At 39.7% G+C, this 144,179-nt stretch overlaps 1 protein-coding gene and 1 long non-coding RNA gene across 4 annotated transcripts; one reads left to right on the forward strand and one right to left on the reverse strand.

The window, feature by feature from the left end:
* Positions 1-17,511: 17,511 nt before the first annotated feature.
* On the reverse strand, positions 17,512-86,659 carry SYT9 (synaptotagmin 9). 3 transcript variants are annotated; one of them, XM_036383797.2, is made up of 8 exons: positions 86,418-86,659; positions 54,396-54,747; positions 50,754-51,300; positions 25,975-26,095; positions 24,759-24,930; positions 24,048-24,177; positions 23,315-23,471; positions 22,227-22,321 (listed from the first exon to the last, which is right to left on the reverse strand). In XM_036383797.2, exons 1-7 carry the CDS (start codon positions 86,563-86,565, stop codon positions 23,364-23,366), a joined length of 1,578 nt encoding a protein of 525 aa, XP_036239690.1. In that variant the 5' UTR covers positions 86,566-86,659; the 3' UTR covers positions 22,227-22,321; positions 23,315-23,363. The 3 variants fall into 3 exon arrangements, with proteins under 3 accessions (XP_036239691.1, XP_036239690.1, XP_036239692.1); XM_036383798.2 differs by lacking the exon at positions 23,315-23,471 and having other exon boundaries at positions 17,512-22,321; positions 86,418-86,658; XM_036383799.2 differs by lacking the exons at positions 22,227-22,321; positions 23,315-23,471 and having other exon boundaries at positions 24,060-24,172.
* An 18,988-nt stretch (positions 86,660-105,647) lies between these two features.
* LOC129046718 (uncharacterized) lies at positions 105,648-111,698 on the forward strand. Its single transcript, XR_008508455.1, has 2 exons — positions 105,648-106,041; positions 109,200-111,698. It is a non-coding gene; the product is annotated as an uncharacterized LOC129046718 (long non-coding RNA).
* Positions 111,699-144,179: the final 32,481 nt, after the last annotated feature.

Below are 144,179 nucleotides of genomic sequence, written 5' to 3' on the forward strand. Positions count from 1 at the left end.
AGAGGTACCAGAGCTGAGGCAGGATTGGCATCGACACCAGATCCTTGCACCATGAACCAGATTCCTTTTAATTTTTTAATCCATACCTTGCGATTGGTACCTGGCTACTTCACCAACTACAAACCGGTGCAGAATTAGGTCTAATATGATAATAATTTCCCCTGAAAAGGGAACCCAAGTTCCTGGGTGTGAGCAGGAACCTGCTCTCTCTGATGTTCAGGCTGGCATATTCAGGAGATGAACACCCAGAGTCTGTATTTGCCTTTCAAATGAACTCTCAGAATGAATGCAAACAACTCATTTTACCTCCGTAACTCAGCTCCTGTATCCACAGGTGGCATTAATGATTTGTTTTTCCAAAACACTGCAACATCTGCACTTTTGCAAGGAGATGAATTACAGCTCAAGGCTTTTGCCTCTTGCTGAACACGAACCCACTGGATTTTTGGAAGTATTTTGCCATCCTCAGTCCTTGCCTGTTAATGTTTATTTACACTGAACATCCCAGGGCTCTGTGGCCATTTCAGTCACCTGCACAGCTCTTGGAGTTGTAGTCATTCTAGAGACTTTCTCAGCAGTTTCAGTTTTACCTGCTTATTTTTGTCAACCCCCTTCTTTTGCTACAGCTGCAGAATTGTAGCAGAATTTTATTTCTTTGTATTTGACTCAGACCAGGTTGAAGAGTTCATGGCCAGTTGTCACTACCTGGGCTTTAACTCACAGCTAAAATTGTGCCAGGACAGGCAAGAGATATATTTAATCTGCTGAGGTCCCTTCCAAACCTATTTCTACAGCTTTCTGGTACTTTTCAATAAGGATTTTTTAAAAGTTTTTATTTTAAAATTCTCACTTTACTGACAAATTTTTTTTCCCTTCTAACATTTGACTTTGAAGTTTGTGTGCATATACTTAACATAATGGCAGGCTTTAAAGCAAGAATTGCTTTAGATGCTTTATGGAATTGAAGTCTGTCCTCTCAGTGTCCCGTTCTGATTCTTCCCCCTCTCTCTGAGGAATATGATCCCAGAATGGTGATGACCACACTGCTGCTGCTGTAGTGGTGGTGTTTGGATGCATCAGTGAGGGATATTTTTAAGAACATTTCCTATTCTTTCAGTTAAGCTTCAATAAATCAAGGAACAGCAAAACTGCTGTGTGACCTTGACCAAAAATAACACACTTCAAGGACCTAACACATTGAAAGCAGTTCCCAGACAGTTTGGAGAGCATAAATTGATGATCCAGATTAATCACCCAGTAATGATCACATCTATAAAGAAAAATTGGTTTTTATGGAAAAACAAACAACAACCTTGCCCCAACTATGCAAGACTAATAATTAATTTATCAGTGTCATCTGTACAATAACAAGCTGCCAGTCCAAGTTCTAGCTTGTCCTGAGAAGAACTTTCAGTTCAGAGGAAATCTTGGAAGGCAGATTTAGACATACATTTTGTGCCAGCTGATCCAGGCATTTAAGCTGCCTCCATTCAAACAGGTAAACAACTTGCTTGTGTTTTATATTTGCACAAAAAGCACAGCCATAGATCTGTACCTTGCCATGAAACTGAACACCAAGTTACCAGCTGGCAGGAGAGAAAAGTATTGGCTTCCAACATGTCTGGTGTAGTATTTTGGATTTATTTTTCCCCAACAGCAGTAATAAGCAAGATGGTGCTGTAGAGTGACTGCATCCATTCATAATGGCATTGCTTCTCCCAAAACCTAACAGCAACAGCATTGCTGGCATTTATTGAATGTTTACCTTTAATATCACCAAAGAGATGAGCTATAATTTCCCAGGAAGATTACAAACACATAGTAACAGTCCCTGCTTGAGACTCTTGGACCTTTTAAATCCAGTTTTGATTTGTTCATATGCCTGATTTATTGCAGAAGACATTTCTTAATATTTGACATCTCCATTTATGAAATCTTCCTTTAGATCAGGAGCATTCAGAGCTAAGGCTTCAGCTTTTGTTTTTTTATTAAAAAAATTAAAGTATGACCTGCTGTTGGAGCTTTTGGGGCTCCTAAAGAAGCCCAGAGAGAACAGGGGAGTTGCACATTATTTGTCAGATGGGTGATTGTAAAAACCATAATGCTGACTGCACACCTCCTAAAGGCTCATGTCTGCAGGCAGAAAACCTGGTAGGAAAAATCTGGCTGCCTTCTGGTGCATCCTCAGTCCAGAATAACAAAAACAATAGTGCAAGATAATAATAGAGAATCTGCTTTCAGAATTAATAGTCATATCCACTTCAGGTATTTTTAGTGATCCTCATGAGTTCTACATCTACAGAAATGCTGGGGCTCGTCCCTTACATTAGAGAGGATGTTACCAAAATGAAAGAAAAACAAAATGTGTAGAAAAGAAGCAAAAATGTGAAGCATTCCAGAATGAATAATTCCCTCCCAGTAGCAATTTTAACTCTTTTGGTGAAAATCCAGTCCCAGAAGCACAAACTTGACTTCATCAAGCATTTCAAGCATGGCTCTTACACTGTGCTGAGCCCTCTGGGCTTAACCTGAAACAAAAAGAAGTTGAGTAGTTGATGGAAATCTCTTTTTCTTGAGTAATATTTGTGTCAGGCAGGATTTTTCAAATTAAGAATTTAGATACCAATTATAACATTGGTATACAAGGTACAAGGAGGAACAATCATTAATGTAAGTATGAATTGATGTGAGATACTGAAAAAATCCAAATTATAATAAATAGGAATATAATAATTTTTTCTAAGCAAAAACTTCTGTGGAAGTTTTGCAAACAAACAGCACTAAACTTTGGGGCAGTCATTGTGGGAGAGTTATGAAAGATTGTGACAGGAAAATGCAGAAAATGGAGAAGAAAGGGTTACAGTTTCTCTTCTCCATTACTTTATTTGTTTTCCATTCCTTTTGTCCAGGTACCAAAATGATAAGTTGATTTCTATGATTTCCATTGATAGACAAACAGCCTTAAAGAGGCTTATTAATGTTAGGTTTAAGAGGAGGTTTATGGAAGAAATGTAATTATGTGGTAACATCTGGATCTTAGCTTGGAAACAGAACCCCCAAAGGACCTTCACTACTCCTGCTATTAATCCCACACAATTCATGGGTGCAGAAATACCAGGGGTTGCAACCAAAGACACTGAATCATAAGAAAAAAAAACATATCTGCTTTCCATAAATAGACATTCATTTTTTAAAAAATGGCAGAAAAGGAAACACAGAACTCAGAGAAACAGATTGCTTTTCATGGCTGTATTTTTAGCACTTTTCATGAATGACAATTACTGTGGAAAAACAGCTTCTCTAGTACACTTTTCCCCAATATTATGTGTCTGTGAGTACAAATTGAGATACCTGGTTAATAGGGAAAGATTTTTAGGGTGGCATCAGTCATTTAGTGCATACATTAATTCCCATTTAGACTTTATTTGATCACGTCTTTTAAAGCTACGTCTCTCCAGAAAGTTAATGAAAGATTGTTTTTTCACTAGTCACAAATATCATCTGCTAATTTAAACCTACCTGGGGTTGTTTATTCTGTACCATAGAGGCACATAAAAGCTGATATTTTTTTGGGAAAGAAAGAAGCATATTTCTCCTGGTGCGCCTGGAGATGAAATGGAGAATCAGAAGATCCAACTGACCCCACATTCCTTTGAAGGTGTCACAGCATCCTGATGTAGGTCAGGGTTTAGGGAGCACAGCAGAGCCCTCAGTGCAGGGTTTGCACTTTTCACTTCTGAAATGTTCTCCTTTGCTATTATAGATATATTGATTAAACTGAGAACATTAAGAAAACTTGTTCCTCCTGTTTACCAGCCCAGGAAGAAGCCACTCACATGCTCACTCATTAATTGCATGTAGTCCAGTTAAAGCAAGTAAATAATGAATTTGATTGAATCAAGGAGAATGGATACCATAACATTATGGTTCCTTAGTATCAGAGACCATGGAAGCTAAGGGAATTTTCCAGGAGAAACAGACTGGAGATTTTGATGCAGGTTAATCTTTAGAACCAGTACAGGCTGCATATTTCATAAACTAAAGTAGCATTTCATAAACAGCAATTTTAGTTTATTAGGTAGAGTAGTTTAATTTTGGCATCCTGAAATAACAGATGAGACACTTTGCTCCATTTCATTTTTATATGAATTTATATGGCTCTGCTTTTTTTGTTTCATTTATTTTGGAGGATTTGCAGATCTTCTTTGACAATCCATTAAAGCTGTCAGGAATTTTTCTACATCATTGCCTTTAATTCCAGTCCTGTCTCATTTTTTCCCATCACATTTTCCTACCTCCTCTCTCCTCTCCTCTCCTCTCCTCTCCTCTCCTCTCCTCTCCTCTCCTCTCCTCTCCTCTCCTCTCCTCTCCTCTCCTCTCCTCTCCTCTCCTCTCCTCTCCTCTCCTCTCCTCTCCTCTCCTCTCCTCTCCTCTCCTCTCCTCTCCTCTCCTCTCCTCTCCTCTCCTCTCCTCTCCTCTCCTCTCCTCTCCTCTCCTCTCCTCTCTCTTGCTGTTGTCTCCTTTTTTTCTTTACAGCTCTCTTGCTGCTTTGCTTTCTGATTCATTATTTGAAGTAAAACCTTCTCCATATGATGAAGGATCACAGGCATGAATAACATGATATATTCCTTCCTCCAATACAGGCATTTATCCCAAATGGCAGTCAGGAGCTTCTGAGTAATGTGGTTTCAGAGTATCTCTTGAATCCCTGTAGCTTCAGCAGAACACTGATTACTTCTCTGATAATGTTGTTCAAACTCAAAAAGACTGTCAGTAATGTAGGAAAGATAAGATGAGTGGAAGACCACTCTGAATTTGATGTGAGGAGAAAGCGCACTGGAACAAAATAAAATCCCCTAAAAGCAAAGCCTCATAAAAATAAACAAGGCTAAAATGGGGGGTGTTTACTATGGAATGTGTTGCAGAGGCTCAAAACTTTGATATTTTTACTCGTGCTCTCTTGAATAGCTGGGAAATACATCAAATAAATGCTGTTTGTATCTGATAGAGACAGACAGATGAATAGATTTCAAATGTCTGGAGCAATGGGAGCTGTTTGCAATCATGCCCCTGAATTTGCTGCACTTAAATGGGACAAGATTTTCAGAAGTAATGAGTAGCCTTGAGTGTCTACATGCTGATGTCACAAGGGGACCTGCTCTAAGATCTTGCTGTAAATTATATTTGTCTCTTTCCCTACAGGTATTCCCAGCTAGGCACCAAAAATAGAAGCCAGCTGAATCAGCAAAACCTGTTAATTTGGCTTGAAAAGGAATTCTTATGGAGAAAATTCTCAATCTCCTCACCTGGGGATTTCTGATGAGAAGGGTCAGGATAAGGGGTTTGATAACAAAACAATGGGGTTGGTGAGAAGAAGCAGCAGCAGCATTAATTACCATTCCTTCAGTGGTGTCCCTGTGCTGCTTTGGCAGGAGAGGGGCAAAATGTTTCCATTTAATAACGTGTTATCAGGGGATAAAGGGATAGAAAGTTGTGCAGTGCAGTTTCCACAGGTATTATTGTTGTTTTTAATGAAGGAATGGGACCATTGTTGGCTTAAGCATGATTTTTGCTTAGATAAACATTAGTTTTAGAGGATGTGAGATTTTAAAGCAGTAAGTTGTTGGTTATAGTTTAAAGTAGTTATAAGTTTTTTGTTATAAGATAATATATAACTTTCTAGTTTAATGGATAGATGTTACAAAGTTTATTTTGTTTTTTTAATTTATCACTCTTAATTTTGCTGTATTGCAGATACTTTTATTTAATAGGATGTTGTTGAACATATATATTTCTATTATAACTTTAAAACTCTAGCTTAATTTATATAATTATACTTCTACATTATAAACTTTTCACTATCTTAATATAGTTTTTACTTGCTTAAGGTATATTTTTAATTACAACTATAGAAACATAAGTTTAAAATTTTTTTACTGAATGTTTGTGTATTTTATTTTTGCTTCCAAACTCCAGGGAGACCTTCCAGCAGCCCTCCAGTGCCCAAAGGAGCTACAAGAAAGGTGGAGAGGGGCTCTTTGCAGGGGTTTATAGTGACAGGACAAGCAGTAATGGCTTTAAATGACAGAGGGCAAGGTTAGATGGGATTTTAGGAATAAATCTTTACTCTAAGGGTGGTGAGGCACTGGCACAGGTTGCCCAGAGAAGCTGTCGCTGCTCCTTCCATCCCTGGAAGTGCCCAAGGCCAGGCTGGATGGGGCCCTGAGCTTGGAACTGGTTGATCTTTCAGACCCCTTCCAACACAAGCCATTCTATCATTCTATACATTCTATGATTCTATGATTCCATGATTCTGACACAGATGTTGGAAGGTTAAAATTGTGAGGTGGCAGAAATTCCCTGTAGTTCATAATGGGCCTGTCAGAAAACATGAATTATTTGCTACGATCCAGTCACTCTCCTTCTTCCCATGACTGTGACATATCCCTCCAATAAGGATGATTCACACAACTTAATAATATCTTAAAATGAGAATTTAGTTTTTTAATACTGGACAAAAAGAAGCACTGCAGTCCTTTGTTAATTTCCTATGTGTTCTGGACCTTGTATTTTAGGTATGAAAATAAGTGAACAGTTAAGCAAAACCATGTTAAGCAACTTGTTGGGTTATTATTTTATAAGCTGAAGCATCTATTGAACCACGTTTTATTTTTCCTCATTGTAGTCAATGGCAATATTCCCAGTAGGGTTATTAAACACAAAAACAGGCCAGAAAACTGATTATACCTGAATTAAAAGAGGGCAGAATAGATTGTTCTTTCACGAATTTGGAGCTTATTTAAAACATTTTTTTAATTTGGGATTTTGTTGTTGGTTTCTAATTTTGTTTTGTTTTTACTGAGATAGCATTGAGCAGTTACTCTTTGCACGAAAAGTGCACTAAAACTTGATTAAAATATTTTAATGAGTCACAGAGGGACTGCACTGATGCATTCCTGCGTTGGAGGGACTGTGCCATGCAAACTCAGAGCTTAAATCACAAAGTAAAGCTGTAACAGGAATTGTTTGCTGCAGTTTGGGAGCAGCAACAGTTTGAAAGGCAGAGACTCCAGGGTAGTCTGTGTCACAGACATCTTTTTATGAAAAATCCTTTCCTTAGGATTTTTTCCTCCTGAGAAGCTGAGAGGCCTCAAGAAAAAAATGTAAACAATGGTTATTTGCTGCTGTGGTATGCAACAGGTGCATCTGGGATTGGCCCATGTTGGATGTTTGTAATTAATGGCCAATCACAGCCCAGCTGGCTCGGACTCTCTGAGCCACAAGCCTTTGTTATCATTCCTGTTTATTCTTAGCTTAGCTAGCCTTCTGAGGAGAACTTCTTCTTGTATTCTTTTAGTATCGTTTTAATGTAATATATATCATAAAATAATAAAACAAGCCTTCTGAAACATGGAGTCAGATCCTTGTCACTACCCTCAACATAAGACCCCTGTGAGCACCGTCACAAGTCTGGACTAAGAACCTTCCAGCAAACCCAGTGGAAAGTTTCCCTCAGAGGTTGGATGGAGTCAGCAGAACTTGTGGTTTCTCAGCAGATGGCCAGAAGGTCTCCAAAAAATTAAATCTGAAGGGAGGGCTCTAATCCTGCCATCTCAAAGTCATGGCTGTGTCCAGGTCACAGCACTGCTTGGAATCTGCCACGTGAGCTCCACCAGACACTCAAAACTGCAGAAAATTCTAAATACATCACCAGAAAGAGCAAAGTTTATTAGAAGTCACAAATTCGAAAATCGTAGATCACGTGAAGGCCACATGAAAAAATCTCCTGAAGTCTAAACACAACTAATATGTGTGAGTTAATTTACTTCTCTCATCCTGAACATTCTGATTTTTCCAGACACTTTCTCAGAAACAAAGTGAAAGCTGAAATGCTCACCCAGTGTCTTGGTTCTACCTTGACTGTAAGGAAAAATTCTGAACACATAACACTGATGAAAAAAAAAGTGAAATTTTGTGTGATTAAAATTCAGAATGCATTTAAAGGCCTAACAAAAGCATTTGGATGGAATTTAGGTGCCCAAATCCAAAGCTGCAGGTTTGAATCTTTCAGTGCTAATGATACATTTTGGTGAGATTTGGGAAAGGATTAGATCTGTGAGATGACAAGGATTTAAGTAACTTACCAGAACTGGATGTGGAGAATCAGTATCTGAAGAAGACCTGGATACCCAGTTATATTTACATGAAAAAGATAATGAAAAAAATACAGAAAAAGCCTTGGACTGCAGCTGACCAGAAGTCTGTTGGAAAATACAAGAGAGTCCTGGATGTTCCTGACTGTACAGTAGCAGGTCTTGCTCAAATAATAACAAATTATGCAGGAAATATCACAAAATTACACAAATTCTCTAAAAAACCATTACATTTAGTGTTATAAGTTTTCAAGTATTTTTAGGATTTCTTTTATTTATTTATTTATAATTTATTTTATTTTATTTACGTATATTTTATTTTATTTCATGCTTTATTTACTTTATTTACTTATATTTATTTATTTACTTTTATTTATTTATAATTTGTTATTATTTATTAACAATAAGTTCTTTTATTATTTTAGGATTCTTTTATTATTCAGTAATAAAACGATTCTCTAAATTGCCAGTAAGTTAGATAATCATACTTGCACAAAATTTTGAAGCTTATCACTTCTTAAATTATGTTTATTGTGTTATGTAAATGTTCCCTTTTCTAATGTTTTTTTAAAATTTTATAGTGGCTTATTTACAATTGGGAAAACATAATGATGGGTTATTGGAAATATCTCCATTTTCTCTGAATTTGTTTCAGAAGCAATTTAGATTAATAAAGCAAAAATATCATTTTAAAAATCAGTTCTAACTTAAATTCTCACCCAAATACTCTAGACTTTCTTCCCCATTGCTGGCACCCTGTCCACTTTACCATCTTGACAGAAACAAAACCATCTGATGGGGTTCCAGCTGGAGGTGTGGGCATCATCTTACACCTGTGAGGCAGCACAGGCTCTGACCTCTGTATAAACACCTGGGAACTTCCATGGGGAGCTGGAACTAGGCTTAACTTAACCTGGAACTAAACTTGAGCTGCACCTAAAGTCCATTTTCAGGGACAGGAAGCACTAGGAATAGACTCAGAGCTGTGCCACTTGGAAATGATCTCTCCTTGATCTTCATTTCCCTGGTTTTGTTTAAGGCTGAGAGCTTCAAAGCCAGTCATGTGAATTTGTATGAAAATCCACATTTGCATATGTGAGCCATGTAGAATTCATCCAGTGCAGGCGTCATTCTGGGGGACATTTCCTGGTGCGTTTGGCAGGAGCAAGGGCAATGATGCTTCTTGCTCAGAAGATGAAATAAATGATTGATCCTTTGAAATACATTTTTTCTAGAGAAGATATGATTAGTGCGACACATTTTGAATAAATTCTATGTGTCTGAAGGAGAAATGCACTTCTAATGAAAAATAGACATACCCAGGGAAAACCTTCTGTGTGTACATGCAGCCAAAGGAGTTACAGGAAGGCAGAGGAAGGAGGAAATTACTTGCAAAAATGTATGAAGTAAGATTCTTTTGGAGATGAGAAATAGATCTACATTGTACTTTTCTTAGCATTTCCCAGGATATACCCTGTGTTTTTCATTTTATTGGCTTAAGGGAAATGCTTTTATTTCCAGAACACAAACCAAGGAACACAAGGGGAATGCCCAGAGTAGGCAGTGCAGAAAGAAATGTCAGGGACTGAAGGCAAAATATTCATATCAGATTGCATTCTTTTGTCCACAGTGATACTGGAATTCATCCATCCAGTTCAGTAAAACCCAAACCTTCATCTTTCTAAAGCCACCATAGGGCTTTTTCCAGAGACACAGTGAATGATGTGAGGATTCATGATAGAAGAAGGTCATCTTCCTTGACTGGGCTTGTTCAGCTTCCTCTGCATAATCAGGAGTGATGCCCACCACTCCTGACATCAGGATGTTGGAAAAGGTGTTTATGTCTTTATTGAATGAAAAATTACAACCTGAAGGAGAATTTGTTTAGAGGATTACCCAGGTTGTGATTTAAAGATAGATCAAAGGAAATACTGCAAAGCTCACTTCATTTTTAAAGATTAAAATTCTTGGTCAGGCAGCCTCAAATTAAATATTGCAAAGTCTCACCATTTTCATGTGTAGAAGACACCACTCTAGATGGATTTCTATTTTGTCTGGATTTCCCATCCTTCCATTTCTGATGTGTTTACATGAGGGTATTTCTAGGACTTTATATATTTTCCTAGTTTAGTATCATCAGAGTGCTGTGAATAGCTTAACAATTCCCTGGAACTTTACAGTACCTTAACCTGAGAGAGCAGCCTCCTAATTATAAACTAATTACCAACTGAGCCCTGCCGGTTCTTACTGGGGCATTCCTTTACATTACTGGAAATGGGGCATTCCTTTACATTACTGGAGATAAATGGGGCATTCCTTTACATTTCTGGAAATGGGGCATCCATGCCTGACATTACTCAGAATTACTGCAACATAAGCCCAGCCATCAGCAGGGGATGCGGAAATCTTCACATTGGAGGAAAAGAAGTCTTTGTGTCAGAGATAATCTGCATGGAAGACAGATAAGGGAAATTTTCCCAGCAGCAGAAGGGAAAACACTGGAAACTGAAGGTCTCCCACAGCTTGTCCATCAGCTTCCAGGCAATGTGGAGGCTCCCAAGTCCCACCAGGGGAGGGTGAGCTCCTCCTGCTCTCACTCTGCTAGTTCTTTCCCCAGGAGCCCCAAGAGGGAACGCTGAGTTCTCTCTGCACAGCATCCCTGGCACAATTCAGAGCTGTTGCGCTTGGCACAGGAACTGTGTCAGTAGGTGGAAGGAGATCTAGAGGATACCAAGGATTTGTTTTAAGCTCTTGAAATACACACCAGTCCTTGGATTTTGCCAGACATGCAGCCCTGGGCAGCACAAAAATGTGTGTTTATGCATCCCCTGTCCTGTCCCGTTCCTTTGGTAAGCAGATCAGAATGAAGAAAGCTCAGAAGTTTCATGAGTGTCTGATGTGTTTGTCTGCTTGCAGGGAAAAACCAAAAATATTGGAAGTCAAAATTGGGATGTCTGGGCAAAATTCTGGAGCAAAAAGGCTGTGCTGCCAGACTGAAGTTGTGATGGCAGGTGCAGATTGGTACCCAGAAAATAGGTTTGGGATCAATTAGCTTTTGTCCCATGTACCTGTAGTGGCTAAGCCAGAATTGATTTTACCCCTCAATTAACAACTTGGTGATTGTATAGCCCTCCATGAAGAAAAGAGATAAAAGGCCCTGCTTGGAGCTCCACTCTCCATAGAGGCATTATGCTTTCCTTTAGTTATTCAATAAACATGGTAATTTTTCACTTGGAAACGAATTTTTTGTAGGTTCAGGAATTTGGGAATCTGTGCAATTCCATTTATGAGCAGGATTAAATGGTAATGATTTAATTGATGGTTGAGCATGCAGACAAACCATGCATAAAAGATCTTTTCAATAATTATATCTTTTCATGGAGCAACAGGCTTTTGTAATTTAGGTTCCAGGCAGTAATTACAAACCAGATGCTATTTTAGGCACAGTCTGCAGCACACCCTTGGTACTTACTAGGAAATTCAAAACAAACACAAAACCACTGCTGGAACATTTGAGGCAGAAAGGTGAATTAAACAGAGGTAATGTGGAGTCACACATGAATTGCTATGAGAATATTATATGTATTATTATGATAAACTCTAGCTGGGGTCACTGTCATAGAGCTGGTTTGGGTGGAATAAATTTTTTTTAATGTTTTGCATTAAATTTTCTGTGTCAAAAAGTTCAGGTTTTGTTTGCAGGCATTGGATGTGGAAAAGAAGGGATGAATTGTTTCCTTACTGGGAGGTTTAACCCTGGTGGGAGCTCAGGCACCCAGAGGAACTGCTCCCTGCATCTGCCACCACCTTGCCATGCAATCAGAGCACACAGATTAAAACTGAGGCTGGTTAGCAAACTGGGAAAGCCATTCATGTAACAGGGTGTGAGGGGAGTTGGGTAAGAGAAATAATGCAGTTTTGGAACAAGATAATGCTCTGAGAAACATGAGGTGTTTTACTTCTGTGAGGAGCCAGAAATTGTCAGCACTGAATAAAGGGTGTTTTGCACACTGAAGTGCTGCTGACTCCTCTTAAACCCTGAAATGTGGGGTTTACTCAGGCACCCAAAACCATGATTTACAGATTTCATTTTGGTGTTTTTTTGGTTTTTTTTTTTTTTGCTTTGTCACAAGTAATTACCCTTCTTGAAACTGTTCACAGCAGGTGCCAAAAAGGAAAGGAAATTAATACATAGCTGTAAGTGCAAATCTCCTTTCTTTAGACATCCTTTCTCTTAAGGACAACAGCATTAGAGTTTGCTGTGCCTTTGGTTTAAATAAAAATTCCAGAAGATATTTCTCATTTAATTGTTGTCATTTGGACAGCTGGATAGTTGTGTCTGTTCCCCTGAATCCTCTGATAGCTCCTTTTATAAACACAGCTCTCTCACTTGTCTGTTTGCTCTCTGTGTGGCTGAACATTACATTAGACAGGTGTCAGAATGTTCTGACATCTCAGGCTGTGTTATGGCCTCAAACATTTTATTGAGATACTTATTCAAACACCTGAAGACATTAGACATCCTAAATGTTTGATGTCTTTAGGAACAGACATCAGTAGCTATTGATTTTGTGATTTGCTGTCACCTTGGATTTTGCAGCATTCATCAAAAGTGTTTCAGGCCTGGCCATTACTATTAACTCATTAAATTGAAAACTGGCAACTTAATTCCATCATGTCCTCACATCCTGCAGCAGTCCTGATGTCCCTACAATTTTGGACCATTATCTGAAGAGCAAATCCACACCTTTGTGATGAAGATGTTATTGCTGTGAGGTGAGTGGCAGATGAAATGTGAATAAAGGTTGAAGCAGCTCATTACCATCCTTGTCTGATGGACCTGGGCTCACTGGGAGAACTCACATGTGAGGAATGAGAACACCTGAACCCATCTGTCCAGTAAAAATCACTGAGGGAAAGATTTTGAGGATAGGAGGAGGTAAAACAGCAGATATCAGAAGTAAAAACTCCCCAAAATAACAATAACAATAGCAATAGCAATAACAATAGCAATAACAATAACAACAAAAATAAATAAATAAATAAATAAATAAATAATAATAATAATAATAATAATAATAATAATAATAATAATAATAATAATAATAATAATAATAATAATAATAATAATAATAGCTGCAGTTGACAGTTAAAATGAAAATCTGTCAGGCATATATCTAGATACCACTTGGAAGTTATTTCTACTGGCAGTGGAATTTCCAAGGCAAGTGGTCTCAGATCTTCTGAAAAGCTGCAGAACCTTTGGAGGTTCAGCTGAAATTTGCTGCTCTGCCTTGGCAGGGCAAGGGCAGAAAAGGGAGCGAGTGGGGCAGAGTGGGACTCCAGCTCTCAGGCAGATTGGAGGAAATGGAAAAGCAATTCAACAGAGCCCCACACCCAATCATAAAGATGCTCCTGATAAAAGGAAGGATTTTTTTTTTTTGAGTAATCTCAACCTATTATTTGGAACAATAAATTTTTTATTTAAGATGGATTTATAGTGAGAGTAGGAGGAAGTAACTTCCTGTCCTTCCTCATCAAGGGATGATACAGCTCCAATGTCACATTGGAAATTGCTTGTTCTGTTTCAATCCACTTTAACTTTTCAAGTAGTTTAAGTAGTGTAGAAAGGGAAGGAGTCTTGAGGCATTTACAAACAATTGGGCAAAGATGCAAGAAATGAATTAATTTGGGGAAATCTGACAGAAAGCCTTAGCTCCTGATAAGAATAGTAAAACTTATTTTATTTATTGTCCAAAATTGTATTTCTAATTGATTCAGGGTCAGGCTTAGAAAAGATGTTCTGAGAACTTACTGTTCTTTTCCTGAAATGTGGTCTATATTAAACCCATTTGAACTGAAAAGAAAATGCCAGCATGTTTGGAGAGCCGAGGTTTTGAAGTGAGGGAATACCAATATCAAAGTTGTCTTCTGGCAGATGGAAGAGCTATTTCCACTGGAACAGCAAATATTTGGACTTGAGTTTCACTAAAATACAAAAACTGATTGATGATTTCAGATCTTTTTCTAAGCTATGTGATTATTCTTCAGATGTTATCCAGGTTTTTTTTTAATAATATTTTATGTTTGGAATGATATATATTTTTTTTTTTTTTTAGGAAGACAGAAGTTATGGAAAAGGGTCCAAACTGTTACATTTTGAAAAGATGGTTATTAAAACTATATTCCATTTTTGGGATGGAATGGCTACCTAATGTAGCTGAACTCTATTTAATATATTGCTTTAAAACTGCTTTTGTGTCAGTTACCAGGATATAAATGATAGGATTACAGTGACAGTCTTGAAACAGAATTTTGCCTGCTAAATTGAAAATTACAAAATAAGGGTTCAGTATAGAATTTGTTGTTGTTATTATTAAGAATGGTTACTCCAACAAAAGTATTTTTATTGACAGTTTTATCTTTGGGTGAGGATCTAACACTAGTTAGCTTACTGACATTTCTGACACTTCTAAATGATTCTTTAATATCAGACAGCTTTAGTCAAGCTCTTTGCACCAGGCTGTTCAGGCACTTCTGATGTCTTGGAACATTCACAGATTTTCCTACATGTGCTGGTATTGGAACACAAATTCACTGAAAGTTTTTTGGCAAGTTATGAAGTGGTTTAAAGCCATGACCTTTGGGATGGTGTGGTGGGCTAGCTTGAAGTGTGTAGTTAATTAATATGGGAATGATAAATGCATAAGTGCCCCCAGGGAATTATGTGATTCTGTTTAAATGGCAATATAAGAACACCAATCAGGGAGAAACAAATATGTGCTGCTTACATGAGAAACCTCTGCTAGGACCCACTGTGACAAATTCCAGGTCGCAGATATCTTTTACGGAAAATCCTTTCCTTAGGATTTTTCCTCCTGAGAAGCTGAGAGGCCTCAGGAACAAAATGTAAAAAATGATTATCTGCTGCTGTGGAATGCAACAAGTAGATCTGTGATTGGCCCATGTTGGTTTGTTTGTAATTAATGGCCAATCACAGTCAGCTGGCTCAGACTCTCTGTCTGAGACAGAAGCTTTTGTTATCATTCCTTTCTACTCTTAGCCAGCCTTCTGATGAAACCTTTTCTTCTATTCTCTTAGTATAGTTTTAGTGTAATATAGATCATAAAATAATAAAACAAGCCTTCTGAAACATGGAGTCAACATTCTTGTCTCTTCCCTCATCCAAGAACCCCTGTGAACACCGTCACATTCCAGTGACAATATTGTCAGAGGAATTCATTCTCAGAACACGACACTGTGATTTCCTTCCCTGGAGAGGTTAATTTTGGAGTCCCTAGGTTTCCTGGCAGGATCCTGTCTTTAGAAGCAGAGCTTGCAGCCCTGCTCTGTGCCTCTGCTCCTTGCTGAGGCACTGATTTCTCTGTAGCAGCTCATGTCCCAGCCCTTGGGGGACATCCCTGTCACTTCAGGCACTCCTCAGGCTCTGCTGTGTCCTCAGCAGCCATTCCCCTTGCAGGCAGCCACAGCAGAGCTCCTCCCCTCATTTCCACCTCTCAGCTGATCAGCTGGGCAGGATTACAGGGTTTCTTGTGGGAATCCACAAAATCAGAGGGTTTTGGGAAAGCTGCAAAGGGCAGGCCTCAAAGACAGCAGAACTGTGATTAGAGCTAAGCAGCAGCCATGAGATTGGTCAGCAGAAAAATTATTTAAAAAGTAGAAAAGCAAGGACAAATAGAACAGAGGCCTGTGTATTAACACTGGTCTAGAATAACTCCCTAAGCTACAGAAAAGTTCATCTAGTGAACTTTTATTCACTAGATAGATAGTGATTCACACAGATATTAGGAAGTTTGAAACTTAATAATGGAGCTCTGTGCATTGTGTTTTAGGGTTTACAAGCAGGTGTTGTATTCAAAATAAGCAAGCATTGTTTTAACCAAAGATATGTGTGCTTACAGTGGTTGGATAGAACTACTCTCAATGTGCTTTTGCTTTGTGTGATTGGTCAAAAAACTTATAAAGAAAGTTGTAACATTAAGTTCTTGGTCTGCTGCCTGGGATGTGAGCTGCTGGCATCTTCCCATTGTCATCACCATGTAATGAGAGCGATGCTGGAAAATCAAACAGCTCAAGGCACGTTCCCAGCAGTCCTGTCCCGTTTGTGATTTGTACACAGGCCCTGGCCAGCAATAGTTTCTCAGGTTTAAGGCCATGTGGGATGCCTTGCTATTGATCAGGCTTTTCCAGGGAAGATTCCCAAACTTTGGCTTGCAGGCATTAGCAGGCTGGTGCAACCACTGCCCCTTTTCATGTCTGTAGGCTACATATAAAGACTTAAAGGATGATTCTGCTGGAAAAGTGTCTCAGCAGGAGAAATGTGTGGGCCTGTTTTGACAGAGGAAGAGGCTTTTGCTTGCTTATTAACAAAGAAACAGAAACCAGTATTACTGAAAGGCATTAAAAACAATTTTGAAGTTCATACACCTCCTGTGCTGAGGTGTATTTTATAGTGATATATGGGACAGAGGGATAATTAACACTGCATTCACTGCCAAAATGCCTATGGATGTGTCCCTTGCCAATCACCCATCTCCCAGTACCCCAGCAGGACTCTACCCAGGGCCTAAAGGTGTTCCCTCTATTAAGGACAGTACCAAGTTCAAAACTACAGGCCTGTTCTCATCTCTTTTCCATGCATCTGTAATATCAAATATTCCCAAAAAGAGAGCAGAATGAAAATAATTTCTTATTGGCATGGAATATTGTTTTGTGTCTTACACCACGTGTCAGCAGCCCTTTATTAATGTGGTGTGTGCAAGCAGGCCAGATCTGCCAAATGAGGAGAGACTGAACTTATCCCTAAAGACACAAAGAGGTTCTTAATTATAAGTCATGGACATGTAGGGCTCTTGCTGATGGATGTGTAAGTTCAGGTTTAAAAGAGAAGGAAAAAGGACAGGAGTGCTACCTTTTTGGGCGCAGTTTGTGTGGTCATACAAGATATATTTTTGCTCTTTTCCATTTGTTTCTGGGCTCTGCCAGGGAACCTCTCAGAATTTCCTGGAGCTACATGTCAGGTGTTGACAGGAGGACTCCTAATTTTGCCAGCATGCCATGCTAATTACTAATTTTGGTAATTTAGCGAAGCACTTCTGTAGCTTCTTGATTTTCTTCTTAATATGAAACACAGATGAGATTCACGACTGACATGTCAAATAATCTTTCTGCCATGATGACTGTGGACATGGGATGAAACACGAGGAGCTTTCAGTATCCAAACTGCTAAATTATGTGTGAGTGCTGTAAAATTAAAAGCTTTTTCTCTCTGGCCTCATGTACTTTATCAAAACATGTTATGTGTGGAGAAAAACTGAGCAAAAACATTTCCAGAATGTTTTCTGGCTTTCTGAATAATGAATTGAACTTTAATATTTATTAAATACAAAATAGTAATAAATTACAATTGCACAATTTCTTACAGTTTTTATTAAGATCAAAACTTATTTGTTCAGACTAGATTTATATAAATAAATCACAGTACATTTTTACTTGTGTTCAGAAGATTGTAATACATATTACAAAATTAAGAATTTCTTTGTCCCTCAAACCATCACTGCGAAAAGAATCATGCATTATTTCTACTAAACAAACAAAATGCCCACCTAATTGAGAGAGCCTCGATACAGGTATGGCCCTGCTCTCCAAAATTAGACATGAAACATAGAGATACTAGGACTACTTATTGAACAAGAAATAATAAAGTATAGTACAATGTTGATGTGCTACCAGAACCAAAAGGATACCAAAAAACAACACACCTCTCTTCACGCACCTTCGTGACGGGTATCGAGGATGGCAGCTGGCCAGCATGCAGTAAAACACCTCAGTTTTACAATGTCTACGTTTGAGCAGGAAGGAGGAGGAACTAAAGAGCCCAGACAAAACAAGGGAGCAAATGATGAGCCCAGATGTTTGCAGGTCCTCCCTTCACCTCCCCCTGTGTGCCATGCGCTGCCTTCGCTCCGTGGGCGACGCCTTCCGCAATGGGCAGCGCCATCACTGCCCTCCAAGGAGATGGATGTGCTCCCAGGGAACTGCAGGGCCCTGGAGAACTCCCAGCTGGGGTTCCTTGCCCAACCCACTGTGTAGGAAAAGAGCTGTGAACACAGCTCCTGGAGCTAGCCAGCCTTGGAATACAGCTGGCACCTGGCACACGCACTGCCAGGCTGTCACTTCAGGATGTCACCTTCAATCATGTTGCCACCAATTGCAGCAAGATCCAAGGTCACTGAGTCTGTCCTGCTGCCCTTTTCTGCAGCACAGGGGGCTTCTGTTAAATTCTACAGTGTTGTGGATTACTTTCACTATATGATTTTTTTTCCTTACTAGATAAGAGATCTGTTGTTTTCTCTCTTGATACTGAGATGCAATTGTTTGGCAATGCACTGTTCTAAGGGGAAAAAAGCATTTCATCAATGACACTTCAGATGGAGTCACCTGATCGGCTTTTTTCACTTCCTTCTGTTCAAACAAAATGTATTAACAACAAAGTCATTTCTGATGGATTTCTAGCTGGGTCAAACAGATTTTTCAACTGAATTTCCTGGTCCCTGTTTATTGTTTGTTACTTTTAAACCAAAAGAGTTTTCAGCTACTTTTTATTTCAGTTGCAGACACGTTCACTCAGTGCTGGAATGTTGCTAGGTGATAAGCATGTAAATCAATATATCTCTTTTGTCTCTGGCTTTGGGTGCTCACGTTTATATAGCTACATACCATGCTTGGTGTTTAAATCACATGAATGAAACCAAACTAAACCAAATCAAACCAAACCAAAGAATAAAAACAACCCAAAAGCCCCCTCAGCAACCATCCCCTCAAGCCAAGAAGGGTGGACTAGAATACACTCTTTTTTCATTCTTTTGCATTGTCCTTTGCTCTTATTTCATTTTGTATTGATCCAGGAGTTCCCCTATGAGCAATTGAATTGTACCTTTATGTAACAACTGTCTCACACATGCTGGTTTTGTGTTTTATGGATCTGCTGGCATGGAAAACTGAGCCATGCAACAGCTGGTAAGAACAGTTTTAACACTGGGCCTTTTATGCTACATATTGTTTTTCTGTTCTGGTATTCCCTGCTTCGCCAGATTGAGATGAATGTTTGCTTATCCACTGCCAGAGCTATTTGAAGGGAAAAGCAAAACAAAAGAAAGCAGCAATGCTTTTAATGTCTTGTGATTTCAGTGGAAGCAGATAAAGAGATATCTGAGCACTCAGCTGCAGAGGAGTTGTGCTGTGAGTGTTTTGTCACGGGAATATCAGGCCACTGTCCATGGTACTCGGCCTCACTGTCAGTAACTCTGAAGGTTTTCCCATTGCCACTCACTGCTTTTTCACAGAACAGCACCTGACACCGAGGCTTATTATGGAAAACTAGAGGTAACAATTTAATAGCAGGTTGTTAAAGAGCAAAATGGGATTAAAATCTTGCTGCAATGCATTTCTAAGCGATTCTCTTTTCTATTTTAGAGTTACGATACTTGTCACACAGTGTAATAATGCATTCACAGCAAATAAGAAAATAAATGAGGGTTTCAGCTTTGAAATCATTCTTGTGAGCGTACTGGCGATTACCACTGAGAATCACAGCTCAGAGAAGAAAGATTGAGCAGCACTGGGACCATAGCTTTCCCTGGGTTTCCAGTTGAGTTTGTAGCAGAATTATGTATCCTCTGGTCCTTCCAGGTGGTGGTATTATTGTAATACAGCCCAAAGAACAGCAGCAGTCTACTGGCCAACCAGAACCAGAACAGAAAAATATTTAGGGTCTAGGGAATATCACCGGTTGAGTTTAAAGGTGAAGAGTGAAGTATCCATATATAGAAAATCTCTATCACTCCATAGATGCACTACTATGATAAGGCAGGTATTTGTAAAAAGCACATAGTAATGCCATAGCCTGAGTAGCAGTTTGCAAGTCATGAGCAAAAATTAGGAGAATTCAATAAATGTAGGGGGTTTTCCTCATCTCTAAGCCTTTGAAGTCTGCTGGATTCCACTTTAAATGCTCACTGTGACAGAGATTTCTTCCCCTGTTTTAGTAGAACTCCGTTCAAAATAATTCTTTTGATGCATTAAATAAACTGAGCATCGTAATAAAATAGAAGAACTGCAACCCACTGGCAATTATAATAATACCACTTTTCAGCTGATGTCCCTTTGAGCTGCTGGGGACAAATCCTAGAAAGGCTCCTGCACTTTTCCATGGACACAAATTGAGCCTGCTGTGTAGGTGTTTTCCCCTTCCCAACAGTTTCCGTTGCTAATATTGCAGTGGGAAGCGTGCCCGCTCTGCATTCCAGGCAGAGATGCAATGTAGAATGATTTGTCCAGGAAATCAGAGAGCTCCACTCCAAGGCAGAGCTCCTCCTCCTTTGCTCAGGCCTATCTCCCCTCGGGGAAAAGAGCACAGGATTCTGACCCAGGGGAGGCTGATGCATGGACAGAAATGCACATTGTCCTGTACCACTGGCCTCCTGATAAAAAGCTGAAAGTGAAGTCAAACAGTTTTGCCATGGCAACATTAGTTTCGTTCTTTTGGAAATGCCCTCCTGAAATTGTGCTTGGGCAGGTTTGGAAGTGCTGTTTAGTTTGCCAGGTATACCCTTGCCTGTGGTAGCTGTATTCTCCATGGCATGGCAAGAGATTTTTGAAAACCACTGTGCTTACAGGAACTCTGATTTATACTGCAGCATACATTTACAGCAGATCCAAGATCTCCTGCAAGTTCCAAGATATTCTTTACCCACAAGTAATTCTGATTTTGTGGAAGATCCTCACTGATAGGTTATAAAACTAATTTTTTAGACTTGAGGCCAAAATGTTAGATATTTCTTCAAATCTGTGCATGCATATTTGTGTCAGCAGAGTTGCAGGTCCAAAATGCTTGATGAACACTCATCACATAAAGATGTGAAGCAATGTGTGTGCATATAAACTTATGTGAACTCTATCTAATGACCAGGGCTCCCTCTCTGTAATTACACAGCAGACAGCTGTATTGTATAAAACATCCATACTTTGCATTTAAATCTTTTAAACAAAAAATTCCCATGTAAAGATCAAGTTCTCTGTAGAAGACACTGGAGGATGAGAGAACTCCATGCATGGCTAAATGAGTGGTGAAAAATTTATTCCAGGGTCTCCTGCTTTGGGGTACAAATTTCATTAAGTGACAAAATGCAGTGCTTTGATTAATTTTCTTTTAATGGTCAGGATTTGTCAGAATTTACAATATACCATCATGTAAAACAGCCCTGCTAACTCTACCACAAATAATAAAGGAAGTCTTCACAGGCACTATATATTTGGAACAGCATTTTCAGATGACATGGGGTGTGTGTGTATTTGTTTGTATGATCCAGCATTGCCACCTGGGACACTCTTCCAACAGTTTGCAGTGTTGTGGACACGACTCAGAAACGTTGACTGGAAAATCATCCACAAAGGTTGAGGACTAACAACCTCCATGTTATGCAGATGGTTATCTCCTCTCTCAAAGACCATACTGTCATTACAAATACCATATGCATCTTGTTCTCACCCAGCAGAACTTTTTTTACAGTTTTTCAGATTTGAAGGATTTCTGCAAGGAACCATATTAATTTGTTTTCACATCAGGTGAAAGGAGGCACCAGCTGAGACTGAGGACACAACTTGTCATCAAAAAATAAGTATCTGATGGCAATCATTCTTGAAAAAAAAAATACTTAGCTAATCGTTCACAAAACTGCACCTTTTTTGCGAGTACAAGGACAATATTTGTTGCTGCTTCCCATATTTGTTGGTTTACATTGCTATCATTTTTGCTTGTAAACCTGGGTTATTCTACTGAACAGAAATGATGACTCCAATTCGGGTAATGCTTACGACCATACAAATAATCTATCAGTAGCAGTAGTGTCAGATGGAGAATTAATGCTACAAGTGGATAACATCACGCTATTTGAAACCAATAGCTCTTCACACAGTAGAAGACTGAGGGTCCTATTCAGCAAATATTCAGGGTCCTATGGCTGTGGCCACAGAGGTTCCAGAAGCTCTCGCTGAGTCTAATCCTGATTCAGGAACCAAAATGATATGCTGTGTATATATTTCTCTGCACAGCCTGGATGTGCTGGACACCCTCCCCCACTTGATTCCTGGGAAGGAAAAAAATATTTCTCTGTTTAGCTTTCAGTGACATGAAAAGCAATCCACAGCAATGAAATCTAAAGAAGTTAGCCAGGCATGTATGAAAAGAACAGGATGCCTGTGAAAAGGGAAGAGCTGTCAAAACCTAATTGTGGGCTCTGGCTGCAATGAAATTTATCAAAGAGGGAAGACAGGTTGGATATAAGGATGTAGACAACTTCTGCTAAGAGACACTTGTGCTCTGGGCGACAGTAACCCTTACACCACACCTCGTGTGCTGTGTCAGGACATTCCTGCCAACACTTGGCTGCAGCAGAGAGCCCCCAAATGCCCAGGTCAGCATTTCAAGCGTGGCACTTCAGCCAGCATCTACCCTGTCACTGGGGGCACAAACAGCTGGGCAGAGCTGCCCCACTGCTGGCAGCAGCTGTGGTGAGAAGGCATGGAGCCTTCCTCCTGCCACACAGCCCGTGGGCACTCCCTGCTCAGCCTGTGCTGCTGTGGCACCAGGAAACACAATTCCTTATGGACACAGGACAAGACTGTGGGATTCTTCCCAGCTTGCAGCATCTTCATAATGCCTGACAATCTTTTCTGGAATTGCCTATGGCCAGCGCTCAGAACCAAGCAGGGAAATCTTCAGTGGCACTGTGGTAACACAGCTGCACTCTGGTGCAGGAAGTAAGTTCAGAGGGGCTGTGAACTGCCTGTCTCCAAGTAATAGTGCCCACAGCATCATTCCTGGCTTCATATGGGCATGTGCTCTTTCCTGTCTTTTAACATTGAGGATAGCTCTGGGGCTGCTCATAAACAAGATACTTCCCTTTGACTGGGAGCACTGCCTGACTCAGCCAGTGAGAGCAACAATGGGAGCAAGTCATGGTAACTTTAGGAAGCAATTTAGTTCGATCTTTGATGAATTTCTGTGTCTCATGAATCAGGATTAGTGTTCCCTGTATTGGGGAGAGGATTAGACAGAGGGATTAAAAGGACATCTTTACCCCACTGGACTCTGTGGAATAGCCCCTGAGGATATGGCTAAGAAAGAGTTCAACAGGAATGCCAAATTTCTGCTGAATAGGTTAAAAGGGTGAGGAAGCCTCTTCGGCAGCCATCCAAGCGCAGAAGACCTGCATAACATTCCTGCTGAATAGGGCCCTAAAGACAAAAAACAAAACAAAACAAAACAAAAAAAAAGCCATAGGAACCTTGAAAAGCTTTTCTGATTGTGTCGCTTCTCATGAACGCCTCAGATCTCCAAAGACACTTAAACATATTTTTGTCACTGCAGTTAGGCATCCTTTGAGATGTGCTAGTGCCATGGATGATATATTGTTACAAGAAAAGAAGTCAAATTAGGTTGTTGTATATAAAAACAATAAGTCTTGATTGTTCTGTAAACATGGTCCATTTCTTTATATCAATTAACGGTGAAAGTTACCCAAGATCTTATTTCAAAAGCAAAACCAAACCCTCAATCGAGTGTATAATGTTTGGTGTTTTCATGTCTGTATATTACAGACAACTGTTACCTTCTGTCTCCCTAAAATTGAAAGGAGCAGACTTAACCTCTGTGTCACATTTCAGCTTTAAAACGTTTCTAAACCCTTTTCTAGGATTCACCTCATGCACGCGGATCTTCGGTTTGCCCATAAAATTTTATCCAACTTCTAAAGCCGTGTGGGAGAACATTTCTGATCACAGCAAGGGGGAAGCAATAAGTCAGAGCCTTACCTCCACAAGAGGATGCCAGTGAGCGATGGGCTTCCGAGGGTACGAGAGCATTTCGTTCCAGTGGTCGCGACCTAGACTCTCTGCATCGTTGCCTACTTGACAAACTCCAATGACCTCATTGTGACCTACACTGTGAAAATGGTCCATAATATTTTTTTCTTAAAATTTTACCTTTGGAACCACACCAGTTGCATATTTCATTCAGAAACGTTAACCGTGGGGTTTTTAGGATTAATTATTGCCCAGAGAACACAAAGCACTAGGAAATATGTAGACTTGCTCTTTGCGTTTCCCATTGCTCAGAACAATTTGATATTTCCCCCCTTGTAGTACACAGAAGGTTCTTTGCCTGTGTTCTGTAATTAGCTGCAAAGACAAACAGGCTCTAAGACACAACTTTATAAATGGAGTGTGTGTACGTAAAGGCTTAGCAAAACGTATAAATTGAACATCAGTGCTTAAATGCCCAGTTACCTCCGTTCTGCTAAACACATCTGCAGCTTACTGATGTCAGTTATGGAAGCAAATCTATACTTTAAAATTTAGTAAGGAAGTTCTGCCTGGAAAAACAAAAAAATTGGAGATTTCTACCGAGCTCAACCTGACAATAATTCCCCGCTTATAGGGAAAAAAATAATAACTTTCTTTCTGGGTGCAAATCCAGCGTGCAAGACTCTATCAGCCAATATTTGACAGCTACAGGCATCTCACCGGTCATAATCCATAACAGCTATCGACAAGTTAATTTGGTCAATGTTTTCTGGAGGGACGTCAAAGACTATGGCTTCATTGTAAACGGGATTGAGGGTGTTCCTCTTGGTGGAAGTTTTCCTTTTCTTTAGCCGCCTTCCTTCACACATTAAAGAAACCTTCACGTAGGGATCTGTGTGGGTCATAAGAACAATGTTGATTTTTTGACAAATGCAAATGGAGAAGTGAAGGGAGACTTCTTGTGTGCCCATACCTGCTTGCAGGATTAATCTCCTGGACCTGACTGGAATTGGAGCTTCTCTGTCACCATAGAATGCACGGGAGGCAGTGCAGCTTTGAAAGCTTTACCTGGTTGACTGCTCATAATGAACTTTTTAGGTTCAAGAAGCTCCTTGTTGTGTACCAACTTCTCAAAGGGTATTAAAATATCCACTGAAGCATGTTATACATGACTATTTTATACAACAGCCTGTGTATCAGCCTATTTATAGCAGCCTAATTACTTGTTAGATTTGTAGGACAGACAGAAGATGACAATGTTTTTCACAATGGGATTTACTGATGTATGGTTAAATACAATTCAAAGTGCAACAATTAGTGACTTACATTTCTCAAGAGAATTATAATTATTTTTAAACTCTTGAATGTAGCAAAAAAAGAAAGTTATTTCTTTGTAGCTCCTTTCTGAGCTCTACAACTCCCTGCTAGTATTTAAAAGAAATCTATGAAATCTTATTTATGTTTTTACTTTTTATTGTGGGCTTTGGAAAGGGTTGCTGAAAGGATTCTGGGATGATCACCACTTTATCCATATGCCAGCAACAGCAGAACTGGCTCAGTGGCTCCTGGGGACTGTCAGCGAGGGCCAGTCTGCCTCTGTGTCATAGCTGTAACAGTCTTCTGCACAAACAAATTCCCAGTGTTGGGGATGCATTTTGGCCAGCTTTGTGTAAAATTTGTTTTACTCTGAATTACAGTGGGATTGGAAATTATAATCTGGCACTCTTTCTGAGAGAGCAACTTGTTTTAAACTGTTGCTTGGATCTAAGCAAACTTAAATGTCTTATTTATTTCTCATCAACTCCTGTACTCAAGTAGAGCTCACAGTAAAACCGCCCCCCTCTCAAAGACCATTCTTGGATTGACAATGTTGAATTCTGTATCTTGGGAGGGAAGTGGGACAGGAATCCACACTGAGCATTAAATTCATTCCTACCTGATGCTCCTGTGATATCCATTGCCTTTAGATTTCTTGCCTTTATTATTGTAATAGTTAGTCTACCAGCTGTTGGAAGGTAGCAGAGCGAAAACATAAGGTCACCAAGATCCACGTTATCCTGTTCCAAGAAAAGAAAGATAATGTGAAGCAATAACAACAATTTTTCTACTCCTAGCAGGATTTAAAGATAAAAATATACCTTTGGGGATCTGCAGTAAAAGCTGAATTCTCATTCTGAAACATATCTGAAAAAAACGGCCATCCATGTGCATACAAAATTCAAGTCACTCTGTTGCTAGACCACCAAAGTTCTCCAGGGTAAATGAGGTTATAGTTTCTAGCACTCAGTCCTTAGAAATGACACACATTTAAATGATGAGGTACCCTGTGAGGGACTGGAAAACCTTTGTTCTATTTTATGTATTTTAGTGATTTGCCTCTTTCACTGACAAGCAGCCACAAATGTCTGTGCCTTTCTCTCTGGTCTGCAGGAGGAAACCCACAGAGACAGTCACAGAAAAAAAAAAACAAACCATGGTCTGGGCAGGACAAAGCTTTTTCCAACTCTTAAGTTTGCATGAACTCTGGTGTGACAGATCTGAAGGGTCTATGGCAATGGGACAGTCTCCACCAGAAGAAGAGTAAGGGTTATTATTAATTGTTGATCATAATAATTTCAATAACAACAAAGACAACATCCTGTGCCTCACACAGACAAGCTCCCTTAAGTAGATTTATCCATCTGTTTCATTGATAGAATAATTTGCAACCCTTTCCTGTGTTGATGGCATCAGGGATTCCAGAAAAGTACTAGAAAATCTCCAAACCCTGTTTGCAGTTACAAAGCATCACTATTTTTTCAAAGAGGGAAATCCAGCTCTTTCATTAAAAAAATATCAAAAGAAGGATTGCATTAAATGATTTCTTTGATTTGATTTGCATTTTTTTTTGACTGAGCAGTGAATTCACACTTTCACAGATCTGCTTCCTGTAACTTAGTATTTCATTCTTGACTGAAAAATTAAAAAAAAAAAAATTACCTGATTCTTGAAATTAGCAATTTCAAGGCCACATTCCAGGTTTTCTAGGGAAGAGAAATGCAGCTGTTGGGTGTGTTTATCTTGCTTACTTAGCTTTGTGCAATAGCTTCTCATCTTTCCCAAGCTGGTTCCTTCTCTGTCAGTCACCAAAAGCTGAAGGGTGGTGGGTGACATAGAAGGAAATAAAAATACCTGGAAGGAGCCCCTAGCACAGGTTTGTGTCTGAGGCAGCTGCTGCCCAGAGCCTGTGCAATCACTTTGTGTCACTCCAGGAGTTAGCAGGGGACATAAGCAGGACAGAAAGCGTTGCTGGCACACAGCTGTGAAAAAATGTGTCAGAAGGGAATCCTGCTCAGTGTCCAACCCCTTGCTCAAGAGAGGCACCTTTGCTGTAGCTCACAGCTTATTCAAAGAAAAAACCCAAGAGGTACAGTCGCTCAAATGTGAGTCCTTTCCTTGTGCTGTTATTTAAGAGATGTAGTCAAAGAAGGAAAAGGCTGATATTATGGGCCATTTGTCAGGAATAACCAGCTTTTAACCTTATCACCTTTTCCATTCTGAAGATCAGTGTTTCAGGGTGGCTGAAAAGTTAATAAAGTCTGGGACAATATCGAAGTGGTTGCTATGACTCAGGCTGTTTAGTGCCTCTTGATAGCTCCCACTTGGAAGCAAACCTGCTGCAACAAATTGTGCCACAGACTCACTTGGTGGGAGGATCAAAGCTGCTTGGGATGCTGTGAGAAGTCCTACAGGTTAAAGAGGTGTCAGCACATCCAGCAGAAATTTCTCTTGGCTAACACCTGCCCTTATCATTACAGGAAAATAACTGACCTCTGAGGTTTTCCCAGTGATCAGCTGGAGCTTTATACCTATAACCAGGGAAAGAGGAAGCAAAGTTTTCATTTGTCCTTCCCAGTGTGAGAGCAACTTCCAACATGGAAATATAATTCCCCAGCTCTGAGGGGCTGAGACTTGTAACTGTGAAATTCTCTCTTGTGCTGCACCTCTGAGGGACCAGAGTTTCAAAAGCCATTTAAAGATATTATTGACTGAAGCCATCTTTTGGGAATTTGCCACTCTTGCAAATATTGATAGGTTGTTTTTCCTGAATTGGTCACTGCCCTTTATAGTGTTGTTGAATCAGTCAGGTTTTCCCTGACCACAGAGGACCCCATCAGGCATCTGTTGTTTTAACTGTGTATTTTGGCATACTTCAATATTGTCAGCTGTGGCATACTTATATGCATAAATATGGACAGTTACTGATTGGGGATTTTACATAGCTTTTTTGTAATTCATTTTGTAGCACTTTGCAGTTCATCTTTATCGGATAGGGGTAGGTTTGACTTCAAATGTTTCAGAATGCACTGACATAGTATTTTGGATTTTATGTAATCATGGAGGTACTTCAATAAACAACTGACCTATGCACCACTGAAATATATATATTTTATATCTGTATTGCAGAATATCCTTCTTACATATTTTGTACTATATTAAGTTAGACACTCAGTACATTATTACTTGATGCAGATATGTTTTGTGTGTCTGAATACAAAATTCAGAGCCATACTCCATATTCAACTCCAGTGCTCCACATGGTGACTAGGAATTCATTCTGTGAGTACTGTAAATTTACTGCCACTACCAAATACAGAAGTTTCCACTCCAGACTTGATCATCCTGAATGAACACTTAAAAAAATTTTATCCATTTTTTATCAAGAAGTTTATAGGTAAATGAATTATACAATTGTTTTAGGAATTGAATTCAGATGCCAAGAAAAATCAGAGAATCATAGAATGTCCTGATTTGGAAGGGACCCACAGAGTCCCATTCCCATCCCTGCACAGAACAACCTGAAGAGTCAAACCCTGCATATGTAAGTGCACAAATGAACTGCACAAATGAACTGCTTAGGAAAAGAATGGATCACATGGGTTGAATGCAGTATTAGGAATTAGGCCATAATATACTTACCCATAAGCTTTGCCTTACAACTGAAAAATAATTGTCACCTGCATGGTGATGGGATTTTTTAGCAAATGCTGTGATATTAATATATAATATATAATAAATATATAATATAATATAATATAATATAATATAATATAATATAATATAATATAATATAATATAATATAATATAATATAATATATGTGTGATATATATATATATATATAATATAATAGTACTTTATTAATACTTTGTGAAAAACTGCACTGGACATTATATGGGAAAAAAACAGAGTTATACTGGAAACAGAGCCTGTGATTTCTTTAGTCTTTTCCAGTTGTAGAAGTTGTAGTTGTTGCAGCAATAGGTCACAGATGATTGTGAGATGGTCTGTTCACAAGACAGTGCCTGGGAATGTGACTGAAGGGCAGCCTGCAGGCAGCAGCAGGGAAGAGACACCTTTTGCCATGTAAATCCTTCTCTCAGTTAAAAAAGAGGCCCTATCTTCTCATACTTTCATTTTAAATTGTAGGGAATTAATGACTACTCCATCATACTGGCTAATTGTAAAGGTTTTCTAAAGTTTGGAAAGGATTTTTTTAACAGAGAGAGCCCTGCCCCTTGCCCTGGCTATTCCTCCCTGTCTTGCCCCTATTTTCCCTAATCAAAGGGCAACATTGAAAATTGTTACAAACAATGGGTCCTCAAGGTTCAGTTAGAAAGGTTTAATGAGGGAACGTTCTTCAGAGAGCCCCACAAACTTTTGACTGCCCCCTGTGGTGGTGAAAAGGCCTAAAAACAGAATCCTGACTCCAGCCGACATGAGAAAGCTGACAGCTCTTCCTTAGCATTGTCTCTGGCTGATTGATGTATTATTTGTTCTTTGGCTTCTTTATTTACTATTTGTCTTTCTAATGCATTTTGCAATCGCTCTACAAACTTCAAATATGGCTCTGTAGCACCCTGGTTCATGGCTGTGTAGCTTTGAGCTGCTGTGGACACGTCAGCCACTTTTAATTTTGCCTGAAATCCCAGATCTTTGGGCTGCTGCTTCACTGCCACAGCCCCCCAGAACCTGCAGGTGTGTGTTCATCTCCCTGGGGGGATGGAGGCACCATGCTCTGTCACAGGCATGACCCTCACATCCAGCAAAAACAGGTCTTTCCTGCAAATGCAGCTTTCTAACAGAACCAAAGCCAACGTGTCAGACTACAGAGAGGATTAGTGCACATCTTCACAAGTTTAGAATCACTGAGCTACACAGCTTAAGCCACGGATTGTCACTAAAGGTGTGCTGTATTAGCAAGAAATCACTTTGAGGAACAGAATTAACAAGGATAGAGGGCAGGATCTTCTGCAAGGATTAGCTCCTGTTTGAATTGAGTGCTTAGGCATTACTGTGTACGCTCCACAAAACGTGGCACTGCAGGCATTACACTGCCAGAGGCATTTTGGAATTCCTGCTTAGGAGAGGATTTCATAAATAGTGTAGGTTATCAAGTCATGCATGTTGTACTTTCCAAATTTGTGCCTAATCTCATTCAGTGTGGTCGAAATACCATACTGGGCATATTACAGTGCAGCTGTGACAGCCCTAATATAACCAGACCTAAAGGCTCGTCAACTCAAAAGAAAATAATCAGAAGATAATTAAATTGAAATGCTAATTTACTTATATGTACGTGCTCTATATTATTTTTCTTTTGGTCCCATTCAGCAGGAAGCATAACTAAATAAATATCCTCAAACAAAAATACCACTCTCCCCTTTCCTCAAAACCTGCCCAGGTTCAGAGGTAGAAACACAGCCTTTATTTTTAATCTGTAACCAGCATGTTCTTGTATTCTAAAAAAAGTGAACAAGATTGGGATCAGCTTTGCTTTTGCAGTGCCCTGGCTTAGGCTCCAGGAGCGTCTTGATGTTGTGAGCTGTGCCTTACAGGGACCCTCTGATAATCCCACCTGGATTTGTCTCCGAGCCCTTGCCGTGTTCCTGCAGCTCTTTATTCAATGGAGCAAGAGCATGAAGATTCTTCCTTGAAAATGTCCCAGTCCTACCTGGGAGAGTTCAAACCAGAGATGTAAACCACAAGGTTTGCCTGAAAACTGCAAATGGGATGAATCCCATAATCCGTGAAACCTCAAGGTAAGTAAGATTGGTGTTAGGAGCATGGAGACATGCCCCCCTCTCATATTATGCTTCCTTCTTGCTCTGTTCCTGGTGGAAATACTTGATACATTATAAAAGTCATATTTTTTTACCAATTTTCAGTGGTTTCTACTGAAAGGGTTATCATTCCTGCTTTTCCCAGAAAACATTTCAGGTTTTCCCCCCTGTAAAAGTAACCCAAAATAAATGTACCTTTGAAAATGCTGAACTCTACTAGTAACCTAATTAGGCTTTTAATCTATAATCACACATGATTTATAGTTTTTAAAATTATTCAATTTTGCTGGAGATTAGCCTGCAGAATAAATCCCTCCCCAGTTCTGTGTCAGCAGCTCCATGCTGTTGCTCAGTGGGTATAACCCAGAATATTAAACAGGGAGATGTGTAACCTCAAAGAGGATGGTGACTGAAATGGCCTCACCTTTGATGCCTCTGAGGCTGCATTAAGCAGCTCAGGCTGGATCAAACCTTCCCAGTGAAACCTCCAAGTCACCTGGTTGTTAGGGATATTCTGACAAATGGGAATGACATTTGGGATCAGAGCTCTCCTCTGCCTTCTCAGAAATGCATTAGAGTGCAGAAAATGGGTATGTAAAGCAGGCAGCAGGGGATGGAATAAAACAAGACAATTTATATAATTTTGCCTCTGCCACAGATCTGGAAGGAGATTTGCTGTCCTCGGGGTAGGCATTCATGAGGTTTGTGCTCATTTCTTTGGCAACTTGAGTTTTGTATTTCTGGAGCAGAGAAGCTGTGATGGGCCTGCACCACGCAGTGCCTGTGCCACTCTAATTAAAGCATATGTCTCAATTATACCAGGTTCCTCCCTTCTCCAGCTATAAAAAGACAGACACCACTTTTTCACTTTTCTGCTATGTTGCAAAACTAATTATGGGTTGTGAGGTGCCCACATGTATTTTTATGCATCTCACCAAGCTAACATTAACTGGAGCACTTAGCAGGCACTGATGCCCTTGCTTATTTCCTATTAAGTTGGTAACTCTGGAGAGAGGTTTTTGAGGCAGAAGTGGGTTTGGAGATTTGCTAAATTCCTGCTGCTGTGTCAGAGCTGCACAGCTCAGGCCATGGTAGCTCTGCATGCTGCCTCCTGTAGCAGCTGGACATGTCTCTGCAAAGGACACAGGAAAACAGGAAAACAGGAAAACAGGAAAACAGGAACAGAGCAAAGGTGTCATGGAATGAGAAGGTACCATTTGATTGCACAGAAAGGACAGACTGCCACTATTTTATTTAAGTCTCTCTTTCTTCTCCCCTCCAAGCTGAGGAGCATTAGTTGCATTTTAAACAACAACAAAAAATATTCCTAGTTACTTCCAAATCTTTTCTGGAATTAAGGGAATTATACTGTTCCAGTGCAAGATAAGTTTCACTGTACATCATTCTAATGTTTGCTAATGAGGGGATTTGAATTTTGCAAGGATTTATTTCAGAGGAGGTTCACTCAGCTAAGGCAAGGATGAGTTAAGTACACTAGGTATATGTATACTTATATGTACTAGGTATATATACTAGGTTAAGCCCAAATGATTTACACACGCTTTAAGTAGTGTTATCTGCTTTTTGGGGTATACATTTATTAAATTACTTATCTGTGTTGAGAAGCCTGGAATAAGATTTGAGTGATAAGATACTAATTCTGCTGAGGAACATGGCCAGGACACAAATATTATACAAATGCCATAGACTATAATCTGTTTGGGAATGGCAGAAAAGCTAAAGTATCTAACATGAAGAATTTGTGAAGTTAGCTCTCCTTTTTTTATAATTTCATCAGAGTAATTTTGAGTTATATCTATGAGAAATATATACTGATAAAAACTCTTTTGAAATGTTGGATTTTAATTGAATTTGCATGTGACTAGAAGAGTGCCAGTTGCTTCTCATTACACATTTTGAGATGAATAGAAAAGATATGACTGGAAAATTCTATTTTCATGACATCTTAAATCAAAGAAATGAACCCTAGTAGAGGAGATATTTATTAATGCCTGAATCGATCCATATCTACAGAGATGTGATTAAGTAAAGTAAGTGGAAAATGGGAATGGCCTATCTTTTAGAATTATTCTTTCAATAAATCAATGTCAGGCTATATTTCATGTTTTAAGTTAATCTTCAAGGGGTACCATTTTCTCACTGTAATTTCATTTTTTAAAATTTTTATTTCATTGTCTCTATTTCTTTTCTTTATGCTTTTCTTAAAAAGTGAAAGCCAATAGGCAAAGAAGCCTTCTGAGCTTGGTATGTCTGATCTCACTTACTGGGAAAGAACATGAACAAACAATTCAGGAGCTTGTTTTAACTGCAGTGAAGGAATTCGAGAAAGCTGAAGAGTTTGATGTAATTCACTCTGGATTTTGCACTCATAGTTTCCTGAGCATTTTGGCAACTTCTCTATAAAGACAGTATCAAAAACAAAGTCAACACCATATCCTCTGTCTTCAGAGTGTGAAGATCTTTAATATGGATTTTTAGAGTTTGTGTTTTGGGTTTTTTGGGTTGTTTCCTCCCCTGATTCCATTATCCTTGTGTCATGACTACTTTTCTTTAATCCAGGCCACATAGGAGAACTCCGTTGTCTTAATTTATGTCCTAAAAATAAGGTGGAAGTGATTAACTGAAACTTTCCAATTGGTGAGCTGAATACCATCCTTGGGATGCATTTACAGGATATATTTGTTCTTAGAATCATTTAAGACTTTATTGGTAAATTATTCTGTATTAAGATCCTTTTATAAAAGCCTCCATTCCATGGGATAAACTTTATCCCATAGCTGTTCTTAAACATATAAATATATATATGTTCTTAGACATATATATAAACATATATATAAATATCTATGTATCTGTTCTTAAATCCTATATATTTTAGTGGCTTTGAATCCTTTATGCAGATTTTCAGCTCACAACAACTACAGTGGTTTGCTGAATCTGGGCCTAACAGTGAATCTAATGAATTACCCTGTAGCTATTGAGATAGAAATAATGTCTTAATTTGTTCCAAACTAAATTGATGAATGGCAGAGATAGTCTGAATTGAGCTAATGAGAATTCGCAGAGACATGACTGCAAAAGCTGCAGTACTTGTCCAGCTTGTGTGTGTCAGAAATTGATTTCATGGGAAAAGCAGAAATGAGGCCTTCTGAAAGTGAAACTTCTGTAGAAAGTTGATAGAAGTAATTTTAAACTCCCTCATCAGTTATTAAGGAAAAAGTATAGAATTGGTTCTGAAGGCTTGCTAGACGGCATTGTTGGCCAGAGAGAAAAGTTAATTGAAGTTTAAGTTTCTCCTTGCAAATCAAACTATTCCTCTGAAAGCTATGTCAGTTTCTTGAATTGTTACTGCCTTTTAAAAATTATTCTATAACTTGTCACTTTCTAGAAAATGAAAAGTTCAGTATAGATTTAATGATACAAAAATTTCTGCCCTGGCCCTTGTTTTCCAGGCTGCCTTGGATAATTTTGGTTGGTGCTGGGAGGCAGGGTGTGTTTATGGGTGGGTGGCAGGGAAGGCTTGAAAAGTAGAGGAAATAACTGTGCCTTCATGATGGAATGTATAAAAATGATGAAAATGTCATAACCTGTGAGACATGAGTTCACAAGCAAGGTGCTGTGGAGAAATTGGCTTCTCCTTTTCTCCCACCTCGTCAGTGCTCACACCTTTGGAATGACACTTCCAGAGCCTCCTGGGGGTGGGTTTGGTTTCCCACTCCTGAAGCTCTAAGGGGGAGCACTCTGGCACAGAGCTGAGTCAGACCTTTCCCTCTGCAGGGAAGGCAGTGGCTGCTTCAGAAATGTTGACAAGGAATAGCAATGAAATACAAATTGCCCTAGACAGGAAAATGTGTTTGGAGGGCATGTGCTTTCTCAAAAGGAAATGAGGAGGGAGCTTCCACTGGGAAAAATAAGAGTGTTGATGTCAGGTGAAGGTGGTAGAAATGGAAGGACAGGTAGGTCAGGCAGACAGGGAATGTTCCACAGAGGGCAGTGTCACAAACCAGTGGAACGCTGCAATCTGGAAAACTGGGACACTGACTGGATTTGTTCTGAAGCATTCATTGCCTAAATTAAGGACAAAAGTTTTTATGAATGTCCATCAGCATCTTTCATATGAAACCCAGTAATTTTTCCACAGGCTGATTTGGATTAGAGCTCTATTTTTTTAAAAGAGTGAAATTTTTTGTGCAATGACTACATTGAAGCAGAGGTTAATGGCATTGTAGTATGCACTACCTTAAACCACTTTACCCTGGGGGGGGCAACCTTGCAGATTAAAAAGAAAACTTCTAGTGAACATCACAGAGATGGAAAGAGATGAGAAAAAAAAAAATAGTTTCAAGGCTAAAGGCTGGTTTGTTGTGTGAAGAAGAGGTTAAATTACGTGTTAAGTGTTCAGTATCTCTAGGCAAACACGAGCTTGAAGAAAATGAAGCAGCAAATCCATTCAAATGCATAAAATTATTTCTACCACGAATTCTACCACGAATTATTTGCCAGTTACCCTTTGCTTCCATTCTGACATCAGTTGAAAGATATGTTCAATTATCTTCATATACCACTAATAATGAAAATTTCAAATACATCCAAGAAAAATTGCAAGGGAGGAAGCTGGTTTTAAAAGGAAGTTAACTAATCAAAATGTTTTAATCCAAAATGTTTTGCCTGTTAATTTCCCCCCCCCCCTAGTGTTTTAAAATGAAAATGTCAATTTAAACTAGATCGGTATGCAAATGAATGGATTGGCCTTTCACTCTACCTTGAGTTACAATGGCTGCACGTGAACTTACAGCTCCACTAAAATGTGAATTTCATTCTGAGTGCAGGCATTTTGTGTTGTGCAAAGCAGCTGTCTGTTACATCATGTATTCTGAGCACATCACTCTGAGGAGAGAAACTAAGTACCTGGGTAATGCTGCAAAAAGATGGAGAATGTCACAGTATCAGGGGAAAAAAAAAGTTCTTTTCAGTCTGCAGAAGAACCTGTAATGTGTTGTGGATGTACACATGGTCATTACACTCACATTAGGTGTTCTGAACTGACTTGGCTCCTCAGGCTTAGCAAACTGAGTTCACAAAATGGGTAATAAGGAAAGGCCATTTTCACAAACCTGAATCTGACTATTAGTCTAAGTTTTCTCTACAATTTTCCAGAAATTGATACAAAAAAAAAGGGTACTCCAAATAGCATCGTGCTTGAAAAACAGAAAGTCAATGTCAAACTCGATGCTGCAGTAGCCTGCCATTCTAGACATTTTCTCTGAGACATGTTTAATTTTTTTATTTAATCAGATGTCTCTTGATAGATTTTTTCCATCTGCAGTGGAATTCCACTCCAGGTGTGATTTCAAGGGGGAAGATGTGGTGGCCAGTGTAAAGAATGCAGAAGCTGGGGAAGCACATGTGCCTTGCTCCCTGCAAACAGGCAGCAAAGCAGCCCTTATATCCTGATCCCCTTGGATACACTGTGCTCCCTTCACAGACCACAAAAATAACTTTAGTGCCCTTAATCCAAACCCTGTCTGATCATTTAAATATTCTGCTGAGTGGAACAGGCTGCCCAGGAAGGATTTAGAAGACATGGGGATGTGGCACTCAGAGACAGGGTTTAGTGGTGGCCTTGGCACTGCTGGGTTAATGGTTGGACTACTGCATTTGCAGGGTCTTTTCCAACCTAAACAATTCTGTGATATCAGGATATCAAATCCACATTCAATGAAACCCCTGGTGCACCTTTTCTCTGTCTCTCTCTGATCCTTTTTGACTTCTCACCCCACTAAAAAGGTAATACAAGTGTTATTATCTAAGTTGGACTTTACAAAAGCAATATTTTCTGTGAGTAGCTCCTTTTAAGTTCAGTGCCAATTTAGCAGGTGGGGAAAGCAGCATCAGCTTATGAATCTATTTCTCCTACTTTTTATTTCCTGTGATTTACAAAGGGATTTCCTTCATTGCTATAAAAAGTTTGGTATTTTGTTTTTTTTTTTTTTTTACTTTTCCTAGGCATCCTTGTGATTCTACATCCTTGTGATTCTACAGAATCAAGTGTCTTTCTGCTGAAATTTCTCCATGTGTTTTGTTTCTCTGGAGACATGCCATGCATGCCCTCAAGTCAGGCAACAGTGAGGATACTTCACATGAAGAAGAATTTTTTGCTGCCAAAAAGCAACTTCATTTCTGATGCTGAAATTCTGTTACCTTTGACTTGCTTGCTATTAAGTGGTGCCACTAAATACTAAAAAAAAAAACAAACCAAAAACATTTTCTGATCAGTCACCTGTGTAACAGTAACCTAAATAACAGTAACAGTTGTAAAACAGTGCCAGACTCCAATGCACCATCCACAGAAAGCTTCCTCCACCTGAGAAAAGGTGAAAAGGGATCATTGTGACTCAAAACCAACTCTGAGAGCATTCCATTGGAACAAATGCACAACTAAATTTCACAACATGCATTGTACTAGTGACACTCCTACATAAAATTGCCCACTTTTAAAGACGGAAAAATTGATTTCCATAGAAGTTTCATTCATTTCTTTATATGGGTAATATAGAAAAGAAAATATCTGCAAATTTCAAATTGAAGCAGCCAAGGTAAAGAGAATATTTCACTGCTGGCAGTATTCTACTAATGGATGGGGTGCAAAGGTGTGCAGCTGTAGTGCTTTGAGTGTCCTTGCACAGCCATTCCATCTTAACTGCAACTTAAATGGAAGGATAGAATCATGGACTTTAATCCTATAAAACCCAGTTATTAAATATGTCAATATGGACGACACTCCTACATCTTCAATACTGCAAAATGATCTCATTTCATAACTTAGAATCTCTCTGGTTTCCAAATACAAAAGGAATTAAAGCAGTAGTGGGAGGAAGAAAGAGGATGACAAGAAAATTAACAATGACCAGACAGCATCATTCTAGAAGTGTGGACAAGAGGACAGTTTTCATTCTTTGCTTCTCCAATTGTGCTAAAAAGAAAATTACACATTTGAATCAGGAGGGAAGTTGGGGTTTTGGTGATGGCTTTTTGAGGCATGGGAGGGAATGCTCTTCTGTTTCCTCCTAGAGGTGCTACAGATGATTTCATACCAGTCTTCAAAACCTGCAGACTGCATGTCATGCTGAGATGCTGTGGGTACCTAACTCTGCCAGGGCAAACCTCCCTGCCTCCCCTCCCAAACCAATGCCATGGTACCCATGGTGATCCACTTCTCTCCGGCAGTACCAGGAACATCTCACTGCTTCTTGGTCTCTTCACTGCTGGTGCTGCCCAGAAGTTCATGCAAATCCAGCTGCCTGCTTTCCTTCAGAGACAGCTCTGGACCATTGTCATTAGGACACAAATTGACACACATTGAGATATATGGATCTGGTCATGAAGAATTTATGCTGTTGCTGTGTATCGTCCCCCTACCTTACAAATAAACAGAATATTTTAATCATGAAACTCCTAAGCAGTTTACCAACCCAGCACTACATCTCCTTAGCAGTGTACAGAAAAAAAAAAAGAGCTTTAAACAAAACAAAAGACTGTGAGGGATCTGAAGGAAGGTGAAGAGAGAAGACAGGAATCCATTTTAGAAAATGCAGACTCTGAAATCGAGTGTATCATCCATCCAGGTGTCTGCAGGGTGAGCAGGGGAAGATGTGATTGTGCAGGGTGTGATAACAGCTCTTTTTCTGTAACACTTCTTCTCTATCAGATGTGTTCCTGCCTCCCCATTATATCTAGATGTGCACTGGAGGCAATTTTAGAGCCACTTCAGTGAGCACGTTTCTTCTCCTAAAGAATGCACAGAGGGTAGTGTAAGATGTGAGATAAAGAGAGCACTAAATATAGAAGTGCTTTAGTGCTTTAAGTCCACAAAGATGAGTCAATGGAACCCTCTCCTCCTAGCAGAGTTTTCTTCCAACTTGTTTTACCTTACGCATGCTATATGTGAAACACACCTAGAGAGGAAAATGAGTGTTTTCTGCAGCTTGTTCTGCTATTCCTCATGGAATTATGAGATGAGTGTGGTGAGCTGCCCAGACTTAGAGCTGGTTATGACTATATTCAGAATAAATGGTATTATTCAGTACATTCTCACTCATGGGTAGGAAAAAAAAGTAGCACTGTTAGGCAGCTTGTGACTTAAAATCTCATGGTCACTTAAATGCCTTCTCAAGTTTTCAGTTTATTTGAATCAGTTTGATTAGTTTTGTAATTTAAATAATTTGATAGTTTCAGATGAGAGTTGTCAACTGGCTTGTCCTAAATTATGAGTATACTTTAGAACTTTGTTAGTCTGATTTTGGGTACTTGATCTGATACCTTAAAAGGGCCTAAATTCAATTTTTTGGAAGTATGATTTTGAAAGAATTTAGTGTACTTATCTCTGACCTTCCTGACTCAAAACTGTCAGAAAAGAAGGATGTGTGTGCTGATTTAGCACTGAAAGGTTTCCCAAAATAAGTAAGTTTTGAGAAGAACATGATGATGGGGATGAAGACAGTGAGCATCTAATGCTATAGATACATTTGTTTTTAAAAATATCTGTATTGTAATGAAAAAAGTATTACTGTTACAGATGGGATAAGAAGCTTTTTATATCTCCTTTTAGGGTAAAAGCTGGAGTCAAATGGAGTGTTTTTCATGGCTTTCCCAAGAATATTGGTGCTCTATACATTAAGGAAAGTGAAGGAGTTGGAAAAGAAGTTGGAAAATGAGAAACAATGCTGAGGTACCAAAAGGAATGGGTCAGGGTGCTCACAGCAGAAACCTTGGGGGAAAATAATCTGTCTTCATTCAATCAGGATGGCTGCAGCCAGTCAGAAATGAAGAAGCAGATGTTGAACTCAGGTAATTTCTGATGGAGAGAAGCCTATCTGCTTTCTTCAAAACCAAAGTTGATAGCTCACTCACATTTTAATCATCAGATTTTGGGGGAGGAGGACTACCTTCAAATCTTTGTTGAGTAGGTCATTGTCACATGTTTCTTTTGTAGAGAGGAACAGAAGGGTGGTAATTTGCTCATTCTTCAGTTCTATTGCATTTCCTGATGCACAGCTCAGGCTACCTGTTTACATGATTTCATTTATCTTTTCGTACTGTTTACAAGATAATATTGCCAGACTACAGCAAGAGGATGTGCATGAAATCTGAGCTTCAGTGGGAATTCTTTCCCTGACTTTACAGTAGAGTCAGGATCTAATCCTGAGCACTACTCATTTCCACCTGCATAAAGTGTGGTGGTCCCAACAGAGTGAAGTTTACAGTTAAATTAGCATTTACTGTAAGATTCTGTGCTCAGTGAAATGCAGATATTGAAAGGTTTTCATTATTTTAAAGTGATTTCTTTCTTCCTGATGATCATAAATATCTCTCTAGGGTGCTTGAAACCAAAGTCTGCTGGTTTTTTCTATCATTTTTGTACACACTTTTGTTTCACTTTACTTCATATATATTTATTTTATTGTTGGGGTTATTCAGAAGAGTTTTCATAATGCAGATCAGATGGTTGATTAAATCACAGCTGGCTTTTAATAATACTTATAAAACCCCAGCATGCTTTTAAAGAGAAAACACATATAGAGTTCAATGAATTCTGAAAAGGGATGTACAAAATACAGTATGGAGAATTGTTCTTTTTGTCTTTGGAGTTAACCTTCAAAGTGTTTCTCCCATTCACTGCTCCTTTCCAGATAATTTTACTGCAGGAAACAGGAGGAGATGTTAGGTTGGGGGTGCAATGACTTTAGACACACAGTATGCTGAGGATGTCAGTAACTGGTTGCCTGGCAAGAAAGGGGATGTTTCCTGATGTTGTGATAAACTGCTATTTTTTTAGGTGTCAGGTTTGCCCCAGGTACCTGAGTGGGGGATTTTTCCCCAATAGTTCATATAATCCACTGTGAAAACCACCAGCTGTCAGTTGTTTTCTGCTTCCCTGCCCATCACAAGCAAGATCCCTCCACGAGGTAGGAATCCTCTTCCAGATGGTGTATGTAGCTTTAATTTGAAGTTTGCCTGGTGAAGGGAGCAGTGAATGATTGAGCACTCACTAAGGTAAGAGGTAGCTTGTGACTCCTGTTTTCTTGAGTAAATAGAGCAAGGTGTTTAATCAAGCAATGAAGGGCCAGGAGAATGTAGCTACACAAATCTCAAATGTCATGATAGCACAGACATTGCTAATGCATTCCCATCATTTGAGCCTGTCACTTCTCCACAGTACATGGTGTGAAATGCTCACTCTAAATCTCTGTTAGAGAGCCACAGGAAGGATCAGACACTGCAAAAGCCTCTCTGCCTCATTTACCCCTGTGAATACTTCCAGTAACTTCAGCAAGACTAGCTACAGGGGTCATAATATCCATGATTTTAGAATTGGAGTGTGCACTGAGCATGCATTGCCTTTGTGAGAACCATGGCAGAATTCAGAGATTTGTGTGTCTGTCATTTAATCTTCCCCAGGCAAGCACAAAGTGATGTTGCCACGGCCTGTTGGATTTTTTGCAGGGGACACCACACTTTTCACATTGTTCCTGATACATATGTATTCAGAATGTTTAGAGAAATGAGCACACATGACAAGAAATGAAATGAAACAGTGAATAAAAATGAAGTTCTCTGCTGCAAAGGCGTCATAAAGCTGGGGCTGATAAATCTCCATGAAAAAGCTTTCAGTCAGGTCCTCGGTTCTGCCATTGCTTCTTTAGCTCAGCTCCCAGAAAAATAGCTCACTTAGCATGAAAGAGTGATGCCTTCTGCCCCTCTTCCCCTGGGTGGTTTGGCTGCCGATTTTTCACAGAATGAAAGAACGGAGGAGCAGAGCTGTGGATCTTTCTGCAATGACCTGAGCAAGGTTCTTTACAGAGAGAGCCCTCGAGCTCGAGGGGCTGTGACTGAACACAGCAAAGTTGCCACACACCTCGACCTCCACAGCCACCCAGGGACAAACAGGGCCTCCACAGTGTCTGGACTTCTCACAGCATAACAGAATATTCTGAGTTGGAAGGAGCCCACAAGCATCACCCAGCCCAACCCTTCAGTGAACAGCCCTTACAGGGGCTGAATCCACAACCTTGACATTATCAGCACCCTGCTCTGACCAGTGCAGCCAATCTTGCACTAAATCTTGTCCTTTGAAGTTCCTACTGTCATTCACGGCAGTTCAAAGTTTCCTGGCTGAGGAGAAAAGCTAGAGCATCTATAGATACATATATAGATACATACCGTGGGAATAATCTGTCCTTCTCCTCAGGTCAACTCCCACTTCAGCTGCAGCTTCTAATGTTTCCCCCCTACAAGGGCAGTGGAGAGGCCTGAAGACAGTCCCTGTGTGGTTATTTAGCAAATGGTACAGCCTTATCTTAATTTTGGCAAGATCTATAATTTAATCTCATGCCTCTTAGCACTAGTTACGATCCAGCAATTCCTCCCTTCTGTGCAGGTGATATTTTGTCCTCTGTTACAGATCCTGGAATCCTGAGAGGTGACATCAAAAAAAGGGGGCCAGACAAATCTTTTGGAGAGAGAAGAGCCTGTGTGCAGTGGCACTTTCTCTCCCACCTGGGTCTCAAGTGTACTAGAGGAGATGAAGTCAGGGCTGTGCCCTGGCACATCCACATTTCAGGCTGTGTTAGCATGCCAGCTTGTTGGATCTGGAAGTGCCTCCCAAACAGCTCTGCTGTCCCCTGCCCCAACTCCCAGGATATCCTGCTGTGATTCAGGGCACCCTTACAGTGAACCCCTAAGGAAACTGGAACAGAACAAGTCCACTTACTCTTAAATAAAAAGCCCTGCCAAAATAACATGAAGACTGGGTAAACAGACTGCACAGAGAGGGAACTGTAAAACTCTGAAATACCCTGTTTGGTGGAGAAAGATGCCTGATGGCTGTGATATCTAGTGGGGATTAAAGGCTAAAAATGGCTTGAGGCTTTTCACATAAGCACAGTATGTTCAGAGGGAAGAATACTTTCAAGTTTGGCTCCAAATATTGAAAGTTAATTTAAAGAGTAGGATTTTGCAGAAATTTTGATAAATCCATAAGCTATTGAAATGCTTTTTGTGACCTCTGCTGGGAAAAAAAGACAGAGTAAGCATTCCCAAAACTGTTCAATAATTAAATGCGTGTTTGAAGCGATTTTTTTTCCCCTGCCTGGCTAAATACATGTTTAAATTGAAAGTTATATAACCCTGTAGAAAAAAAGGCTATGGCACAGTCTAATCCTGAATTATGTGCAGAATGGTTACAACCAAGATCCCTTTAATACAGCTATTTTAGTCCCAGCACTGTGCAAATGCTCTTTGCTTGTCTTCAAGAACTGCTGCCTATGAATTGTAAAATACTGGGGGCAAGATTTTTTTTGGTATTTGCAGCTCCCACTGACAATTTTGGATGGTATAACTGAAGGACAGGCTTGGCTGACCGGGATCACAGTCTGACTTTGTTTTATGTGCAGCCAGTGTTGCTGGGAGCTTTTTCTCTCCCAGAGCTTTGCTTGAGAGAGATTTCTGGGGGAAAAAAAGGACTGGCAGAGGAGGGTGAGAAGAAAGGAGAAGGGGGATGTGTGGAACAGGGACACTCAGAGACACTTCCACTTGCAAGGAAGCAGGAATTTAGGATGGTGTCTGACCTTTTTCAGCATGCAGCTAATGTGTGGAGGAAATTATTCTTCATACACCACTGCTGTTCTGGGGCTGTTGTACCAGGGAAACATGGAGGATACAGGGACCACGGAGAACTCCAGAAGATGCAGCACTGATGGGCAGGCAAAGTATCAGTTTAGAAAGCAGGATTCTCATCTGATAAGGAATTTTGAGTTATTTCCATTTTGAAGCAGAATACCCATCACTTCACTCGAAACAATTTGCTTTCAAAATATTTTAAAATCTAGTCATAGAAGGGCATTCCAAATGAGAAATCAAAAGACCTTATTTTGAAATTTCAGTTTTCTCAAAATACTAACTTTGAAATACCTTTTTTCCTATTAATTTTTTTAACTGGAATGATGCCATTTCTACTACATAGGTTTTGGTTTTATTCTTTTGACTGCTTTAGTTTCTTTTGTTTGCTTGATTTTCTGTATGTAGGGTTGATTTTTTTTTTTGTAGAAAAATATTCATCCTGAAAAAGCTCCCTTGGAAATTCTGATGGCCATGCTCCTGGGCTCTGTAAACTCCACATGGTGTATACACATGGACACAACTCTCTGAATTATTATTCCTTTAAACTACTCCCAAACCCCCAGTAAATGGTAGCTGAAGCCTCAGGAAGCCTTACAGGATCCATCCTGTTTCTGGCCATGCCTGTGGAATTACAAAGCTGTTGGGAAATCCCTTGCATGAGAATTCACTCCTTTTAGAGTCAAGCTTGCAGTGCTTGTACCACTGACTTGGGACCAACAGAAAAAAAATTCCTCATCAAAACACTGCTCCCAAGGCATTTGGCTTTTTTTTTTGCCCCTGACCCTTCCCAAGTTTTGTTTTTTAATATTCTCACCATTACCCAGTTGCTCCAGCAGAATTAGGCACATGCTGCCTTTAACTTTCTGAAAAGCTGTGAATATTTTATCTCCACCCTGTGTGATTATACATAACTGTGTCTGTCCTTTGTTTAGCCATGCTGAGTGCTGGCCCCCAATCATTTAAATGCATGGCATTCCTGACAAATCTTCTCCTACAAAGTAATTATTGCAATCATTAAATGTACAAAGAAAAAGCCCCCAACAGACAAAAGGAAAAGCCCAGTTTTGAAAATTAATGCATTTAAATAGTAGATTAAAAGGTGCTTAAAAAGAAAACCACTGTCTGCAGCTGTTCTCTACTGTACACTGAGTACTATACCTGTTGTGCTGATGCTGAAGCCTAATTAATTTCTATTTCATCCTTACTGTGGTGACCCTTAGGAATAGGAAGGATTAAAGATCTTTGACTTTCCAGCATCTTTTGGCTATGAAATGATTCATTACACATGCACTTTCATTTTTTTTCTGTACAGTTGATTAAGAATAGACAGAAAAAAATCATGCAACAAAGGGTGACCTTGTGACTCAGGAGAAGATGAATATCCACTAATCTGCCTCTCAAAGGCAATTATGCTTTCTGGTTTTGGGGTTTTTTTGAGTACTTCTGGTTTTGACTGTGGTTTTGTTTTTTTTTTAATTAAAAAAAAAATCATTAAACAAGGTAAATCTTATCCCATGTGTTTACTCCCTTAAAACAGTCATGAAATAGTTGTTGCTGCTAAGCTTTTGCCATGTTTTTAAACAGGGAAGATTAATGGGTTTGCAAATCTGTCTCTTCTAAAGAGACTTGTATTTGCAAATCAATTAAATAGGTACATCTCCACAACCATAACTGGTTGCTTCCCTGATGCCAAAGCCTAAAGAAATAGAATATCAGGTTAATGCAGGATAGGTTTTCTGTATTTAAAAAAAAAAAAAAAAAAACCAAAACAACTTTTGTTTTTCTTTTACTGACAATGAAAAAGTAGATATGGCACTTGACTTTGATGGGTTGGATTTGAATTCATAAACAGAGACTTGGTTTGTTTTTGTTCCTCCTCAAATTCAAAAGTTCTGTTAACCACTGTAAATATTTTAAAGGCTTTTCTGAGCTCTTGCTCACTGCCATCACTTCTCCAAACCCTGCAAGTTGCCAGAACAGGGATTTCAGAAACACTAGCTAAAACATCTTGACAAGCTAAACAGTTTTTAGAACTGGAGTAGGTGGATTTAGCTGATTTCCTGCCAGCTCCAGAGTCTGCACACTGTCGAGGGAGATAAGCAGTGCAAGCAGAGTGGATTTAGGCTGGTGCCAGGAATCTGCAGATCCTGGACCTGCTCTCATCCCTGCCATTAGCAGCGCCGTGTCCTGAGCAAGCCCCGTCCTTGCTGGCCAAGCCTCTTCCTCTGTGGGTGAGCTAGGGGCAGGATTTACCTATTTCTTTCAAAGAATGCTTATTTTCCTTGATTTTCCAGGATTTAAGCCCTCAGTCTTATGACCTGCACCAATTCATGTGCATTTGGCAGATGCTGAACTGTTCACAGCTCTTAGCATGAATGGACCTGAGCAATGCAGCCTTTGAGGAAGATTTTTTCAGTTCAGATTTCAGTATTTTATACTTTTATTATGCTTTCCATGAACAACTGACTGAAAAATGTAGCCTCTTTTCATCTCTCTTCCACGCATACCGTGGTTGGCATTAACATCTCCAAAACAGGGAACTTGAAACTTCCTTCTGGTGATGTTATGATTCCAGTTGCATCTCAGTTATACAACATAAATGCCTAAAAATACAAATTCTCAAATCTTTCTTGCTTGGGCAAACTCAAGAACAGCAGCAGTAATCAATTAGCATTTTTTAGAATGCAGAATTTAAAATACTTATAGGCATCCTAATTTTTAACCCTCTCCTCACCAAAACACAAACATGCATTTCAACATGCATCCTAAATTAATTTTTTTCAATATGCTTTTATTTCCTGAATGTGTTCAAAAGGAATTCAGCATTGTCTGATATACTGTTGTGTTTTTGACACAAACCCTAAAATAGCTTGAAGATTCTTACAAACAGATGAAATCAATTTCTTGGCTTTGAAATTTCTGGCATACACCGGTTCTTTCTGGATGTCAAAGTGAACAACTTGATATACAGCTCATGTCTCTTCATAGCTTTGAACTATCCATAACTCTCTTTTGGGTTTTAGTAAACACATTCCTTAAAGTCTGTGGCATGTTACTTCTCAAATTCTATCTGTATTACCAGTTTCTGTACTCTCTTCCCCCTTAGATTCAGAAATATTTCCCTATATTTCCATTTCTATTTTCTATTGGGGTTTTTTGAAATGAGAGAAAGCTGTCAATGGGGTGTTAGGAATAGGATATTTTTTAAAGTGTATATATGAACTTAAACATTCAGAAAAAAAGAGCAGTTTTTGTTCCATGCCTAGATATTAAACATATCTGACAACTGAAAAAATAGCATCAGTGGCAGAAGCTATTACACTCTAAGACCAGAGCCACAAATTTACCTGCTAAAATGACTTCCTTACTCCAGTTATCCCCCTCATCTAAGTTGAGAAAACTCCTCAAGGAAGTTCACCTTCTTATCAAGTGCTGAGCACTTTGAGAATCCCAAGAGCCAGGAGGAACCAGAGCTGTATTTCCAGCTGGCTTTCTGTCCCCTGCATCGGCTAGTGATGTTTGACAAGTAAAAGATTTTCCTTTCTAGGGGTACAGCAAGTTATGAAAGAGGACACTTGGCACCTTCTGAAAGAGAAGGTTTTCCTTTATCTGAATTGGACCATCAGACACCTTCCTGCTTCATATCTGACACCTTCTTCTTTCATGGTTTTCCACTTTATCTTGTGACAAAGCCATGTGTTTTTGCTTGATCCCACTTGAGTTTGAAGATGACAACCAAGGAAATATCAACCACTTGTTCTTACTCTTAAAACATGCCATCAGTTCATGAACAAATACAACCAAAAACCCTACCCCAAACCCTGACTATGTTTTAGATACTACTAAACAAAACATGCCAACAAGAGAAACACAGGCTAAAAATCTAAAATAAAAAGTATCTTTTTTTCTTGATAAGCCAGAAACCAGTGTAATCTGACTGGTAGATACTAAAAAAAAAAAAAAAAAAGCTTATCTAGTTCATTTCATGCTCATGCTACAGTTGATCCGCTTAATTATTTCTACCATTATACAGCCCACTGCTGCTTTTTTTCTGCTTGGAAAAAGTGTCAGTGTTACAGGAGAGAGATTTTATGCTCAGAGTGCCTTGGATTAGAAGAACAGTCATTTTAATATTGAAGATTCGTCTTTGGAACCAGACTGCTTTTAAGCATGTAAAAAATTTTTATGCTGACATGTGTCTGTGTTACAAAATAATTTCAAACACTGGGATGGAAACAGATGCTATAGGTCAAAGAATGAAAACTGCTGGTTTAGGATAAAAAAAAATAAATCTTCCAGTGTTATAAGAAAACAGAAGAAAGCACATGGCATAATAGGTCAGTTTAATGGCATTGTTTGCAGTAAAGCTGACATTTCAGGCATAATCTGCAGTGCTCACTTGAAGTAGGACATTTTGCTGGGAAGAGAAGGATTTGATACATTCTTTTATATTGCTGTGTCAAATTGGATTAGAACACAATAAAATGGAGAATGTAAAATAAAGGCCTTTGGGCTCGCTGGTTAGGTGTGTAATAAGATGCACAAGGAATTAAAATGAATTGTACTCTTCAGAAGTATGTCAAACCTGTCATGTGCAGTTTGTGTGGAGCTTCCCTTTTTCTCATTCATTTCCTAGGAATATCCTGTGTGCACTTTCTGCTGACCTACATAAAGTGAATTCCCTTCAGTGACTTTGCCCAGCATTTTTCTGTTCTCTTAATTATTATTTGAAACAAGACAACGTTCGAATATGAATTATTGAAAACCTGTTACAGTTGATACAGTTTTGGTTTCCAACCATAAACTTCCCAATGGGGCTCAAAACTTTGCCAAAATTTCTTTCTGAGTTTCGCTGAAGCTGCCTCTGGCCTGTAGAGCAGCCACAGGAGGATTCACTGCAGCAGCCTCACTGAGTAGCCCTGGATCAGGATCCAGCTTCTGCTGTCAGGCTGAGAGATATCTCAGCTACACAGACAAGAAAATGGGCAGAAACTTGGTTTCTTAAATGATGCGTGGAGTATTTCTCATAACCTCATGGAATGAATTCTGACCTTTGAAATTTGGGAAATGTTAATTGGTAAGCCGGGGTACTCCACACTTTCATTTATCTGCTACTCTTATCTCAGAACTCACATTACCCAAAATTGGATGTGTCTCCTATGTGCCATGAGTCACTTGCTTTGAAAAGGCCTCTGTTAGCTGGAAAGCCAGTGACAAGTCTAGATGGCAGGTCATGTGTTCTGTTTGGATAAACAGGGTTACACTTCATGGGAGAATTGGTATCAGGAGGAATTAATAAATGACTCATGTTGCGGTCCTGCATTTCATTTCAGATATTACAGGAAACCTGAATGTAAATGATATGCTGCATCACTTTTGAAATTTGGAAGAAGTGATTCAAAAGAAAATACCAGAGCCAATTTTCTGCCTAGTTAAAGCAGGGAAAAATGACCTGTTCACATCAAAGCAGCCCCAGTGCGTGTGCACATTCAGCTTTCAGCTGACTGTGAAAAATTAAGTTGATCTTTGGACACTTAATGCTGTATGAAGGCAGCCTTTCACTTGCAATGACTGTCATCTGCTCTGTCACATCCTTACTTTTCCCTTGCAGCTGAAAAGAAGTAACTTCTCCTACAAAAGCCAGGTTTATCCTTCCTGACACCAAGTGTCTGTGCCCCTGCCCTGTACTCCCCAAGCTTGTGCTGCTGCTGCATTTCCATCCTCGTGTGGGACAGGATTGTGCAGAGAATTCTCCTTAAAGCTAGGAAAATAGCCATTTTCATAAAGAATTTTCCAAGAAAAAAAAAATCAATTTGGTCTTTAATATGGGCATGTTACTAGACCACAGAGGTATAAGGTGAGGGTCTGAATTCAGGCAAGTTATTTATCTCAGAAAATTCTAACTCAGAAGTCCTTTTCAATGACTTCTTGTTCTCAGCTAAGCAGATGTTTCAGTGCTTTCCTGAACCGAGGTCTAACAAACTTACCCTTTGATCTTACTGCTAATGATGTCTGGTTTATTTGACTCTAAAATGTGCACTGCACTGGAGTGTGGTTTGACACAGCAAATGAAATGTTTCCTGACACTTGGCACTGGTGCCCTCACCCCTGTGGATTTCTGCAGTGCATCATTCTCACTGAAGCTCTGTCCTCCCGAGGATGTGTGGGATTCATCTCCAATGGCATTACAAGGAAGTTGGCTCCTGCTCAGAGTAGAAAGCTCCTTCTTTTTTGGAAGTAATTTCCATGATTTTATATCTAATCCCTGTTTGGATTCCTGCATAGAATTTGATAACAGAGACTTTGGGATAACTGAAATACAGACTTGTAAAATACATTCCTCATTTCCCTGGGAATACAGCAATGCCAAATAAAGAGTTAAACCAATTCAGTGTGTTAAACCATTCACTGCTTTCATGGAACAGCACTGTCTGAACTCTGTTTGGATGGATTGTAGCTCTGGGGTTTTCTGACTTTAAGAGAATTAAGTCTTCAGTCTTTTGAAGAACTGAAGATTGCTACATAAGAAATGTTGAATCTGCAGTTCTGGCTGATTAGTGTGCTATAAGTTACATAAAAAATCATGCAAAACAGGAAGATAGGCAAAATAAGAAAAGGAGTATTTCCTTAAGTAAGTTTCAGATTAAGTAAGATTAAAACATTCTCCAGCATTTCTGCCCTATCAGCAGGGCAGTGACTAAACCCACTGTCTTCTACATAAAACATTCTTTAATATACCCAAAGAACAAGAAATGAGGACTGAAAATGTACTGTCAATTTCCCTGGATTAAGGTCAAAGCTTGAGAAAGAGAGAGAATAGAGTATTTTCCTTCACAAATTCAACAATTTCAGTTTTAATCAGATTAGGGAAATAAAGCCAGAAACGAATAAAATTCGAAAAGAATTATAATACTTACATTGGTGACATATTCAATATCCTTCCAAATATTACATTCCCTGGGAAAATCTGCCAAATCTAAAAAATTATCCACTACCACTTGGCCAATCAAGTCGTGCCTGGAGAATCTGTCAAAGTCATACACAGAGAAATGGAGTTTCCTTGTGTTGAGATCATTGTAGGGGACAGTAAATAAAAAAACTTCATTAAACACTGGATTTAGGGTCTTTCTGTGCACTTTAGTCTGGTGTTTTGTTTTCCTGTCAGGGAGCAGATAGATCTTCACGTAGGGATCTGAAGTCCCAGAGAAGTCCTTTGCCGGCAGGTTGACGGCCTTGTGAATCTTCACGATCAGCTGCTCCAGATCACAGTCATACTTGAGGATGAAGTTGAGTTTTCCACAGGCCTTGCTGTTGCTCCTGCGGCCATCATCTGTGTCCAGAGATCTCTGCTTGTACAGCTCTGGCTTGATGCGGCCGATGCCCGTCAGCTGCTCCTGCTTCTGCACCTGCTGGATGTTGAAGTCAGGGTTGGACAGGTTGAGCTGCCTCCGGAGCGAGTTGTGCCTTAAAGCCAAAAGGAAAGAATTGAAACAGGCTGTGCACACATGCTGAAGATCCAGCTCACCTTTGGTGTTTCCGTAGCGCGGGGTCAGGTTTTTAACAAAGGGATGAACCACCTCAGCGTTTGTGAGAGCTGACCTTCAGCATCACACTGCTAATGCCACATCAGTGTCTGTTCTCGTGTCTCGAGCTGGGCTGAAATGGTTTGCTGATCACCCCAACAGTTGTTTTCCCTTTTCTCTCACACCTGATGTAATAAACTCTGTGGTACTTAGGCTGAAAAGCTCCTTTACTTTCATTAGCTGAGGATAACAAAGTTGCTTTTAGCTTTAATAATTCACACTTACTGTGACTGAAATTTCTCCTTCATGGATAGTAACAAAAATCAAATTTGCAATCCCTGTTGAGGTAGGGAGATGTGAAAGTGAAAGCTGAATTAGGTAAAAGCCTAATCTTCTATGAGTTCCATTTTATTGTCCTATTCATATGCAGCAATCACTCAGAGTATTGGAGCACCAGGAGCTCAGGTTGAACACAGAAAGAGCATGTGGAAAATGCCAGCACAGGATTAATCCAAAGCTATCTATATTGAATGTAATCATCAAGAGTTCCTCTGCTATAATTGTTCATTCATTCCTGGTAAATATCTGTTTACCCAAGCTTACAGCAGGAACAGCCTCTTATGTGCTATCCTAATTTTTTTTCTCTTGTTGCATAATAAATACATAATCTTATAGCTCTACATTAGTCAATTCCAGGATAAAATATTATCATGTCACCAAAGAAAAAAAAATTCAACCCTTAAGCTCTTCATGGCAGTGAGAGGCACAGAATATCCTGCGAAGGAATAAAAAGAAGAGGCTAGCAAAGAGCCACTGGGCTAGTGCTGTACCTTCTCCAGCTGAAGTGCATCTGCTTTGACTCAGATATTTACTGGCTCTTCACATGCTGATCCTTATTCTTGCTGTATGAAACATAATCCTTTTTTCACCTGCCCCTGCACACACTCTCAGCTTCCCCTTTTCCTCTTCCCTCGTGCACTGGTTTTCCAGTTCCCCTGGAGACTTCACTGGCTTGTGTTCAGTCACTCTTCTCCCCAAAGTCATGATTGTGGCTAAAATCTATGAGTTTTTTAATCCTATTTCTAACTCTTGCAAGAGTTTCATTAGCTTGCCCTACTTTTCTTTGGAAAAATCTTTGAGGAGATATTACTGAATGTTCAGCACCAGTGCTAAGTGCAAATGAATATGCTTTACAAGCTAAATCTAGGCTGTACTGGTGCTTTTAAAGGATGCAGGGCTCTGTGTTATCCAGCTCCTGAGGGAAAAGCACCAATGAGACAGTAGTTGTGATGTCTTAGCATTTTGGCTTTTATATTTTTCATATATTTGTAATCCTCCAATTCTTTAGTGTGTAACTCTAAACTCCATATAAAGTGTTAGCTACTGTTGTCCCAGTTTGACCAGGCAGAACAATTCTTCTCCAGGCCTGGGAATCAAGGCCACATCACTGCCTCAGGCCCCAAGAGATGTAAAAAAAAAGTGAGTTGGGGGCAGCAAACTGGGGGTAAATGACTTCATTACCTGAAGCTGTAATTGGAAGATTAACCTCCAATATGCAAATGGACCAAACTTATAAAAGTATGAAAACCTGTGACCCGTCATCCATTTTGGGTATAGTCCCTGAGGGGGGCTTTGTCTGCCAAAAATATACCTGAAGGCCTTTCAATAAATACAAATGCATTTTATTCCCTTAATTTTGTCTGGCCTCTGTTTTTAGGTAGTCCCATAAAGGCACCAGCTGTGAGAAGACTGGAACAGGATTATGATCTGGTCTCTTCGACCTACGAAGTTTGTTGGGAAGGATGAAAGTTTGACAAGGAAGTCTCACAGATATGTATGCCTAGCAGAAAGATTTTTAAATGTGGAGTCTGATGAAGGAATAGAGATGGAAGAGCAAGTTTTGATATAGAAGAAAAGAATTGCTGAGCCAGTATTACTGGATAACCAAGGAGGCAAAGGGTGTGTTAGTTAGAAGGGTTTTTATGGCTTAGAGCAAAGGATAAACCCACCCCAAACAAGAAGATGTTTTTTACCAAGCAGAAAGATAGCACAGGCAAACAAGCCTGCTGATGTGGCAAGTAGAAAAAAGGTCTCAGAATTTTCCACTGCAAGAAAACTGAAAACCAACTTCTAGCTTAAACTGTAATGTACTGACTGTTGGTGATTGGAGAATAGTAACATGAATATGGTAATTATAGTAGTTATGATAGGCTATAGATAAAAATTAAGGTGTAAATTGGTTCTACTTTATTAAGATGCTCAGCAAAGGAAAATATATAATGCAATGTAACCAAAACCAAAGGGTCTCCAGGCCTACCTGCAGCTGGAGCTGACAGCTGTAGGAACAGCTCTGTCACCCACGACCCTGGTCTGCTGTAACCTCTTGGATGGAATAAACTGCATTTTGGAGAGCTGCCTGGAGTCCCACATCCCTCATTTCAGCTCTTGCAGAGGTTTGTGCCCCTCAGTGAAAAACTTCTGTGTATATATATTTTTTTATATATATATATATATACGTATGTCGCAGACATCTTTTATGAAAAATCCTTTCTTTAGGATTTTTCCTCTTGAGAAGCTGAGAGGCCTCAAGAACAAAATGCAAACATTGACTATCTGCTGCTGTGGAATGCAACAAGTAAATTTTGATTGCCTCATGTTAGATGTTTCTAATTAATAGCCAATCACAGCCCAACTAGCTCAGACAGAGAGTCTGAGACAGAGCCTTTGTTATCATTCTTTCTTATACTATTCTTAGCTAGCTTTCTGAAGAAATCTTTTCTTCTATTCTTTTAGTATAGTTTTAATGTAATATATATCATAAAATAATGAATCAAGCCTTCTGAAACATGGAGTCAGATCCTTGTCTCTTCCCTCATCCTAAGACCCCTGTGAACAGCATCACATACATATAAAAAAAAAATTTTATGTATATTTTTAAAGGAACGTGGCAAGAAAATTAAACCCTTTTTCGATCAGCGTGTGCCGTGCTTTTTGGGCTGCATTCACGAATAACAGAGACAAATGGCAGCTACTGACCGGGCAGACGAGGTGGGCTCGGTGGTCTGGCGCTGCATCCGCACGTTGGGCACGCAGTTCTCCTTGTCTCCCGCCTGGGTGTCCAGGGGCAGGTCCGGGGAGGTGTGGCTGATCTTCATGGAGGCCTCGGGGAAGGCGGCGGGCTGCCCCAGGTACTCCTCACTGTAGTCGCGCTCATTGGCCTCCGCGCCCGCGTAGTGCAGCGGCTCCTGCTTGCTATCCTTGTTCCCGAAGGGCAAACCTCGCTCCCGCCACGGGATCCAGCACAGCTTCCAGGACACGAACAGGGACACGCCGAACAGAGCCAGGCCACAGGCAGTGACAACCAGGGACAGCAGGCTTATGGAGATATCTGCAAACGAGAGAAGGGCGTCCCTGTCACGCCTCGGCACTCCGTGTCTCCAGAGCGCCAACACGGCGCCCAACGCCTCTGGGCTGCAAACTTTCTTTCTAATTTCTAATTCTTTCCCCCAAACAGCTTGGAATTCAGTAGAAGACTGTCACTATAGGACACGAAATAACACGACGCGGCCACGCAGCTTTCTCAAGGTGAAAAGAGAATTTTTAATTTCTGACTCTCTTGGAGTTTAGTTGTTAATTGCAGCCCTGAGACATGTGAAAGGTCTCTGTTTCGGCCCGCACGAATGAAGAACGAGTCAGAGCTCTTCAGTTTTCTGTCTTGAAGTTGTTTGTTAATTCTTATCTATAAAATTTTCTTTCTGCCCAGCCAAAATCTGCTCAGCAGGGCAGCCAGAGGCACTCTGACCGCCCCCAGGGCAGTGTTGTCTTTTTATACTACAAACTACGTATATCATATTTACAATTACTTTCCAATACCTATCACCTATGTTAGACAGTGCACTTCTATTCTAAACCAATTCCAAAGTGCCAACATCACAGCAGAAAATGGAGACCAAGAAGAAGAAGAAAGGCTAGACACACCCAGATTCCTCCATCTTGTCACCAAAACCCCCCATACCAAAAATCCTAAAATCTACATTTTCACCCTGTGATAATTTTATTATTATACTATTCAAACTTTTGTGACTTTCAGGTCCTCATACAAAGCTAGTAATTTAATTTGCTCCAGGGGTCATAATCAAATCCCCAGGTGTTCTGGGCTGCGTGCCAGGGTCTCTGAGCCCCCCGGCGGGGTCCTCGGCAACTCTGGTCACCCAGAGGGATGTACTGAGTTCTGACATGACTCCAACATTTACAGATTTCTAAAAGTGACAGTGGATTGGAGGGTGACGGTGCCACCTCTCCAATGACACTGGACAAACCAACAGTCTATCGAATTTCTTTTCTCCCATAAAAGAATGCAAAACAATAAGATATTTACATAAAGCAAAATTCTTTTCTCCCATAAAAGGATGCAAAACAATGAGATATTTACATAAAGCGTGTGAGAAAGTTTGTTACAGGAATGTAAACTTCAGAAGGCTTAGAAAAACTTAAAAAATCAGGGCGACATAAGACTTGAACCTAGCTTAAAATTACCCTCCAAAAACTGGGTGGGATGAAAGGTCGTTCTGAATCTGAAAAGGGTTGTTCTCTTGCTCACTCAACTTCCTGTTGATGAAAAAGCTGTGCCTGGAGTACATTTTATCTTTTTGGGTTTTTTTTTTCTTTTCATGTAGGGCATGTCCTCCACCTGTTTTACCAGTTCTTACTAGCTTCTCTTCCAGAGCCTGTATTAGGCTTAAACACCATGAAAATATGCACACAAGCACATCTGTGACATGAATTTTTGAAGTATTTCATTGCTGTATCTTGGTTTATTATTTTAATTCCATTCCATATAATTTTAGACTCATTCCTATATTTGAAAATTATTTTTGACTATCAATGCATGGCTTGCTCTTCGTAATTTAATTAGGATAGCAATATCTCTTCAAAACTGAGGTTTTACTGGATTTTTTTAACTCCAAAGGCTCTTTCTTTTCTTTTTCCAAACTTCTGGTATAAAAAGGAATGTACAGATGAGTTTTCTGTTGTTTTTCCCCACATTTCCAGCATTATACCACTCCATCAACAGAAATAAGTTACTGGGAGTGGGTTTTGCTATGTTTTGCTTTAAGTTGCAGGTTGGGAAAATGACTCAGTGGAACAGCTGTTTTTGTGGTTACAATGTTTTTGAAACGAATCTCTCTGTGGATTACACAATACATCATCCCTTGAACACAATTAGTGAGGATTCTATTTTACTGCCTTAAATTATAAACACAAGCTGATCAAAGCAATTTTTCACACTGTGTGTAGGTTCAGAGTGTCAGGCTGCATCTCTCTAAGCAAACAGCTAGCTTCAATTCTCAAAGGATGGCAGAAGGCTGAAATGTACTGCTTCTACTAAGACAATTATTTAAAAATGACAATTCAGATGAAACAGCCCCAGTCCATTCCAAAATAAAAATAACATTTTTTTTAAAAAAGTAGAAAAGTCAATACCTTCTGCCCCTGCTGTGAGTCTCATTCTCACCAGCCAGACAGATTTAATTTCCACAGTGGGGGGAGTGACACTGCAATCCATTTCACACAGGAGCTGTCCAGTTTATTTTGCATGCTGCAAACCAATTTCAAACAATTTTAGCCAGCATGGCCCTTTCTGTCCTTCTCCCAGTCATATCAAGACAAAGCTCATTAAGAGTGGGGACAGCACAGCAGCTGCTTGGAACTACAGCAGAGAGTTTTTTCAGAGCTAAAATTAATTAAAGAAATTCCTCCCGTGCATAAAAGGGAATTTGGGAGAGTGGAATGGCAGTTCTTAATAATTTTTGAATATTTATTGGCAAACAAATCTGGCAGTGGAGGCAGAGCACAACCACTTTTTGATTAAAAAGCTGACGATCAAGGATGAAGAAGTGAAAGAGGGTCTTTAGAATAAAGTAATTTGTCTTGGATTCCCTGGTGAAGAAGCAAGAAATACATGAGAGGTCTGCAAAAAGGCCATTTATTTCAAAGAACTGATTCAAGTAAATGACCCAGCATTGAAAGAAATGAGACATTTGGAGTTATCAGAAGCAGCCAGAAGATTACAAGGTGAGAACAGAAGACTGCCCAATGATAAGGGTGTGTGGAAGGTGAAGAACGATTTGAAAAGTAGACCAGCAGTCCCCTACCCTACCTTGAAGATGACTTTAGCAGAGGAAGTTTTCTAGAGAACAGACACTGTGAGAAGAAACACATGGGGGCAACATGAACTGGTTTTCATTTGGAGAATCTGGGGGGCTTTAATAACATCTATAACACCATCATCTCACAGCTTGCTTGCAGAGAAGCTGGGCAGTAAGCAGTGCAGGTCACAGCAGAGAGGGGAGTGTTTATCCATCATCTTGGTTTTACTTCTCCTGGCTCCTTTGTGTCAGGAAGAAGTTTTTGTATGAAATTTTTGTTTCTGTGTGTGGAAAAGAGACCATCACGTATCCTTCTTGCTTCTGTGGAAGACAGCAGACTAAAGGGTTGTGCTCTAAGCTTTTCCCTTTCATCAGACAGTAATTTTCACATCCTGTGTGCCTGGCAGGCAATTTTCAACAACAGTGCAGATCCATGGTGAACATCTGAGGTGAGCACAGTCCCACGTGAAGAGATTTTTGGCTGCATCCCTGAGCTGCTTTGCTATTAGCTACTTGTACTGCTCCATACTGTATTTTCTGCGTAATTTTTACTCCATCTCTCCAGATGTCTCAGTTTTTCTAAGCCTGTTTATCTGTATTCTCCTGTGGTAGCAGTACAGTGATCTCCTCCACTTTGTAACGAGAGCAGGGTAAGTCTTTACTGCTTTGTACTCACAGAAATGAGATCTACAGCACAGAAAGTGTTCCTCAGAAATCCCTCTGTCAATGCCATCAGATGCCAGCCAAGCATCTTGATGCGAATCCAAGTCAAAATTTCATAGTTCTACCTTTGTCATCATGGCTGCACTAAGAGCTGAGGTCCCAAATTCCAGCATGTCAGACTACTTGGATTATAGCATATTGATTATGGCATGTTGCCGCTGGGCAATGTGTTCCCCTCTAGCAAAGGAGGCCTTTGAATAGACAGAAAACAGGAGGACAGGCCCCAGATGAAACATTCTTGAGATTTGGTAGCTGTCTCTAATTCTTTGTCTATTGAGACTGTGACTTCATTGTTAGAGGACTCAGGAGGCGCTGCCACTATTTCCATGCAGCTCCAACAACCAGGAATTCAGCAGTGTCAGGAAGGACAGAGGCTCTCTGAATATCTTACTCAGGGCATTGTCTTACAGATATTCTGATGCAATAATCAATTTTTGACCAGGTTTCTATGTTTCAATCCCTCTTATTCTACTGAATTCCAACTCATTTATCTACTATGCTTATCAGCACAATTTTTTCTGTTTTTCTTAATTTGTTTGTTCTGTTTTGTTGTTGTTTGTTCGGTTTTGGTTTGGTTATTTTTTTTTGGTAGCAATCACAAGGTTAAAAATGATGTGGAAATAGCACGTGAAATTGAGTTTTCTACCTGTGGATTACACCATCAATTGTTACCACAGATTGGAGTGATGAACTTTCTGTCTGTGACAGATTTTATTACAGTCAGTGAGATAAAAAAATCCTCAGCCCTTTTATCAAAAAGACTCAGTTTCATCATTGCTGAATGCTGAATCTTTTTACATTTCTTTAACTTACATTTTAAAGTACATCTGTTACACAGAAAAAAATCCCACTTTTTATGTCAAGGAATGCATGATAGGAATATAAATTGTCTTGTCTTCAGATTCTCCTATTAAAGAGAATCACAGAACCTTTGGGGAAAGGACCCTGCAGATCATTTAGTTCAACACTCTGCCCAAGCAAGGTCACCTCACACAGAATATGCCCAGATGAAATTTCTCCAGAGATTCAGGCCTCCCCAGCCACTGTGGGCAACCTATTCCAATGTCTGAGAGCCACCAAGTAGGTTCATAGCATAATCTCACTTTGCCAGGAATGAAATACTAAGTGGGTAACATTTTTTAGATCACAATAACCAAAATTTCAGTAATGTTGTAAGACATAGCTGCACTTTGCAGTTTATCTAGTAAAAAAGGAAATTAAATTATGCTTCTATTTATATTTCAAAGGGTTTTAGTATAGATCCACTGAACATAAACTTTTATATTGACTTTGAATAAAATCATAGATTGTTCTAGAAGAATTTGAATTGTCTTGAACTTTTACATAGATGGTGCATGAGTGTTATGTAGATAAGATGTGTAATGTGTAAATGTGTAATGATTCCATTCAAATACTGACAGTACTACATTGCAAGCCTGTGACTTGTTTTTTCTGGAATAAATTGTTGTGCTTTACCCTCTAAAACTCCGATGCTGAAAAATCTCACCAAAAAATCAGACAAACAAAACACACAGAAACACGTTTGTCTTTTCATATGTGAAACAAGAATTGAAGTATTTTTTTCCTTCTTGTATTTATTAAGTTACCATTTGGATTGCTAAATTTTATACAAAATAAAATATCTAAATTAGCAAACAATGGGAAAGGTCAATAGCTAATGCAGATCAATTTATGTGTCTAGACATGCAATTGGAGTTGTGGAGTCAAAAAGCACAAATTATGCTGTTTGGATTTGTCTGACTCCAAAAGATTCAAATGAAAGCCAACATATGATAAATAAAAAACAACTGAACGGGCAATTTCTCATCATCCAGGCACAGAGATGACATTTAATCAAAGGAACTGCTGATGAATAATGTAATTATTTAGACAATCAAGTTGTAGGTTGCCTGGATGTGACTGGTGCTCTACCAAATGAACTCCTTTCCCAACAAACTGGCTGTAATTTGGTTTAACTTGAGGTTGAATGAGTTTTACTAGAAATCCTAACTGGGAGAGTTCTTTACACATTCTTATCAAATTACAACAGGCTTTCTTTCCTCTGATGATTTATTTTTATTAAAATGACTATTCTAATATTCCAGAAGTATTGTAATATACAGTTGATCTCTTGGGTGAAGTTGGGTGAAGGCTGGCTGGTGAAACAAACTTTAGCAATTCAAAATCTTTCAATACAGATATTTTTAGTCCGAGAGAAGCAATCTTTCCCTATTTATACCCAACAAATTGCAAAAGGCCTTCAAATAAAATAATGAAGTTAATTTTTTTTCTGAATTATCATATTACTAGAATATAGGATATATTGGGACAGATCAATCTTTGCAAATATGATTCTGTCCAAATTCAGTGGAAATTTCAAGCTGTCATTTCCTGAAGGGGAAAAAAAATTACTCTTTTCATTACTTTTTTGTTGTTTGGGGGGAGGTTTTAAGGAATATGTTTAGAAGTCTGGTTTCTTGAAAAACAAAGAAAACATCAGTGCCTATTTCTGAAATCCTAGCTGTGCTTTTGACAATCTAAATTGTTTTTCTTTTGTGCAAATACATCCATGGAGGGCTAGTAGCCATCATTCAGGTCAGTAGTTGTACAGCAGGAACAACTGGAGGGTTTTTTTTAAACCTAAAACCCCAAGGTTTTAAACCTAAAACTCCAAGTTTTCCATAGGAGAAGTGTTAGGATCAAGTACCTGAAGCAGTTTTAGCCTGACATTGCACTGCAGTTTCCTCTGTGCTTCACAAGTTTTCCTTAATTAACATAACTGGCACTTGTTCAGGATGGAAGGTGTCCCTTGGCGAAGACTCCTGGGACAGAGGAATAATTCCTAGCCAATGTACTCTTCTCTGAAATGCTGTTAATTATCCTTAATACCATGTTTAGAAACTTTCAGTGCAATTCTTTAAAGGAAGGCAGCTGAAAACCAAGGGAATGAATCTCAGACTAAATTCATTTTATAACACATACATGCTCCACCTGTGTCTGACCCTGACATTTATGAGTGTGGACCAACAAACCTGGCCTAAATGAGATCAGTGTCAGGGCTTCACATGGCAGTAACATTCTCCATGCTCTGAAAATGTATTTGTAGCTGAGTCTCACTGGTATTTGAGGCTGTTATTAGCTTTTAGTGATTTTTTTTTTATTCCCTGGTTGTGTGTTCTACATCTTCTAGGTAGGCTTTAGGGTATGTAAAGCTCTTGTGTTGGTTAAGACACTGTTCTAATCCTCTGAGTGGCTTGCATGTCTTTTTATTCCTGAAAAGTGTTACAAATTCCAGTTTATCAGAGTGTGCTTTCTCTTCATCTGCTTTGCTACGGTTACAAATTTGTTTAATGTTTTCTCCAGGTACTGTTTAACATTAACTAAGTCTCATTCATAAATATAATCCTAGGACTTCACCAAGCTAATTGTCAATCAGTTAAAATCTACATAAATTTCATAGCACAATTTCAATATGAAATCAGAGTTACTAAATGGCCTATACAAAATATTCACAATAAATAGGGCAAAAACACTGAAAGATTTGTTTGTGCAGAGTATTCTTCTAGCAGGAATCGCTGTGATACAACTCAAAACTGTCATAAGACTGACATAATAGTTTATTGATAAGGTCAGAAGACTAAAGCTTAAAGCAAAAAAAAAAAAAAACAAAAACAAAACAAATAAACCAACAAAACCTAAAGCAAATTGTTCATGGACATTAAAGAACAAGAAAAAAGTACTCAAAACACAGTAAATTACACCTTTTTTTGTTTTGCAAAAAGGAAGTTTTGCTTATTGAGATGAAAAGTTATGTAAGCAGAATGTCTTGTTTGTAATTCAGCTAAGGTCATTTCATACTCAGATAGTTGATTAATTACAATTGAAATTGTATGTGAACTTGTTCTAAGAAGAATTTATTACTGTTTGCACAGTAGATCTCTAATATATTTAGTCTGCATTAATGTGAATATCTTTGACAGCTCAGCTGACACATAATACTGTGCTACAGTTTGTAAGTGACAAAAAAGCCTTCCCTAATCAGACAGCTGGCTATATGAGCAGTGAATTTTAAAGACAGAGTTGAGAGGAGTCGTATGTCCAAGGGCTTCCATTCTTCCCTGCCATCCTGCAGCAGTATCTACTGACAAGGAATGATGTTCCTCTGGTGGAAATGAAATCTTATGTTCCATAAGTGACATGGTCACAAAGTGCAGTAGAAAAAAGAATTTTTCGTGTCTGCAGTAAGATTTTCTCAGGTTCTCATGCCTCATTCTTGATTCTTTTTGATTATTATTGATTTCTCTTTCAGTACACACTTCACACAACTGATAAAATGTGCAAAATTACTGTATACCTGTGGTTTTCTAATGCTGAGTGTAAAAAATTATAAACTGGGGAAAAAATCCATAAATTAAAATATAACAGAAGAGAGGACATCAGTTCTACAAACACCATGTGAGATTTTCAAGTCCTCTGTGTATGGAGATGGCTTTAATGGCTCTATTTTACCCTGTTAGGAAGAATCATGGGGAATGATGCATATGCAGGACAGGAAAAGTAGCTGGAGCAAAGGAACACATAATTTCCTAAAAGCCATTTGGCATTTGAGGCATGCTTGTGTCTTAGCTAAAAGGGAAAGCTGGTGATATTACTAGTGGAAAAGAAATTTTGGGGGTAGACACTCACACTTCAAATGCCTGTGGCCATCAGTCCTGTGAGGTCCTTCACAGTGAGCAGTTGTGCTTTGTAGGACTAAAGTTCCTGTGACTTTTTCTGCTTCTTCTTTGCATGTATTAAATCACAGAATCAGATTATTTATTCCAAGAAAACAATTAATATGATACACTTTCACTTTTCTTTTTCTTTCAGGATCCTTCACAAAGTGAGCAGAGCTGTTAATTAATGTTTTGCAAGTGTTTATCCTGGCTTTTTTTAGGGTATGCAAAGTAGAAGTTCATGCAGTAATTGAAGAATTTAACTTCTCATCTAGTCGAACAAAATGACTAGTCACTTTTGGCAAATGCTGTGTATGCTCCCTCATTAGCAGAATGAAAGGTTTTAATAGTAAAATGAATGATGGAGAATGACTAAAGAATAACCTACGAGAAATTTTCCAGTAGAAATTTTTTTGGACAAACTGCATGTGTTAAAAATTATGGAACCATCAAGATTTGTGACTATTTTAATGACTAAGCCATCTGAGCTCACATTAATCTTGAATATTATGACCCTATGAATAATAAGGAAGAGAAATTTCAATTTATTTCTGCAGTATATAGCCAGCAGCAGGAAGCCCCCAGGTTATGGAAGAGCAAACAGCTCATTTGAACCATGCCAAAAAGCTCCAAGTTCCATTATAGTCCTTGAAAGCCCAGTAAGCTGCAATAATAGTGAAGTGTTTTAGAGTACTAGAGGAAATGACAGAGCAGCATTTCACTTCCCATTTGTATGAAACTGTACAGTAATATCCTCCCAGAAGTGCTCAAAACAACAGCTAGGGAGATCATAAAATCATAGCATGGTTTGGGTTGGAAGGGATCTCAAAGATCATCCCATTCCAGCCCGTCTGCCATGGGCAGGGCCACCTTCCAAAATTTGTGAAATTAAACTAATTCAAAGGACTGGGAGATGTGGACAGAGCACTCTAAAGAGTATGAAGGGCTGTTTGAGCTTCCACAACATTTAAGTTTCACATTAATACCTAAAGACTAAATATACACACACAAATCTATAAGCTGATGAATATGATTAACAGATACTTTCTCAGAGACAAATGGTTAATAGGAGCTGTATTGCTCATACATAGTTCTAGTCAAAATCTGTATTTTTCTTTCAAATTTCCATTTTTTTTCCTACCAGAAGCACTGAATTTAACATACCAGTGGTCTCTATAATCTTATTAAGTCTAGTGGAAACCCTTAGCCTTTCTGATTTGGAATAACCTAAAGAAATATCTATTTTTGAACCTTTCTTAATTTTTAGGTGTACTTGGGTTTTGGGGTTTTTTAAAATAAATATGTAAGAAATAAGACAGTATTACTTTTCTGAACAATTTACATAGACAAGAAGTGCAAGCTTCTCTTTAAAGTCAGATTGCTTGCAATGGAAACGAGGTCAATTATTTCATTAGCTTCCTTTTCAGAATCAACTACTCTAAGCCTACGTTATGGGAGTCTGGCACTACACAGTGGTTCAATATTTACAATACTTGCTCTACATTTAAGGAAGAGCCAAAATTCATTTGCTTTCTCTATACTGGCAGATCATAAAAAGGTTCTCACAAGTGTTGAAACCTCACAAGGGACTTCAAGAAAGTTGCCTGCATAGACTGAGATGGATAAGGAGGAGCTTTATTGCTTGTTGCCATCACAAATCACTAACATCTTAAGCTGATTAAATAGCCTGATTTTTCTTTTAAGAGGGGGTTGCTGGCACAAAGGGAAATAAAGACAGCCTTGAAAGCATTTATCTTTCTCAGATGAGGAGCCAGATGCACTGCAACACTCACATTGACTTCTGTTAAAAATATTTCAGCCACAGTTAATGTATTCTGGGTCTGTTGTTTTTTGTGAACTTAGGGTTCCCACTATATAAAAGGAAGATTTTTGGGCTGATCCATAAGTATTAGGGTGTGATGAAAGCCTTACTGCCAGGGATACTTACTACTAGAAAAGATAATGCATTAATTATGTACCATCAAATCATGTCTATTAAATATTAAGCCCCGAAGGCTTCGGGGTGTGTCCTGCCTGGCTTCGTCTGGCCTCGCTGCTGGACCAAAGGCTGCAGCTGTGGTGTTTTCACCCCAGAGATGCCTTTGGCCGGCTGGGTGCTGCAGCTGGGCACCCAGAACAAATCCAGGCAAAATAGGAACTCAGTTTACCTTTGGTGGAAAAGGTTCAGACGACAGTGAAGAGAAAAGGAGCGGGTTCTGCCGTGTAGCTTAGATCCAGAGTTTATTGTAGCATGGCAGACCTCTGAATGTGGTAACAGCTCCAGCCAGACAGGCAGAGACCGAACCACGGCAGAGACAACAGCAGAGACCCCAACCACATGGTCTCGTGTGCTTTTAAGCCCTGAGGACAGGGGGACAGAGGGACAGGTGAGGGCCAACCAGGTGTGAGCAGGGGAGGGGTCAGGGGATGTGGACCCTAGGACAAACCAATGAGCCCAGACCTGGGGAGGCATCTGCCAATCACTCAACACCCTGCTGGAAGGTGCCAGGCAGGAGGGCACAGGGGGAGGCGGAAAGGTTGGCACACCTGAGGGGGATGGGATAGGTGAGACAGGAAATGGTGGCACACTGCAACACATGTCTACTATGAATTAACTGTAAGAAAAAAATATGGAATATATTTTTTTTCAATTCATACTCCACTGATAGAGAGCAAAAGAAATAGCTTAAGACTTTCAGAATTATGAGTGGGTAATTCTGGAAGTCATAAAATCATAGAATCATTTGGCTTGGAAAAGATCCTTAAGATCAAGTCCAAATGTCTTGTCTGTCAACAGCACTGTCTAAGAGAAAACTGCAGAACAGATATGAAAACAGAAAATCAAGAGAAATCTGAAGTGAAACATCTTACAAATGCAGCAGCTAAAGAACAGAACTTAGAAACAGATTTGATAATATTATCATTCAGACTGCTCTTCTTCTTTTTCATTCCTAGACATGGATTATTTTAAAGCTGAGATGCTCTTGGAAGTCTTCCTAATTCTGGCAAATCTGAATACAGAAAAGAACTTCAACTTGCTTATTTTTGCAAAGCATATACTAAAGAATGTATGCTTTGAGTAAGATTTGAATATATCTGGATTGGTGTTTTCTTGGGTTTAATTGTACAGTCATGCAAGACATTTTATTTAAAAGCAATCTGTAGAAAGAACAAGAAGCAACAATTCTTGTAAACAGAACAATTTCTTATGAACTGAATCATTTCATGTTGTATTTAGTTGTGAATATAAAATTGAAACTGGAAAGCTTGAAGGGTTTTTCTTCTTGTGTTTCTCACTCCACAGTGGGCAGGAGGCATCCAATTCTGCAGCTTTCTCAGAGAACAGAAAACTGAATGTACTGTAGCTCACTGAGGGATGAATTCAGGGCTTTACTGTCTACAGCTGCTGATTTAAGCACTTTGATTGAGCTGTGATAGATTAAAAAAGAGGAAAAAAAAAATCAAGATGATAATAAATCTGAGCCATGCACTTCAGCATCAGTGAAGCAACCATGGGATTGCCTCTTCTCCAACATAAATGTCAGAGTTCACGGATGGGATGCAAAACTTCTGTCAGTGACTCAGGAAGATTAGTGTATTAATATGCCCTTGAATTCCCTAAGTGTATTAATATGCTTTTAAATTTCCTGAGTCAAACTGGGCACCTCTACCTGGAGAAACATGGCCCTGCCACACAGCCAAAGGGGCACACTCAACAAATCACTTACTGGGAAAAGGTCAGGAGCTGCTGAGAACCTGCTGGATTCATGAGGAAAACAAATCTTTAGAAAGAGACAGGTGGGGGACAAGGGACAAAGATGAGACTTGGTATAACCCTACATGCTGTCAATCCTGGTCCCTCTGGTACCTTCCTGTTAACAACACCCATAGCTTTGTACCCATAGAATAATAAACCAGAAATGCCAGAGAACAGTATCAGTAACTAATTCTTTAAGGCTAGAAATTCTGGCAACTATCAAGATGTAGATATTTCAGATTTATGAAAAACAGCCTATTTTTGCCCTTCTGTCTCTATGTAAAACCAGACATTTTCCAACAAATGCAGTCCTGCAGAAGAGCCTGCTGTCCTAGAAGTTAATTTATTTTTCATTCATCTTGACATAAAGGTCAAGATAGTAATGCTTCAGCATTTCAGGGTTTTAAGGCTGATAGTAACTTCACCAAACACATTAGCCTTGCATCTGCCTGGGGGTTTGAAAAGCTGCAAGGGGCCTTGTGGTAGATTTTGCACCTAAGAAAAGCAGGAGGTGTTTTTATTTTAGATATTTAAAATCACTGTGAGCCACAACTCAAGAAACACCAGATACTAAGGTCAGAGAAAGGATCAGATGCTCTTATGCTCATACAAAAAGTCATTTATAGCAATGGCTGCACGTTGAACACTATTTAAGGGTATCAACCATTTTAAAGAAGTGTATTAATTTGATGCATGTAAAAATATCCAGCACTTAAAATATTAATGGTTAATATCTTAAAACTGTCCTGAAAATTTTAATCTATTTCTCTCTATACAATGAACAGGCACACTTCATACACTCCATTTTTCCAACACTGCAGATGGATCCGCACTCATTTACTTGGTGTGTTCAGAGGTTTCCCCTTCTCCTTCTGTTCTTCCCCCTCTCTCCACCCGTCCCCTCTGCCATAAACACTCACACAAGACCATCCCAAGTCTAAGATACATCAGCATGGGTGGAAAGATAAGATTATGAAGTATGTATTAAATACATATAAAATGACCAGTGACATAAGCTTAATAAATGATATTTATTAATATAAGCCTGTAGGGCTTTGGTGGTCTAAAAAATTACTAATGCTGAGTGGGATGGCTGGAGCCACAGGTCCTTGCTCTGTTTTGATGGAGCTGTAAGGAGCTGAGAGAGAAAGCCAAATGCAAGCTTCCCTCCTTGACCTTACAGGGGCTGAGTCTCCCTCCCTGGAGGTGTTTAAAAAGTGTCCATGGCATCTTGGCATTCAGGGCCTGTTTTTTGTGGAATCCCAGTGCTGGTTTAAGAGTTGGACTCAATGATCCTAAAGGGGCTTTTCCACCCTTAAATATTCTATGCTGTGATTCAATGAAGATGTCATCAGTCATCAGTGAGCTCAGAATTACAAAGCTAAACTATCTAAAGCACCTGTGAGATCCCAATTTAAGGACTCATTTAATTACTCTTCAGGAGTGATTAAGAGGAGTTGACACTTTCTTGTCCAAGCCTCCAGACCACCTCTCTGATGCACAGTTACTTCATTAATGTCCATCAATTTACGATATTGACCTCCTGGATTATGACATGAAGGTCCATTTAAAACATTTTTCTCCAGTGCTTTCAAATACCATACTAATAGGAAAAGATATGAAAATTCAGGTTTCTAATTGGAAAGATGTAATTTATAATGTTTTAAAGAGCAATTTTCAAGCTATTTTTTTCAGTCTTTGTTTAAGTTTAGTGACCGCTGCTATACATCTGGGACATAAGCGAAAGCCTTCTGTCCTTATTTAAATAATCAATGAATCTGCTGTTCTTGATAGGGTAATTTTTTTTTTTTTTTTACATCAAGATTTACTCATGAAAGCTGTTAGAAAGCATAAAAATGTGTCGGGACAGACACAGTTAAAACCACTGTGAGTAAAACTGTATCAGTAGAATGTTAATGGAATGTAAACAGCACAGAAATGTGTTCAAAAACCCTAGTGGATATCTGAAGAATTGTTTGTTTTTCTATTCACAATACCAAGTAGACCATAGAACAAAGCTGTTAAATTATGTCAGTGACTAAACTGTTAATCACTAAGTAACTTTTTTTTTTTATAATTGTCAAAGTTACTTAAATGTCTTTTTAGAAACAGGCAAACCAAGACACAGAACGGAAACCCACGACGCAGCACAACTCTCAAGGTGAGCCTTTGGAAAAGAGTGTGGGAAGTTAAAAATGGAACCTTCTCACTCCTCACTGTGAGTCTAGCAGCTTTCCAGTTGCTTTTGGAGAAGCGTGATGCAACTGAAGAGAAGGGAAGCAGGGAGTTTGACAAGCATTGCTCAGCCCACAAGCAAGGTATTGACCACCAGACAGTTGGGATAGCTTTTTCAAATAATCCAGTTAAAAATGAGTTAATCAAATAACTGAGTCCTGAGAAAGCTGCCATTTCTCCAAATGCACCTGCTTTCAGCAGGCACACGGCCAACATGTGAAGGACTGAGAGGATGAACAGATTTTGGAGAAGGAAGGTGATACAGGCAGCTGAAAAGCCACGTCACCAACCCTGCAGAGCAAAAAAAACTCATGCTGAGAATCAGTTCTTAGGTTGTAAAGCAAAAGGATTTCTTCTTTTTTCCAGACTAGATTCTAGGAAGACTGAAATACCATGAATCACTGATATCACTGAATCATGAAGACTGAAATATCATGAATAGAATGGTTTGGGTTTGGAAGGGACCTTAAAAATCATCTACTTCCAAACCATCTGCCAAGGGCAGGGACACTTTCCAACAGACCAGGTTGCTCAGAGCTCCATCCAACCTGGCCTGGGACAATTCCAGGGATGAGTCACCCAAAACTTCTCTGGGCCTCACCACCCTCACAGCAAAGAAGATTTTCCTAATATCTAATCTAAACCCACAACCATTCAGTGTGGAGCCATTTCCCTTTATCCTGTCACCACAGCCCCTTGTGTCCCTCTCCCTCTTTCTTGTGGGCTCCCTTCAGGTACTGGAAGGCCACAATTACGCCACCTTCTCTTTTCTGGGCTGAACAAATCCAATTTTCTCAGCTTTTCCTTTTAGGAGAGATGTTCCACCTCTCTAATCATCTTGTTGGCCTTTGGTTCATATCCTTCCTGTGCAAACTACAAAGCTCCAAATCAGTTAAAATCAACATCTGTAATAAAAACTATGAAACAGGGGTTTTGATAAATGCAGCAATTCTGGAAGATCTAAGCAGAAAATCCAAGGAATGGTATTTATGTACAATCTGTAATGATTCCTACAGTAAAGATTTGCAGTTGTCTTCCATGCCCCAAGTGATGCACCCCATTTTCTTGTGGAATATGCAACTGTAATGGTACATGCAATTGCTATCCAAGTTAACAGCCTCTTTCAAGTTAGAATTCTGCAGATTTCAATCGTGTTGTGCTTTCTTCTGAAGCAAACTCTGCAGCACTTCTTTTATAATCTTTTATTATCAAAAGATCATTTTACATATTACATAAGAACCTTAATCTGATAATTAATTGAATGGAGAATAGCAAAATAATTAACAGGATGAAAAGTAAGATCTAAACTAGTTTGAATATCCTGGAAATCAGTTCATGGTATTTAGGCTTGTTTTTTTCAATTTGCAAGAGTTGAAAAAAAATTCCTTTTTCATCCAGCATTCTGATAAAAGACATTTTTAATGTTTTAGATGTGCAAGTATTGCCACTGCTTGTCAAATCCAGACTCTTGGAGATATTTTGTGCTTGCAGCAAGCAGAATCTACACTCCTGACTACAAAATGTATTAGACTGGATTTGCATTTTCTTTAATTAAGTTGGATCTGTATCTTACCTCCTGAAATTATTTTCTCCAGAAAAAATTAGAACAGCTGGTTTCTTAACATGAAGAACTGAAGAGTATCCTCTGCTTTAGCAATGATAGCAATGAAATTTCTGATTAGGTCTTCTTTGACCAATCCACTACCACATGAAAAGAGCAGGTGCCCTCATCCTAAACCTGAGAACCAGACCTGTCCTCCAGCATCCAGCCCCTGGATGACAGCAGGAGACAATGCAGCTCTTCATTCCTGGAAGGAAAATTTTGCAGATTCCTGTTGCTGATCTGTGAGAAGGGCTTCTTTTTTTTTTTTTTTTTTTTTTTTTTTTTTTTTTTGCTGTCCTAGACTGTTTCTTGGCAAAGCTCTTCGTTTTATTGAGGTTTCTAGACAGCCCATGCTAATTCTGGAGCCTTGGCTGTTTAAATAGAAAATATTGCCAGGATAAACTGGCAGAGGAATTCATGTCAGCCATTCAGTGCTGCTTCTACCTTGTGACCTCGAGGATGTGGAGCAAATACATTGCTTTAAAGAACTCCTGTCCAGTTCCACATGCAGAAGGAATTGCTCTGTCTTACAGATAGCACAAGAACTTGTTAACTTTGGTCCTGGTGTGCAGAGACCAAAGCTTCTCTTGCTGTGTCCCACAGTTTGGTAATGGAGATGGACTTGTCCCGCCTTTATGCACAAGTTCCTGTCCCTGAAGCCAGGGAGATTTCAAGTACAGGAGGGCCATGAGTTTGGAACATGGATGGTATTAAAGTCTCTGTAATTTTCTACTCTGAAGAAAAGTCCCTCACCACAAAGGTCCCCTTATTTTGAGTTGTGTTTTTGTAAGCAATTAACTCACCATTTTTGAGAAGCAAAATCAAACCAGCAATGTGCTGTGTGCCTCAGAATAAATACAGTATAGCAATTATGGTTAATTGCATATGAGATTCTCAATGAGACTGGGGATGAAACAAGGGTGACAAGCAATTTACCAGACTGCACTTTCAGTGCCAAAATCAATTACAACATTCCAAATCCTGTAAACATTAATAGCAAACTATGTGTCATTGTGCATCTTTGACTGATGTCCAGCATGTAGGTCTGCTTGTGCCTAGCTGTGGGGAAGGTGCAGTAACAGCTCCTTTAAAAGAGAGTCTACAGCACATATTTATAGAGGGAGAACAAAATATCTGCATCTACATAAAAATATACGCATGTACATATATTGCTGCTGCTGCCAGTGGCGCCAGAGTGTTTAGGCCAGACTCTGGATGTCACTGACAGCATAAATACAGAGTAATAATTAATTCATTTCTAAGCAGTGCAGAATGAGGCTGAGCATGAGGCTGAATTCATAGCACCGAGCTCATTATTCAATTTGGCTCACTATTGGATGATACTACCAGGGGATTACAAATCCCTCTGGGGGTTATTCTGCAGTGAAATACCACCAGTTGCACAGTATCTACTTCTAAAACAGAATTTCAAATGTGCTAGCTTCACTCAAGCAATAAACAAGAAAGTGAAGATAAACAACCTTACCAGAGAGAGAAATTATAATCACAGGGTATGGCACATTTTTTTTAGGATGAGTTCAATTATAATCAGTGATACACTTTTCACATGATGCACGCACCAGGCTCTCCAGGTGAGAGCACACAAACAAATGGGATGTAGAGAAGGGACCATCAGCCCTGAAACCTGCTTCCTGCAGACTTATGGCTGTTCTTCCTTGGGCCTGTTCCAAGGGGAGAACCCCTGCTCCCCTCATCTCCCTCCCAGAATTACAAGGAGTGTGAAGGAGATGTTGGTGTCAGTCCCTTGCTCCTGAAAAATCCCAACACTGGTGTGGGATACTTAAGAGGAGTGGAAACCTGAGCTTTCATGTCTTCTCCTCCAAGACTTGCTCAGCTGGATTGCTCTCAAATCTGGGGTTTTCCTTGGCTTTGAAGAACTTAAAAAGTTCTGCTGCTTCTAAGGGAAAAACAAACACAATGGATGGTAAATTTATAGCCACAGTTTTTTCATCTTCTGGTCTCTAAAAATAGTAATGGGGGTTCTCATTTCTCCAGAGACCAGCTACACCCCACTTTTCTTTCTAGCTGGAATACACTGATGGGATTTGCTAACTTTTCAGCCACTTCAGTGGAATCATTTTAGGATAATTTTTGAGAACTTGGTACTTTTTTCTTTGTCATCCAGCACAGGTAGATAAGGCACCCACCAATATTTACTTCTTGTTCAGGTTCTACATGGCCCCTCAAAATAAATAAAGAAATGAGGTTGAAAGAAGAAAATAAAATCACTCGTCTGATAGCTTGATTATATTAGGGAAAAAATACCTAAAACTGAATTACATGAACAGTACTTTAAATATTTTCTTTAGACTCAGGTGCTTGTACACATCCTTTTCTCAGGAAGTCCTTGTGATCCTATGTCCTTAAAATCAACACAATTCCCACCACTGGGTTGACTCAGATGACTGTAGAAAAAAAAAAGGAATAATTTTTTGAATGACTAAATGTGAATGTTAAGAAAATAGAAAACTTTTCACTTGTAGGCATGACATTACATTCATTAAGGAAAAAACTGACAAAAAAGTAGGGAAAAGGACCAAGCACTTCCAAGAACTGCATGTTCCAAACCTCCTGACTTGTGAAAGTTTGCTGTTAGTGGGTTGTTGAGAAGAGTTACCCACTGTAATTTCTCTAGAGGACTTTCATGTAAGGGGTGGGTAATTAATTCTTTAAGGTTCCTAAACATGAGCACAACATATATTGAGGCATCCTGAAATGAATAAACAAATAGATATCCTTAAGAACAAGTAACTAGAGCCAGTAAAAAGACACTCTTTAATCACAGATGTGAAGAGGACACAAACTGGAAATGGGGCATGTTAGAAATGTGTCCCTCTCCAAGAAAAATATGTTTTATTCTGCATTTCTGCTACAATAATGTGAACAGGATTACCATGACCATATTCCTTTCAGTTTCAGTCTCAAATGGTGTCACACCAAGATGTGCATTTGTAATCCAAGCCAGGCCATGAAAGTGGACACTCAAAACTCTGAAATTATGCTGAAAATGGGGCAGTAAACAGCGAAATGCAAAAGATTACCTAAAGTTACCCTGCTAGAGCTGTTGCTGTGTCAGATACAGGCTGGAGTGAGTGGCATGATTTGAGTCTGAGAATGTAAATCCAAGCTTGCAAAAAGGTTATCATAAATAAGTTCCATAGCTGAACATATGAAACTCAGCACAGAAATAGAAGTTTTGAAATCCTCTTCATGCTTTTATTTAGTCCCACTTCAATGTGTATTCCACAAAATCACTGCCTCTCAATTATGGCTTCCTTGCTGATAACAGAGGCACATTTCTATTTGCTAACCCACGCAGGAGGAAAATGTATTCTGTTTATTATTTATAAGAGTAAAGTGCTGAGAGGCCCTAGCAAAGCTCAGGCTCTTATTTTGTGTTTGCTATGAAAATAGAGTGAGCCATATTCAGGCTGGCTACTTTCCACCTAAATCCTTGGGCCCACAGTTTTCTCTTGGCTGCTTTTTAGGCCGTTTTCTGCTCAACGCTTTACTGACATCACACTTGAGACATGCCCTGCTTTCTCTGCTGATTACAGACAGGGCATTAGATGGAATTTTTACTGCATATCACTACTGAAAAAGCAGCTGAAAGGGTAGGGAAAACCAGCACTGACAGATTTCTACAAGATCACATCTCAAGTGCACAATTCAAAAAAAAAAAAAACAGCCTTAATTTTCACAGTCTCCAGCTAGTAATCTATGACAGCCAACTAAAGCATGACTCCTCTCTCTAAAAAGCATCCCTGAGTCAAACACATTTGTATTAACAGATTGTTGAGTAATATCTGATTAGCAGGATTTACAGGCAGGCACTTCCTGTGCTGTTTTGTGTGTTCATAGCTCTCCTCAGCTGGGGTGAAGTCCTTCCATTACCTTGAACCAAGTGCGTCAGCATCGTTCCCTCCATCCAAATGCTGAGTCAGGAAATACTCTGTCAAAACTTGCTTTTTCCCCTTATTTTTTTTCCCAGAGGCTAACAGGTAAAAGAATAAGCAACATTTGAGTTTTTGAAAAAAACAGTGGTATTAATATTTATCTCAGGATGACCTAGGGATTTAGGATCTATTTGCTGTCATTTACGGGGAGCAGTACTTGAATGCTGTAGAAGGGGAGCTTCCCTGCTCATCAAGGCTGGTTATGCAACACTTCTGTATCTAATGTTTTTTTTCTATTCCTGTCCTAATAAAACTATTTTTATTTATTAGCAACATCTGCAAATTTAACAACCCCAGCACATGCTATACTACGTACAAGGAATCCAAGATCTTATGTGAATACCCACTGTGAGGTGATGTTTCCTTTAACGTCAATGACTCTATGATTGCAATTATTTGTTGCCAACTATGTTTCAAACCACTGGGACTGTCACAAAAGAGAAAGAATTGCTCTTCTTTTACAGTTTGGGAAGTTTTATACTGCTGGAGCCCAAGGACTTACATATTTCCCAGATGCAGCTGGCTGTTCTTGCTGTCATGCAACCCACTACACTCCTTTACTGATTGCTTTATCACATCCAGTTTGCTCACATATCTTTGAGATAGCATTTTAAGGCACTAATTTTTCAGCTTTCTGATCTGCTGTGCTTGGTGAGAAAATAAAAAGGGATTTTCACTGGCCTTGATGCAGCAGTGAAGACTTGAGAAAGGAAAAGAGAAAAGGATGGAGGGACTGCACAGTTTCTTTGTCTCTCCATCTCCTGTACAGCATATGTCACAGCAGATACTGTCAATAGGGCTGGGGAAAAGAAGCAGACAATGGAGAAAGAAAAGCAAAGGGAAGAGAGCTGTTAAATTTACCCTTGGCAAAAGCACCCCACAAAGGCAGCAAGACCATCCTGAGAGGAAATCCAGCGTGGGAGAAAATTTGGGATGCTGCTCAAGAGAACAGGACCTGGTGAAATAAAAGGCAGTCCTGATTTGGGGTTTTGAATTCCCTAATTCCCCTCCTCCCTGGCTCTCATGATTTTGAATGAAACATTAATACTGCTTCAGATGCTTCTTCCCTCCAAGGCCAATCAGCTGCTCGGCAGGGCGTGAAGCGGTTGTTCATTTGAACAGCTAATGAGGGACTGGAAGGACAGAGCTGATTCTGAGGCTTTTCCAGCACTGCTGAAGCTCACATTTGTCTTGACACACAGGGAATGACCTGAAGAGCCTCTCTTCACTTTGGAAGAAGAGGAGTGGTGTGTTAATTCTGAGTAAACAACTCTGAGTTGTCAGAAGAGATAATTTTTCACGATATGGCCGTAAACATCCAGTTTTGAGACTGGAGTAGACGCCTCGTCCTGCCTAGTGCCATGGCAACAACTACCACTGTAAATCTTCCACAGAGAGAGGGGTGCAGAAAAAAGGGAGGTAAAACTGCCAAATGACAAAAAAATGTTAGATCCCAAGCTTTCCATTTTAACAAAATTACTGCTTCATCTCAGTGCGCCGAGCCATTAGGATAAGAATGAATCCCGAGACTGAATTTTGGATGTTCCTGAGGGTGAAAAACTGCTTCCCCCTAATCTGGGAAGGAAAGAAAAGCTGAAGTGGCTGAAGATGCTGCTGGTCCTGTTGCAATTAAGGTCTGTTCTGGTTTCCAGCTCCCAAGAAAAGGAGAAAAAAAAGGAAGAAAAATCCATCAAAAGAAGAAAGAGCAGTTTTTGTTCACAGTGCTGGGTCTGACTTGTAACACTACAGAAGGACCTATAGAGTAATCACCATCCAATCTCTCTGGCAAACCTATACCTGTGCACTGCTATTTTGGGAACTGCTTTTAGCTATTTTATCATCACTGGCTCCTAGCAGCAGCAGGAAAGAAATCATCTTGACTAGTCAATTTGCTCTTTATAACACAATGACAACAGAACAAGAGACAGGTACAGAACGAATAAGGTAGGCAGGAACAAGACATTAACTTGAGAATGAGAGCAGATATAAAAATGTTACACCTTCTGCAGCTAAGAGAAGCTGGCAGGAACAGTGATGCTGCTGCACAGGGAAGAGTCAAGGTGACAGCTTTTCCAAAATAGGGGAAGCCACAATGGCCAAGCCTTCTCTTTCCTCATTAGCCACAGCCCAAATGTCAGCAGCAAATCCTGATTTCTCAGGCTGGCCTAGAAAGCTACTGAACCCACAAAAAACCCACCAGCCAACAAACAAACCAGTGAGAGGACCCCAAGACAGACAAAGAATTTGGACAGATCTGCTTTATCAATTTTTTTTTCCTACATTAAACTCCACAAAGAAGCTCAAAAGGCTTCAAAAATCAGGACAAAAAGAGGCAAGTTTTAGTGTAATATAAAACAGAAATAGAAATTCTTACAACAGAGTTATAACCACAGCTTTTCCTGTCCACTATGTCCCCACAAGCAGGTCCCCAGAACCCCAAGCTTCACCTCTGCTAACTCTAATTTCCAGGTGGCAGCAAGTCAGCTTGGTGCTCTTTGGTCCCTTGGAATATGAGTTTTATCTCTCTCTTCAGAGGTCTGGCTGCCTCTTCTGCTCCCCAGGTCCATCTCCTGAGCAGAATGGGTAACAGGCACCAATCCTGTGCCTGCTGCACCTTTGTGAAACATCCCTGAACTTGGAAAAAACAAAACAAATGGACAAAACTGGGCCAGCCCCTCACCTTCTGTTTACCTGCTAAGCCTAATTTCTCACCTCTGCTTTTTTGTTTTTTAACTCATTAGTCATCTTTAATGTTTGTCAACTTAAAATGAAAACAAAAAAGGAAGAAAAGTTTACATTAGACTTTTATTATCACGGATATATCACTACCTTAGTGGCATCTGGAGAAATAGTACCCTTTCTTGATGCATGATCTACTGCAGGAGAGAGCACAATCACAGAAGAAAACAAAATTTGAGCACCTGATTTAGATTTGTGTCTTGTATTACCCCGAGTAAATTGGTATAGCTTAAAAAAAAACAGAATTGTACTGATAAGAGAATTTTTTCTTTAGAGTTTTACATATTTTTGAAGCAATACCAGCTCTGTTTTGTCTTGTATTTAGTTGCTAATGGACCTAAAATCTTTTTACAGCAGGTAATGCCACTGCTACACATATCCTACATCAGCCCTACTAGAGGGAATAGGAGAGCACTCAGCAAGAACAACTCAATACCTGCTGCATTTTCCTGCAGCCAGGCTCAGGAAAGTCTCTTTTCCTTTCTGCTGTGCAGAGAGAACTTAGCATAATGAACACTTGAGATCAGCCTGTTCAGGGTAGGCTTTCCAAAAAGAGATGGAATAACTCGGCATCAATCTTATCCATTTCACTTCTCTAGGGGGAAAAAAAATAAACTCCTCTTTTAAATGGGCAAAACATCTGCTAAAAATGGAAACGGAAGATCATAAGACTGCTGGTCTCATTGATCATTTCCTAATTTGCATTGTACATTCCTTTCTGTACTAGTGGGATAGTTTGTACGGAATTACAAGTTGCAATTATTTATAAAATTGGATAGATGTGAGAAACAGCTTTTGGAATGTCTTAATGTGTACTGGTGAAACCATGAACTCCATAGCCATGAACCTCCTGCAAACAACAAAAGAAGCAGAAAGTTTTAAAAAGGAGCTCTAAAGGAATTTTATACAGCTGCAGACAGATGCCCAGTGAGACAAGAAGTCTGTAAGATGGGTCAAACCTTATGTACTGATTGATTACACAGCTACTGAAACTCTCACTGCATTCTGAAATACCACAAAATGTGAGAAGAAAAACAAACTATATTGCTGAAGTCAGACAACTAAAACAGAGATGAATTAAAGAGATTAAAAATAGGGCAGTAAATAAAATGAGCTGCTGCTTGAGAAAAGGAGTGGGAACACCCCAAGGGGCAAACACATGGAACATTGGTGTACATACACATATAATTTAGAAAAGGGATGGAGAAACCAGGCACAAAGTAACCTGGATGGGAGTGATGAAGACTGGTTTACTAGAAGAAACTTTCAAAGATAAATATTAAGGTTTTTGTATACACACAGGAAAGGTCCGTCACAGCTGGAAAGGAAATATTTAGGGAGTTTCACAGACTGTAAAATAGAAAGAGATATTCCAAACAACTCCCTGATGGACATGCAATGAACTGAAGAAACTTATATCCAAGGGAAGTCAGCAAGGCTTTCTAGTGTGCATGTGAAACTCAACAGGAACAAAAAGAAAGTGAGAAAGTCTCCCGGCAGGAATTATCCTATTTCAAATCCTCATTATTCTTATTTCAAAAAGAAATCTGGAAGGTTTTTGAAAAAGCCGTTTGAAAGTTTTAACTCCAAAATCATTAGTGCCTGACTTTTTTTTTGTCAGCATGGTAGATTTACAGCAATAATCTGGAAGCTTTTTCTGACAGAATTATAGACTCTTCCAACCTTTAGCTTTGGTAGACACATATCACCTTTAAATTGGCTTAAAACACACACACACACATGCCAGTTTTGACTGCATCTCCTGCATTTCTGAATTCCAGCTAACCTTGGGAGATGCACAGGATCAAATCCTGCAGTGTACATGGCTGCGAGAGGAAGCCAAGCTGATCTCACTGGGCTAATGAATGCCTAAATCCAAAAAAAGAGAGGCAGCTGAACGTCTTGAGCAGCTTAAGCCACACAATACCCAGTGTGATCACAATAGCAAATGTAAGAAATGTGCAAACCACCACCTGTTATGCACAACAGCTTATTTCTGTACTCTCCAAATAAATGGATCACATATTTCTCTACTTAACAATACTACAAAGCATGCAAAAAAGATTGATCTTGTAAAATGATCAACTTTAGGAACTGCAGTTGCAACTGACAGCATCTGTAATTAATTATTCTACATTTTTATCCCTTGGACTAAAATTTTGTTAGCAATATGAAAAAGACATAAAGCTTTAGGTCAAAATAATCTCTCTTTATCGCTTTGGTTTAAATAAAGCCACAGAAGAGCTTAAATGAATGACAAAATATAGCAAAAAATGTACAGTGCAATGTTCTTAAGTACAGCTTTGGACTACATCAACAATGATCATTATTTTCAGTGGGGGAAGAGCTAAACCCTAGAAATGTGGTTTTAAACAAAAATATATAAATTGCAGTTTGTGCTCAGCCTCTACATATTGCACATCAAAGCTGGTACAGAGCTGCACAGCCTTGAGACTGAGTTTAAGCAGATCTGCTGTTATGACAGCAATAATTTTGGACTTACATTTCTAGGTCTCTGAATTGTCAGTGTAATTAAACTCACACAAATTAGTTTGGAAAGGAATTTTCCAGAAAGCTATCTGGGGCAACATGTGGCTGATCATTTGTACTTGGGTCACTAAATGTGTGGATCACACAAATACCTAACAATTCAGTATTCTACCATAGTAAAACTCTAAAAGTGTCATTATTGTAACACAAGTTAATGGGTTTTTTAGGAATTAATAACCCATAAATCTCTTACAGCAACACCTCTGCTTAAGCAATCAGAGCTTTTGGTGAAAAACGTAAACTGTGGCCTGTACAAAATTTTGGATAATTCTAAGGAAAGCATAGTTAGAAAATTATTTCCCTTCTCCCCCCATCTAGGAGAAATGTGCAAACCCTATTGAAACAGGAGGTGTGAGAAATGCAGTGATCAAGATTTAGTGGCAAAACCAGTTTGTATGTACAAGGCCTAAATTAACCTATTGCTCTTCATCAGCAGAATTGGCACTTGGGACAAGAATTCAGGTATAAGACAGACTGTATTCAGTCTAGGCATTCTAATTTTCTAAGGTCATTACTCTTCAGTCTGTTTTCAGTGATAGACATTTTTGTTACTCCGAGTTGAAAATAACCCATTTTCCATAATGTTCAATGCACACTTGCATAAACTGTGTGGCTGCAGAGATAACTGATTCCTGATTCAGTTAGCATGTTATTCTAACTTACAGCGTGACTTTACAAATGGGCTTGCAATGACTTCAGGAAATAAGTATTATTTTTATATATGTGTCGTATATGAGTAAACACATTTTTATATATGTGTCGTATATGAGTAAACGACATTTATATATATATGTCATATTTGAGTAACACACATTTTTTTCTGTTAAATACAAAGAGGTGTAGTTGGCATCAGTCTACTTAACACAGTGTTACACATCGTTGTAGTTTCAGGGTATAAGGCAGACTGTGAACAACAAACATTTGGTGAAATCCCCATGTAAGTGAGGACTAAAACCAAAATGGAAATGGAAGCCCCTACTTTCCACACCGGTACTGAATCTGGATGCAGAGGCCAAGAAGGGCTGGAAGCCACCTTCCTCTTTCCTTTTTCTCATAGACTTGAAACATTTCTGCTCCCCACAGTGTCCAGGAGCAGCCATGGGACAGCAGCAGAGTGAGATTTGGTCACAGGTACTACAGAAAACCTTCTCATGTTTGGCTTCTCAAGGTAAAGTGCAGCTGCTCTGCATGTCTGGAAGATAGAAAGTGATCTCAGTGGAGCAGGGCTCTTTCATATCTGAAGAGTATTTAACATGACTGTGTTCCAGCCTGATCAAAGCTCAGTTTTATCATGAGGAAAATCTTTGTAGTCGTCCTTTTCTCTAGTTCTGAAGAGTAAGTCATCACTTAACACCTATAATTTTTTAGGTTAGCTGCAAAAGAACAAAAATGCATTTCAAGAAAATGTTATATGTGGTGATAATAAATTAAAATCTTTACTTTTATTTAACTTGATTTATCTTAATTATAGTTTCAAGTCATTATTAAGCACACAGGTAGACCCTTTGAACACGATTTGCTCTTTTCTACAATTTGTTTCAAAATTTAGCTATCTGTTTAAAACCGATTTCCAAGCAGAAAAACAATATTAAACTCCTCCAGTATGACAGGAAAATCTCTGAGAGCCTCTTTGTTTAGAGGGAATTAAACTAGCAGAGCATTTTAGAATTCAAGCAACAGGAAGTAATTGTTTTTACCTACTTCAAACTTGTTTCTGACTTTTCAAAAGAGAAAATGAATACCTATTTTTGGTCTTAAATACATAACATCACTGTATTTTTTTCAACTCTTGAAAGAGCACTTTGGTTCTCAAAACCCAAAGGAATTTGGGCCTCACATGTGCTCATTTATTTGACCTCAAAAGAGGAAATATGATTCACACTTCTCCTCTATCCTACAAAGTCTTGCACTAGTGGGACACATTGAGTACCATCAGGAAAAGAAAATTTAAAAATATGGAGAGCAACAGCTCACAGTGAGGAAAATAAAATGAAAATGAAAAAACCTACTGGAAGTTATTTCACCCACTCAAATGTTTTTCATGTCTTTAAAACTTGCAAATGCTTTTTGAATTTATCTAGATGAATCTAGATGCATTTAATGTCTTGATGAAACTCCGCAGCTTGTTATGCTCCTGGAAAATTTTGGGGGTGAGGTGGAAATAAATCAGGAAGCAATTTAAGGTAAAAAAATTTTAAAATACCTTTTTAAGGAACCAAACTACTTTCTGAAGACAGGTTTTGTTTTTAAACAGTTCTGAATTAAAGGGTAACTTTCTGAGGTACAATTTAATTGCAAGTGTTAGCTTTCTAGGCAATGAGCAGTCTACTGGAACAACACCCTCCACAGAAAGCCTAGGCTCTCACATTCCACAAGAGGGCTGGTAGGCCATGCTCTTTGGCTTTCTTTTCTTTGTGCTTTTCTCTGTCCTGAAGCTGAAAGTAGACATCAAAAAGTAAAGTACTGATTCATAAAATGCGTAAATTCTACTGCAAGACTATAACTGCTGTTTCTCATACATTTTGCCTTCAATATCCATCCCATTTCCACTCCCAGATTTTTTAATTTCTTGACTGTCAACTATCTTTAGCTCTATCAAGTACTAAAATCTAGCTTTCTGCCGCTGTGAAATAATTATCTCATACTTATGACCTGTAAAACACTTTATGCCATTGCTATGCCCACAATATTCACCATGTATTATGTTTTAGCATCTATTAGTCAATTTTAAAGAATGTAATTAAGAGTATTATAAGACCTTGATGGCTCATCCTCAAGATGTGCAACCCAAAGCAACAGAAAACTTTACTTTTTATTTATATTTATATAATTTTTCCACTACAAAATTAGTGAAAAATTCACTATGGTTAGTGGCCTGGACTTTGTTAGAACCCTTATTTCATAAACAGCTTTTTTGTCCTAATTCTTCTTTTAATGGTCAGTCTCTCTATCAAGATTTTCTGCTTTCATGATTTTGCTGTTGTTGTTTTGGTTTACTGTATTTCTCTTTTTTGACACATTCAAGGAATTCTTCTGCTTATTCCCCCTCCACAATATTTGCTTTATCACGTATCATGGGGTGAATATTCCATGATCTTGAGTGATTGCTTTCAAATGCCCATATGACAAACATTGTTTTTACTTGACTATCTCTGAGAGGTCCATCTGACTCTCCTTTATGAATGTATTACATACCTGATGTGTTCAGACTTTGCAATTCACCCTTATGAAGCCCTTCAGTGATACAGAAATATTATTGACATTTTACAATGGAACAGAAAACGAGTCAGCTTATTAAGGTATCTAAATGCTTAAGGATGCCTTTTGGGGATTTTCAAGGTTGGTCTGACATATAACTCTTATTGAACTAATTGAAGATTTTTCACTAAATGCCTAATTTGCATTTTTAGTTTTCTGAAAAGCTTTAAAATCTGACTCACTCGTGTCACCCTTGAAATCCAGTGGACCAGCATGTTAAACCCAGATCTCATTAACCCTTAAACTCGTGCTCGAAGCACGTGCAGCACTCCCCACAACAGGGGAAAAACGCTGAAATACCCTGAAGAACTGAAAAATAAAGATGTGGCACACACCACAGGCATGCAGTCCCCTCCTGGCCTGAATCAGGAATGGATCTCCAGGGATCTGGCTGCTCCGTTCTGGGGCTGAGGGGCACTGGGAGGCTGAGTTTGGACACAGATGCTGGCACCAGGGTCAGCAGCCCTTCAGCTCCCTCCTTCTCTAGTTAGGTCTGGGTTTTTTCCAACAACTTCTGACAGGGGACAGAGCCAACATCCATGAATGGCTTCAACCAAAAGTGCTGCAGAATTGTCTGTACCCACCATGGATTCAGGCAAGTGTCCACTTCATTTCAGAAACACTTTTCAAAGCACGTCCCCATGCTCTAATTTCTTCACAATACCTGGTCATGTACCTCATCACCTACTTAATCATGCACTCTTCTCCACTCTGACACTGAAGATCATTTTAGATTGCTGTTTTGGGTGGCCTAAGAGCCAGTTACTCAGTTTGACTCAAGCACATCACCTTCACAGCTCGGGGTTGGAAGCTGGAGCAAGGACAGCTTCATCTTTTGCTCGGTTCTCCACAATCATGCACTTTTGCCCAGCTCTCCACAATCATTTACTTTTCTCCACTCTGATGCTGTAGATCTTTTTAGATTGCTGTTTTGGGTGGCCTCAGAGCCAGTTACCCAAGCACATCACCTTCCCAGTTCGGGGTTGGAAGCTGGAGCAAGGACAGCTCCATCTTTTGCCCAGTTCTGGTAAGGAGACGCTGTCCTTCAGCACCACTTTTCTCCACATCCCTATTCAGGCCTCTAGTGGCTGGAACGGTAATGGATCAGCTGCCAGGGCTTTTTTAAGGCCGTTTTGCCCTTGTTAAGTCAATGAAACTCACTACACGCAGCAAGCTGGGTTCGGTCAGTGTTATTTACTTCCCTTTAACTCTGAGTCGTATTGCTTCATTTTGGAAGTCATGTGTACTGCCTTCTTACAGCCCACAGCACCACAACCAAGGACCAGATAAACAAACCATGGGGACAGCCATACTGAGGTAAGAAATACATTTTAATCAAAGAAATAGGAGATTAGGTAAATGAACGAATTCCCGACGTGACCACCTCACAGAACTATTTCCCAAGTCAGGGTTTATGGGTAACATGTTGCCTGCTAGACCCTCTGAGACTGGCTGCAGCTGCAAAAATAAAAACGTTCAGATGGAGGCCAATGGGAAGATGCTGCCTGCAGCATAATTGCTCAGTGTTGTTGCACATTGGCTGGCAAAGGTTAGGGACTGCTGCTCGGTGTAATCGAGCAGGTTCAAAACAACACCGGAAGGCTGTTGTGTAATAACAGTTCAAGCAAAACAGGTAGAAATAAACACACTTTTTCTTTTATTTTTTTCTTTTTTTTTTTTTTTATCATCTTTAGGTAGAGGTGATAAATTTTTACTGAGCACACCGTGTTTTAAAATCACTCCCAAACAGATGCCAGGTATTCTTTTTGCCTGAGGCTGATGAAAGAAAAAAAAAAAAAAGCAGGTAGCTTCTGAAAGAAATCTGAAAAGCTGTTATCCAAGTGGTGGAGGTTAAAGTCTCCATATGCATTTCAAGTAGTTTTGTATCCAAAGCGAGCACTGATTTAAGCAGACGGCTTTGGAATCATGACCTGATACGCAAATACATGACTGATCCTTTAGTAAATGAAAATTACAGAAAATCACAGGTGTCTGTCCTAAAATTACTGCTTATATGAACAAAATAATTAAATCTGCCTATATGAATCAAACAATTAAATTTGTCTACTTTTAAAGAAACCCTATCAAATATTGCATGAATCACTCCAATTTGAATATTTTAAGTAGTGAAAAGCCAGAATGGCTGCAAATAGCTTTGGATACAAGCAAACTGAATGATGGAAAATTCCTTATTCATTTGTTGTGACAGCACATCTTTTTCTTCCCTTGAGTATTTTTTTATTTAGTTTCACTTGTTTTCTCCAGGCCTCCAGCATATCCAAGGATTTGTCAGGAAGTTGCCCCCTGAGTGTTACTTCAGGCTACTGAATTACAGAAAAGAGTGTCATTAGACTGCCCTGTGCTAAATTGAATGATTTATTTCAGAGAATAATGAAGCAATGAATACTGTGCTGTGATGACTTGCTGATCAAACAGCAAGGCTTCCCAGTACTGCAAACGTTTATCAACTTCTGTCTTAACTCACTAAATTTCTCCCCATACTTAGCAACCTCAACTTGATGATGTAAAAACAAATATAATAAGCTCCTAATCTAAACTGCAATTTGCCCTTATCTGGCATCCAGAGAGAAATCCTCAATCTTTTCTGCTTTTGTCCAGCTGGAGCTCAGCTTCCTTATGAGAAAGCTCCCTTAAGTTAAAGTTTTTAAGTAAAACTGCTATGCCACGATGTGGAAGCCGTAACCCTGACAAACACACACAAACCAACCCAGCGTACATTCTGTCAGACCCGCAGCCCCACATCTGCTACAGGAACGCGAGGAACACTCTTGTTTAGCTTGCGACACACGGAACCGGGGAGTTGCGTTAAACCGTGTTTCAGTCAAACGGAGATGCGAGGCGCCTGGCGCTTCACCCGGAGCTCCGGGAGGGCCGGGGGAGCAGCGGGGGAGCAGCGGGGCAGCCCCGGGCCGCCCGCACTGCAGCAGAGTCCCGGCGGTGCCGGCCAGGGCGGCTCCGACCCGCTCCGGGCGGCAGCACCCGCGCAAAGTTGCGCGCCCGCCCCCCGCGCTGCCGCACCCGCCGCGGGCTCGGCGAGCGCTGCGGGCTCGGGCTCGCATCTCGCCCAGCGGGCTCGGGCTCGCATCTCGCCCAGCGCCGGGCGCTAAAACCGAGCCTGGCGGCACCGAGCCCGGACCGGAGTCCTCCCCCAGCAAACCCGCCCGGCCCCGCGGCCCCGGAGCATCCTCCCCGCCACTTCCTTCCCTGCGCCGGCAGGCCTCTCCCCGCGGCTCCGGCAGCCCGGGGATGCTCGGGGGAGCTCGCCCTCCTCCCGCAGCCGGGGCCGGAGGGAGGCCGCCGGTGCCCGCGCCCCCGAGGGCGGCGGCCGTACCTGAGTCGCTGAGGCGGGGCCGCGCTCTGTCCCGCAGGTAGTAGATGAAATCGCGGCAGTTCTCGTTCTCCACCGCCCCGACGGAGCACAGCTCGGCCAGCAGCTGCAGAGCTTTCTGGCAGATCTCGTCCTCCCTGTCGCCGGGCATCGCCCCGCAGCATCCTCGGGAGCGGAGCGGAGCCCTGCGGTCAGGCGCCGCGCCGCTGCCCGCCGCCCGCCTGCGGCCGCCGCGCCGCCGCCCGCATCCTCCTCAGCCGGCGGCGCCCGCCCCGCCGGGCCGAGCCGGGCCGGGCCGGGCCGGGCCGGGCCGGGCCGCCCGCCGCTCCCCGCGGTGCCGCGGCCGGGGCCGCACGGGGGTCCCACCAGTTGAACGCGAGGGCGGGGAGCGCCGGCGCCGCGGCCGCCCAGCCGCGCTGGCGCAGCGCTGCCGGCGGGGGAGCGGGCGGGGGCCGCCGCGCCCCTCTCCGCCCCGGGGGCAGGACCGGCCCGGGCCCCCAGCGCGCACGCCACTCGGGGGAAACTTCAGAGGCGGCGCCGGGGCTGGCGGAGCGCGGGTCGTGACCGACAGCGCCCCGTCCCCTGCCTCCCCATGGCGGGCAGGCCCGACCCTCCGCCGGCTCGTCCCGGGCCGGGCGCCCTTGCGGCTCGGTGCCCGCTCCTGCTCCGGGGCGAGCCCGTTCGCTCGGCTGGCGGACTGCGAGCGAACGCCTCGCTATCCGGAACGCGCGCCCTCGCAGCCGGGAGGGGAAAGTGTTAGAGATGCAGCCCCGGGCGGAGCGGCGATCTTCGTTCAGCGGATTCGTACGGACGGGTTAAAAAGAGTTAAAGCACGGCTGAGAAAGCTCAGGCACCTGAGAGCCAGGCAGAGCCGGAGGGGAGGGCAGGAAGGCCTTGGCGGAGGAGGAGGGGGCTGAGGAGATGTCTGCCATTAGGCATGTTTATCCTGACAAGTAGGAGATTCGTAAGGTGCTGCTTCGCTTTCTGGGTTTGTAGGCTGGGAGGCTGGTGGGTGTCATGAAGGGAAAAGCTGAGAACTGGCTGCTCCATTTAACTTCATTTCTTTTTTCTCTGTCTCTCCCTTTTATAATACTTCAGGCAAATATCAAAGGCCAGGGTAAGCTCGGGAAGTTCAGACTGGTGTGGATGTTCAGCCTCCTGTTTAAAGACTGCTGATAACGGTTCTAGAAATAGCATCATCTTCTAGTAGACGCTTTTTTTCGTCTTAAAGAAAAAAGTATATCGTCAAAATGAGGTGCATTTTGGGAAAGGAGAGGGTATTAATAAGAAAAGTTGTTTACTAATATAACTTGCTTCTTAGTGCTTTGGCAACATTGCTTATGTCTGAAAGGCATTCCCCCCTCCACCTCCCCACCCTTTATGATACAAAAATGATATCTGTAAAACACGATTGTATAAACCGGGCACAATTCCACCAGTAATCAGGCGACTTGCTAAGGCTGGCTTGTCGTTGTTAGGAATTAATAATAGACAATAAAATAGTGTGTAGCTGTTACAGTTGTTACCATTGTAATAATATTTTTGAGGGCCAGAGATTTTGGTGACATCAGTATATGTTTTCACATCTACCCCTGTGAAACTCTCTGCTAGTCTCAATAAATGCTGCACAAATGCTCATCTTGGTGCTGGAAAAACCAATGACATTTGTTTGTTTCTCCAAGTATGCAGGGAGAAAGACAATTCATAAGAGGTACTGTCAGTCAGAGCTCTTCCTCTGAAACTAAGCATCAGGCTCCAGCAGTCCTGCTGCTTACCCTTCTGCAGTGAAGAAGGGGCAAATTTTAAAGAACTTCATAGACCTAGAGGCACCAGAATGTCTTTTAGGGAAAAACAGATTCAAGAGGACTATCAGATTATTCATATGTATGTAAACTCTCAAAGCTATCAGAGATATCTGTATACAAAGCCCAGTGATTGTGTGTGACCAGATTTTGAATTACTGTATACAATTTGCCTGTAATTTTTATATAATTTTTCATATTATTTAGCTATAATTTGGTAGTTTGGCACTGACCAAGATGGCTGTGCTGTTCTGTAGCTTGACCTCTCTCCAGGACAGACAAATATATCAACTGCAAAGGGATAAAAACCAGAGTGTGGTTTTTATCCTGTGGGACCACAAGGCCATTGCTAGCTTGGGATTCAGGCTTGCTGCAGAGTGAGCTCTGGGCAGCCTGGTGATCAAGTGGTAATTTCTTTATCCTTCTCCTGTAACAAAAATCTTGCTTTATTTTTTTGAATAGCAGCAATTTGAAGGTGCTGAGATGTTTGTAATACAGGTGCTTGGAGATGGAAATTTTTCAGTCTGGTGGAGGAGAGAAACTATTTGGGCATCACTGCTTGAAAACAAAGGCATCTATTCTCCAAATCTCTGAGCTCTAAGTGCACTGTGTGAGCAAATGCCCATGTCTCTGGAGATAACAGCAGTAAATATAATCAGCTGTGTCTCAAAAGAAGTGCAACATTTCCTTCCTGATCTTGCCTCTGAGAACTGGTTTATATCTGCCATTTTGTTATCATTGATTGCATGTTTGTCATCTTGCAGGCACTCCTGGTTTGCTCCTGTGTCAGCAGCAGATTTCCCCAGTTGAGGGGACCATGTTACATTTGAGATCCCCAATGAATGCTGCACTAATTAACTTTGGTCCTAGAAGGTCACTGAATGATGCAGTGGTATGCTCTTATTAACCTTATCCTGAGAGTTACAATCTGTACTGACACAGTAAGTCTATTTTTTTTTCCTGTTTAGCTCAAGCTGCCCTCACACAACACAGTGTACTCAGAAGTTAGGAAAAAAAAATCCCCAAGCCTGCTAAACACAGAGTCAGAATAAGTTTAACTGTTTGACCTACAACAGTTCTGTCATCATCAATTGACACATTCGTCTTTCTTTTCTTGAAGTAAAGCTTTTCCCCAGTGTTCTGGCAGCAGCACAAGGATTGCTGGCAATGAAGTCACCTTCAAAGCTGAGGCATTCATGAAACAAATGCATTTCTGGAAGCAAGTAAGGCAGCTTGCATCAGAATTTTTGTTATGGCTATGCTGCAACCAGAACTTATCAAGTGCTTGTGTTGAGTGTTTGTAATTGCTTGACTTAGATTTGCCCATTTGGGCACAGCTCATCATGGGAGTACCCTTTTCTTTAAAAAAGGGAGGAAGGGAGGCCAGGGTTTTTTCAGGAAATCAAGAAAACACGTAGAACAGCTAAGTCATTAATGGAACACCACAAGCAAGACTTTTTTTTTCAACTCAAGAATTTAAAGTTTGTGAATCTGTAGTTAAATAGAAGGACAAAATGGCTGAAAACAAGGAGAACATTGGTGTGGTTAAAAGAGGTCATTTCACCAAAGGCTGGAAAAGGGAAATGTCATTGTAGGTCCAAGGTTTAATACATCTATCAAAAATGTTTCTGTTACTGTCTGTGCCAGACTCTCTGGCTCATTCTTCTTCTTATTTACAGTCACCCTTCTATTCTTAATGGATTTACCTTCTGCTGCTGCTGAAAAGTAGAAAATGCTTAGGTAAACATACAAGAGAATGGAAATCTGAGGAACTACAACTCTTTTTTGTTTTAAGATGATGTTTTCTGAGCAGTGTCATTCTTGAGTTAGTTATTCTTCACAGAAGGTTTTAGGAATGCTTCTAAGGGGAGGTTAGTTAGAAAATATATGTGTTCCCCATATGGGCTTTCCCTCATCATTGACTTCTAGAGGTCATATGGAAACAAGTTAGTGTTACCTAAAGGGAAGGTGGTATCATCACTTTGATGGTGTTAACACGAAAAAATAGCTGTCCTTGAGTATAATGGAGTCATTTGAAGATTTTGAGATCAGGATTACATACTCTGATGACAGAAGGGATAGTAGTGTATTTTCCTTATGGTTTTTTAAAATCTTAGGGCTTTTTATTTGAAATCACATGTCATTTATTGATGTGTTCTCACATTTTTAAAACATAATGCATAAACCCAGTGTTAAATGCTAGGATAGTACCCATCTTTGTACTTTCCTCTGCAGGAGGCATGTGAGCTGCTCCCGTGTCAGAACGAGTAAAATGTCATTTTGGGGTTTTCTGAATGATGGTAGGGAACTTTCTCACAGCAGGTCCTGAAGGAAGAGCCAAGTGTCCCTCCTGAGCAGAGGAAAAGTGTGTCAAATGTCTGAGATGCCATCAAGTGTCACTGGAAGCTGTGCTGTACCAGAGGATTAGGAGTGTACATCTGACAGCCAGTGTCCTGGTACAACTGGGACTCAGATATGTTCCACAGAGTGAGCTGAAGGGGTATGGATAAAGAATGAGTTGTCTGAATGGAGGTTATGAGCAAAAAAAAGACTGCAGCTCACCAGTGGGATTTTTTATGGTTCTTTTTTTTTTTTTTCTTCAGTTGTTCTTTTCCCCATGCTGCCATTGGACTAAATTTTGCTGCCTAAGGAAAAGTTGCAAGCTCAAAGTAGGAGACACTGCACAGAAGAATGTAAACAGCTCAACATGAACACAAGCTCTTTGGTATTATGGACCACTTTCATGGCCTCTTTATAACAGATTACCATTTTTTTCTTGATCTTTGTACCATTCACATTGTTAACAAAGAGTACTCTGGGTGCTGTAGCATGTCACATGCAATTTTAATCTATCTTAAGAAAGCTTCCTTAAAACCTGAGAAAGAGGGAGGAAAACACATCTCTTCTGATTTGCCTTCTAATTTGACAATTTCTTCCTTGACAGCTTTTGCAAACTCTACTGGGAGAACAAAAAGAAGTGTACTGAATAATTCAGCCTTGAGAGTGAATTGAGCTTGAGGAGAATTGTTGCATTCCCAAGTCTGTGGTTTGTGGTTTCTGTTATTGACTGCTCACATGGATTGAAAGTCTTGTCTCTGCAGTCAGTAGTTTTTATCTCCCCTTCAGATTCTGCAATTTTGTCTGGCTTTTCATCCCTGAACACCAACTCTCTGTTCTTGCAAATAAACACACAAGAACCATTGAAGGACCTTTCTGCTTCCAAGGGGAGCCATAGGTAGCCTGCTACACTAATAAATCAGAATTTAACTTTGGACCTGAATGTTGAAGATAGTCCAATGAAGTTGATGGAGCCATCATGCTGAGTGTGAGGCACTCTTCCTACTATCCTCCCCTCACGTGCTGGAATATCCAAATTCTCAAGGAAGGTGAAAGTATGATGTCAGAAAAGAACCTCCTGAGAATGGGATGTCTTAACTCACCCTGAAATTTGTTATTTATATTAACATGCTGATGGAAGCCAGACAATAACAATAGGAGCTGGTCCTGCATTTTATGCATTGGCAGCCAATAAATAAAAAACCCCAAGTTAATATCATTTAAGAATTTGTAAATGCATAAAATATAGAGCTCATTTTCTGCAAGGTGAAATACCTATCACGGAAAGTAGCTTGCCCAGAAAAATGTTATAATTCTGAGAATCTAGCCAGTATTCAGGACTCTATATAAAACCTGAACCATGCTCATCATTTCTTAAAGCCACTGAATAAAGTAAATGTTATTACCTCTAAAGCATTTTTTACCTAGTTCAAAAAGCAGAATCATCTGCAGAAAAAAATAAAATATATAGCCTGAAAATTATTTTCACACTGTCTAGTAGAACTTTTATTTAATTAACTCTTATTGACAATCTCACTGAGTAGTATAGTTCATATAAGTAACTATCTGAGCTCAGCCATAATGTGGACTGCAGGAAAACTCTGCTAATGTATTTCCACTCAGCTGCTTGCAGCTATAAATTAACATTTCCTAACCAAAAGAAAGAAATTAAAATGTTTGGTGGTTTTATGATGAATTTTTAAGAGAATGCTAAGGAAGTAACTTTCAGTGAGGAGGATATGGTCCCTTATCCTTGAACTTTAAGAGATAACAGAACCTTAACCTAAAAAAGGAAAAAAACTCAAACCAAATTCTTAATATCCAAGAAAAAAACCCTCATTTTTGATTCATAGTAAATTAATGCTTTGTAACTTACAGATATCACTAGAGTTTCTGTAGTCATGGACTTCTTTGAAAGATAGCTAAATCTAGAAAACTTTTCAAATTAAGTGACAGGTAGATGGGATCTGCTTGCAAGTGAAACAAATTCCACCCTTGTGGAAGGGTGAAAGTTTTTATTCCTTTTAGATCTATCTTTAGTTCTGATTAACATATAATCAAATAAACTGGAGTCCATCCAGAAGGCAGTTTTGGTTAAAAATAGTCAGTTAACTGCATCAAGAATATGCTTTCTGCAGAGTATTCTTGAGGTAGGAAATGTAGAAATAGTGTCTCTTCTGGGCTAAAAATCCCTTTTGCCACAAGCAGGAATTCAAATCAGAGTTGTAGCACGTGCATGCACACTGTTTCAAGTGCCTGAACTCTTCTGGTTTTAGTTAAAGGGAACAACCCATGCCCCAAAAGGCAGTTGCTTCCCAGTGTGAATCAGAGCTGCCCCTGGAGGTGTAGGGAGATAGACCACAAGTAAATAAAGGTAGTATAGAAAGTAATCTTACCCCCTAAAGAGCTGCAGCTGAGCCAATTATTAAGGATTAGGAGCAGGCCTGATGTTAACAGGCTGCAGCTGTAGCCAATCAGGAGAGTGATATAAAAGAGTGGATTGGTTGGCCAAGGGGGAACTGGAGTCAGTTGGCTGCTGTGAGGGCAAGGAAGAGTCAGTGCCTAGAGGAGCTGCCTATGAGAAACACCAAGGAGGTACAAAACTCTGGCAGTATGGAACCCTTGCAATGTAATGATGACAGAGCTCCTGCAATGTAATGACAACACGGAGGAGTCCTGGAATGCTGCTGTAAGGATCCTGAAGCAGAATTATTTCCTCAAATCACTGGCTAAGGGTGAAAAACCTTTAAGCTGCCCAGCTTTTATAACAGCAGACTTAGGCACAGCCTTGTTTCTGGGCAAGGGAATGACAGGAATAACAAATCCCTCTCATCCAGGTGAAGGAGGAGAGGAAGGAATCCCAGGGGAACAATTAACAAATCCCTCTCATCCAGGTGAAGGAGGAGAGGAAGGAATCCCCGGGGAACAATTAACAAATCCCTCTCATCCAGGTGAAGGAGGAGAGGAAGGCAGCCCAGGGGAACAGGGTGCTTTGGCCACACTGTAACTCGTGGTACCTCGGTGCAATGTGTGCCAGCCTCCTGTTCCCATGTACAGCCACAGCACCCAGGGCTGGGCATCAATCTGCACAGGACAGGGAGGATTTTATGGGCTCTTGGGCATCTCCTTTCCCAACAGACTAGCAAGTGACTCCTCTGCCCTATTGCAGTTGAAACACTGGGGGAATAAATGAACTTTACTTTTGAGGGAGAACCAGGTAAGCTGTTTCTTTGGCAGAGGCATAATTTAAACTTGTGACCGAGTCCCTTGTGTAAATGAGTTTTTTTCAACACAGTATAAACACTTCCATCAGCAGAATTGTGTTTTTTAGAAATACATCTCTTCATGATGCTGGGGCAAAAGACACTGCAGTTTGCTTTATTTGTTGTAATAATTATAGCCTATACCTTTGAACAGTTTTTTCTTCCACCCTGTGATCACCTCCCCAAACAGCTAGGAGCTATTTTTCCTTCTCTGAGGATGTTCTGATGAAGCTGATGCTGTGTGGTAGGTCCTGGCCACCTGCTTTACTTGGTCATGTGAATGTTTTCCTGAGTCATACTCCCAAAATACATTGTTGCCTAAATCTAGGAAAACTGACAATTGGTAGCAGTTGAACTTTCATATTACAGCAGAATTTGTGTTAAAAATAAATTCTCACAAATGGTTACTTTCTGGAATACATGAGTTTTTGCTAAGAAACTAGGTAAGCACCTAGTTCACCGTGTGAGAAGGGTTTCTCTTGCCATTAATTACTCCAGGAACTAAAGTCCACACCAAAACACTACATAGAAAATTGAGATTAATGTTCCATATTTTTCTGGCTAAATATTGTAGCTGTCAAAGAAATGTTCTCCAGCCTATGGCAGCTGCTGTTAGTGCCTAAAGAAGAATGAGCTCTGAAAGCTGAGTTTTTCAGCTCTTTTCAACCCAGGAATATCTCTGCAGCCAGAAGAGTTAAGGTTGCTTTAGCAAGGCAGAGGGCACAGGCCTCATCTATAAGTTGTTCTCTGAGCCAGAACCTGTGGGGAAAAAATATTTTCTGTGATGAAATTCCTCCTGGCCTCACCTTTTCCAGTGTGATCTATGTGAGGTGCTGTTTTATTGAAATCCTGCTGTTCTGGCTACTATGGATTTTGATTTTGGAACAGTGCCTGCTTTTGGGAGAGGATTCTGAACAGTATTCCAGGTGGCTGCTGGAGCCCACCTTTGAGTCTGGAGGAAAGAGGGGAAATGTAAAGTGTGGTGTTGGTCCCAGTATTCCCTAGGGCTGTCTCTGCAGTGGTGCTTGGAGTGGGTTGATGCCAGCAATCTCCTTGGTCAGTGACAGCTAGTTTGAATTTTGCTGAGGTGTGTGCCTGACTCCATGGATTTTGTGTGAAAATCAGTGGCCTCCTTCCCTCATATTAGAAAATAAAAGGTGAAGAATGCATAATCCACCCTGTACTTGTGCTGGCTGGAGCAGGGTTTGGAACACAAACTTAGGCTCATGGGGAGAAACAAACAGAGTGAGTTGACAATGCGAAGCTATTGCAAAAAGAGACAAATGTGACTCTGCAGTTTATGGTGAGGAATATTGCATGAAAGACAAAGAACATAATTGTTCTGATTTGAAATTGCTGATGCTTCATCTGACACAAGTTTTGGATGCTGCAATTTCAGATATAGATGAGTTAAAGAGTCTCTGGAAAAAAAGAAACAAAAAACAATCTTACAAAACAATGATTTGTAAGCATTTCCTGTGAGAAAAAGCTAAGAGAAATAGGTTTCATAAGCTGTTCTAGAAGAAATGATGTTATGACTGTGGAAAAAAATAAAAAAATTCTTGCTTTTGTAGCCAGGTTTTCTGGGCTCTTCAAATAGAAATTGAGTATGATTACACAGAAAAATGGGGCAAAATATAATCAACACAACATATAGGAAAGTAAATGCAGTTTTCTCTTTAATAAAAGGTGGTCTAACCAAATAAGAAAAGAATTTAAGTGAGAAGGCATTTTTGTCTCAAATGAAAATTGTGCAAAAGTATTTTACATTAATGTCTTCAAAGTGGTTTAGTTTAGCAAATCTTTATTTTTATTCAGAATATTTTTCTTGAGTGAATAAGCATGCCTTGCTGTTGAATGTGTATTGAGTTCAGAAAAAACATAAAGGGTTGTCTTAATTGTTCCAAATGCAGCCCATCTCAGGTCATTCAATATCCAGTGCAGCTCCCACCAAATTCCTTGGGAAGATTTGTGATGATTTTTTCCACACTGTAAAACAGTCTTTACTCCCAAAGTTGAGTAAAAGCAAAGGGATCTGTGAGGGTGCCTGTGTTTGGGGTATTTCAGTACATGGCAGCAGCCAGCTCTGAGATTTGTCTGTGTGAGGTCTGGGGATTTTAGTTCAAGGTGGATCTCGTCATCTGCATCTTAAGTTCCCTCTGTAAATTGTGGGCTCACTTCAGCACTGCAGTGTTGCATAGAACCAAGGGATTAGAAGATGAAACCTTTACAGTTCTGTCTTCTGAATCACACAGTGGACTTAACTTTTCACACTTTCTCTTTTTTCACTTTTACTCCAAAAATGTGAAATGATTAAACCAGACAGGTGTGTCTACTTCTCAGTGTATACTTTATCAAAGCACAGATGTGAGCAAACTAAGGAATGTGTGATAGGATTTTTTTATTGGTAGTTCTCCTTACTGAACTGTCAATGGTCACTTAAATTTCTCTACGCTACGTAACAAAGATGTTATTGGTAATAACTTTGCTCTTCCTTGGCAGATATGCCAAATATCAAGGGTACAGAAGTTTAATCACATTATCAATAGCAACTAGACATTTTTAAGATATCCATCAAAAAGATCTTTGAACTTTTTGTTCTGTCCAACAACTTTAGACTCAGACAACAAGGAGAAATTGTAATGAAATGTGATCACCGTGTATTTCCAAATGCTCATCTGTCTCTCACAGGAGATTTTAACCTTTGATCAAAGTATCTAAAACTACACAGTAAAGACCTTGATAATTAACAAGTCAAGATTTACACTCAGTTATGTCTCACAACATAAGCCATATTTGTGTGAATGTAGAAATAGTCTCTTCCGACTGGATTTTCTGCTTTTCACATTGAAACCAACATTGATTAATAAATTTTAATTAACTTGCTGTAGCCTTACATAATCAGAGGGTAATTTCTTAAGCTGAGAGTTTCTGACCTGAAAGTTATATTTACCATTTGTATCTGAATTTGAACTTTCCTTTTGTTCATTAACGTGCACCCAGAGATTAATGAGAAGCATCTTTCCTATTATTTGAAATTTGGAGGACTTTTATGATAGCTCCTGTTATAGCATGGGCAGAAAACAAGCTTTTTTCTGAGTGTTTTGGAGTTTTTGGTTTTGCTGATGAAAGTGGAACTGCCTTCATTGAACCAAAGACTGTCATCTTGGGAAGAGAGCACCCTGAAGCAAATTCCTGATACCTCTTTCTGTATGAATTTCCTCCCATTGCCATATCCAGCTGGGAGGAAGGAACGAAGACTCACCTTTTAAATTCTTTTCTCCTTGACTCTTTCAGAAAGTTTATTTTTCTTATTAGCATTCCTGAACCAAATGAAGACACTGGGATTTGTTTACAGAAACCTGTTCAGTTTAAGCCTTCCTGGCAGTTTGTGTTGCTGTCTCTCAAAGGCTTTGGCAGAGCAAGCGGTGAGTGGGACTTCTCTATTTTAGTCCCAGTATCTGGATTAGGATTGGCTAACAGGAAGAATCCTTCTTCCTCCCTTGAGACCTCAGATGTCTTCCCATTTCTCTGTATCTTTTGTTGTTGTTTTTTTTTCCCTGTGGTTGTTTTTTTTTTTTATTTTTCTGTGGTTGTTTATTTTTTGTCTTGTGTAGCTCATAAAGTCTTTACTCACAGACATGAGGGGTTGGATTACCTGCTTTCCCCAGGAGTCTGAGCTCTTCAGTCCAGACTCCTTGTTGCCATTAGGTCAGCAGAGTGGTACCAGCCTGCTTACTGCAGATTGCCCTCACCCAGTGCAGCCAGCTATTTTTCCCTCAAACCATGTGGAAAAGGAGAAATGATCCATAGCCAGCCACAGTCTTTGTTTTTTCCCTGCTGTTCTGTTTCTGTTCATGTGCAGGCTTTTCAATTTCATAAAGCAGCTTTACATGAAAGCTGAAATGTAATTGCATCCTCCTGAGTAAAATGGGCAATTTCTGTGCTAACCATGTTTTTAAAGAATAAGATTACAGCATTCACTCTGCTGCATGCTTTCTCTGCAAGTGAATCCCTTTGCTGATGTAAAGGGATTAAATATTCTAAGACACCAGCCAGACCAATTCTTCATAATTCCATAAGTGTGAAGAAGATCACCTTCATTATTTTTGTCAGGGGAAGAAAGAAAACATAACAGGGAGGCCTCTTTCAATACACCTTGCTTTACTCTAGCAAATACAAGTGAGGATTCATTTCAGCCTACATCTTGCTTGTTGTAGCTCTCAGCTCTCCATGTTAACTCACACTAATTTCCTTGAGGAGTTTTTGGCTTTCTGATATGTCTTGTAGAGCTAAGGCAACAAAATAAATATTGTGCAGTTTTCAGGTTTTGCTTCTTTGTTTTAAACTGAAGCCCTGGAGTATGATAACATTTGTTATCCTAGGGAAAAAAAAAGAAGGGTGCAGGGTTGCAAATGGAACAATTTCAAAAATCTCTTTATGCCCTACTTTTATAGTTTATGGTACTCTTTGTCTTGCTCATAATATCTTTATATGGCTGTAGGAAACAGGTGGTTTTCAGTATTTTGTCTTTCATTGATTGCACTTGGTAAGATTTCCAGGCTCTACTCATGCATTTTATGTTTGACTATGGGCAGCCATAAAATAGCTTCCTTATAGTTATGTTGTGAGCATAACATTGGCATTGTATCCTGCTGTCTTGGAATAATGGATGGACTTCTCTTCTCCCTGCCAGATGATGTTGCGGACTTACCAGAAAGAATACTTGATATCAAGATTATGCAGTGTAGTTCTTGTTACCAAAATTTGGCTTCCCCATCTCAAATCTGCAGCATCCTGCCCTTAACATTTATTCTCTCAAAGCCATCTCTGATATCTTTCAGAGTGGTGCCAACAGCTTAATGAGGAGAGGTTAGGAAAAATAGCACTCTGGCTGTTTTAGGAGAGGTTGTATTTGCAAAGGTGGGAGAAGTTCCTAAACTCAGAACAGCCTGAACTCAAGAGAGCCTGGGCTGTCTGGGGCAATACAGTTCCACTTTGGACACAGCAAAGATAATGGGAGGTATCTTGTAGCCTCTCTCCTTCTGGGAGCTGCTGGAAGGCTAATTCCCATTGATGTACAGTCCAGCAGATTCAGCAGATGTTCTCTGTCATGGGGTGAAGGGGGTGACAAGCTCTTTTCCTCTGGTTATTGTCATCCCTCCTTGCTGCTGATTGCAGCTGCTGCAGGACAGACTCTGTGGTGTACCACATCAGTGACTTTGGGAGCACTGTGTGCTCATCTCAGGCAAACAGCAATAGCCAGGCAAACCCTAGGGAGCCATTAGAGCCTATGCCTATAAAATAAGATTATGTTCTGAAAGATGCTGAGCATCAACTGAATAAAACCAGTAAGAACGGAGAGTGTGCAGGGTGATACAGAGAAATACAGAGGAGGCCCTGTGAGTCTTAGAGTATTGGAACTATGAAAGAAACTGTTATGGAATTAAAAACAGTGAGATGTATTTGACTATAGTGCAGCAGATTGAGTTATAAACCAATGAGAACACTGCTACTTAGGGGCTTGGGGGAAGAGAATTTGGGTGGATCATCAGAAGAACTGGAAATGCCAAGAGAAAGAACTAAAACATCCTAATACCAGAATATCCTCATGTGATGTCAGATTAATGAGTGAAACTTTAGGATGGGTTTGTCATCATTGTGTGTCTGCTTCTGTATGTGGCAATCTAAAGGGTTCTCTAATTCCTTCTTTTTAAGGAAATTCTGTAATTCCTTCTTTTTCTCCATGAATGATCGTATAAATTTTCTTTCTGAAATGCAAGGTGCTACAAATGCCATGGTTTTTTTCTTTCTCATTGCAAAGCACAAAAAAAGTCTGCATTTTCAGAGAACAGCTGGCTATTACTGTGTACTTACTTACTGTTAACCTTACTAAATCATGAGAGAGGTAACCGTGACTAACCTAATTTTAGCCAAATTGAAAGTAACTTACTCTTCAGTCTCTAACTGAACAAAAGCATGCATCGATCATCCTCATGAGTTCACAGAGTCTTAAGATTACAGGCAACTCTGGTGTTGTGTAACCAATGCCAGACATCCTTTAACAGTGGCCCCTGCCTAAAACAAAAATGGTTCAAAGCTGTTGTATTTTCTGTTTTCCTTTCCAAGGCAAGCAGTTCCCTTCTTTCTTCTTAGTACAAGCCTGTAACTACTTCAACCTCACAAGGTCTGCCCTTCAAGAGATGCTTAAAAATTCCAGAGAGGTAGTACTTGAAACCTGAAGCCAATGATTTTCCACCACCTGCACTACTTCTGATGTATGAAGACCTCTGTTAGCTGTTAAAAAGAAGAGTGCTTTATTGGAGACTGCTGATGATTACTTGCTCCTTTAGGAAGCACTGATTTTGTGTGATATTTGTGTGGAGCATTACTTGAGTCTAAAGTTTAGTCTTTGATGGCAGATATTACTGTCAGGCCTTTAGACCTTTCCCATTGTACTTGATTTTTGAGAAGGCAGAGCCTGTGCTGTTGGACAAATGCAAACTGAATTGGCTGTGCTCAGCACTCAAAGAGCAACAGCAGCCTTCTGGGGGCTCTTATTTCTAAATCCAGCCTTTTTTTTGCTGCCATAAATTGGTATCTGTCTTAAACAGAATGATAGATAAATCCCCTCTCCTCCCTCCAGTCTTCATTTTTTTTCCGTGTGAGGTTTTAAACAATCACCATCAATTTCAGCTTTCCAGCTCTGCATTCCTAACTTTAAACCAGCCTAACCTCTCCTTTGGATTATTGCCAAAGGCTCTGTACTTGCTGTAGCAGGAGTGGTAATTCCTCTGTGGTTTCATTCCTGTGTCTTCATTTCCCATTTTTGACAGTCCATGGCTGTTTTCACGTCTGGACTTTCTCTGTGCCTGACCAGCCACAGCCCAAGCTGCACCTACGAGTCTCACACCAGCTTTAGAAGGAGTGACATGACATTGCTTCCTGCTTCTTCAAGCTCTTATTTTAGCTGTGTGAGCATGTCAGGCTCCATCACTCAGCTGCATATACTGTGCTTTTCCAAGCTCTATCCTTAACCTAAATTCCATCTTTCAGCCTGGCAGTGGGACTTGCTTGCTTCTACCTCTGTCCACCGTCCCCAGGTCACCTGGAAGGCTCTCAGCCTGCAGCACTCATATCACTCCTGCTTCTCTGCTCTCCTGAAGCTGCCTCCCAGTGCAGTTGTAGGGCTGACTTGCCTGAATTGGAGTGACAGCTCATTTAGCCCTGCTTCCTCCGACTCTCATTTCAGGAGCATCTGCCAGGCCGGAAGCAGGGCTGAGTCCTGAAGGGTTGGTAGGAATGAAGTGAGTGCTGTGGGCAGGACAGGAAGGCACAGCCTATTCTGCAGGGACTGGGAGAGGCTCAAGTGCCTGCTGGATTATTAAGACCCACAGAGCTAAAATGAGGCAGGTACAAGTCATATTTCAGGTGTAGCTTCCACCTTATATATTTTTAACATAGTTTTACTTGTGGTCTTGCTTGTCACAGAAACCTTTATGAAGAATCCTTTCCTTAGGCTTTTTCCTCCTGAGAAGCTGAGAGGCCTCAGGAACAAAATGAAAAAATGATTATCTGCTGCTGTGGAATGCAACAGGTGCATCTGGGATTGGCCCATGTTAGATGTTTCTAATTAATGGCCAATCACAGCCCTGCTGGCTCGGACGGAGAGTCCGAGACAGAGCCTTTGTTATCATCTTTCTTTTTCTATTCTTAGCTGGCCTTCTGATGAAATCCTTTCTTCTATTCTTTTAGTATAGTTTTAATGTAATATATATGATAAAATAATAAATCAAGCCTTCTGAAACATGGAGTCAGATCCTCGTCTCTTCCCTCATCCTAAGACCCCTGTGAACACCACCACACTTGCTTGTCTTTTATGATTTAATGCCTGTTTCAGCTTCATGAGCTCTCAATTCTTGAACCATCCCTGCCTACAGTCTCAGCTGTGACCATTTGTCTTCCCATGATCTAGTCCTGAAGTTTTTTTTTTCCCCTCATCCCTTAACATATCCCTGGCCATGTGACTTGCACTTCCTGTTTAAATTGTAAATCATTAATAAATCATTGACTTGTGCTTACACCGTAATTGTATCAGATGGAAGAAAGATACATCTCTTACTCAGGTTGAAACTGAGGAATTTGAGTTACATTTTGGAAAACCATCCTCTGTGAGATGTCCAGCTGGAGCAACAAGTCCACATTAAATTCCTGTATAAAGAGAGCTTTTTTTGTCATTTATCACAGCTAGAATCAAGCATCATCTTAGAGCTTTAGCCCCTGCTTTCCAGATCCCTGTTCATAGTCTGAGCCTTATTCCAAGTAATAAACCTAGCCAAGTGATGCCAGCCTGATTCTCTAGGCAGCCAGTCAAGTAATTTTTGTCCAAAATAGAGGTCTAATCCAAAAACAATTCTAGGTTTACAGGCCTTCCTGTGGTGATCCTTAGTACTATTTAGTCCACCTGCTTTTCTTCCCAGCCTTCAGGCAGCTGTGTATGGATTACTGAATTTATTTCTTTATTCTGTTTCCTAGACTTCAGACTTTCTGCTTGACACCTCTAGCTTAGAAATGTATAACTCTTAATTTCTATGCTGTGTTTACTTTGGTAGATAAATTGAGTTTATACCTAAGCAGGAGAAATCATAACTAAAATTTTGATTGAAAGCTTGTTGAATAATGCACTTACATGAGCAACTCAGTATACATACACACATTTTCACTCCCAGAGATGGCTATTCTCCTACAGAAAGCTATCCTATTCACTAATAGCACTAGCAATGTTTATGTGTAGCCTTTTCCTTTGCAGTTAAATTACATTTAGAGAGTGTAAGGAGAAAGGTTCAAGCTCCCCACCTGCCCCCAGCCTTCCCTTTGGGCGAGATTTTTCCAAGGAGAGCCTCTCTCTAGGAGAAGCACAGGGAGTACTTTGTGTGCTGTGCTCTCTTGAAAAATGTGTCAACCTGCTATGATCTCTCCCTGGCTGCAGATCTCTTGGAAAGCCTGGCTACCATCCAGGTGAACCAGCACGGATGTGTGTGGTGAAGCCTTCCTCACCATGAGACTATCAAAAAAGCTGTACTCGTGATTCTTCAGATTGATTAAATTCAGTCCAAGCAGATTTTCACTGCTGGACTCTGATGCTTCTCAGGAAGGGATGTCTCTAGGAAGCTGTCAAAGTGTGTTTCTTCAACCATTTGAATGGTAGAATTTTTAAAATATTTATCCCTTTTGATGATTAAGAATATTTATAAAAGATATTCTCTCTTGAAAAAATGAAATTTATCAATTTACAAAGGAATCACTGTGAATTTAATGCAATATCCTACCTGTAAATAGCAGAATGTTGGAAGGTTGATGTTGTCAAAGCAAACTGGGAGAAGAAAACCCAGATTAGAATGAATTTTTAAACACTATTTGCTAATACAACATCAGTAATGGAAAAAATCAGTTTTCAGGTCTTGAATTTTCAGAATCAGTTTTAAGATCTTGAGTTTTCAGACTGAACGAGATCTTATCAGAATTGAATGAAAACTATTGTTTTTTATTAGTTTTATTAAGAGATTTCAGGAAATGCTTTCTATCAAGGCTAACTGCATGCACATAGTTATTGTCAGCTTTAAGCTCTTTTTCCAAAGGGTACGAGGAGAAGAGTAAAAGAAGGCTGGCAACACAAGATTCCTGGAGTGCTCCAGATGTTATGAGTGCTGAGACCTTGCTGGCATCCTGCTGCCTGGAAAGATCAGCAAGCTGGTGGTTGAAGACAATGATGTTCAGTGATGTTAAGCTAAGTGCTTACACCCAGCAGCTGTGAGCCACTGGAAGACTTCCTGCTGCAGGCACCCTGTGCTCTCCTGTGATAAATTACAGATAGAATAGCCAATTCCATAATAAGCTTACATTGTGGCAGGTGAAGTAGATCCTTTACTTCCCTCAAATTAAGATTGAGCAACAGTAAATAAAAGTCACCTGTTTATTGATAAATCACAAAGGGCACAGACCTGAAGGGCTTTGATTGTAGTAAAAAAATATGAAACTCGTACACTCAGCCAAATTATACTGCAGCTTTTTGATTTCCAGCTCTTTGACATACTTGTGGTTTTGAATCTGTTACTTTGCTTTTAGTTAAGGACTTTTGAACAGTCCAATGCTTTGTTGTTCACCAGTGGGAGAGAGAAGACCTTTTGTAAAAGCAGCAGTTTTAGTGAGAATTCCATGGCTAAGGTTCATAATAGTCAGACCTTTCTTTAAATTGTAAGCAGCAGTCTTTTTTTTTTTTTATTTCTGATAAAAAGAGAAGATTTGATAACCCTGCTTAGCCTTTCTCCATGCTATGTGATCTACTTTAATAAAACACCACTTTGCCTTGGGCTTTCTGCTGACTGCACTGTAAGACTTGTACCCCAAAATGTCTTTGTCACTCACTGTCACGTCTTTTTCTTATCTACCTTCATCTCTCTGTCTATTTATGTAACCTTCTGTATCATCAAATGCTTTTCAGCACAGGAATTCTGGAAAACACCCTGCCACAGAGCTCCCAGTGTGGGAGGCCTGTGTTTTCCATCTTGCTTCTGAAAGGATGCTGCGCACCTGTGTCACATTGTACCACACAGCTGGGAGTGCTGAGGGCCTTGTAATTAGGTGAGGAGAGGGAGGAGCAAGCACAGGACTGTGAGTGCTCAACACTTGATTTCTGATTCATTTTCTTTTCTCTTCCTGGAATGAGAGCTGGCAGCACCAGGAAGATGCTCTATGAATGAGCTATGCAAATTTCTCAGAGAACCTCTGAGATGGGGAAGCTCAAAAGTGGTAACTTCAGCACTTTTTCCTCTAAAAATAAGTTTCTGTGTGTACTGATTCTATTTGTCCCGTACAAAGTGAAAGCCCATCCTTTATGTAAACAGGGAATTACAAACCAAATGAGTGTAAGACATGCTTGACTGGTCAAGGGGTAGAATATGATAGAGCAATGTGTATATGGCAACAAAAGGATGTGAAAATGTGTGAATCTGTAGGAGAAAGAAGCCTGGATTACAGCTGTTTGCCTGTAAAACTCATCACAAATAGGAGTGAGTAAAAAACCTGAGTGACAATTCTGCTGTTGAGTTGGTAGTGGATTAAAGCCCTGCACCTGAGCATTTGCCAGGCCCTTGCCATGTGGGTTTTCTTCTGTTGCTTTCTCTTCTGTGTATTTTGTCAACTGCAGGATCCAGGGGAATAGAACAACTAGATCAATTCTCCAGCAAGGTACCGTTAGCATTGTGCACGTTGGAATTTTCTTTGGTGTTGAGATTTTGCTGGTTTTAAACCTTTTTCCTTATTTTGTTTTCTCTTATCACCAACTGTGCTCAATATCTGGTCTCTTAGTCTTCTCTGAAGATTAAGCAAAACAGATATTGAACGTGTTTGGGGAGTTTTGCATTTGCAATTTGCCTTACTGGAGAAATCCTGGACTTGTATTTGTCTAGGTCAAGTTTTTTATGTTTCTTATTGCTATTTGTGTCTTTCCACAAATCCATTTCACACTACAGCCCCCAATTCTGGCATTAAATGGTGATGTTTTTTCCCCATGTTTGTTGGCATCTGATGCACCTGTGAGTTTGACCTGGAGCTGTCTTGCTCCTGTTCAGCTTTTCTCACTTCTTATTTTCTGCAACATCATTGGCGCTGTCTCTCATGATCTCATTCAAAACACCTTCACACATTTTTATTCCCAAATGCTTCATTAGTCAGGCCTAAAATAACAGTTTCTTCCACCTGATTGATTTTTTTTTTTTTTCTGTCTCCTGAATCAAAACTTTTCCTCATTTTTCCTGAGTTCTTGGTTAGCCTGTGCCCAGGTAGATGTTTAGGATGCAGGAACTTGCCATCAACACTTGTGAATCTCTCAAGGGCACTTTCCCAGCCCTACCCCACAAGTAATACAAGGCTCTAAAGCTGATCTTGGAATTACCACAGAGAACCCATTAATCTGCTGCACAATTACAATGTAGAACTTCTGTCTAGGGTTTTCATATATTTTAATGCTTTTTTTTTTTTTTTACCTCTTTTTATTGCTGTCAGCTGAGCTAGATCAGGACAGGCTGAAATGAGTCATAAGTTTCCCCAGGCATGCTCTTTGCTCCCAGCAGCACCCTGAGGTCCTGCAGCTCACCATCTCCATTTCAGCTCTACAGCATTCTGCCTGAAGTGAATACATGGAGGAGCAACAGCAGGAAAATGAGGGTGAGCCACACAAGGAAACCAAAATATGTGCAGATACTTGGGGATGGATGGATGGTAAACTTTAACTGGAGGAAACTTGACGCAATTTCTCCAAGAAAAAGCTGGTTCAGTGTTTCTCTAGTGTGTTCAGAATGTGTGAGTGACAATAGGGACATGGGGAAACACAGGGAATCTCTTTAACTGTGCACTTTGCCAAAACAAATCTGCTTTTTGTAGATTAGGAAGGCATTGAAAATGTGATTATACATCCTGTGGGCTCCAGTAGGTTTCCTGAGCCTGGCTGAGGAAGAAAGCAGAATCCTCCAGAGATTCTGGAGTACTAAAATAGAGAATTGCTGACACAACATAAATGTTAGCTTCAAGGCGTTGCTGATGGGCTGTGAAAGGATGGATTTTGGAAGGAAAGGTGTGCCCCATGAGTGCTATAAAGTTAGATTATTGCCCCTGTTGTAATATACTCTCTGTGTATATAACAGGTTGTAATATACTCTCTGTGCTGCCATGTTGGAGCCTTTCCTGCCTGTTATTTTGCCTTGAAGTAAAGGTTGGCAATACCTGTCACAGAGAGTGCTCTGTTAAAAGGAATCTCAGGAAGTGACACCAACAGCGAAGCAAACTACCCAAGCTGTTAAACTTCAGGTTTGAGCAGCGGATTTTCTCTGCATTGAGCTACTTTCTTATGGCTTTCATGGCTTTACTTGCTTTGATATGACTTTGATGCACTTGTTAGGAGAAGTCTATAGAGGTCACTTGTCTCCTTGGAAACCAGAAGATAAAATTACTCCAGTTGTATCTGTATTTTGATATAAATAAGCTTTTTCTTCTCCAAAGGATAGCTACCTAGACACTGAAGCATTAACGATTTTGTAATGATTTTCTGTCTTTTGCAAGGTTGAGGGGGTCTTACAGTAGAAGAACAATCACAGCACTCTTAATTGACCATCTCAGTTGTACTATTTGCTTCAAGGATCTTGCATTCTAATTAGAAATCAAAGCATTGCAAGATGTTCCCTTCACCTCTTGCTCCTGATAGTTTTTGGAGTTTCTCTGTCTTTTTGTGCAGTCTTCAGTGCAAGGTTATTTCTATGCAAATGCTTTAAATAAAAACTTTGTAGAATATGTTCTTTCTATAAAACTTCTGTTGGTAAAGAGATCCTTTCCAATCCATGTCACTGAAGCAACTGTTATTATGGAGTTACTAGTGCTGCCCTGCAAGGAGGAGGAACATGGGAAGGTGCTAAGAATCCACTAACTGTGGGTCAGAAACACTTTTAGCAGATAAAACAGAAGTAGTATATTTGCTTTAAAAGATAGATATAGTGTGACAAGTGATTTTTTACCTAAGGGAGTTGTGGTAAAAAGCAGCAACTAGACAGATGTGCTCTTAGGAGATTTAGTCTCAGCATTTTATTTACTGGACTATTTTTTGTACATTGCAGTGCTTAATGCAGGGAAAAATGACCACCTGCAGGGAGCTTAATTGATCTGTAGCACAACTGTTGACCTTATGATTTGGCTTCAGGCATTAGAAAGATGACAGTGTAATAGGAACTTTCTTCAGTACACTATGTAGATATATATACAGTGTAATGCATGTACTCTAAGGCAGAGAATTGCTCCTGCTGTGCCAAAAATTCACTTTTTGATCCTGTGATGCATCTCTGATTCCTCTCCACGTGAATCTTCTGGGGTGTCACATAGGTTACAGCAAAAGCCTGAGCTTCTCAACTTCTCATTTCCTCTAAGCCCTACTTTCCTTATAGAGGGGAAACCACAAGGTTTGCTTCTGTACTTGGCTATTGCAACAACTAGAACAAATCCATTTTTGGGACTGAGCAGAGCAGTGCATTGGGTATGGATTTTGACCTGAGAAGATTCCAGGTGACCAAAAATCTAGTATCAAATTAATCTGCTCAGAGAAATCACATGCTAAGACAGCCTGAAAGTCCTCCTGTTGAACAAACTCACACAGAACCTGTGAATCTCTGTGGGAAAGGATATATTTTCTTTTTTTCTTCAGATGCATTGCTGAATGTTTTCTCTAGCAACAGCCAGTTTAATTGCCAGGAGTCTGTTGCACCATTCCAGAACAGCAGCTATGTTTTTGCTGTCCCATGTGCCTCCAGAGCTGACTCTATCACACATTGCACTTTATTGTGGGCTTAGGCTGTCCAACTGGCAGATTATTTCTCCACTACTAATAACAGTTTTGTAATTACTGTAATATGCAATCCACATTGTCTCTTGTGGAAAATTCAGTCTCCAAGGCTGCTCTGTTCTGCTAAATTTCTGAGCTGCTAAAAATTAGGAAGAATTGCCTGCCTGGTACAGTGTGTGTTCCCTTTCTGGTCTTGTGTGCCCTTATTTTCACTGGGCTCTTGGTGGTGAGGCTGTTGGTGATGACAGAGTTGGAGACACACTGCTCCCAGCAGCATTCTGATTCTCTTCTCCTGATTTTTCCCTGGTCAACAGACTTTCTCCTGTTCCCATGATCACCAACAGCAGTTCATCATCAAACATATTGTGGCTGTGTCTGCTGAATGTCAGAGGTTCTGTTGTGTTCTGTTTGGGGCAGGTTGCTGTAGAGCTAGAAGTGATTTAATCGAAAACTGGATCTGAAAGTGAATTTTGGTAATGGTGAAGTTTGGCACATGTTAGATGGCAAGATGGTTTTGGCATTGGAATAGTTTTCAGATGTGTTCCTTCTCTGACTTCCCAGCTCAGGAACTCATTTTTGGTAACCTATATGTGTCCTGATGAACAATGGCTGGAGCCCAACTTTCAGTGCTACATTGATTCTCCTGAAGGGAAGCTTTTTGTAATCTGAAACAAAAATAGGAAATAACTTCTTTGTGCCTTTTTGTGCAAAGCAAAGCTTGTTAAGGGATTTCTGTGTGTTCAGGTAAAATTATCCATGGAGAAATAGACACGAGTTTCTATTAGCATTTTAGGTTCTGCAGTATTTTTCTGTGGTTAACCATTAGTGAGTTTCAAATGGGCATGATAATTAAATTATGCACAGGGTGGTCTTTTATCATTTATATGAAAAAGTTACTACTTTTCCTGATTTATAATATAACAAGGGATAACAAATTGAGTAGCACTAAATGTAGAAAGATATGCCTGTCTAAAACATTTCTCAATTTTTATTCTTACAGAATATTCTGAGTTGGAAGAGACCTACAAGTATCTCCAAAGAACAGCTCCTGGCCCTGTGACCGTGTTCACAGGGTTCTGAGGATGAGGGAAGAGACGAGGATCTGACTCCATGTTTCAGAAGGCTTGATTTATTATTTTATGATATATATTATATTAAAACTATACTAAAAGAATAGAAGAAAGAATGATAACAAAGGCTTGTGTCTCAGACTCTCTGTCTGAGCCAGCTGACTGTGATTGGCCATTCATCAGAAACAACCACATGAGACCAATCACAGATGCACCTGTTGCATTCCACAGCAGCAGATAACCATTGTTTATAACCATTTTGTTCCTGAGGCCTCTCAACTTCTCAGGAGGAAAAATCCTAAAGAAAGGATTTTTCATAAAAGATGTCTGTGACATGGCCCTGCACAGAACACCCCAAGAGTCACACCCTGTTCCTGAGAGCATTGTCCAAACACTTCCTGAGCTCTGTCAGGCTTGGTGCTGTGACCACTGCCCTGGGGAGCTGTTCCAGTGCCCAACCACCCTCTAGGGGAAGAACCTTTTCCTGATACCCAACCTAAACCTCCTGTGACACAACTTCAGATTGTTCCCATGGGTCCTGTCCCCTGTGACAGAGCAGAGATCAGTGCCTGCCCCTCCTCTTCCACTTACAAGAAGTTGTGACTGTGGTGAGCTCTGACTTCAGTCTCCTCTTCTCCAAGATGAGCAGACCCAGTGTCCTCAGCTGCTCCTCACACAGCTTCCCCTCCAAAACCATCCCCATTCTCAAGGCCTCCTCTGGATCTTCTCCAGTACCTTTATATCTTTTTTCCATTGTGGCACCCAAAACTGCCCCAGCACTCAAGGTGGGGCTGCCCCAGCTCAGAGCAGAGTGGGACAATCCCCTCCCTTGCCCTGCTGTGATGCTGTGCCTGATGTCCCCAGCACAGGGATGTCCCTTCTGGCTCCAGGGCACTGCTGGCTCACATTCAGCTTGCCAAGGACCCCCAGGTCCCCTTGCCTGGTGCTGCTTTCCATCCCCTCATTCCCCAGTCTGTCTGTACATCCAGGGTTGCCCACCCTGGAATCCAGCACTTGTCCTTGTAAAAATTCACTCAGTTGGGGGTTGCCCAGGCCTCTAATTTATCAAGGTCTCTATGCAGGGTCCCTCTGGCTCAAAGGAGGCAATAGCTCCTCCCAATTTTTCATCAGCTAACTTAGTATCTCCCAAAATCCTGTGTCCAAGTCACTCAGGATGTTGCAGAGCACAAGGCCAAGGATGGAGCTCTGGGGATCCCCATTAGGGGCAGGTAATGTGGTGTTTGTAGATTTTTAGATCATGTTTTGGTGCTCAACTCTGAGAAACTGTTGGGGAGATATTTTCAAAAGTAATGGATCTGAAGATAGCTAAGTGCATGGCTGCTGGAAAATGGTATTGAAGCTTACAATGAAAAAGCAATAATAAAGCAAAAGACTGCATGTAAATTGTACATGGTCCAAATAGAGTTTAAACCTCCACAGATGAAGTCTTATGTGCAGAATTTACAAGGCCGAGATAGAGACTTATCCTTTTAGGCTACTCTGGAAAAGAAGATCAAAAGCCCAAATTTTTTCACTAAATGCTTCCCAAAATAAAAAAGGAAAAAATCTCTACAAACTACTATCATGGCACCTAGATGCCTGTATCAGTTGGATTTTTCTCTATGGAAACTGGAAAAGACTGTTGTAGGAAGTGGGGATTAGAGAATTTTTTTCTTTCAAAAGCACACAGCATTGACTTGTTGTTGCCCTTTTTGAACTAGACACATAACTCCATGTAATTTAATTTAGCTTGCATGGAAATCAATTGCGAATTGTCTCACTCTTTCCCAGTCAGTACAAAAGTGTTTTAATGGTTCAGAATTGATCTAATGAGCCCTGGAATAACTTATATCAAAGTGATTTGGTAAAGACTAATTTAATTTTTCTGACTAATACTGTCAGGATTTTAGCCTATTGGGAATAATCCTGAAAGCTGAACGGGTGCACTCAGTGGAGCTGAGATGGGCTAATAAAGCCTTTACTGGCTGTAGGTGGTGTGATGCTCCTTCACTTCCACATAAAACTCTAGCTTTATGCTTCTAAGTTTTTCAGCAAAATTTCCAGTTTGTGTCCATGGTTCTGATGTGAGTATTCAACAGCAGAAAGAAAGCAGCATCAATAACAGAATTAAAAAGTGTTCTGTACTGGAAGAGTGTTGAAATGATTATTTGAATTTCAGCTGAAGGTAAAATTTGTGCTGCTCTGCTTTCAGTTTGAAGTCAGAACTTTATGACTGGTGATAGATGTTTGCTTTGTGGAGGATCTCTAGAGCTAGATGTATTTTAATGAATCTGTTTTTCTTTGTTGTGCACAGTTATATTAGTAACTAACTGCAGCCTGGCTTGAATTATTTTTATCCCACCCAGAGGGAACTGGGAAAAGAAGCTGAAAAATAAAAGTGAAAAATAAAAGCAAACAGTTCATTCTAATACTAATGCACAGTTTTCTTTGGAGTTTATAAAGGCCCTGCAACTTTTAAATTATTTCCTGTTTAATGCTGTGAATTATTGACATGAGTCAAGTTTACACGAAAAACTTATCAGCAAGGTGGAATTTTCAACATGAAACATTTTTGAATAGTTGGGACGCTTTGGGTGTTTTATTTGATTTGCCTAACACTAGGTTTTGAGAGATTTTGCATATCTCTGAAAAGGCTTTCCAGGAGATTGCAAGTGAGCTCGCTTTCCAAAATGCTTGAGGTGGATACCGTTGAAATTAATTAGAATGTAAAATGTGATGCAGAACTTCTCAGGTTTCCTATGTAATAGATATAATGTGCAGGAAAGGCAGATTAGGAAGCCCTTGTTCTCTGGAAATGTTTTTACTCTGTTGAAACTTGGTGACTTTGACAAACTATTCATAGATTAAAGGTGTCTTGAGCATATGTGCATTTTTAATATGACCCTAAGGGATGCGTATGAAGTTTTAATATTGTCTGAAAGAAACATATTTATGTTATTTCAGTCATCCCCTCTTACTGAATTTCATCACTTGATGCTGTAGAGTCTGTTAAACAAATTCTAAAACGAGCAGTTGGTTCCAAAACTTCTGTTTTTTTAAAACAGTGTCTTTGTACAAATAGTATTTTCTTAGATTACTGGGGAAACCAGGACTCCATTGGGGTGGGTTTCCAAACAAAGCAATTAATTTCGTAATTCTTTCAGTTTATTTGTTGTGGCTACTGTAGTACCAGAAGGTAATTTACTAACTGTTGCATATCCTGTTGACCTATTGATTCTGTAAGTTTTACAGAAACTTAGAAAATATTCTAGTTCTTAGAAATATTAGATTTATCTTTCTCATTGGTTTGAAAAGAGAAGTAAGAATGTTGGCTGCATTAGGATATTGGGGCTGATTGCTGGAATCCATTTTTGGGTAATAAAAGTGCTAGATTAAGTTGCTATGTACGAGGCAATGGAAGTGCTGATTCTACTGACAGTTTTTAGGGGAAAGATACAACAGATGTTCAAGAGGATGTTGGGAAACAGCCAGTGCATTAACATAGCATCCAGTTTCTTCTTTTGCCTTGCCATGTGAAAATAAATGTGGCAACAAGTACAGCTATTTTTGCTACTTAACACAAATCTCCTAGAATAAGTTTGTTTGTGACTTTTTATAATTCATCATGACTAGTCAGGAATCATTACATGAGAAATGTTTGTTGGGTAATATTATTTGGGTTTTACTTAGACCAAATCTGAGCAGTGCATTCCTGGAACATGATAGAAGACCTCCAGTAGAGCTGTTATATGCACATAGACCACCATTAGGCAAACATGAATATGAAAAGTAATTAAATATTAGAGCATTTGCTGAAGAGTCAGGAGAAATATCTAAAATACTTGGACAATGTCCTGGTTTTTAATGAATTAAAAAAAAGACCTTCCTAAGGTACACTGTAAAATCAAGATCAAACCTCCCCATGCAAGCAGTTGAGTGCAGTGTGCAGTAAAGACCTAGCAAAAGTTGAAAGTCATCAGAATAAAGTGCTGCTCTTCATTACAATGAAATTAGCTTCTTTTTTTCTTGTTCTATTTTTTTCCCATTTCTTGAAGGCAATTTCTGAATTAAACAGAAGTGGCTGCTCCCAGACATTCAGAAAGCAGGAATTAAAACATAGAATATGATAGCTATGTTGACTTCAAAGTAGACAATAGTCCTTGGAAAAATTTCATCTTGCCCAACTCCCTCTTGAGCTGTTGGCACCAGCTGTGTGGGATGCAAGCTGAAAAACTCTACTGGGAGATAACTAGTCAATGCTGACTGATTTTTTTTTTCTTTATTTTTGTTTCTTAATTCTATCATTTTTAATATGTACAGCAATATGTTGAGCCATAGAATGAGGAGCATTGCAAGGGTCCTTAAAAGTTTTTAAGTGTGAAAGGGTTTTTTTTAATACATCAGTGATCTGTCCTGGACGCTTATGGTGTGTGTTTTAGAAATATGCATCATTTAAGTGCATGTGGGAAAAATATAATTAAAATTGAAAAAGACCATAACTTTTTTTGGCTCTAGCTACAAAACTTCTATCTCTGGAGTTAATAACTGGAGTTTTTTGTCTTCTGCACAAGGCTATGCTGAAGTAGTTCTGTATAGATGTGCAGTGTAAATGTGGAACATAACCAAGCTTTGCCAGAATTCAGTGTCTGGACTTCTCTTAGTCTTGTTTTCAGTTTTCAGTCATCCTGAGAGCAGCAGGGACTTGGGCTTGGTAATCCTTGTAGGACCCTTCTAATCTGAGATGTTCTATGTTAATTTATGATACTTTTTATTTTTGTTTGGCAATGCTGCTTTTCCGGGGCTTTGATGTGAAATTCCTGGACAATACCATTGCCACAAAAATTTTGAGCTCTTGAGGATGTTTTGTTTTGGTTTTCCTCTGAAATAGTTAGAGAAATGAGATTTGCTTTTGCAGGATGCAATAGGGAACAAAACTAAGAGTTCAGAAAGAAAATTTGATAGAGCTATGGAGAAAAAATCCCCAGGATGATGTTCAAGAGGCTTCAAAACAGCAAATTGCCAGAAGCAAATTATCTTAGACGAGAAAACGCACCTTGGTTTTTGTAATTTGTTTCTTTGGGTTTCTTTTCTCAAAGATGCTCTTGTTCTCTGTTGGAGAGCATCTGATGAAAATACAGAAGTCTGTGCTGAGGCCATCCTTAGCTGGACTGCCTGACTGTTTCTAAACATCATTTTTTCATACCTTAATCTTTTTAACACTTACTGGATTTGGATGTAGAAGATGTAAAAACAAAAGGATGGTGGGGGGAAGGAAATAGTGGTCACATGCCACACCTCCCAAGGCTGTCCTCTCCAGATGAAGCCATGGATCTGGCAGGCTCCAGACATCCTGCATCCTGCCATCTGCCACAACTGGTTGAGTTAGAACAGTTTGTCCATTGCTCTGTCTTATTTTGAAACATACTGATGTGTTTACGGGATAATTTGCATAAAGTGACACCCGTGTGCAAAACCTGGTAACTCTGAGCCAGATGCTTTTCAAAATTATTTACATATCTGCTGAATAATTTTGGCAAGGGAAATCCTGTACGACCTGCTTGTAAATAACTCGTGACGGTATTTCTCATTGCAAATTTGAACTACCTGGATTAGAAAGAAATAAAATTGTGCGGCTCTCCTCCTTGATGGGATGAGGCATAACTCTTCACAATAGCAAGCAAATGATGCTGTTGGTTCTTTCTGCCACCATTTTAAGGCTGTTCCTTGCAAATGTGTGCAGCATCTCTGTCTTGTCAGTGGTGAATTCATGATTCCACATCCCTGACTTCAAAAATGCAGTGATACTAATGTTAATAATTCATCTTGGGAAAGAACACTGCAATAACTATGGAAACGCATTTTGCAATGTACTGCTTTTGTAATTTTGTTATCACTCTAAATACCTACATTTTTTCTGAGTAAATATAATTAGAAGTATGTAATGGAGTCTTGTTAGGAAAAAAACCACTGGTTTTCTTTTTCCTTCTATTCTGCATTGAAAGCTTCTCTCTCTTCTTACCCCTCACTATTTTCTCTTCCATGTGCAAGAAAGATTTAGCAAATGTATGCCTTTGGGGCTGACTTGCACAGGAATCTTCAGTGTCTTTAGAGTCCAACAGTGACCTGCTGGACCACCAGAAACCATCAAAACATGCCTGCAGGTGAGCAATGCTTTATAAAGTGACTAGGAATAATTCAGTAATTCATATTTTCTGTACATTTTTATTTGGCTTGTGAGCAGCCCATTTATGGTACTGAAATTGGTGAGGACACTGGGCCCATGTGTCTCTAAAATATGAGTTTGTTGTGGTGGGGCAGAATGTTTTAATGGTCAGAAAATACCAAATGTTGTTAAACCACATTCTACACTGCTTCTGTCTTAAGGCAGTAAAATTTCTTCTGAGGTGTGTGTGAATTCCCATTAGGTTGGATAAGCATTGCAAAAATCTACTATTGTTTCAAACCTCTTTGATTCAGTGTAAGAACATAAATCTGTTACCTGTATTAACACAGGCAGGGATTTCAATAGGGGAGGTGAGAGAATAATGCACAGAGCATCTTGTTCCAGTCCTTGCAGCTCAAGGCTTATAAAGGCATCTGTTAAATGCTGGATGGAGATATGAATGCTTTGGAAATGCTCTTTTTTTTTTCATTTTCCAGACACCATCATGCTAAATTTCCTGGAGACATGTTCTGTTTGTCCTGATAGCAGAATTTCAAAGAATGATTGACTGATTCTCTTATTAAAGACTATGCCCAAGAGGAAAAAGCTGCTCAGTCTTTTGTCTGTCAGATTTTTTCATTGCCTTCTATGTGTTTTTGTTAGTGTAACTGCTCATATTAATTACAAACTGTAGCTTTATTTCAAATAATGTGTTTTTGAAGGTTTAGCAACGATGAGTATTTGTAATGTAGTACAAATGTAGGGTCCTAATGTATGTTCTATTTTCTTCCTGCTGTTCAGCTGTGACCTGGGCTGTGTTAACCAGAGGGAAGCTGGCACCCTTCCCACCCCCTCCCCTCTGTTCAGGGCTTGCAAGTTGTGGAGCACAGTTTCCAGTTTGGGGCTGAGGAGTGGAATTGAGCCAGGGGAGTGTAGAAATCAGTCCCTGTGCCAAGGCTGAGCCTTCAGCCTAGAGAAGAGCAGGCTCTGGGGGTACCTAATTGTGGCCTTTCAGTACCTGAGGGGCAGCTGGAAGGTGGGCACAGCCATTTTAGGATTGCATGCTGTGATGGGGCAAGGGATGATGATTTCAGACTGAAAGAGGTCAATTCAAATGAGATATAAAGAAGAAGTTTTGTGCAATGAGAGTGGTGAAACACAGGAGCAAGGAGATCTAGGTCTGAGCAATCTGGTCTAGCTGAAGACATCCCTGAAGACAACCACTCCACAATAAATCATGGGTTTGGGACTCTGTCACTCTACAAACTGCTCTGAAATATTTTAGCTCCAAAATCTAAACACAACCCAAAACCCTGCTACCAAGGATAGTTGGGGTTTGCTGCCTTTCTTTTCTGGATGGCATGGAGCAGGATAGTGCTTTCCAGCTGAATATTAGCCTGAACCTGGGGTATCTTAGAGTGCTTTGAGGCATAGGAGAACTGTCAGAATCATGCTAAGTGTGCACTTTAGTCTGTTAAACTCTGTGCCCTGGGGACTTCAATCAGCTGAGTTGAGTCAGACAAGGCCTTGTGGCTGGCCCAAAACATTGGGAAGAAATGACAAACCCATTGCAAATCTTTCTTGTGGTTTTGGTTTTTTGTTTGGTTTTTTTAACCATTCTCATGCATTTACCTGGTTAATTGGGGCCACTGCTTTGACAGCAGATTTGTTTTATAAGAATGAATTAAATAATACACTTGCTTGTTGCTCTGTTTAAAAGAGTCTGATTTATAGAAATGGAAGAATAATTTCTAAGCCTGGATAGCTTAAAAATATGTGTGGGTGACTGATTCTCTTGTAGCAATATAATGTCAAAACATGAGTTGAAGAAAGGACAAATAATGTAAAGTGTTGACTGCATCTTGTAAAACTCTTTTGGTGAAACCCCGGTGTCCTTTTCAGTGGAAGCTTAGTTTAGCTTAATGTTCTGTGCTCTGAAAGGCAAAGATGTTCAAGATGACTAACTTACTAACTAGCACATCCTGTTGTGCTGGATCTGCCAGGGAAGAGTCAAACATGGCAAAAACATTCACCAGCAGTCTTGCAAAAGAAGTTTAGAGAATTAGATGTGCAGGCAACTTCTGAAATCTCCCAGAAAGAATATCTACAACATAAATAAATTCACTAAGTTGCTAACAGCTACTTCTGAAAGATGTAGCTGGTAGCAATTGGGTACTTTGAAGAGGGTACATCAGTCAAAGTTTCATGAAGCAAAATAAGTTTATAAAGAGGAATTTTGAAATATTCCAGTCCTTTCAAATCTTCATTCATGTGTTTGGTAGCTGCTTTGAAAATTCTGTAGCTAGTAAAGGAGAATAGCCATTAAACTCCAAACAAAGCTGTGTTATTTCAATTCCTGTTTCTATAAATAGCAAACCTACAATGCAACTGAAAGAGTTCAAACTTAAATGATTCACAAAATGTTAGTAAATGCACCTTGAATTGTACATTTTCAAGAATGCTTTATATACTATTAATTATGCAGTAAAGCTTTGTAAGGCAATCTATGTCTGCTGATTAGTTACTAAAATAAACCTCAACAGTTTGGGGGGAAATACTGTCTAATAATAAGCCATAACTTTTAGAACATAAATATTCATTTCTTGCTTTTTAACACAACACTTTGTCTACTACATGTATGGTATCTGTAGAGGCTCAAAGAAAATTCAAGAGCCTGTGGAAAATTGCTCAGTTAGTGAAAGGTAAATGAAAACAATGCTTTGGAAAACAAGCTATGTTTGGTGGGGAGAGAACTGTCCTGGGAGAGACTGGAAATAAGATTGTTTTAAAATTTTCTGTGCATACCATCTGCTTAAGCACAAAAAAAATTCCCTTTGCTTAATTTTGAAAAACATTTCTTTAGTTTCCCCAGCTCCTGCTCTTAATAGGCAGCAGTGTACATCATCAGGGATGGGCCTGTTACATTAATATCCTGTGGCACTGTGTGGATTTAAAAGATGGGAGTACATTGTTAACTGCTTAGAAGTTTCTCTCAAAGGACAGATTTTGCTTCAAGTTATTGTACCAGTTGTAAGGAAGTTAGGTGAAAGTGAAGAACTAGCAAGGAGAGTAAATTTTCTACCTACACTCCAGCAGCTTTCATGCTTTTTTTATTATTTATATCCCATGAATATTCTAATGGAAGGTAAAGCATGCTTATGAGCATCTGGGTGGGAAAGGGAGATGTTAGAGAAAACATTATTTTATACTCTGTCTTGCCACTATAACTATTCAAAGAACAGTGTTTCCACCTAGAATAGGTTTCAATAAAAATTTAAAACTAAGCCAAATAATAAGTAAAAATTAATACAGAGGTAACAATCAGATGGCAAATAAATCCTGTTGACTTTTTTTTTTTTGTGAAAAAGGACCAAAAAGGAGTTTGAAGATGTGATCAGGGTGTCTGGTCTAACATTTTCCAGCAGCACGGTTGACATAGTTTCCATCAGGAGCATTTGTTTACTGCGGAAAAGCTGTACAAAAATAAATCCTTGGGAAGAGCAGATATTTTTGCTGGGTGTGCTGCAAGTGCAGCGTGGCTGTGTTGGTGTTGAACTGGGGACAGGCACAGTTTATCTCATCAGCCCCTTCTCAGCTCTCCCTTTCTGGGTCAGAGCCCGCGTGCCGATGCGCGGCGCCCACTCACCCGGGGAGGATGAGCTGCTGGAAATGTCACAGACACATCTTCTGAAAAATCCTTTCCTTAGCATTTTTCCTCCTGAGAAGCTGAGAGGCCTCAGGAACAAAATGTAACCAATGGTTATCTGCTGCTGTGGAATGCAACAGGTGTATCTGGGATTGGTCTTATAGAATTGTTTTGAATTAATGGCCAATCACACTCAGCTGGCTCAGACTCTCTGTCCAAGACACAAGCCTTTGTTATCATTCTTCTTTCTTTTTCTATTCTTAGCTAGCCTTCTGATGAAATCCTTTCTTCTATTCTTTTTGTATAGTTTTAGTATAATATATATCATAAAGTAATAAATCAGCCTTCTGAAACATGGAGTCAGATCCTCGTCTCTTCCCTCATCCTTGGACCCCTGTAAACCCTGTCACACCCGAGGTGGCCCAGCCAAAGGGAAGCCCAGGGGAAAGCTGAGCCCTTGCTGCCCTGAGGTACAGCTGGGGCATTTCAAATCAGGTCATCAGGACTTTTACAAGTGCTGGGTGATGCAGTCTGTGTGAGCAAAATGTCAGCTGTTCTCCATATCCTGTTTGTGTAAGGGCCAGAGCTGCTGTGACTAGTGCCACATGAAATGAATCCGCTTTTGGGGTTGGAAATCTTATGCCTTTAAACCCACATTTGAGACTTCTGCACATCATTGTTTCTGGTCCTGCAAAAGATATGGTTAGACTGAAAATACTGCTCCAGGGTCCTGATTTACAGACTTTTGTTTGCTTGGAATTAAGGCATTTAATCAGATAAAGCCTAAATGGTCCCTTTCAACCTTAAAATTATTCTCTGATTTTTGCTGTTGGTTGGATATGTTAACTGGAGGAAATGCTGGCTGTAATAATCTGTAACATTTCAGGGACTTCTTATATGCTTTCTGAGAGGCATTTAACATCTATCAGCAAGCACAAATGACTTACCAGGGCCTTTTATCCACTAATGCAAAACATTTCTTTGAGAATTCTAAAGCGAATTCAAAACAAACTCAAACCAGTTCTGCCATGGATCATCGTCTCAGATCATTAGCTTGCTTAATTATGGGCTTCACTCAGAACTCTGCAGCTCTCTGTAATGCTTTTGCACTACCTGTGAGCCTCCAGAAGTTACTAGTGAATGATTGTTCATCCAGCAGCCAGGCAGATTTGGAAAAGGGCTTTTTCAAACTGGTCGTGTCCTTTGTTTGGGGACAGAAAGAGGCATATGGCTTTCTGCATTCTTCTGCACTGCACAGTTTTACTCTGTGTGTCCCAGATGAGTCTGGGAGGGCTGTCATGAGCAGCTGTGCTGTGCCAGGCAGTCCCTCACTGAGCTGCTCTGGGGTGCCAGGGCAGTGCTTGGGAATGAGCTGTGCTGCTTGCTCCTCTCCGTGCTGGGCAGCAGAGCCTCTGCCTTCACCCAGTGCCTCATCCTGCTGGCTCTGGGACTGAGGCTGCCCTGGGGAATCCTCCAGGAGGAATGTCTGGTCATGGTTTCCCACAGCTGGGGCTTCTCCCTGGTGCTGCAGTGCAGCAAAGTTTTCAATAATGTTTGCACAACACTGCAAGTGACAGTCCTTGGTGTGAGGAGGAGAAATGACCAACAAAGAAGAGAACAGGTAATCCTCTGCTAAGCTGTCATTTGGCTGTTGCAAAGCATGCTGAAACTTAGATATTTTTAGGAGACACTGTGAAAACAGGTAATGCTATAAAATCCTTTAGATGAAGTGGAAGAAAATACCCTACATTTGAAATCTCTTGGCACCCCCAAGGGTATCAAGCACAGTGACCTGTGTTCACAGGGGTCTTAGGATGAGGGAAGAGACGAGGATCTGACTCCATGTTTCAGAAGGCTTGATTTATTATTTTATGATATATATTACATTAAAACTATACTAAAAGAATAGAAGAAAAGGTTTCATCAGAAGGCTAGCTAAGAATAGAAAGGAATGAATAACAAAGGCTTGTGGCTCAGGCTCTGTGTCCAAGCCAGCTGGGCTGTGACTGGCCATTAATTACAAACAACCACACGAGACCATGCACCTGTTGCATTCCACAGCAGCAGATAATCATTGTTTACATTTTGTTCCTGAGGTCTCTCAGCTTCTCAGGAGGAAAAATCCTAAGGAAAGGATTTTTCCCGAAAGATGTCTGTGACAAAGCACTCCTTCTGTATTTATGATCTTAAAAAGAACATGCTTTTAGGTGTTGTTAAGGTTTGCTTCTCTCTTTAGGACGTTGATATTCAAAAGTAGGAAAAAATATTCCAAGCTGCACCATAGTTTTATACTGGATAAGTAGTTTAGTGCTGTAGGCAAGAAAGAATACAGGTAAAATAACTTAGGTTTTAATGGTTAGTTGTTTTGTGTCACTTCTGCCAAGGAAAACCATTCAGTATAAATCTTGGGAAGCAGCTCCTGTCTTGGAGAAAGAGAGGTCTAATTGTTATCTGACATTGTTCCAAAAAGAAGAAAGAAATTGGCCCTGGTGAAATGCTGATTGCATAGGTTCCTCCTGAGTGACATGTGGGTGTGCAACTTTTTGTAAACGTTGTTCAGATGCCTGATGAAAATAGAATGTATGTGCAGCCATTCTAGAAAAAGAAAGCATTTGTGAATTAAGTTTATTGTTGTGTAATGACTTCTCGCTGGTTGTGAAATCCCTGTGCATTACATTATAAGCAACAGCTGATGTTCTTCCTCAGCAGAACTGTTGCTTTAGGGGATGGTTTAGAGGTGAAAAGGGCCGTAAGTATGCTTGCTTCATGGAGCTGGGCCTGTGGGAGCCCTGTGTTTGTGCCACAGCTCATATTTCTCTGTGTTACTTGCCCTGTTCTCAGTTAAATGGCTCCACCTCAGCCAGATCCTTCCCTGGTTGCACTGCCTGCCTTAAATCCCAGACCAAGTGGATTTCTGCATCCCTACCCTTAATTCTTCCAGTTTCATATTTGCTCCAGAAGAAAGATGGTGGCAGATTTTTGATTTTTCTTTTTGCGTGCAATTTTTAAATTGCTGCAGCTGAAATGACTTCTGTTGTAAGCAACCAATTGTGCCCACCACAATGTTATTTTTGGAGACATTCCTCCAGGAGGGAGCTCTGCCTTGAGCTGTGTTGCTTGCACAGCTGGGACACCTCCTCCCAGTGCTGGAATTTGCAGTTTTCCTGGTAGGGAACACCTGGCAGTGGAACAATGAACACCTGGAGGGATTCAGAACCAGAAACTGCTTCTCAAATCGTGTGCAAGGACATTAGGTGCTATTGTAGAAGATACTGCAGTGATTTAACTTTGAGGTTATATTTTCTCCTTCTCTCTTTCATCTGGTGGTGTTAACCTCATGTAACTTCTTCCTCCCGTCACTTCGTTGCTGTCTAGAGAAGCTTCAGCCTTTGCAGTAGCCACAGATCCTATTCCTACAGCTCACAGAGAATCTTTATTACATTCTCAGGAGGTGGTGCAATGATTAGGCAGCTTTACAGGGAGATTTTGCAGCCCTTTCAGCTCTGCTGTATCTGATCACTGGGTCAGGACCGTGCCCTGTGTGTGTTTAGAGGATGCAATACTGCACGCAGTAAATAGAATATTTTGAGAGAATTGAAAAATCCAGTATGCAGCAGTAACAATGAACCCCAACTGCAGGTTAAAAGCCTCTTCAAAACACAATACCTTAAGGAGTTTGAGTGAAAAGAGAAAAAAATGTGACACAATTCTCCCCTTGTTGATCATGAAGCTTCAAGGAAGCTTTTTATATAAACTACCATTTTCCTTGGTTTAGCTGCAAAACAGGTGGAAATGCAGAAGTCCACGTTAGAAATGATGTTTAACTGCAAGGGTGCCAAGATTGTTTGCACCGTGGGGAAATTCTGTCAAGACATTACAAGGTAATTTTTCTTAATCCTAATAAACTTATGGATGGAACTTAAAGGGTTGTAATTGCTCACCTGGAAGTAATTGTTGTGGGCAAATAGCTGCAGTATGTAGAATGTTTTTCTCTACATGGTGTATGTAGAATGTTTTTCTCCACATTTTCTCCACATCGTTGTCTAAACCAAAAGTTTGCCAGTCAGTTAATCAACCCAAAAATCAATGTATGCTCTTAACCATTATTAGCAAACAGATGTCATCTTTTTGTTTGTATATGAGACTCAACCCCTTGGGAGTACTGTGGGTAATTATCCATGGATCAAAAATTGTCTTCTAACATGAATTGCTTTCATCTATTTCAAAGAGTACTTGGTAAAAACTTTTCTCTCAATTCACAGGATATTTAAAAGCACTCTGCTGCCTGAGAGACAAAACCAGAATCACAGTGTGGATCCTGGGGACAGAAATTACTGGAAAAAATCCTGAAATAATGCTTTTTTCCAGGCAAGATGTTAATCCCATATCCTAAAATACTCCTCATTATGTCAGATTAGCATTACATGTTTTCCTTTCCTGAAACACTCGACACTAAAACATTTATTTAAAGTAAATATTTACCATATGCTATTAAATCCATGCATTTTCTCATTTAATAATTAAAATTTTTATGACCAGCAGTGTAACGTCAGGAGTATTTAACAGTGCCAACTTCATGATGTTGATACACACACACATAATGTGCTGTGGATGGTTTGCCTAATTCCATTGTGGTATAACCTCAAAGGTGTGGGTCAGTCTTTGAAATATGAAGAAATCCAGGATGATGTTTATAGAATTAAGGAGTTATTAGCAACTGTTTATCTTCACAAGTGGATTAGAGAAAGCAGTTTAAGTGGGGCCTTTATTGTAAGGCTGTTTAATTTTGTGAAGAAGCAGATCTGTGTGTGAGAGCATCATTAAAATTCATGCTCCTTCAGTGACTTTTGGGGTAGACTGAATGATGTTTCAGACTGTGGAGGGCTAAGTGGCATTGAACCTCTTCTCTGAGGAATTTTCTTTGTTCTGTCTGATGTACCAGACTCCATAGTGTAAAACAAGACCCAAGGTTATATTTGTAAGGACTTTTCTTTGGTGGGAGGTGAGCAGGCTCCTCGGCAAGCCCTGGCTTTGGGGCACACTGGGAGAGCCTCCTTCTCCCCAGAACATTTGGGTGGTAGTGGCAGGATGAACATTTCAACTTTGTTTTTAGGTTTCCTGGTTTAATAAAACCTTACAATGCTTCCTAACTTTTTGGCAAGAGTTTGCAGTGCCCAAGGTGGATCTGCTTTGCTCTGTTTGAAGTTGCAAATAGCCAAATGGTATTTTGGGTCCTGTAGCAAGTGCTATCTTGGTACCCCTAGTTTACTATGGGTGACATTTTAAAAGATTTTACAGTGAACAGCCAGATGAGAAACTGAAAGGATTGGATTCTTAGCCATTATGTACCATGAAATAAGAGAAAAAATCTAACTGACAAGTGCAGTTGTGTTTAGACTTCAAGTGGGGATATTTCAAAGCAAATCTCTGCTCAGCTATGCGTTTAACTGTGATTTTTATTTTGTTTTCTTTCAACACTTCAGCCTTTCATATAGAGAGATATATGTCACAACACAGTGATTAACAGCTGAGTTGTGGAAGTTATGGCAAGGATTAGGAGTGATTTTGTTCCCAGTGCTGAGAAGTAACATCTCTTCAGAATGGCAGCACTGCTTTAATTGATATTGAAGGTATTTTCTGAAAATATTCATTGACATCCAAAAATTTATAATTTAATATGTACCTTAAGTCATCAAAAAAGCTTCTCTTTGTACTTTGCTTAAAGCCATAACTCACTGTAATCTCAAATATATATTATCTTTAAAGACACTTCTGAGGCTTGCTATTGAATTTTGGCTCTATTGGAGCTGGAAACACATTTCACATGACTGCACACTGCAATTCCAATCTCAGGTTATTTACAACATTCTTCATGCCCATTTGACTGGCAGGCTTTCTCATGTCCCTGCAGCCTGGCTTTTGAGCATGGCAGACAAACATTCTTTCATTTATTATTTTATTTTCATTTTTCTTTTATTTATTCTTTTTTTTTTCTTTTATTATTTCTATTTCTTTTATTATTTTTCTTAGTCTTCCAGCCTCCTGTGATTCTCCTGTGTCCTGGGAGAAGCTAATGAGTCAACTCTCAGGATTTGGCTACTTGGGTTTTCAAGTCACAGAGAGGTTTTCAACATCCCCCAAAGGAATATCAGGTGCAATGGCAGAGCTCTCTCATGGTGCTGTGATATTTTTGTAATCTCTGTAAGAGGGAAGAGCCTTGAAACAGGGTGTTTTTTGATGTCAAAGACTGTAATCTCGCTTCTCCAGACACTGATGGTCTTCAGGGGATCTCTGTTTCAGGTCTGCAGTCTCTCAGGAGTCATTTTAGAGAGAGGAGAATGAAAGAAAAGTGATGGGATAGCTGATAAAAGGGTCAGGCTGCATCACAGAAAAGAAAAAGGAATTAGACTAGAGAGAAAATCAGTAGATTCAAGGATGAAAAGATAAACTCCATGATAAAAGAGATAATGCAAGCATCTGGGGGAAGAGTAGATTCAGAGATGTGTTATTAGTATGAAAATGAAGAGAATATAAAGCAGAAATCAAATTAAATCAAATGGAGGATGTTTAAAGAAATCACCTGAAAACTGGGAAAAGAAAGCTAAAGAAAGGTGGTACTGTTAGGCACCAAAATGAGCTGTAGGGACTAGCTTAAAACAAGGGAATTAATTTTAAAAAATCCTCAGATGTGTATAAAACTTTGAAAAATGGATATCTTGCAGCTCTGTCTGCCTGTTCTCTGGAGCCAGCGGTCTTGATGATTTGAGAACAGAGGCTAGACAGAGTTAAAGAATAAAGTAGGGATTTATTAAAAGCCCTTCAAAGGACACACCTGGGGCAGCTCACGAGCCTGGCTGGGGATACACCCAAGATGGACCCAAGATGGATGACAGGTGATGAGTTTTCACACTTTTGTAAGTTTTGGTCAATTTCCGTGTTGGAGTTAATTGTCCAAAGTCATGAAATCCCATCCTTTCAATTTGCTCTCCTCAACTCTTTTTTTTTTATACTTTTTGAGCCTGAAGCTGCAATGGTGTCCTTGGGCTGGAAAAGGATTGTTTTTTCTAACTAGACTGTGAAGAGAACTTGCTAACACTTTATATGAAGTTCAGAATTACATACTAAAGCAGTACAAAATCTGGAAAATGTGAAAATTAAAACTTCAGGCATCAGTCTCATTCCTTGTAAGCTCTGCTTCCTGCTCCCCTGTCTGCCACTCACTCCAGCAAGGATGACCTCTGTTCTTCCACATTGCATGTGTTCTTGTGAGTTGGAGCTGCAGCTTTTCCCCTTGTCAGTTTGTTCTTTTTGGCTTCTAAATATAGCTTTTATTCCTTTGAACATGCATTATTGGCCTCACACACTGCCAATGGCAAGAAATAGATTGGTACATAAAGAAACTGTGGAGGATTACAAAACCACTAATGTTTTCTCAGGTTAATTGTGTGAGAGAGAGTGAGCAAAGTACAGTCTCTAGGCTTAAAGGAATGCTGCTAGGAATACGTTTTTTTATTTGTATTCTGAACAACCCTGCAGTGAATGCTCCTGGCTTCAGATATATTGGAATTTTATTTTTTCTGTATTAAGCCATTGACTCTTTGCTGCTGCTGCTGCACAAATATTTTTTTTAATTAAATGGAAAAAAAAGGTAAATTTTATTTCTTTGAGTTTAATCAATTCATAAGAAATTTTAACCATTTAAATGTATTTATTTGCACTCTGTCATTTTTAGTCTTTTTATAGATGACCCCTAAGTTTTATTTATTAACTAAATATTGGTTAACATCTAGAACTGCTGCTGGCATGGGCAAAGCTCTTAAGTGTTTGAAGTTAATGCCTCAGACTTCCTCTATTTCTGTGCTAGGCTACTTAAGAACAAAAACAAGTTTTTGTGGGCAGCTTTACCCTGGGGTGAAGTTTGTGGTACAGGAATATTTGATTATTTGGGGTTTAATGTGCCTTATCCCAAACCTGTGGATGCAGAGCTGTCATCCTGAGCATTTCTGGGCAACCAGAAGTCAGGAGAAGTTTGTAAACATTATTAATAAACTTGAATATTGATACTGATAGCTCTAGGAGGCAGATTTGCATTAAGGTAGAGGTTTTAGTCTCTATTACAATATAAGACATTATATGGGATTATAAAAAGTGTGATTCTTATAGGCCCCATTATGCTCACAGCTAGAACTGTTTACTCTGAAGTCTGTTCCTTACTGGTTGGAATGGAAAAAAAACACTTTGAAAATCTCAATATGGATGTTAAATTCCTTTTCCAAAGACATTTTGGCTTGGGACAGCATTTTCTGGGGGAAAAATGACCATGCTGGATGTCACTTTGCTGCCTTCTTTGAGTTAAGGCTGCAGTGTGCAGCAGAGGAGGTTTGATAGCAGGGGCTACAAGCAGCAGTATCATGTTTGGGCTCAGATATCTGAATCCTGAGAGGGCAATGTGAACTGGGCTTCTCCTCTAGTAAGCATCCATGAATTAGCATGTGCTGCAATTAAAGCAAATTTAAAAAGCTGCTTTATCAGTTCTGATGGGTTTTGTCCTCATTTTCCCATTTTATGTTTGTGTTGGTATTGTGTGCGCATATGAGAACACATATTTCTTCCTCTGGCTCTTGAGGGCAAACTGGAGGGATTTTTATTTGTGCAGTCTGTGACAGAATGTGTTAACCCTACTCAAAGATACATTTGAAGAAAAATTACTCTTTCAGTATTGGAGTTCTGGTTACTGAGAATTTCAGACTTTCTGTGCTGGCAGGCACTGACCCCCAAGAGAACATTGCATTTGACCTGAGGCTGTGGAGAAGGCTTCCAAAATGGAATGACAGAACTGAGATTGTGGGTGTGGAGTTTGAGTAGAAGGGTGTGATATCACAGGGTGGGAAACTTAGAGTTTAAGGTTTTAGAATATAACAATATATATAAAGCAAGATGGAGGTTTTAGGGTGGAGGCTGGTCCCTCTTCTTCACCTTCTTCTCCATGGGTTGGGTGGGTTTGTGTAATTGGATAAAAAGTCCACATTTTGGGCATGGGTGGTTGGTTATTGGGTTAAAAGTAAAAATAATTTAGGTGTCATTTCTTAATTGGACAGTTTATCCTTAAAAGGCCTTGTAGAGAGGAGAGATACAGCTCCATTTTACCTTGTTAGAGTGAAGTGCTGTAGAACTCAGGGTTTGTGAGACTGTACCATACATAAGAACTAATAAACATCTGAATCCCAACAAGAAATTCCATCTCACCCATTTAATCCCAATCCTGGCAAAAAGAAGTTAAGACTCCACATTTCAGTTACATTCTTAAAAAAAAATAGTAAAGAAACTCCTTGGTGAAGAGTGCATCCAGGTGTTTATGAGCTGCCCTGTCATTTTCATTCCAGTGATGATTTGGACATGGGTAGGTCCCTGGATGCCTGATTCAACTAAACATTTATTTTCTTCCAGTTGTGATGAAATTGCATCCAATGTCAGTGCTGCTCTGCTGTTCAAGTTTTGGCTTGGGCTGTTTGCAAAGGTGCAGGGGTGAACCTTCCTATGAAGTAGCACTGAAACACATCCAGTGTTCATGGATTGGGGTGGATGAGGAGCTTGGGAGGCAAAAGTCCTCTGGTTGTCCAAAAAAGCACATGGTGGATGCTGTTCTTGGTGGTCCAGATACAATTCTGATCCACAGAGTTTAACAAAACTGAGAGTTTATTTGGGTCACCTTTGCACCCTGCAGCTTTGAAAGGAAATTGTTGATGTTTCCCATTTAATTGAGGACAGACATCTGCAATCTGAGAGCTGAACTGAAGTCATGAGTGCTGCTCAGGTAGTCAGCCAGAATGCTTTTGGATAGCTGCTTCCAGGAAATACCTGGAATTTATAATGAAGACTGCATTTCACTTGCTCTCTGAGTGGTAAAACATGTGATGTTCCCTAAGCCCTCATCTGGTGATGAAACTTTTTAGGGTCAGAAAGTTTAAAAACCCAATTTACTTCTTAATAGGTGGAATTTATTGTCTAAAAATGAAACTCCTGTTTTTGTTCCGGGAGAGCAAGTTCATTCTGCAGCCTTCCCTGCCATCACTGGGGACTGCAAAGGCCTCTCTCCCTGAACATGTGATGGAGTTTATAAACACTTCCAATACCTGGGGATTTTTACATCTCCATTGCATTCAAGGAAAAATTGCAGATGGATTTATGAGTAATGCAATTTCAATGCATAAATCCCATTTCCTTAAAAGATCTGGCTAAGAAAGAAATTTGGCTGTGCCTTAAGAGCAAAAAGTTAAATGGGAAAAACATTTTCGTTTGTAACACTTTAATAGAAAGCACAGCTGAGCCTGATCCATTTAAATGGCAGCAGCAATTATTGTCACTGCAACAAATCCTGCTGGTCAGGTAAAGCCTCATTTGTTTAAAACTGTCCAAAAGTTTTTGCTTTAATCAGAAATGTAAAAGCAGCCACTTTGTTAATCAATGTGTAATGAAGGCAGGAACAGGGGAATGTGGAACATTTGGGAAGGACTGTGCTGGTCTGTATTGAGGTACTGGGGTATTATTCAAGTAATATTTGTCCTTTATCTATTTGGTGATAGTGGTCATTTGGGGATTTCTTTTGGGCAGTTTAGGAATACTTTTAGGAATATCAACAAAGCTTATTTGGTGAATTTTTATTTTAAATTCATTTAAGAATTGTTCTGAACACAATTTTCCCTTTAAGAATGTAATCTGAAATGGAACATTAAATTAAAATACAGTTATTCCAATTCCTGTACCCATAGACTATAACTAAATTAACTAAATTATGTCTTTTGTAAAAAGAATTCCTAGAGATTTCTGCTGGAAGTGCTATATGTCTTTGTGATCCTCAAAATGCTGGATTTATAGAAGGCTGTTGTGATTCTCTATATGACTTTTTCTTCTATAATTGTAACAGGCAGCATAATTCAGCTAATGAAAGGTCATTATTACAGAAGAAACCTCTCTCTTAACAAATCCCCAGCATCTGACACGAGAGACAAAATTGTCTGAGGACAACATTTTTCTGTTGAGACACGAGAAGAAGTTCAGTTAATTTGGACCACTGGAGAGACAGGGACGCAGAGCTTTTGGGAAAATCAGTTCAGCACCACAGACAGCTCTGCTGCTTTTAACTCCACCCTGGGGCTGGGAGAGCCGAGCAGAGCCTGTGGAAAGTGCCTGCGGGTTTTCTTCTGGAAGACAGGAATGCTCTGTTATTAGATTGCTGAATCTCTGTTTACATTGATTTTTTCAAAGCAAAGACCACTCTAAATGTAGAGTATTGGAGTGGTCTCTGAACATGAGAGCTGCTGACTGCTTCTCTCTCATAAACAGCACCTTTTTAATTTGGGCTTTTTAAAAATCCCCCCAGTTTTGCCCATATGCTCTCAGATTCTCCCTAAAATGTTAAGAGCTTTGTATGCTTGTCTCTTTTCCTTCTGTGGTGACATTTTTGGCCTGAGACTGAGCTTTTAAAGAATACTCTTTTGAAGGACTAAGCCTTGGTGCCTTGCCAAGATTTTTTAATTAAATCTCTCTTCATCAGATATCTGCATTTTCTTTGAAAAAATAATAATCTGCCAGAACGATGATTTCAAAACTATACTGGTGGAGTGTGCTTTAAATGTATGATTAGTTTGTAGGCACTTGAAATTTAATTTTACAGTTTTCTCCTACCCCATGAGTTCCCTGCTGTGGCTTAATTGTTACTGGCAGTGAAAATCTGCAATAATCTCAAAGACATCTGGTTCCCTTAGTTTTATTAACTTGAAGCAGACAGGAGCAGATATATTACAGCATACCTATGCCTCAAATACTTGCAATCTTCAAGAATCTTAATTATGTCTCATAAAAATGGCTCAACCTTTTGTTCACACACTGTTTATCTTTCTTAATGTTGGGTAAAAAGCATTTAAACCTTGTTTCTGGTCTGAGCTGTGAAAATAACCTGATATTAAAGTCACGTGGAGTTGGAGAGCTACAGAGGGAGAAGGTGAAGGTCCAGGAGGAATCTTTATTTTTGATTTCTGTAAGGTAATAAGAAAAGAGGAGTCTCTGGTGCCCTCTGGCAGAAGGAGGTGTGTGACTGTTCACAGGGGTTCTTGGTTGAGGGAAGAGACAAGAATGTTGACTCCATGTTTCAGAAAGCTTGATTTATTATTTTATGATATATATTACATTAAAACCATACTAAAAGAAGAAAAGGTTTCATCAGAAGGCTGGCTAAGTTGAGAATAGAAAGGAATGATAAAGCTTCTGTTTCAGAGAGAGAGTCCGAGCCAGCTGGGCTGTGATTAGCCATTGATTAGAAACAAACCAACATGGGCCAATCCCAGATGCACCTGTTGCATTCCACAGCAGCAGATAATCATTGGTTACATTGTTTTGTTCCTGAGGCCTCTCAGCTTCTCAGAAGGAAAAATCCTAAGGAAAGGATTTTCCATAAAAGATGTCTGTGACAGAGCTGGACTCCAGCAGAGCCACTCTGAATGTGGAGGGGGGGAAATAAATTGAAGAATATTTGATTGTTGAGTGCAACATGAACAGGATTTTCTCTTAGATTTGTACATTCTATCAGGAATTCAAGGTTCTCTAAAGGTGCTTTCAGAGGGATGTTTGACCCCTGTGATTGCTCATCACCTCCTGGAACAAGGCACCACCTCACTCAACATTCCCAAGCTTGGAGAGAGCTCAGGTGGCCTAAACCAGTCTGTGTGCAAGGATAAGCTGCTGAAATTAAGGAAGAATGTGGCAGCTGCTTTGTTTGCCAAACCTTGCTAACTCGAGTTGAGGCCTCACAAAGGTTTTTTGGGAATTTTTCCCCTGCAGACCCATCAATAAATGAAAAACAGATTGTCAAGAAGATCTGCACTGAACCACTTGCATTCTCTTAAGTTGGCATAACCCTTCTTTTCTTCATCCTTAGCACTCTTTTGCAAAATCCATCTAATTTCACCCTCCTGTAGCTGCATTTTGTCTGCAACGCCACTATGTGCTGATATTTTCTGTAAATAAATAAAATACTTGCAGAAGTGACTGAATATCTAATGGAAACAGTTATGGTGAGCAAAACACATCATTTCTTAACCACCTTTTAAGCATAGACACATATCATCATGTAAAAATGTTTTGGCTTCCTGAGTTGTTGTTATTATTATTATTATTATTATTATTATTATTATTATTATTATTATGTAATTATTGTTAAATAATTGTGGGCTTCTCTTGCTGGAAGTTTTGGAGTGGTTAAATAGAAATACATATTGAAAGGAGCATCACATTTATATATATATATTTTTAAAAACTCAATTTTTTTTTTCCTAAGTGCATTGTAAAGCTCTTTAGACTAATAAAGCATTTTAAAGTTGTTCCACATTAGGAAAGCTAAATTTGTTATTTAAAATGAACAAATAATATTGAATGGCAGCAGAGAGTTGAATTTAGTCTATAAAATGCTGTGTTAATGAGGACTGTTGTTAGCACTCATGATGAAAACAAGCCTGTTTACTTTAGGTGTGAATCAGAAAAATAGGCAAAAAATGTCCTGAATTAAGACAGACTCAAAAGTATTTGATTTACAGGGGGAACAGGACTTTTCTTCAGGAAAAAATTCCAAACAAGAAAGTAGGCTCATCATCAAGGCAAGTGGGTTAACAGCTCAAAGATTACTCTTTTGTTCTAACTTAGGATGAAATACCAGATTCCTTATTTCTGCAGTGCATTTTGCTGTACATGATCTCCTCTTTGCTTTTTTGGTGTTTCAACTTGTATTTATTTATTGCAGAATCCTAGAAAGCCATAGAGCACAAGCTCTGCAGGAGCCATTTGGCTCTAGCACAGCATCTACTTGTGTTTCCTTTAAGTTCTTTTAATGTTTTTTGAGAGCTGCCTAAGAAAATTTTAGGAAGCAGAAATTCTTTGAGCACTGTGGAAGCCCTTTTGAGTTTAGAATATTTTAAATTCTTTCTGTATTATGGGCATTATTCCCTGAAACCAAGTCAGGAATGGGAGAATTTAATCTGACTGTGCAAGTAGGGAGGTTTTGATGACTGCCCAGGTGTCCAGCTCCCAGCTTTGCCCTGATAGGACCCCAGAGATTCCCAGTCATGTCTTCCAGGACACTGCAATGGGAGGAAAGGTGGTTAGTAACATTTGTGCTTGAAAAAACAAGGTAAATCTCATGATAGTAAGAAATATGCACCAGTGCTGTGAAACTCATGGGAGGATGGAGGGAAAGGCACTGCTGTGCACAGGTTCAGCATAATTTGATGGTTTGGAAATCTGGAGCAACCACTGTAATAATTTGCTCAAGTTTGACAGGAATAAAGCTTAGGCAGGAAGTGTTATTGGCATTGCTCCTACTTGTGTCCACTAACTCAGGCCTTTAAATCAGAGCAAAATAAATAAAATATAAAATATAATAGGATAAGAGCAGCAAAGCACAGTTCTGCCTACTCAGCTGCTTGTAGCTGTAATAAAGCAGATGGAGAGGACAACTTGAATATTGAATTACTTTGTGTGCAGAGACCCTGATGCATTTCCCCCCATTTTTTCCTTTGTGTGGGTTTTTTTTTTGATAGTGCTACCTCACAATTGTCATTTCAGTATCTACCAAATGTTGCATTTGGCTGGGAGAATTTACTCCAATTCTAATCCAATCACTGCTCACACGTTGGATGTACCATAAGAGACTTTCTAAACATTAAATCAAAATCAATGAGAGCCCAAACTTTTCTTCCATCTTTTTCTTCATTTGGTGTTGTAATGATTGCTTCAGGAAAGCACATTTGAAATGAATGTGAAAATAGCTCTGTTCAAAGCAGCAGGATGAGTTTGGGATGAGGAACAGTTGAATCAGCACAATGTCTATTACATAAATATATTATATTATATAAGGGTATTATTATATTACAGTGTATTAATAATATATTATAGTATAGTACATAATATACCATAATATTATAATATAATATAGTATATTAATAATAAATACCATATTATGCTATATTATAATATATATACTAATATATACTATATATTATTGATATAGTATATTAACAATATACTATATAAGTACTATTATTATAGTATATTATTATATAAGGATGCACTGTGTGTTTTTAGAGTTTTAAAGAAATTCAGAGCAATATTTTTAATAATGATCTTCTTCTGTGAAAGTGATGGTAAAGCCTCTGTTTTGAAACAAATGGAAGATTGCTTAATATTTATTAACATGGGGCTTAATTTTATTATTTATTATTTGCCATTATGCTCCCTGCTGATTAAACTCCTGCATGAACTGTAGTTCAGAGTGCGAATTTTTTCTAATAGGCATCAAACTGCTCTTTACTCTGTTTTATTTTCTTTTTTTCCCCATAAAACTGGAAGGTTGAGATTTGACAGTGTCATATTTGGTGGACTACAACTCATTAGCAGTCCTTTGAGATAAATCTCCAGAAGCTCTTGTGGCTTGGTGGTTGGAAATAAAAAAGGATTAAGATTTGCTTCCAAAGGCAGGCAAGAATTGGCACTAATAGGTCACAACTCTTGGTGTCGTGGCTTGAACAAACTCACCCAAATTATGCTACTTCTGCACTGGGGGGGTTAATCTGGGATTATCCTGTATAATCAAGGGCCACTTGAGGGTTGAAATGAGATTTTCATGCTGTACTTGGCTTTTTTTCTGCAGCATTTAGCCTGTGGTTCCCTTTGGAGGCAAACACAGGTAAGGAGATGGAGCAGGAAAGATTCCATGTGCAGCTGGTAATGTGGGAGAGAGCCCATGGGGGTGAGGGCGACAATTTCATCAAGGTTAAAGAACTCTCTGGAGGAGTGGAAGTCTACTCAGGGGAGGCACAGGCTTACCTGAATTCAAAAAAGTGATTAAAATGATGACACTTAAAATGATGTGGAATTGTTTTTAAACCTAAGTAAATATCTTGCAGGCAGAATGGGGACCATCCAAGCATGCTGAACCAGAAAAACAGGGTTAACCTACTTATCAAAATGTTTTGAAAAGCAAACTCCAGAAATAAAGTGTCATTTTTAAAGAGCAGAACAAGGGAGCTGCAAGAAGCAGGAAAATACCCTGCCAAGAGTTGAATCTGTGCTCAAAGAGGAAGATACAATGGCTGGTGACTCCAGCAGGTTAAAGATAAAAGAACAAGAGAGGGAAGGGGGAGAAAGGTGAATAATAAACCCATATTTTTCAAATAAAGCAGAATTAAGAAGCTAGAGAGTAAGGCTGATAGATGATCAAGGTGTAGAAAGAACACTCAGAGAAAATAAGCCCGCAGTAGAAACCTAATCTTCATTTTTACTTCTGTGTTCTTCACCCAATGTTATCAGGCAGTGGAAACCTTTCCAATAAGATGGCATAAATTCTGAAAGCTTACACAGCTTTCAAGAGCAGCTCAAAGAAATGAATGGGTGAGGAACTCTCTTAGGGCTGATAAATACAAAGATGTTCTCTGCCTCGAAATTTGCCTGAGCTGCACATCACAGGATGCTGGGAGAACGCATCACATTTATCTTATTTACATTTCCTGAAAATTTCCTTGAGCCCCCTCTTACTGCCTTTTCTCCTCTCCCTTGCCTGGAAAGCTTTGCTGAGGGACTCAGCTCCATCAGGATCGCAGGACACTGGCAGGATCTGAAGTGTCAGAGTGTGGTATTCACATTCTCTGAACAGAGAGAGACATAATTCTCTCTCCCAGGATTTCTCCTAGGGAAAAGCAGTGAGAAGCTCGGAGAAGAAGAGAAAACAATTCTTATCTCTATTCACTGCTTCTGTTTTGCACATGTGGAATGTGTTATGGAGATTGTTTACCCAAAGTGATTTGGTTATTGGACACTGGTGAAGGTTGTTTTGTTTCCTTGGTCAGTTGGGTCAAAGCTGTGTCCTGGCTGTCTCCAGACAGTCACAGCATTTTTATTTAGTATTCTTTAGTGTAGTATTTCTTTGGTATAGTGTGGCTGCCCCTCTTTTCACAGATAAAAGCAAGGCACAACTTCCCAAGGATATTTTCTGGGAATCGCAGCAAGACATCTCTGAGAAAGAAAAAAAAACCAATTCTTATCTCATTTGCTGTTCCTGTGTTGTTCACGAGTGAAATGCATTGTGGAAGATTGTTTACCTGGAGGGTTTGGTGATTGGATTCTGGTGTGAGTGGTTTGGATTCATTGACCAATTGAATCCACATGTGTGCGTGTTGGGACTGTCGGCTGAGATTCTGGGCAGTTGAGTGCTTGTGCAGATTCAGTTTAGATATAGTGTATAGAAGTATAGAATATTAGAGATATAGAATATTATAGAATAATATAATATAGTTCAATAGAGTAATTAATTAGCCTTCTGGTATCAGTGGACTCCTCCTTGTCATTTCTCTTTGCCACAAGGGTCGCTTTATATCCAATAGTATATTATAGTATCTCTTTAATATAGTACAGTATGAGTGTAATGCAATATAGCTTAATAAGGCAGTAGTTCAGCATTCCTGAACCATGGAGTCAGAGCTCATTATTCCCTGGCTGGGGGATCACCTGTTTCTCCTCTCTCAGAGGTGTCCAGCAGCATCAGGCAGTTTGCTGTGTGCTCCTCTCCCATGTGAGTGTTCCAGAGCTGCTGTGGTGCTCTGGGCTGCAGAGGGATGCCAGCAGCCACACTGGAAAGGAGCTATTCTGGGAAAAGGGGATTGCATTTGGGCTGCCTTGCAGCCCCCAAAGAAGCGGTCAGTTCGCAGCAAAAAAAACCCCTGAAAAATCCCAGGTGTTGGAATTTTGGGTATTGAGAGTTTTAGATTTTTTGTATTGATGGATGTTGATTTTAAAGAAAATATTGTATTTGATTTGAGGTTGTAGGAAAGATTTTCAGAACTAAAGGATAGAATTAAGATTAGGAGTCTGTAGTTTAAATAAAATGTGTAATATTATATGATAGAAAATCTAGAGTTTAAAAATTTTAGAATATAATAGTATGTATAATAAGATAAAAATTTTAAAGTAGTAACTAATCCTTCTTCTTCACTTTCTTCTTCATAAATTTTAGTATTATATAATTAAATAAAAAAATCCACATTACAAACCACAAGTAATTAGTTATTAAGTAAAAAGTAGAAATAATTTAAGTATCATTTCCTGTTTAAACAATTTATCCTTAAAAACCATATTAAAAAATACAACTACATTTTTAACTTATTAAAATAAACTATTATAAAACTCACAACTTATATAAATATAAAGAAATAGTATGTATAATAACATATTTAAATATATAATATATAAATAATTATAAATAAAGTGTTTTATAAATAAAATATAAATAGTAATATATAAATAAAATTACTAAACATCTAAATCCAAACAAAAAATACTATCTCACACATTTCATACCAACTCTAACTAAAAAGAAATATTAAATTCAACGTTAAGTGGTGTTTTGTGTGAGGATGAACTCATGACCTGGGTACAGACTGGGTTGGGTACAGCATTTACCTGTGCAAGGTACAGCTCCTGCTCAGCAGCAGAGGGAGAGAGGAGCTGCTGCCTGCCCAGGGCTGCATCACACACTGACAAATGGAGGAGCTCTGCCACCACCTCTGCTGCAAACCTCTGATGGCAGTGTGGGATGTGGCCTGATGGAGCTAGAAAAGGTGACATTAGTTTCACTTAGAGATAAATGAGTAGAAAATTCTGGTGTAGAACTCGAGATTTGGCTTTTTTAAGCAGAATTTGGTATTTATTCTGACACTACTTAGTCTATTAGACTGCAAAGAAATTCACACATTTCATTGATTTCATGACAGATTACAGATGAACTATGGGGACATTTCCTAGAGTTTACCTGTGGGAAATGGATTGGTAGAGAGTTCTCAGGGCCTGACAGAAGGCTCGCACAGTGTGCATCCATATTCAAACTTTGAGACAAGAAATGCTGACTTAGAAATGCCATGGAATAGGACAGATATTGTTGAGAGAGAAATGGAGCTAGAAACAAGTTTCAAAGGATGGCCTTGCAAATAAGACTGGATACTGTGGAGAAATAGAACTGTGAAAGATGCATTGTAGTTAGACCCACAATGAGTAATTTTAGATGATTGGCTTTAGGGCATTTACAACATGGTGTGGCAAAAGCTGACAGGCCAAGAAATGCTTATAGTGTATTGTAATTAAGAAATAATTGGCTTCTGATTGTGGTGGTGTGAATAACAACATCTGTATTGTCTCACTCTTCACATGAGACTGAAAATGGAATAAGTTTTTAAAATGCCTCTCTGGGTTGCCCCATCTTTGGGTCAGAAAAGGGAATTGTCTGACATTTATCTATGTGCTAATAATTTTGGGCTGCTGTGGAAGACTTTGCAAAGACTGAGCAAGCAGCTCTACCTCATGACTGTGTTTCCGAATAAACCTTGTGCTGCTCAGCACTAGGATCATTCTGCTTGGGAGTTTTACCTGCAGATAATCTCCACTAAAATCTGATTCCCTTGATCTTCATCCCTCACCACATTTGCCTATTTCATATTTTGTGTCTTAGATGAGAAGTTTTGTGGGAGTCAGGGACCAGAGTATGTCAGAGGTGGTGAATCCATTGCTGCTTACTACATGCTGTTCAGAAAAAATATTTAATTTTCCTATTTATATCTTAGTAATGCAGAGTACAGAAGTGGAAGAGGATGTTGAACTCTTGCTATCACCTTCTGCTCTCAGTTCTCTGAGAAGTGATGTAGAACATGCAGGCCAAAATCTACAGGCCAGATTTGTGATGTTTCACAAAGGGATGAATAGGAATTAAATGTGCATACTCAGATGCTTTTTGAAAGAAAATGTTTTTTATCTTGTGTACTCATTTGCATATCTCAGCTAGTTTAGGGTTTATTATAGATATACTTAAATAATTTTCTTGATCCAGTATTGATAGAAATCTTTTAGAGACAGAAAGTAAAAGAAGAAAATTGTTGTTATTGGTGGTTTTACAATTTCAGCTTGCAGAAAGTGACTCTGAAATCACCAGCAAGTCCTTCCAACCCCAGACCATTCATTTGATGTGGATATTACAGGAATTTTTCTATGACATTTTAGTCAGGAGCACACGATTCATTTCCACTGATTGTTAATTTTGTAGAAAAGAGTTCACGAAATTGAACTGTTTGGCTTCTTGGGAATGAGGCATTTGTAGCTGATCATTAGAGTTTTTTAAAATTTTTTAAATGGAAATCAAAAAGGTTTAAGGTAATGCTTGATATTTGCTGAATAAGATGTACCTTCTCCTAACTTTTGGATGTCAATATTGTGATTCTTCTCCAACTTTGTGCCCATCAACTTTAATTGATTTCAGTGGCACTGCATTGGGTTTATGTCAGTGTAACTGCTTACAAGTCCAAAAACACATCTGCAAAGATATTCTCAGTTGCCTTTTATAATTGCCTTACAGTTGGGAGATAGCAGCATTTGAAATGTTAAAACTTAAACAATTTGTTATTAAGCAGGCTGGTTTTGAGATTTGTTATGTGTCTATAGTACCAAAGTTTGAAGGCTGGGAATTGTAAATGAAATTCTGCTGCTGGGCTTTTTCCTGGTGTTTTCCTTGATTGCTGTAGGAAAGGGACTAAGTGAGGAAAATGTGCAATTTTAATCTGTTCATTTGACAGTTACCAGACAGTTATCTGGTATTTGAACTGCACTTACAAGCAAATGAATGGAAATATTTTTGATTTGTATGCTTTTATATATATATAGATATTAAAAATATTACATATAATATATATAGAATATATATAAATAATATATATGTATATATATTATTATATATATATAAATAATATATATGTGTGTATATATACGTATACATATACTGAGACTAAAGGTGAAATTTTAATACTTATTTAACATGTTCAGGGCATCTCACCCTAATAAAATGCTGGAAATTCTTAATTCACATTGACTTCAGTGCTTAATATGAATGTTGTGCATCACTTGCTAATGTAAGGAAATAATATTCTCTGTGTCACCAACAGTGCATAGAAGTCCAGGAGGACCTAAGGCAAAAACCTCTCAGTTATTTAGGGATCTGTGCAGGCCAGGGAATTTTCTGCACTGTTCTGATCCTGTTGACCAGGGAGCTCACACATCTCTCTCTTGCTTTGTTCAGGTTAATACTGTGGGTTTACTGATGCACATCTGCAGCTCATTGACTGCCTTTCCACCAGTCAATTCTTACATATTCACCTACTGCTAATTCCTTTCTAAAATCCATGTCCCACATTGTCTTCTACACCTCAGTAACTGCAAAGTGAGAAGAAATTATTGGCTTGAGTAAAACTAGTTTTTCAACTCCTTTGTTAGTTGCTGTCTGAGTGACCACTGTCAGTGCTTGCAAAGCAGCATCAAATAGATTAATATAAATTATTGCCTGTGCTGGTTCAGCCTGGCCTGGCTCAGCACAGAAATGCACCTGGGGCATTCATAAAACCAGCTCTGGTTAATGCAGTCATAAAAACTGTTCTGACTGCTCTTCAGCCATGAATTTCTGCAGGGTTTTCCATTGCTCTACTCAGTCTTCCAAGATGAAAATGGGAGAGAGGCTGCTTTCCTTCTGCCCTGGGCTCTTGGCGGCTTCCAGATGAGGTCAGAGGGGCACCTATTGATTGCCAACATGAATGGGTGCTAAATCGATTGGGAAACTCGGGCGCAATGAAGAGGTATAAAATGAAACCTTCCCCTGACTGAGTGAGCATGAATAGTGCTGTGCTCAAGCAGAGGTCATGAGTGACAGAACTATTCACCTATGCCAGCCACTGGGATAAATTATGTATTTTCCAATTAATATTTAATAAATGTCACTATTAAATATGGAATTCAAAACCACAGCTAAGAAAACAGTGCTATCCTCATCTTCGGGCCCATTTGGAAGGAGTACATTATGAATGTTGGTTATGGAGTGGAGTTTTGAAAAATGAATTTTTCAGCAACCATACCAAATTTATGTAGGTCTAAATACCTCTGGAAGCAGAACTCTTGTCCAGAGTAACTCATCATTCTGAAGTTCCCTGCTTGGAAGTGAGACGATTGATGTTTTAATTGTATGCAGGCAACAAAATGAAAATAATAGAGGATTATTTAATCTGTTTGAATTTGAAGCTGGCTGGATTCCAGTGTCTGTGTTTGCCTCTTTTCCTCCAGCTACTCCTTTCCCAGCCCTGCAGAGCCCTTGCCAAGATGTGCCCATCTGCCTTCTCCTTGGACCACTCTGTCTTCTCTCCACCAAACTCTCCCTCTCTCCTCCCTTCACTCAGCAGCTCATCCCACACAATCTCAGTCCCTCTCCCTGCTCATCTGCCCTCTCTCTGCTCTCTGAAGAAGCTCCTGGGAAGGTTCTGCACCTGCTGCAGGAATACCCTGTTTGTGGGGAAAGCAGGGTGAGGGTAGTGCCAACAAACCCCCTGGAAACTCCATACCCCGCCCCCCCCCAGCTCCAACTTCTTCTCTGAGGGAACAGATGGAAACTAACAGGGTGAAGGTGTATTCCTGCACACAGTCTGATTGTGATTCAATTTTATGAATAAAATTGAAAAACTGAGTGTGCAGCTCCAATATATGTAATGGCATCTGATGCTATATTTGTTTTTGTTTGGGTTTGGCTCTGGGAGGAGAGTGATTTTAAACATTTTGGACTGCCACACAAATGCCATCTGTAGCTCTCTCTAGGTTTTCTAATCATTTCCAGGTCACTGATCACTTTTGGTGGAGGAGGTCTAAGCTGAAGAAACTGCACAGAATTCATCTCACCCCTAACACAGGATTAATGAAAAAGGGAGGAGCTATGCCAGTGACAGATGCCAAATGCTCAATAAAAAGTTTGATTTGACAAAGGTTCTGTCAGGGCCTCACACAAAGTTCAGAAGAAGAAGGTTATTTCTTTTTTCAACAGAAAACAGTAGTAAGTGTAAGAATGTAAATTTTGTTTCATTCCAATTAATCTTTTCCTAATGGGAATCCTGAAAAGTGGAGACAAGGCATGCACTTACTACTCGATAACACTAGTATGTGACTATAGCACTAGTATGTGACTTCTTAATGAGCCACCTGAGGGAGGTCTTGCCTGTTGATGAATAGTTTATTCTTTTAAAATGTGTTAAGCACTTGACTTCTTGCTCCATGGGGAGTTTTGCAGATGGCTGAACTTGCATCAGGGGAATACCCTGATGTTAATTTAGTCTAGAGATGCTACAATGACTAGGGATTTCTTTAAAGTACGCTGTATCCCAAATTAAAAAAAAAAAAAACAAACAAAAAAAAAAAAAAACCAAACCAAAACAACCTTCTGTTGAGATGTTTGCATTTGGGTCACAAGATGTTCTTCATAAACTCACAAGTCGTTTTCACTGCACAAATCAATCCTTAGTCCAGGAGAAGCACAACCACCAGGTGGGCTCTTATGATAGTTTTACAGGAAGAAGAGAGTAACAAACAAGGGAAATTTTCTCCTTTGCTTTTCAAGAAGCAGCTCCTGAGTGGGATGCTGACCCTTTGCCCAGTGCGTGCAGTCCCAGTGCAGCTTGTGGCACTGCCTTGCCACTCATCTCTCTATGACCTGGTGGCTCTGCCTGAAGAGAACAGGGTGGTGATGACCAGAAGGCACCTGCAGTTCATAGCAGGGTACACCGTCAGAGGTCTGAAATCTAGAATCCAGTCCTCCGAGTCCTACAACCACGTGTGAGTTAAGCTTGGGAGGTGAAACTGCTGTGAAACTGCTGCTCAGATTCTTCCTTTGGGCTTTTTAGCAAGGGCTTTACTTCTGGATAATGTTTGAAAGCCTAAATGCAGGGGGAAATGCCCAACTTTACCCTTGGGAAACGTTACATGGGTGTGTATATATGGATTGTTTTCTTTGTTTCACTTTGTGATGAACAGAGTTTCAGAAGTTGAAGGAACCAATTTTCTCATGCTGAGCTTTGTTATGGAGTTACATAAACCATCCATCAGGCAAATTCCAAATACATTAAGCTAAGTGTTTTGGGCTAATTGACAATGTTCCATTAATTTCCACTGCTGAATAGGATCTGGAACATTTCTAATGCAGTTATTTTTCCTTCCAACTCATGCATCACAACAGCCCTCTTAGTGCTGCTTTTGGTCCATTCTTTTCCAATTTTAAGAAAGATACGTGATACAGCAGTAATTGATCAGGTTTTTAGCTACCTGCCTGTACTAAAACCTGGGGAGTTGAGTTTTGTCTGCTCACAACAGGATCTTAAATTATTTCTTTCATTACCCTACGTTAGTCTGTTGTCTTGAGATAATTATAGTAATAAAGAATATATAAGGATAGAGAAAATTGTCTGTAAGACAAACTTCTTCTGTTGGAAGAGGAAAGAGGAAAAGAGAGAATAGGGTCCAAACCAGCTGTTGTTAGTTTTGTAGTTTTGAGATTTTGCTTTGCCTGAAAATCAGTGCCAGAGGAAAAGCTGCAGTGCTGAGAGGAAAATTATGGAGAAATGGCCTTGACATTTAGAAAGTAGGTCCCAAGCCTTTTAAGTGATAAGTGAGGATGTAACTTCTTAAGAATGATGAATAGCCATAAAGGACATCATTGATTTTTATTTATTTTAGTTTTTTTACTAGCATTTTTTGATGCTGATTTGTCAAAGACCATGAATTAGAAATATGTGCTGGTTAAATGTATCCTTTTCTTCTTTGTGAAAGTCCAAACAGCTGCCACAATATTTGCAAATTTGTACATTGCTGCAATACCAACTCTTTGAATAAGGGTAAGAAAAGTTGATTAAGATCAGCTACCATTCAAATCAGTTGGAGAGCCTCCAAAGGAATTTGATACTGTTGCTGAGAAAGTTAAAATTAATAGCAGTGTGTTAATGGAGACCATGTTCAAGTAGTTCTAGTGCAATGCTCTGGCAGATCCCCATCAAGCTGAAGAAATGGGAAAAAAAAAAACAGAAAAACACACTTTAAAACATTTGATTTTGCTAAAGCTGCTCATTTTGTTTTGCTTCTCCTTGAGATGCTAATGAAGGGCACAAAATAAGTAGCAGATCCTGATTTTCCCGTGCCTTAACATACAATGGCCACATTGAA

Source organism: Molothrus ater, chromosome 6 (assembly GCF_012460135.2).
Source record: "Molothrus ater isolate BHLD 08-10-18 breed brown headed cowbird chromosome 6, BPBGC_Mater_1.1, whole genome shotgun sequence".
NCBI lineage: Eukaryota > Metazoa > Chordata > Aves > Passeriformes > Icteridae > Molothrus > Molothrus ater.

Coding starts and splice junctions, on each gene's coding strand:
- SYT9 (XM_036383797.2), bottom strand. CDS start 86,565: ATGCCCGGCGACAGGGAGGACGAGATCTGCCAGAAAGCTCTGCAGCTG. Junction 54,748..86,417: donor GCCCCGCCTCAGCGACTCAG/GTACGGCCGCCG, acceptor TCTCGTTTGCAG/ATATCTCCATAAGCCTGCTG. Junction 24,931..25,974: donor GGATATCACAGGAGCATCAG/GTAGGAATGAAT, acceptor TGACCCACACAG/ATCCCTACGTGAAGGTTTCT.